This window comes from Aquarana catesbeiana, linkage group LG06 (genome assembly GCF_042186555.1).
Source record: "Aquarana catesbeiana isolate 2022-GZ linkage group LG06, ASM4218655v1, whole genome shotgun sequence".
Lineage (NCBI taxonomy): Eukaryota > Metazoa > Chordata > Amphibia > Anura > Ranidae > Aquarana > Aquarana catesbeiana.
Window position 1 is genome coordinate 74,112,315 of NC_133329.1, and position 144,179 is coordinate 74,256,493.

At 43.6% G+C, this 144,179-nt stretch overlaps 2 protein-coding genes across 3 annotated transcripts; one reads left to right on the top strand and one right to left on the bottom strand.

Annotated features, from left to right (window-relative positions):
- Positions 1–8,635: 8,635 nt before the first annotated feature.
- On the top strand, positions 8,636–55,707 carry LOC141148603 (uncharacterized). Of its 2 annotated transcripts, none has more exons than XM_073636202.1 (9): positions 8,636–8,867; positions 11,169–11,247; positions 24,696–24,906; positions 30,773–30,879; positions 33,464–33,680; positions 40,691–40,795; positions 43,825–43,891; positions 46,855–46,935; positions 51,072–55,707. In XM_073636202.1, the coding sequence occupies exons 3-9, from the start codon at positions 24,714–24,716 to the stop codon at positions 51,247–51,249; spliced, it is 948 nt and encodes a 315-aa protein (XP_073492303.1). In that variant the 5' UTR covers positions 8,636–8,867; positions 11,169–11,247; positions 24,696–24,713; the 3' UTR covers positions 51,250–55,707. The 2 variants fall into 2 exon arrangements, with proteins under 2 accessions (XP_073492303.1, XP_073492305.1); XM_073636204.1 differs by lacking the exon at positions 8,636–8,867 and adding an exon at positions 12,022–12,213 and having other exon boundaries at positions 11,176–11,247.
- A 3,934-nt stretch (positions 55,708–59,641) lies between these two features.
- LOC141148604 (uncharacterized) lies at positions 59,642–112,699 on the bottom strand. Its single transcript, XM_073636205.1, has 7 exons — positions 112,290–112,699; positions 96,114–96,237; positions 92,367–92,440; positions 72,031–72,378; positions 67,388–67,505; positions 65,278–65,351; positions 59,642–61,953 (listed from the first exon to the last, which is right to left on the bottom strand). The coding sequence occupies exons 1-7, from the start codon at positions 112,612–112,614 to the stop codon at positions 61,346–61,348; spliced, it is 1,671 nt and encodes a 556-aa protein (XP_073492306.1). The 5' UTR covers positions 112,615–112,699; the 3' UTR covers positions 59,642–61,345.
- Positions 112,700–144,179: the final 31,480 nt, after the last annotated feature.

Below are 144,179 nucleotides of genomic sequence, written 5' to 3' on the forward strand. Positions count from 1 at the left end.
GCCTGCCAGGTTGCGTGCTCGGATAAGGGTCTGGTATGGATTTTTGGGGGACCCCACGTCAGTTTTTTTTTTTATATTTTGTCCGGGGTTCCCCTTAATATCCACACCAGACCTGTAGGGCCTGGTATGGAATTTAGCAGGACCCCCACGTCATTTTTTTTTTTAATTTTGGTTCAGGGTTCCCCTGTGGGGAATTCCCATGCCGTTTTTATCAATGAACTTTTATGTCTATTGTCGGACCGGCAATGCAATAGACGCGAGTAGTTTTAAATGACTTTTTTTCCTTTGAAATGTCATTTTGTTGTCAGACTGTTCTAAACACAGGAAACATGCGCCCCTTTACAGGCATACTATAGACACCCCCCAGCTACGAAATTTAAAGGGATATTACACTTTTATTGTTTGACTTTAAGCATTATTAAAATCACTGCTCCTGAAAAAACGGCCGTTTTTAAAACTTTTTTTTGCATTGATCCATGTCCCCTGGGGCAGGACCCAGGTCCCCAAACACTTTTTATGACAATAACTTGCATATTAGCCTTTAAAATTAGCACTTTTGATTATTCATGTTCGTGTCCCATAGACTTTAACGGTGTTTGCGTGTTCGAACGAACTTTTTTCCTGTTCGCTTTTCCCCCCCACACATAGCATTTTGCTTTTTGGCCAAAAAGTTCAATTTTGGTCTCATCTGACCAGAGCTCCTTCTTCCACGTGTTTGCTGTGTCCCCCACATGGCTAACTGCAAATGGGACTTCTTATGGACTTCTTATGATCTTCTTTCTTCTTGCCACTCTTCCATAAAGGCCAGATATGTGGAGTGCACAACTAATAGTTGTCCTGTGGACAGATTCTCCCACCTGAGCTGTGGATCTCTGCAGTTCCTCCAGAGTTACCATGGGCCTCTTGGCTGCTTCTCTGATTAATGCTCTCCTTGCCCGGCCTGGGAGTTTAGGTGGATGGCTATGTCTTGGTAGGTTTGCAGTTGTGCCATACTCTTTCCATTTTCGGATGATGGATTGAACAGTGCTCTATGAGATGTTCAAAGCTTGGGATATTTTTTTATAACCTAACCCTTCCTTAAACTTCTCTACAGCTTTATCCCTGACCTGTCTGGTGTGTTCCTTGGCCTTCATGATGCTGTTTGTTCACTAAGGTTCTCCAACAAACCTCCTGTGGGCTTCACAGAACAGATGTATTTATACTGAGATTAAATTACACACAGGTGGAATATATTTACCAATTTGGTGACTTATGAAGGCAATTGGTTCCACTGGATTTTAGTTAGGGGTATCAGAGTAAAGGGGGCTGAATACAAATGCAAGCCACACTTTTCATATATTTATTTGTAAAAAAATGTTGAAAACCATTTATAATTTTCCTTCCACTTCACAATTATGTGCCACTTTGTGTTGGTCTATCACATAAAATCCCAATAATATACATTTACATTTTTGGTTGTAACGTGACAAAATGTGGAAAATTTCAAGAGCTATGAATACTTTTTCAAGGCACTATATGTGGTGCATACTAGCACATTATGGCCAAACGCTGCAGGGGGGGGCATTGTTTTCATCTTTTGGGTGGAGTTTTCAAACACTTTAGAGCTATATTCATCACTCCTATAAGATCTAAATTCTTTACAGACGGGAGATGACAGGTGCCTACAGGGAATGAAGAAAACTGAGTGATGCTCCTCCTTAGTGTTTACAAATCTAGATTAAACGTGCATAATTGTACTTGTGCCCTGAGAGTGTTTTAGTCTGATCCAGCAATTTACTATCAGATTTGGGAATGTTTGTATGTCTAACAGCCTTTCTCAACTTTTTTACCCCTGGGGAACATTTGAAACTGTCAGGTCTTGAGGAACCCCTGCTAAAAAAGGATTATATCTAGAGCTCATGCTATATTAGCGTGATCAGAAGAAAGTTTAACCACTTGCCGCTAAATCACATATATGAACAGGATTAGCTTTCAAGTAGTTATACCGGGATTAAAGTGGATGTAAACCCAATGTCATCCTTTCTAAACTACTGCCATAGGGGTTATCTATAAGGATATACACGCCTCCTGCATGTATCTTTACCTGTCAAATGTCTCCCCTCTGTCTCTTATTAGACACGAAAAACTGCATATTCTGTGGGTGGGTCTGTTGTCTGGAGCTCGGTGGGTGGAGTCGTGATGTCAGTAGACTTCCCGCCCCTCTACACTCCCCCTGTCAATATGCATTTTCTCTTGTGTATTTCTTACACTGAACTTCTGCTATGATCTCTAACATCCAGTGAAAAGACAGGAAAGTAACCACATGACTTCAGCATGCCAAATCATGCTGAGGTGTGGAACAGCCAAGTATTATATCAAAAAGAAAAAAAAAATACAAAATTTTGGGTTTACATCCACTTTAAGGCTACACCTGTATGCCATATCCTAGGTTGTTTTTTTTAAGCCAGCGTTGCTCTTTCATCTAAAAGCAATTCTAGCATGATAGAGAGAGGGGAGATCTGGGGTCTTATATAGACCCCAGATGTCTCTATAGAGAGGACCTGTCATGCTTTATTTCTATCACACGGAATGTTTACATTTCTTATGATAGAAATAAAAGTGATAAATAAATAAAGGGACAATGTAAAAAAAAAAACAATAAAATAAATAATAATAAAAAAGAATCTTTAAAGTGCCCTCGTCTACGAAGAGACAGTACATAAGTTGAGCACGCATATGTAAATGGTGTTCGCACCATACATGTGAGGTATCGCTGCGAACGTTTGAGCGAGAGCAATAATTCTAGCGCTAGAACTTCTCTGTAACTCTACACCAGTGTTTCTCAACTCCAGTCCTCAAGGCGCCCCAACAGGTCATGTTTTCAGGCTCTCCGTTATTTTACACAGGTGATTTGATCAGTTTCACTGCCTTAGTAATTACCACAGCCATTTCATCTGAGGGAAATCCTGAAAACATGACCTGTTGGGGCGCCTTGAGGACTGGAGTTTAGAAACACTGCTCTACACAGGTAACCTGCTAAAAAAATTAAGGCGTGACCTATGGATATTTTTAAGTATCGTAGTTTGCTGCCATTCCACGAGCGTGCGCCAATTTAAAGTGTGACATGTTAAGAATCTATTTACTCAGCGTAACATTTTTTACATGTTACAAAAAATGGTGTTTTCTGCATGCGGGTGCCAAAGAATACCAAATCCCATGGTCTTGCAGTACTGTGCAGTTTGGTGCAGTGCGCTTTGAAAAAGTAGTGCCTACACTACTTTTTCCACGCTCCAATGCATTTTGCAACAGACTGCAAGGAAACTGCACAGGAACGGGTACGTTCTGGTGTGACCCGGCCCTTACATAATTTTTTTACATAATACATTATTATGAATCTTACCTGCTGCACCAAGAACTAAGGATCCATAATTCTGAAGAAAAGGCTATGTAGGTTTTAAAACAAACCAGATACAAGTAAAACAAATCTTGCAAAGATAAACAAGCACAGCACAAGGTTTTAGGGCCAGTTCAAACCACAATTTCTGCGTTCCGGATACATTTCAACATGCATTCCGCTTCTCAAAATGGAACATTTGGGGGAAAGTACCGTACCTGCACATGCAGATAAACACTGTTTCAGAAGCCATTGCCATTTACCCAAGCACAGTTGTGTACAGAAATGTACCTGTATTGGTGACTGTACAGGGCACGTGTGGCTCCCTGGGAGGTCTGTGTGCATGAGGCCTTGTTATATAAATGGTTATGTTCCATAAAGACCTTGTATATACAGTATCTCACAAAAGTGAGTACACCCCTCACATTTCTGTAAATATTTTATTATATCTTTTCATGTGACAACACTAAAGGAATGACACTTTGTTACAATGTAATGTAGTGAGTGTACAGCTTGTTTAACAGTGTAAATTTGCTGTCCCCTCAAAATAACTCAACACATCCTCCCTCTTTGCTGTTTCTCTTACACTCTTCCTTCTCTTTCTCTTTTTCTTTCTTCTTATCTTTTCCTCTAGATATATTTCAACTCCCTTCTCAGACATGTGAAGATATGTGGTCAGGGCCTCTCAGGGTACTCCTCTGAGGCTCTTTCCACAGTCATTACTCTCCTTTGTAAGTAATTGTACTATAACTGCCTGTGCCATGTGCGTCAGCTGGGTGTTTATTCTCCCCTACACTTCCTTTACTTATGATGTAATGTTATCACCTGGTTAACATGTACGAAGACACTGGCTCATTGTTCTACATTGTCATTGTCTCTCATGCAATATTTGTTATTATCTAGCTACCTATAATAAATAAAAAAATATTGAACAAAAATAACTCAACACACAGCCATTAATGTCTAAACCACTCGCAACAAAAGTGAGTACACCCCTAAGTGAAAATGTCCAAATTGGGCCCAAAAAAGAATTGTTGCTCTACATAAAGATGGCCTAGGCTATAAGAAGATTGCCAAGACCCTGAAACTGAGCTGCAGCACGGTGGCCAAGACCATACAGCGGTTTAACAGGACAGGTTCCACTCAGAACAGGCCTCGCCATGGTCGACCAAAGAAGTTAAGTGCACGTGTTCAGTGTCATATCCAGATGTTGTCTTTGGGAAATAGACATATGAGTGCTGCCAGCATTGCTGCAGAGGTTGAAGGGATGGGGGGTCAGCCTGTCAGTGCTCAGACCATACGCCACACACTGCATCAAATTGGTCTGCATGGCTGTCGTCCCAGAAGGAAGCCTCTTCTAAAGATGTTGCACAAGAAAGCCTGCAAACAGTTTGCTGAAGACAAACAGACTAAGGACATGGATTACTGGCACCATGTCCTGTGGTCTAAAGAGACCAAGATAAACTTATTTGGTTTGGATGGTGTCAAGTGTGTGTGGCGGCAATCAGGTGAGGAGTACAAAGACCAGTGTGTCTTGCCTACAGTCAAGCATGGTGGTGGGAGTGTCATGGTCTGGGTCTGCATGAGTACTGCCGGAACTGGGGAGCTACAGTTCATTGAGGGAACCATGAATGCCAACATGTACTGTGACATACTGAAGCAGAGCATGATCCCCTCCCTTTGGATACTGGGCCGCAGGGCAGTATTCCAACATGATGACTACCCCAAACACACCTCCAAAACGACCACTGCCTTGCTAAAGAAGCTGAGGGTAAAGGTGATGGACTGGCCAAGCATGTCTTCAGACCTAAACCCTATTGAGCATATGTGGGGCATCCTCAAACGGAAGGTGGAGGAGCGCAAGGTCTCTAACATCCACCAGCTCCGTGATGTCGTCATGGAGGTGTGGAAGAGGACTCCAGTGGCAACCTGTGAAGCTCTGGTGAACTTCATGCCCAAGAGGGTTAAGGCAGTGCTGGAAAATAATGGTGGCCACACAAAAAATTTACACTTTGGGACCAATTTGGACATTTTCACTTAGGGGTGTACTCACTTTTGTAGCCAGCGGTTTAGACTTTAATGGCTGTGTGTTGAGTTATTTTGAGGGGACAGAAAATTTACACTGTTATACAAGCTGTACACTCACTACTTTACATTGTAGCAAAGTGTCATTTCTTCAGTGTTGTCACATGAAAAGATATAATAAAATATTTATAAAAATGTGAGGGGTGTACTCACTTTTGTGAGATACTGTATGGGCCCAGCTCAACTTTCATGCATAGGGTTTACAGCCACTTTAACCCCTTCATGTCCAGCCACAATATACAATATACTATGTGACCACTATGATTGGCTATCACAGTGGTCACATGATCAGGAGCCAGGCTTGGTCTTTGACAGCTTGGTTTCTGTGATGGGAGCATGCAGTGACTGCGCTCTCAGTTAAAACATATTTGCAGCGTGTGGGTGTTAGCGACTTCGCTGGTACATATATGAGTGACGTGGGCAGTAAGGTTAAAAAAAATGCTAGACGGCTACAAAGACTGCGTTTCTTTCTATAAAAAAAAAACAGCACATGGGATGTACAGTATAAAATACATCTGTTGTTGTGGTGCCCAAGAGCCGCAGTGGATTATTCCCCATAGAAATGCATGACCAAAAATCCTGTGAAACGCGTAACTGCCTGACTACTGTTTTCTTAATGCATGTGTATGAGCATATTTTTTCAAAACATTTGCGCTTTGATAAATACATGTGTAATACCTGGTGCACATGATGAGATTGTCCGTGTTTTTTTTTTTGCTTGCTAGTCTCATATCAAAAATGAAGAGTTTACTAAACTTACGGAAATTCTCGTATGACAGAATAAAAATTCGGAAGTGATGTCATGTGTTGTAGTGTATTTGTATTGCATCCTCTAATGACAACTGCACTGATTAAACAAAAATCATACGAAAAAATTTTTCGTGCATGTCCGATAGGATAATTTTGGATGAACTGTCATGATCGGCTCTGAAAAGCTCTGTACTAACGATCTGATTATCGTACGATCACTCCGAAAGCGGTATTTTTTATACGATTTTCTGATTGTGTGCACGGGGGGCTTTAAAGTGGTGTTCCACCCAAAATTGGCTCTTCTGCTTTAAGGCCTCCTAACCCCCTGACATGCCACATTTGGCAAGTCATTTTTTTTGTAGCTGCTGACTTTTAATAAACAGAAAAAAGAGCGGAACTCCGCTTTAAGTGTCTGTGCCGGAAGTTACAAATGCATGCCATTGTTCATAATGCATCCCTATGGGCAAAAATACGCTGCAGATTCCAGTGCCCCAACAACAGACCTATTTTAGACTATATGCCCATACCCTGTTCTTTACGGCCCTGTGCAAGAAGCATAATAGTGATAAGGACCCCCCCCCCGACAGGAAAATTTACCAAATTTACCTCATAAACATGAATGTTAATGGCTGACAGACTAATGTACTAAATTTACCTCATAAACATGGATATTAATGGTGGTAAGGAATCTCTGATAAAGACAAATGTACCTCAATAGCCTCATAACAATGAATATTAATGGTGGTAAGGGCTCTCTGACAAAAATATATACCCAATTTACCTCATAAATATGAATATTAAAGTGGGAGTAAACTCCCATGTATGAATTGTACCTATAGGTAAGCCTATAATAAGGCTTACCTATATGTACTGTAAATATCTCCTAAACCTACACCGTTTACGAGATATTTACTGTACATGCAGCCAGTGACGTCACTGGCACATGCACGCTGAAGAAAATGCCGTACCTTCAGAGTCCTGTGCCGTACACCGTGGCTCCCACGCACACGCGCAGGAGTGACGACCATCCCAGCTCCGACCACTCACACAGCCGGTGCCAGTGAACCCAGAAGGCTGACCGGGTGAAGATGGAAGCCCCTTCAGCGGTGACAGTGGGCCGCTGGAAGGCTTCATTTTCAGGTAAGCTCCATATAATGTGCTAGTATGTGATACATACTAGCACATTATGACATTGCCTTGCAGGTTTAAAAAAAAAAAAGAAAAAACACTCAGTGATTTAATACTGTTTTCATAATAGTAAGGACTCCCTAACAGGAAAATGTACCAAATTTACCTTATAAATATTAATATTAATGGCTAGTATACTAATTTATTAAATTTACCTCTCAAACATGAATGTTATTGGTGGTAAGGACTCTCTGACAGAAAAATGTACTAAATTTACCTCATAAATATTAATGGTGCTAAGGACTTTCTGACAGAAAAATATACCAAATTTACCTCAGAAATATAAATGGTGGTAAGGACTCTCTGACAGAAAAATGTGTCAAATTTACCTCATAAATATAAATGGTGGTAAGGACTCTCTGACAGAAAAATGTACTAAATTTACCTCATAGATATAAATGGCAAAAAGGACTCTCTGACAAAAAATATACCAAATTTAACTCAGAAATATAAATGGTGGTAAGGACTTTCTGACAGAAAAATGTGCCAAATTTACCTCATAAATATAAATGGTGGTAAGGACTCTATGACAGAAAAATGTACCAAATTGACCTCATAAATATGAATATTAATGGCTGATAGAATAATGTACTAAATCCACTTCATAAACATATTAATATTAATGGTGGTAAGGACTCCCTGATAAGATAAATGTACTCATACCGGGGAATATTAATGGCTGACAGACTAATGTACTCATAAACATGAATATATTAGCAGTAAGGACTCCCCAACAGGAAAATGTGATAAGTTTACCTCATAAATATAAATATAAATGGTGGTAAGGGCTCACTGACATAAAAATGTACCAAATTTACCTCATAGACATAAATATTAATGGCCGCGATAGACAAATGTACCTGATAAAGTTGAATGAAGAAATGTCCTGTGAGAGAGGAATCCCCTCAGATGAGTGCAGACTGTGATGGAGAACAGAGGCCAAAGCTGGGAAATCACATGATGTGTGATCATACAGGGGACAGTCAGTACTGGGTCACATAATGAATGATGGGAGATGATGGGACACCTCAGGTGACAGGAAAGTACCCGAGGATGTCACTGGAAATGCCCTCAGAGCTCTTAGTAATAAACAACACATGTATAATATGGGGCTCACACACGGGACACATACCTCCGAGGGGCGGGGACACCTCTGTCTGTAGGCGGGGACACCTCTGAGGGGCGGTGATGTGGAGCTCTGTGGCTGTCACCGCACAACTTGCCAATTCCTTCCTCACTTTCTCCTCCGCGGGGCTGGATGGGCGGGGCTACAGGCAGTGAGTGAGAGTCACATGACTAGCTTCTCCTCACACCTGCGGGTCAGCGGTGCGTAGCACACATAGATCACTCGCAGTGTCTATTGGTTAGGACTTGTCTCCAAGGTAGCAGAGCCCGCCTCCCAGACTTATCTCCACTGAGTGTCCCCGCCCTTCCCTTTTCTCATCCTGGACTGTCGTAGGAAGGTGGAGAGGTGAGAGTGGGCTTATAGGGGTGAGGAGGGGGCTGGGAAGAGAAGGGTCCTGATTACATACAGGTGGTATAGTGTGGGGGTCCTGGTTATATATAGGTGGGGGGGGGGGGGGGTACTGGTGTCCTGGTTATATAGAGGTGGTATAGTGTGGGGGTACTGGGGTCCTGGTTATATAGAGGTGGTATAGTGTGGGGGTACTGGGGTCCTGGTTATATAGAGGTGGTATAGTGTGGGGGTATTGGGGTCCTGGTTATATACAGGTGGTATAGTGTGGGGGGGTACTGGGGTCCTGGTTATATACAGGTGGTATAGTGGGGGGGGTATTGGGGTCCTGGTTATATACAGGTGGTATAGTGTGGGGGTATTGGGGTCCTGGTTATATATAGGTGGTATAGTGGGGGGGTCCTGGTTATATACAGGTGGTATAGTGTGGGGGTATTGGGGTCCTGGTTATATACAGGTGGTATAGTGTGGGGGTACTGGGGTCCTGTTATATAGAGGTGGTATAGTGTGGGGGTACTGGGGTCCTGGATATATACAGGTGGTATAGTGTGGGGGTACTGGGGTCCTGGTTATATAGAGGTGGTATAGTGTGGGGGTACTGGGGTCCTGGTTATATACAGGTGGTATAGTGTGGGGGTATTGGGGTCCTGGTTATATACAGGTGGTATAGTGTGGGGGGGTACTGGGGTCCTGGTTATATACAGGTGGTATAGTGGGGGGGTATTGGGGTCCTGGTTATATACAGGTGGTATAGTGTGGGGGTATTGGGGTCCTGGTTATATATAGGTGGTATAGTGGGGGGGTCCTGGTTATATACAGGTGGTATAGTGTGGGGGTACTGGGGTCCTGGTTATATACAGGTGGTATAGTGGGGGGTACTGGGGTCCTGGTTATATACAGGTGGTATAGTGGGGGGGGTACTGGGGTCCTGGTTATATACAGGTGGTATAGTGGGGGGGGTATTGGGGTCCTGGTTATATACAGGTGGTATAGTGTGGGGGTACTGGGGTCCTGGTTATATACAGGTGGTATAGTGTTGGGGTACTGGGGTCCTGGTTATATACAGGTGGTATAGTGGGGGGGTACTGGGGTCCTGGTTATATACAGGTGGTATAGTGGGGGGGTACTGGGGTCCTGGTTATATAGAGGTGGTATAGTGTGGGGGTACTGGGGTCCTGGTTATATACAGGTGGTATAGTGTTGGGGGTACTGGGGTCCTGGTTATATACAGGTGGTATAGTGGGGGGGGGGGGGTACTGGGGTCCTGGATATATAGAGGTGGTATAGTGTGGGGGTATTGGGGTCCTGGTTATATACAGGTGATATAGTGGGGGGTACTGGGGTCCTGGTTATATACAGGTGGTATAGTGTGGGGGTCCTGGTTATATAGAGGTGGTATAGTGTGGGGGTATTGGGGTCCTGGTTATATACAGGTGGTATAGTGTTGGGGTACTGGGGTCCTGGTTATATACAGGTGGTATAGTGGGGGGGGGGGGGTACTGGGGTCCTGGTTATATACAGGTGGTATAGTGGGGGGTACTGGGGTCCTGGTTATATAGAGGTGGTATAGTGTGGGGGTATTGGGGTCCTGGTTACATACAGGTGGTATAGTGTGGGGGTATTGGGGTCCTGGTTATATAGAGGTGGTATAGTGTGGGGGTATTGGGGTCCTGGTTATATAGAGGTGGTATAGTGTGGGGGTACTGGGATCCTGGTTATGTACAGGCGGTATAGTGGGGGGGTACTGGGGTCCTGGTTATATACAGGTGGTATAGTGGGGGGGTATTGGGGTCCTGGTTATATACAGGTGGTATAGTGTGGGGGTACTGGGATCCTGGTTATGTACAGGTGGTATAGTGTGGGGGTACTGGGGTCCTGGTTATATACAGGTGGTATAGTGTGGGGGTACTGGGGTCCTGGTTATATACAGGTGGTATAGTGGGGGGGGGGGTACTGGGGTCCTGGATATATAGAGGTGGTATAGTGTGGGGGTATTGGGGTCCTGATTATATACAGGTGGTATAGTGTTGGGGTACTGGGGTCCTGGTTATATACAGGTGGTATAGTGGGGGGGGGGTACTGGGGTCCTGGTTATATACAGGTGGTATAGTGGGGGGTACTGGGGTCCTGGTTATATACAGGTGGTATAGTGGGGGGGGTCCTGGTTATATATAGGTGGTATAGTGTGGGGGTACTGGGGTCCTGGTTATATACAGGTGGTATAGTGTAAAAGGACGTTTATCACCTTTCCATGGCACTGTGCCTTTAAATTGAACAGGAGTTTCCTCTGTGTTGTAGTGACTCACAAGGAAGTCCCTGTTATACACATTGCAGCAGACACTGGAGGCAGCCGGGTCCTCTCTGACACAGAACCCCTGTAAGTACTATTTATTTATTACTAAATCATTGTGTGTGTGTGTATTGATGTGTGTGTGTATTGATGTGTGTGTGTATTGATGTGTGTGTATTGATGTGTGTGTATTGATGTGTGTATTGATGTGTGTTTTCTCAGCAGACAGACAAGCTGTACTTATGTCCAACTAGCAGTCCCATTGACCAGATAGCAGCACGTAGCTTCTATGGGACTTAAAGTTCCAGCACTCCAAGTGTGCAAGTAGCAGCAAACAACCAGTATGGAACTACCAGTCCCAGCAGTCCCATAGGCTGGATAGCAGTATGCAGCCAATGTAGAACTACAAGTCCAAGTATGCAGAAAGTAACATGCAGTCCATATGGAACTACAAGTCCCAGCAGTTCTAAGCCACTTCTTTAAAACTCCTAGTCTCCTGCTAGTGAGCCCCTGTAACTATGGGTTACTCTGTGTCTGCTATTGTAGAAACATCTTGCTGGGTGTACTCTGTGAGCACAGGACTGTCACTGTTGTATTGTATTGGGAGTTCAGTAATCAGAGATCGGAGCCCCAGTTCACGGTGTGGAGGTGTCAGTCCCAGTACAGGATATGATGAGTCCTGTGTCCCCCCACATTCCCCTACACCCCCTATGTGTGCACAGGAACCCATTCATCAGCCATGCAGGTACACTGACTGGTTTACACCCTGACTAGATTTTTTTTTATAACATTTGTTATCTAGAGGCTGTTGATTTGGCTTTAACATATAATACAGATCTATGTCACATTGATCATTAACAGATTCCTGGAAATGAAAGTAATTCTCATGTGACAGAAATGAAAGTGAAAGCAGTTGATGTCAAAGGGGTGTGGATCTACATGTATCTCTTCACGCACACTTATTTGTTATTTAGTCATCAGAAACATTCCCTTCCTTAAAGAAATGAGTAACAGAAATTGGGTGATTTCTTCGAGTAGGGTCCAGCTCGACAGGTAAGGGAGGGGGCTATTTGTCTTCATGCCAAAGACCAGCTGGGGTTTAGTGATGGCAACAGCTAGGACACCCACAGTATGTGCCTTTTTGTAAGCTCTATTGTTAGGTACACTATATTACCAAAAGTATTAGGATGCCTGAAATTGTCCAAAATGTCTTGGTATGTTGACACCTTAATGCCGCGTACACACGGTCGGACTTTTCATCTACAAAAGTCCGACGGACTAAAGCCGGCTGACAATCCGATCGTGTGTGGGGTTCCCCGGACTTTCAGCGGACTTTTCCAGCTGCAAATCTGGCGGACTTTAGATTTGAAACATGCTTTGGTCCAGTGCACAAAGCAAGGTCCATAAAGACATGGATGAGCAAGTTTGGGTTGGAGGAACTCGACTGGCCTGCACAGAGTCCTGAGCTCAACCCGATAGAACACCTTTGAGATGAATTAGAGTGGAGACTGTGAGCCAGGCATTCTCATTCAACATCAGTGCCTGACCTCACAAATGCGCTTCTGGAAGAATGGTCAAACATTCCCATAGACACACTCCTAAACCTTGTGGACAGTCTTCCCAGAAGAGTTATAGATGTTTAAGCTGCAAAGGGTGGGCCAACTCAATATTGAACCCTACAGACTAAGACTGGGATGCCATTAAAGTTCATATGCGTGTAAAAACAGGCGTCCCAATACTTATGGTAATATAGTGTATTTCCGTAAAAGTCTGTTGGGTTTTAATTCATATGTTTCTTGGGGGTTTTTGTTTGTTTGTTTGTTTTCGATACAAAAAAAACATTTATTTATAGAGGTACACTGGATGTTTACAAATACACATTCAATGATTACAGAGATACATTTGTTGTCTAAATATAATTTTTTTACGAAGTAGAAAAGTATGTCAGTGGAGAAAAATGTTTTTCCGGCAGTACAATCTGCATTTTTTCTTGGAAGTACAGTTTCAGTCAAACCATTGTTTCCTTGTTTTGTACAGAGTGATGAAGGGTTAAGGAGGAAGTAAACCCCGATGGGTTTTACTTCCACTTTTGCTCCCCGCAAGGCCTGCAAATTAAAAACATAATGGGCTAGTATGCATCGCATACTAGCCCATTATATGACACTTACCTGCAAATGCAGCCTGCGCTGTCCCCTGAGCAGAGGCTGCCTACATCTTCGCCGCTCTTCCTTCCGGGGCCGCAGACTCCAGCTCTGTGACTGGCCGGAGTCACGTGACGTCACTCCCACGCATGTGTGCGGGAGCCGCCAGTCACGGTATACGCTGGGGGAAGAAACGGCACGGCGGTCCGTTTCTTCACAGCTCATGTGCCAAAGACGACAAAAACAGCGCACGTTTAGGAGATATTTCCACTACCTATAGGTAAGCTTTAGTTGCACGATTTCAAAGTCGGAATAATTGTGATCGGGAGCTTAAAGATAAATATAATAACTGCATTGTTAATGCAAGGGGGACAGAAATATCAGATTAAGGTGATTAAGTGTGTGTGTGGGGGGGGGGGGATTAGGAATTGGAATAAAGAGTGCATGAGCCCTAGGAGAAAAGAGAGTAGTCTCATGGATTTAGGGAGGACCAGTCTGATCATTTAGAAGTAGGACAAACTTGAAATATGTACTAAAGGCTGGGCATACTGGAGCCATGTTTCCTATATATTGGTCTGATGCTGCATCTGTCCCCCGGCGCCTCTACACTGAGAACCGAGCAATAGAACACCGCCGATTGCTCGGGTTTTCAGAGCTCCATGAGCAGAGAGCTGTAGACTGTCAGTAGGGCTGAAACAACTAATCGATTAATCGACAACCAATCGATTATGAAATTAATCGATTACTATTTTCAGAATCGATTAATCGACCAGTAACATAATGGGATTAAAAAAATAAAATGAGCCCTTTATAGTACAAAAAGAGCAAATAATCGCTACTGTAAATATTACTTTCACCGTTCTACAGTAAAAAAAATTAACCCCTTAAAGTAGCGATTATTTGCTTTTTTTGTACTATAAAGGGCTCATTTTAGTTTCTTTTAACCCCATTATGTTACTAAATGTCTTAGACCTGGTTCACATCTATGTGTTTTTTGGTGCTTTTTGCAGAAACGCACTACAGTTCATTTAACTTGGTTTCCTATGGGACACGTTCACATCTATGCTTTTTTCAGCCGCTGCGTATTTGGAAAGGGTCAAGGACTTTTTTTTTTTTAACGCAAAACAGTGCTTTTTAGGTTCAATATACTTCAATGGAGAAGCGGCAGAAAAGCATGTAATGCGTTTTTGCAGCAATTTGTATTTTTTAATCTGCCCAACAACAAATTGGCCAAAAAGCAGTATTTCTCTTCTAATAGTGTATACAGTATATCTCCTCTAATAGTATATATACAGTATATCTCCTCTAATATATACAGTATATCTCCTCTAATAGTATATACACAGTATATCACTTCTGTATGTTATTCTCAGAGTGGATTCAATATTTTGCTCCCTAACCATATAGTTGGTTGTTTATATTTACCACCGCATAGAGACATTTAAGAATAAATTGCCTTTTTTTTAAACTTTACATATTAACTAAATTATACACCACACTTTTTTTTTAAGGTTATTAACCGATTAATCGAAACAATAATCGGCCAACTAATCGATTATGAAAATAATCGTTAGTTGCAGCCCTAACTGTCGTCAGCAGCTCTCCGCTCTGCCTTCCGTCTTAAAGGCACAGTCTCATTGGAGCTCTGGGCTGTGGAGGGGGCGGGGAGAAGCCGACTCAAGCTCTCAGCGGCGCGCTGAGAGGCTGAGCCGGGTGTCGGTCCAGGCACTTGGCGGATCCTGACTTCCATTGTCGTGGTGATGCGGAGCGTGGACCGAGTTCTGTGACGTCAGCAGAGAGCAGACTTCAGACCGCTCTCTGCTAAAAACAGGTCACAGGAGTGCAAAACGAACTGCACTCCTGTGATCCATAGGAGAAGTACAGCCGATCAAGCTTTGGTTATACTTCTCATTTAACCACTTCCCACCCGGCCACTGAACATAAACGGCCGGGTGGGAGCTCTCTCCTTCTGACTCGACGTTCCCGAACGTCCTTCAGAAGGAGCGGGGGCGCGCAGCCGCGCGATCCCGATGCGTGCATGTCACCCGGACACGCCGCATCTCGGAGCAGCAGGAGGGCAATGTGATTTGCCCTCCTGATTCGCCTGATGGCTGTGTGTAATCACAGCCATCGTATAGTAAACCTGGGGGAGGGGTGGCATGTGACAGGAGATTGCGCCGCCATGTGCCCGCGCAGCGGCGCGATCCCCATCTGCCCCCAGAGACAGTGGAGCAGTACAACACAGGAGGGCCCTGTGATTGGCCCTCCTGATCACATGACGACTGTGTCCAATCACAGTCGTCATGTAATGTAAATAGAGAGCGTTGTAACTGCTCTCATCTCTTCCTCTCCTCACACAGAGCCTGTCAGTGAGGAGTGGAAGAGAGATCTGTGCTGCAGCCGGAAGATCAGTGAGTTTTATAGCTGTTTGTCTGCTGTTTACCCACTGATCACCCAGCTAGTGTCCCCAAAACACAGTGTCCCCAAAACAGTGAAAACACCTGTCAGTGAACATCTGCCTGTCAACAACTGGCACCTCTGTCCGCCAACAGCGGGCACATCTGTCCGCCAACAGCGGGCACATCAGCCCGTCATCATCAGGCACATCTGCCCTTCATCATCAGGCACATCTGCCCGCCAGTCATCAGGCACATCTGCCCGCCAGTCATCAGGCACATCTGCCCGCCAATCATCAGGCACATCTGCCCGACAGTCATCAGGCACATCTGCCCACCAGTCATCAGGCACATCTGCCCGCCAATCATCAGGCACATCTGCCCGCCAATCATCAGGCACATCTGCCGCCCGCCAACATCTGACACATCTGTCGCCCGCCAACATCTGACACATCTGCTGCCCGCCAACATCAGACACATCTGCCGCCCGCCAACATCAGACACATCTGCCGCCCGCCAACATCTGGCACATCTGCCGCCCGCCATCTGGCACATCTGCCGCCCGCCATCTGGCACATCTGCCGCTGGCCATCTGTCACATCTGCCATCCGCCATCTGCCCACGATCAGGCACATCAGCCCGTCAACAGCTGGCACATCAGCCCGTCAACAGCTGAGACATCAGACCGTCATCAGCTGACACATCAGCCCGTCATCAGCTGGCACATCAGCCCGTCAACAGCTGACACATCAGCCCGTCATCAGCTGGCACATCAGCCCGTCAACAGCTGACACATCAGCCCGTCAACAGCTGACACATCAGCCGCCCACCATCATCAGGCACATCTGCCTGCCATCATCAGGCACATTTGCCCGCCAATCATCAGGCACATCTGCCCGCCCATCATCAGGCATATCTGCCGCCCACCTTTAGGCATATCTGCTGCCCGCCATCAGGCACATCTGCCGCCCGCCATCAGGCACATCTGCGGCCATCAGGCACATTTGCCACCCGCAATCTGGCACATCTGCCACCCGCCATCTGCCCACGATCAGGCACATCTGCCTGCCAACATCAGGCACATCTGCCCGCCAACATCAGGCACATCTAGCCACCCACCATTTTACACAGCCGCCCACCATCTGGCACATCTGCCGCCCGCCATCTGACACATCTGCCGCCCGCCATCTGACACATCTGCCGCCCGCCATCTGACACATCTGCCGCCTGCCATCTGACACATCTGCCGCCCCCCATCTGGCACATCTGCCCGCCAACATGATGAAAAGATCTTACAGCGCAGAGGAGGCTCTCCAAATACTCCAGAGTATGTCGGACGAGAGTAGCGGGGAATTCTCTCCGTCAGACTCGGATAGCGACTATGAGCCAGTGGAAAGCAGTGGCTCCGAGATGGAAACAGAGGAGGATAGAATCCTAACAAGGAGAATCGGGAGAAATGAGCAGGAGGAGACATTCACCAGCAGCGCAGCACTCCAGAGCATCCACCAGCAGGCATCCACCAGCAGCGCAGCACTCCAGGATGATATGCAGGCATCCACCAGCAGCCCAGCACTCCAGGATGATATGCAGGCATCCACCAGTAGCGCAGCACTCCAGGGCATCCACCAGCAGGCATCCACCGGCAGCGCAGCACTCCGGGATAGGCAGGCATCCACCAGCAGTTCTGCGACCTTCCTAGAAGATAGGCCAGATGCTAGCAACGGATGCCATCAATGAGGCAGTGCCCATACTAGCCTCCCAGATGTTCTACTGTATCCAACATGGCTGCCCGATACATCAGTAGAACCTGTAATACCCCTTTTTACAGCCCAGCCAGGCCCTCAGATGCAGACAGAAAATTTAACCTCACTTTATTATTTTCATTTATTTTTTACCAATGATCTCCTAACCTACATTGTGGAGCAATGTAGTCTATACGCCAGCCAACATATAGCCAACAATCCAAGTTCCTCATATGCCCGTCCTTTTGTTTGGAAACCCCTCACCGTGGAAGAATTTAAAATTTTCCTTGGCCTAACCCTCAACCCTTTGGGGCTGACAAAAAAAAAATTAACTCCATTCCTACTGGTCTACCCAACCTATCCACCACATGCCGGTCTATTCGTCATTGATGCCCAGAACCCATTATGAGATGATCATGAGATTTTTACACTTCAATAACAATGCCCAATGCCTCCCTCGAAATTATCCCAGTTACGATAAATTATTCAAAATGCGGCCCCTAATTAATTTTTTTTTGCGCCAGCTTCAAGGAGATGTTTACCCCTGATAAAAATATATGTGTGGATGAATCCCTAGTACACTTCACCGGAAGACTCGGAATAAAACAATACCTCCCCAGTAAAAGAGCCAGACGTGGGGTAAAGTTTTATAAGGCGTGTGACAGGGCCACGGGTTACACATATGACTTTATAATTTATGAGGGAAAAGACAGACAGCTAAACCCCCCTGGATGCCCTACCTACATGGGAACAAGTGGCAAAATTGTCTGGCAGCTGATCCAACCATTACTTGGGAAAGGTTACCACCTATATGTAGACAATTTCTACACTAGTTTCCCACTTTTCCGCCATTTGTACCTAAAGAACACTGTGGCCTGTGGGACAGCACGGACCAACTGGAAAGGCTTCCCACAAAGATTGGTTGCCAAGAAATTGAAGCAGGGTGAAATGGCCAGTATGCAGACTGAAGAAGTACTAGCGGTGAAGTGGAGAGATAAAAAAAGAGATATCTACATCCTTTCAACAATACATAATGACACCTTGGTGGAACTTCAGAGAAGAGGAAGCCCCATACAGAAGCCAAAATGTGTGCATGAGTACAACCTATACATGGGGGGGTGGATATGAACGACCAGATGATGCAGCCCTACTTGGCCACCAGGAGATCACTATTTTGGTACAAGAAAGTCGCCATTTATTTGATGCAACTTGCCCTATTTAATTCATATATAATTTTTTCTAAGTGCACCCAAAGTTCCCTAACCTATTTAAAATTTCAAGAAGACGTTGTCACAGCCCTTCTCTATCCCCAAGGCCAAACCCCTCAACTAATTCGCTCCAATTCATTAGCCAGACTCCATGAAAGGCACTTTCCCGAAATCCTCTCTCTTACCCAAACAGGTCGCAAACCCCCAAAAAAATGTTGTGTGTGTGTGTGCAAGTGGAGGAATTCGCCGTGACACCCAATACTACTGTCCCCAATGTCCCTCCCAGCCAGGCCTCTGTATTGGAACGTGCTATCGGAGCTATCATACTTCACTACACTATTAGTACAGTGAAGATGATTTTTATCTGCCATTTCTGTGAATGACCCGGACTGTTAACGACTATGCTTTTTGCCTGCCTCCTGAACTGATCATATCCCCTGCCACTGTACAGCACAGGGGTCTCACATATGTGAGGGGCTCCAGAAAAGGTTTTCCGAGTGGAGAAAACATTTTTCTCCAGGTTTTTAGTTTTCTCGGATTAGGGTCTGGAGACTTAGAGGCTTCGTAGAGATTTGGGTGGGAAGAAGCCTCTACCCCTGTCCTCAGGTCTTACCTGACCAAGGCCCAGTGTACAAAGTGCTGCCTGCTGCCACCTGAACTGGTCATGCCTCTGCCTGCCACCTGAACTGGCCATGCCTTTGCCTGCCACATAACCTTGCCATGCCTTTGCCTGCCACATGACCTTGCCATGCCTTTGCCTTCCACCTGGACTGGCCATGCCTATGCCTGTTACCTGAACTGCCTGCTAAACCTTGGACTGTACTGAACCATGTTCATACTTTTCCATATCTGTCTGCTGCCTGGACAATTCCTGGACATTTCCTTTGGCTGTCTGGACAAATGCTTTGGCTGCTCTGGAACGGTATTCCTGCCTGCTAAAACCACAGGTGAGCTTTTTTTTTTTTTATCTTTTGCTCAGCAGAATGTATTTTGGGGTGTAATTCTTGGTGTGTACATGCTATGTGTTAGAAGCCTGGAGGAGCTACTTGCATGTTGGGCCTCTGTATGTGGCCAGGCTGTGGAAAAGTCTCACACATGGGGTATCGCCATACTCAGGACGAATAGCAGAATGTATTTTGGGGTGTCATTTTGGCTATGTACATGCTATGTGTTAGAAAGATCTTCTAAATTGACAACTTTGTGAGAAAAAAATAGGTTTTCATTTTCTTTCCACATTTTCCAGAACGCCTGATGGTGCTATATGGATGTTGGGCCTCTGTATGTGGCCAGGCTGTGGAAAAGTCTCACACATGGGGTATCGCCATACTCAGGACGAATAGCAGAATGTATTTTGGGGTGTAATTGCAATTATGCCTGCACCGTGTGTGAGAAATAACTTGTAAATATGACAATTTAGTGAAGAAAAAAAAAATCTATATTTCTTAATTTTCCAAAGCATTGTGGGGAAAAAATTTCAACTTCAAAAAATTCACTATGCCTCTTACTAAATACCTCAGACTGTCTTCTTTCCAAAAAGGGGTCATTTGGGGGGTTATTGTACTGTCCTGACATTTTAGGGCCTCAAGAAATGAGATCAGTGCATTAGGCCATCAGTGCATTAGGATTGATACATTTTCAATAATGCGTAGCATGGCTTGTAGACTCTATAACTTTCACACAAACTAATGATCATACAATTATCAGGATTTTTTTACCAAAGACATGTGGTAGAATACATTTTTGCCTAAATTTTCGACAAAATTTAATTTTTTTGGTTTCTTTTAAAAGAGAAAGAAGAAAATTTTGTTTTTTTTTTCAAAATATTCACTCTTTTTTCGCTTATATCACAAAGAATAAAAAATGAAGTGAATAAATACCACCAAAAGAAAGCTCTATTTGTGTGAACAAAATGATAAAAATGTCATTTGGGTACAGTGTAGCATGACTGAGTAATTGTCATTCAAAGTGAGAGAGAGCACTGAAAGCTGAAAATTGGTCTGGGAAGGAAGGGGGTGAAAGTGCCCAGTATTGAGGTGGTTAAGGATACCTTTTTTGTTGAACATTATCTTGGTCATACGGTCTCTAACTTCTTGGAAGGATACTGATAGCTTCTTCCAGGCCTTAGCGGTCGTCTGCTTAGCTGCTAAGAAAAGGTACATGGCCAGTTTCTGCTGGTGAGAGGATAGTCCTAGGTGAAGTAGAACCAATTTAGCACCTGTACGGACTATCAAATGGAAAAGGGTCCGAAGTAGCCCAAAGGTTCTAGACCAAAACGCCTGTGGTTTTGGACAAAACCATTATGTATGGAGAACATCACCCCGCTGTCCACAACCCCTAAAGCAGTGGTTCTCAACCTTATTAGTGCCGTGACCCCTTGATAAAATTTCCCAAGTTGTGGGGACCTCTAACAGTAAAATTATTTTCGTAGCGTGGATTGTCAGCACCCAAGGCAAGGCAAGTAATTTGCGCCCCTAACCCACAGACATTTAGCGCTCCCCGGGTCCCTTCCACTCCACATTTTAGGATGTACCACTCTTTCTCTTTGTTCTCCTTTCTTTCCCTTTTATCTCTCTCTATCCTAATTTCTTGTTTTTTTTTCCCCATCCCTCTCTCTTGCCGTCTTTCTTGTTCTTTCTATTATTCTTTCTCTCCCTTTTTCTTTGTTACTCTTCCTTCCATGTATTCTCTCTTTTTATTCCTTCTCTTACTCCTTGTTGGAAGGGGGGAGTGGGATGAGTGGCAGTGAGGGGTGGAATGAGTGGCAGTGCTGGTGGGAGTTCTAATCAGTTAACTTAGGTGCTCTTGATAAAGGCCATTTTCTACTCTAAGAACTGTAGTGGAGACTTTTAATGGCAACTATAATCACAGGTAGTGTTACTCACTGTGTGTCCGGCTCCGTGGTGTCCCGCAGCAGTGACACCTATGCCGAAATCAGGAGATAGGCTCTCCTCCAGCCCCTCTCACGTCACTTTCTTCCCCAGTCAGCTGACCTCTAGTCTCCACCCCCCCCAGCCATGCCGTGAACTGAATAGGCGGCTGTGAAGAGGCTGAATGGGTGGCCGCGGGCTCCAGAAACAGCCCCGGGGGGGCACAGGCTCCAGGCACAGCCCTGCTGGGCGGCTGTGAAAAGGCTGGGAGAGCTGCGTGGGCTTCAGGAACAGCCCAGGATTTGGTGATCCCTGGCAAATCGTCATTCGACCCCCGAAGGTTGAAAACCACTGCTCTAAAGCATCAATCATCGTAGGCAGGGTTTGCGTGAGCTATGAGTGCAGGAACCCAGCATTCCCTAAAGAGGACTTTGTAAGCATCTTCTAGGCTGGTTGTATTGAAGGAACATTTAGCTATTTATGACCAGGCCTTGCATTAATCCTCCAGGTCCAGGTACTAGTAAAATTTTTATGCCTTTAGTCTTTAGTCTCTTTAGTACATTATGAGTTTACAATTGGGATGTTAGCACTCAAGTGCTGAATTTTTCTAACTGCATTAAACAGTAGTAAACGCTGGTGGTAAAAAAAAAAAAAAAAAAGAAATTCCTGCAAGGCAATGTCATAATGTGCTAGTATATATCACATACTAGCACATTATGAGAAACTTACCTTAGAACAAAGCCCTCCAATGCTGCGATATCATCACTGAGACGGCTGACATCTTCCCCTGGTCTTCTTTTCCGGGTTTGCAGCCTCTGGCTACATGAGCGGAAGCCACCATTTCCGGCACAGGATCTGAAGGTCCAGCACTGTAAGCCGGGCCTTCAGAGAGCATGCACCCATGATGTCATTGGCTGCATGCACTAGGAATATTTCATAAACTGTGCAAGTTTAGGAGATGTTTACAGTACCTACAGGTAAGCCTTATTATAGGCTTACCTGTAGGTACAAGTGGTAGTACAGAGTTTACTACAACTTTAAATACTGTCCACTCTGATTTGTATTTATTGTTGTAAATCATAATGCGCTGTTATAATGAAACGTTTCATAAAGAACTGTTTGTATTACCTTAAAGTGAAACTTTAGTCAGAAAATTTGTATGAGTTCAGGCCCCTTTTGCAGGTATAGCTATGTAAAACATTAAAAATCCAGTAATATACTGTCTCATCCTGCTCTGTACATGCTCAGTTGCTCTCTATTTTTAGGCACTGTGTCGAGTTAGTAAAGGCCAATCTGCTGACAGCCCAAAGATTTACTGCTGCTCAGGGGCTCTGAGCTTCAGCAAAATGGCAACTTCCAGCAAGAAGAAACAGGAACAATGCCGGAGGCAATTTAGAGCATGCATTAACCACTTCAGCCCCAGAAGGTTTTAGCCCCTTCATGACCAGGCCATTTTTTGCAATACGGCACTGCGTTGCTTTAAACCGGAGGATACCTGTCTTTCATCGTTTTGCCGTAAGGCTTCACTGCTGGATTGCCTTAATCGCAATGGAGGCGGTATGCACCCGACAGCTGATGGAAACATCAGCTGCTGTGCCGACATCGCTGGACTCCAGGACAGGTAAGTGTCCAATTTTTAAAAGCCAGCAGCTGCAGTATGTGTAGCTGCTGGCTTTTAATTTTGGCAGCGGTGGGCGGACCTCTGCTTTAACTGACAATTGTGCTGTTGTGCGACACTGTGACCAAACATTTCTGTCCTTTTTTTCCCACAAATAGAGCTTTTTTTTTTGGTGTTTTTTTTTTTTTTTTGCGTTATCAACAAAAATAGACCTACAATTTTGAAAAAAAAAAAACTATATTTTTTACTTTCTGCTGTAAAACATATCCGATAAAATAATGTAAAAAATCAAAATTATTCATCCATTTAGGCCAATATGTATTCAGGTACATGTTTTTAATTTTAAAAAATCCTAATAAGCGTATACTGATTGGTTTGCACAAAAGTTATTGTGTCTGCCAACTTTGGGATATTTTTATGGCATTTTTTATTTTTACTAGTAATGGCGGCGATCAGCGATCTTTATCGGGACTGCGACATTGCGACGGACAAATCGGACTCTAATGCCGCGTACACACAAGCGGACTTTTCGACCGGACTGGTCCGACGGACCGAATCCGGCGGACAATCCGACCGTGTGTGGGCTCCATCGGACTTTTTTGGTCGAAAATCTGACGGACTTTAGATTTAGAACATGTTTCAAATCTTTCCTACTGACTCAAGTCCGGTCGAAAAGCCCGCTCGTCTGTATGCTAGTCTGACGGACTAAAACTCACGCTAGGGCAGCTATTGGCTACTGGCTATCAACTTCCTTATTTTAGTCCGGTCGTACGTCATCACCTACGAATCCGTCGGACTTTGGTGTGATCGTTTGTGGGCAAGTCCGTTCGTTTGAAAGTCCGTCGGAAGTCCGGCAAAAGTCTGTCGAAAGTGATACTTTTTAAAGACCAGTGACACCAATACAGTGATCAGTGTTATAAAAAAAGCACTCTCCTTGTACTAATGACACTGGCAGAGAAGGGGTTAACACCAGGGGCGATCAAAGGGTTAAGTGTGCTCCTATGGAGTGCTTTCTTACTGTGTGGGGGATGGTTTAACTGGAGGAAGAGAGAGAGATTTGTGTTCCTGATTAGCAGAAACACAAGATCTCTCTCTGACAAAACGGCGGTCTGCCTTGTTTACATAGGCAGAATGCAGTTCTGCCTCTCCTGCGAACGATTGGCGGGTCCCGGCGGCCGCGATGGACCCACTGATTGGTTTCCGCTGTGTCCAATGACAGTGGGAGTGGGTTTCCGGCGGCGCGCACGCCCGAGGCCCTGAAGAGGATACAACATACAGGTACATAGTTTCACGCAGCCAGGCCTCCCTGCCGCAGTAAATTTGCGGTGGGTGGTCCGGAAGCGGTTAATTTTGGTATTATAATTATTATTGTGGAATGTATGTTCCGTGCTAAAGAACATTATTTTTAACAAGTTGTTATGGGTAAAGTTCCACTTTAAACGATACCCTTTTTAACTTCCTTTATCCAGCCTGCTGTGGGAGAATGAAAGGGAAAAGGTGATTTACCGTAGGCAGCTTTCAGTTACAAGGCCCTAATGTTCATTATATGTTGCTGTTTTGCAGCTGCATTTGCTGGAAATCATGGAGCCCTTACTATTGAGCCCCGCGTGCAGGTGCTTCTACGAGGAGCTGGTCATCTTGTTCCATCATCACCAGTGTGAAGAATGTGAAGAGACAGCTAATGTAATACGGTACATCACTCTGCCTTTGTGCCGCAGTGTGCAGGCAATGTTGAGTCATATCAAGTATTGCAGAGCTGGGATGTCCTGCAAAAGTAAGAAAGCAGAAACTGCACTGACATATTAATGATAGTCATAGAGAACTAGATATATTACCGTGTGCTTGAACATATGATCCCTGCAATGTTTATGCAGTCTTGGCGGATAATAAACTGGAGACTGATCATAGATTCAGTGCCTTTAAAGAGTACAAGAGAGGTTTGTCACCAGTATTGCCTGTGGTCTCCCTGCAGCAGATCCCTCCACCATTACAGATTAACTATCCCTTTTTCTGCACTGTATCTCTTGTAAGGGGGAAGGCTCAACTGGTATATAATAATAATAACAATAAACGATGCATGTAGCAGGAGCAGTCCAAAAAAGTTTGTCCTGCACTTTTATTCAGCAAGGCAGCCAGCAAGAGTACATAGTATAAAACAAACAAAGCCCGAAGCCACTAACTAAACTCATGACAGTTCGTAAATAACAGGGTACCACCTAATGGGTTCCCTAAACAAAAAGAAAGCACTTGCACCTTTTCTGTCAGCAGTAAGCCTTTTCACCCAGCAGCAGGCTGTTAGAGCTTTGAGAACAAGAGGGAGAGCTCTGCACACCAGTCAGCCCACATTTATAGAGGTCTTTTGCACAGCTGAGACAACATGGATGTAGGAATGGAGACTTTTCCCAGCCTAAGTTCTGCAAAATCTTCTGACTCCAGGATCCAGAACAGCACTTACAGAGATTCTGAAAAAAACCAAAAAGCTTTGTTTTATCCATATGAGACACAAACCTTGGAGCACCTCACAATATGTAGTAGAGAGTCCTAGGTGACACATACAGTATACACCGTCTACAATCCTGCCAGGCAGTGCCTCACGCTCTACGTGGAGGCAGCTTTTTGGTACAAGGTACAAGGCTTAGTTTTCACATGTCTCGGCTGCCCCCTTTTCACTGGTAATCTGATGACCAATGAGCGTAATCATCAAGAAGCAGCAAGAAAGGTGAAGAAAGCACCTATCCACAAAATGAAAGTAGCAGGATGGTTCTTGCACTGCAGGTCCTCAGGTACAGCTTTGTCTCCAGTAACGAGCACAGTGAACAGCACAGTAATGACATCTCAAAATCTCACTCCAAATCAGGTGGGACTAGCGGTCCAACATGAAGATGATGGACACAACAAGGAAAAGATCTTTTTTTTTTTTTTCCGCTAAGACGTAATTGGGGAGATTTACTAAAACTGGTGTGCACAGCAGTGTTAATTTCGTTGACTAAAATATTTCTGTCGACTAAATTAGTACGATTTTAGTCGACTAAAACAATTGCGATGACTGAAATACGACTAAAACTAAAATGGCATTTTAGTCATAAGACTATTACTAAAACTGAATTGAAATTTGACGTCAAAATTAACACTGCACTACCAGATAAAAATATGTAGGGGGCATCTACTAAGCTGCTAAAAGGAAAAAAAAGGGCTTTTCTTTTTTTTTTTTTATTAATATTTAATGTTGGTAATATATTAAGGTATTATGTGCAATGGCATTACAGCCAATAATTTACAGTTTTGTCAAAAGCAATATATTTGTTTGTTTATAAAACGTGGTTTTATTTATAGTGCAATTATAAAGGTAGTGGTGCTTGATGTGCTTATACAGTTAATGAAATCAATAAATAAACCTAATATCCAAAAAATGTGAATACGTAGCCGCAGTAAAAATCATTGACATAATGCGCAAACATAAATTCCATAGGTGATAGATCCCAACACCAAACGAGTTGCTCCTATATATAGATAACTTCTAGTTCTTTTACCACAGGTGCTCAGGGGAAAGGTGGCAACTCACCAGAGGTGTTTGACCCCTTTTTTCAGGATGGTCAAAAAACGCATTTGGAAAGCCAGATTGGTTCCACTGCTGACACCACTCCACTCCAATGCTCCCTCAGGATAGAACTAGGATGTAAAAATGACAAGTCTCATTGGGGGTTTTTTACTAAAGGCAAATCCACTTTGCACTGCAAGTGCAAAGTGCACTTGAAATTGCACTGGAAGTGCAGTCGCTGTAGATCCAAGGAGGACATGCAAGGAAAATAAAAAACAGCATTTTAGCTTGCACATGATTGGATAATAAAATCAGCAGAGCTTCCCCTCATTTCAGATTCACCCCTCAGATTTACAGCGACTGCACTTCCAAGTGCACTTTCAGTGCAATTTCAAGTGCACTTTGCACTTGTAGTTTGCACTTGTAGTGCAAAGTGGATTTAACTTTCGTAAATAACCCCCATAGTTTAGTAACTTTATTGATTAGTATAAAAGCAATAGGTAAATATTGCACTCACATGTATATGTGCCTGTTTCCCGGCAACTAGGTGTATACAACATGTGCAGATATGGCTGCTTACTTCAGCTATAGCGTGCGGTGCAAGCCTCACTTTAGATAGTAAAGCCAGATGGGTATCTCGTAGTACCCGGAAGTGACGAATCCCCCGTACGTACGTTTCACCGTGCTTGGCGTCATCAGGAAGTGCTTCCCACTTCCTGATTCAATATTTACCTTACTTTTATACCAATCAATAAACTTACTACACTATGGGGTTGATTTACTAAAGGCAAATCCACTCTGCACTACAAGTGCACTGCAAATGCAATTGAAAGTGCACTTGGAAGTGCAGTCGCTGTAGATCGCCGTATATCTGAGGGGAAGCTCTGCTGATTTTATCATCCAATCATGTGCAAGCAAAAATGCTGTTTTTTATTTTCCTTGCATGTCCCCCTCGGATCTACAGCGACTGCACTTCCAAGTGCACTTGTAGTGCAAAGTGGATTTGCTTTTAGTAAATAAACCCCTATGAGACTTTTTACATGTCTCCCGTGGAGTCATTTTTACATCTTAGTTCTATCTATATGTTTTGGATATTAGGTTTATTTAATGATTTCATTATTTGTATGATCACATCAAGCTATAAATTAGGTGATCAATTCACTCTTAAAGGAGCAGCTACAGTAGAGGTCGACCGATATATCGGCCGATATTTGACGTTTTTTTCTTAATAGGCATCGGCCGATTGTGCTGATAAAAAAGGCCGATATAACTCAGCCCGACTTGCAAATGACTTCTGAAGTCAATACAAGTTGCCTGTATTCTTCTGTGAAGCACTTCTCTCCCCTCTCTGGGCAGCCTGCCAAATCTGATAAAAAGAACCTGAATTGATACAATGTTTACACTTCTGAATGAGCTGAACTCAGTGTGTAGAAGCTCTCAGTTTAACCATTTAAAGACTTAGGCCTCTTTCACACGGGGCAGATCAGTCATGATCCGCCCCGTGAACACACGCTGGCTCAGCGGGGATCGCTCCGCCGATCCCCGCTGAGCAGGAAGATGACAGGTGCATCGCTGCACGCTGTGCAGCGACGGACCTGTCAGAGCGCCGCTCTCCCCTATGGGGGGATCGGATGATGACGGTCCGTAGTGTCCGTCGTCATCCGATCCGATCCGAAAACGGAGGGAAAAGTAGGTTTTTCCTCCGTTACACTTTTCGGATCGGAGCGGGGTCGGATGTCAGCGGACATGTCACCGCTGACATCCGACGCTCCATAGGGATGACTGTATGTCCGTTTTTCATCCGAAAACGGATGGATGAAAAACGGACATACGGATCATCCGTGTGAAAGAGGCCTAAATCTTTTCTGACATTTGTTGCTTACAAGTAAAAATCCTGTATTTTCTGCTAGAAAATCACTTAGAACCCCAAACATTATATATTTTTTTTTTAGCAGAGACCCTAGGGAATAAAATAGCGGTTGTTGCAATATTTTATGTCACACGGTATTTGCGCAGCAGTCTTTCAAACTCAATTTAAAAAAAAAAAAATACACTAATAAATTTAAAAAAAAACTAAGCAGTAAAGTTAGCCCATTTTTTTTCATCCAAAAGTTTTGATTACCTGTTTTTGTGTATTTATTTTTAAGATATAGTTTTTTTTTTATATATTTTTTTTAATCTAAATTCTACATACAAGTGAATTGATTGGAGGTTTGTTTTGTTTAATAAATGTTTAAATGTAAAAAATTTTCTGTATCACTTTAGGTTGCTTTCACACTGCAGCGGGCATGCGTTGACGGTAAAACGCTGCTAGTTTTAGTGGCGCTTTACCGTCATTTTAGCGGCGCTATTCGGCTGCTAGCGGGGAGCTTATAACCCGGCTAGCAGCCGAGGAAGGGGTTAAAGGGGTTGTAAAGGTAAATTTTTTTTTCTTTAAAAATAACAAACATGTTATACTTACCTTCACTGTGCAGCTCGTTCTGCACAGAGTGGCCCCGAACCTGCTCTTCTGGGGTCCCTCGGCGGCTGTCTCAGCTCCTCCCCGCAATAACTAACCACCTTAATGTGAGCTCCCTCGCATGGTGGTTAGTTATTGCGGGCGCGCTCCCGTGATACAGCCGGCGGCTATAGCCGCTCGCTGTATCACTCTGCCCCGCCCCCGGCGCGCCGCGTCATTGGATGTGATTGACAGCAGCGCAAGCCAATGGCTGCGCTGCTTTCAATCCATCCACTATAGCCAATCAGCGACCAGGCTGATCGGCTGAATGGAGGTCGGGAACGAGCGGCCGAGTTTCGAGGTGTCAGGTAAGTAAAACGGGGGGGCTGGGGGCGGCGGTATTATCAAAAGTTTTTTCACCTTAATGCATAGAATGCATTAAGGTGAAAAAATGTATACCTTTACAACCCCTTTAAATGCGCCCCTGAAGCGCCGCTGCCGAAACGCTTTGCAGGCGCTTTGGCAGCGGTGCGCATTCATTTCAATGGGCAGGAGTGGTGGAGCAGTGGTATACACCGCTCCAAAGATGCTGCTTGCAGGACTTTTTTTTAACATCCTGCCAGCACATCGCCTCAGTGTGAAAGCACTCGGGCTTTCACACTGAGACTGCAGGGGAGCCGTCTTACAGGCACTCTACAGGCGCTATTTTTAGCCCAAAAGCGCCTGAAAAACGCCCCAGTGTGAAAGGGGTCTAACTGTTAAATTTTATGAGATGAAGGAAAAAAAAAAAAAAAAGAAAAAAAAAAAAATCGGCCTAATATATGGGCCCCAAAAAATCGGCATCACATATCGGCCATCGGCCACCGAGATTTCTAAATATCGGCATCGGCCAGAGAAAAACCCATATCGGTCGACCTCTAAGCTACAGCATCACTCACTATTTTATATAGGGTGCCAGTCTGTGGTAATTGACACATACATTGGTTTTATTTAAAAAGACGTTATATATCACAACGGCTAAATCTGTGTCTGTAGTCCATGTTCAAACCTTAATACCATAAATAATAATATCTTATTAGATTTTTACTCCAAGAGTATATAATGAATTTGGCAATTCTAAGGAAATGCTTAAATAATGCATTAAAATTTAACTAAACCCATTTGATTTTTAATCGATTAAAATGTACTGGGGATTTTTGTGGACTAAAACACGACTAAAGTTAAAACAATTCAGATGACTAAAATATGACTAAAACTAAAATGTCATTTTAGTCAAAAGACTATAACTAAAACTAATTCGAAATTTGATGTCAAAATTAGCACTGGTGCACAGAATCCAGTACATCTGTGCATAGTACCCAATCAGCTTCTAATTTCAGCTTGTTCAATTAAGCTTTGCAAAAAAAAAACTGGAACCTGATTGGTTACCATGCACAGCTGCTCCAGATTCTGTGGGCACCAGTTTTAGTAAATCTCCCCCCAATGTTTCTTTTTATAGAAAACCATCATTCACATATCAAGTGGTTGATTGCTGGAATATACACTCCATTGAAACAGCCATTATACTGAACAGACATTTGGATGTGTGTATGGTCATGATTATCATGAGTTCTTTATTGAAATATATATTTACTTGCTCGTTCTGTTTTATAATGTCATGATCAGTTGCCATCTGCCGTGATTCTCGAATAATCGTGTCACATGGAATATCCTGCAAGAAGAATTGCCTCGTGGCTCTCAGCCTTAGCCCCAGACGCGTGGAGTGGACTCAGGTAAGGAGGCTTTGTTCATGGATCAGTAACCCTCATTACAAAAAGTTACTTTGCATGAAATTTGTGGTGTATTTGCTTTGTTGTGTAGCTCGTTGCAAGGTGCAGTTAAGTGGATACCAATGAATAAGCTGTAACATAGATACTTTAAAATTATATACGAAGCGTTGTGGGGCGGGGGTAGATGTTATCATTTGGGGAGTCTTAAGAATGGAAGTCCAGGCTAAATCTATCTAATCTTAAACCTGCTCCCACCCCCCATGCTAAGTCCCATACTATTTAGCCTGGCTGTACAGTAATGATGTCTATACTTATCTATTCTCAGAGCGCTCCTGTCCAGTCACATGATCAGTGCCCACCGCCGGCTTCAGCGGAGAGGAGGGACGGCCGACAACAGATGCCCCATAGTAAGTATGGGGGACATCACCATCCAGACATTGCAGTCGTTGTTGGCGATCTCTCCTCTCCCCTGAAGCCGGCCGCTTGGGGGGGAGATCATGTGACCGGACCGGAGCGCTCTGAGAATAGGTAAGTATAGACATCTTTCCTTCCTCTACAGCAGTGGTCTCCAAACTGGCCCGTGGGCCAAATGTGGCCCTTTACTTGACTGTATGCAGCACTTGACCACCAAGCCGGAGATATTATCTACATTCACAGACACTAGACTAGGTGTATTGAATTAAATTTTACAGGGGTCTGATCAGCCAAATTTTCTGCCAGCAGAGGTCCGATCACCAACCACCACCTCACATCACAAATCGCCACACACACCATAGTGTGCTCTGCCCCCCTTCGCATCACCTGTTCCCACCCCCCTCCACAGAACCCCCCCCCACAGCACTGCTCCTTCACATCACCTGCCCCCCACAGCACTGCCCTTCTGCACATCATCTCCCCACATCACCAGCCCCCTTCACATTAATCCCTCACACACACAGCACTGCCCCCTCACATCACGAATCCCCCCACAGTAGTGAGATCTGCCCTCTTCACATGACCTGCATCCCCTTCACATCACCTTCCCCTCGTTACATCACCATTACAGCACAAATCCGCTGTCCCCCAGTAATATGCTCTGGCCTCTTCACTCCCCTACTGCACTGCCCCCTCTCAAATTACAACCCGCCTCTTCACAGGTCCCCACAACACTGTCTACCTTCACAATCCCCCACAGCACTACCCCCCCCCCCCCCTTTACACCCCCCCCCAAAAGTAGTGTACTTTGCCCTCTGGATATCCAGCCAGCCTTCCCCCTCCAGCACTGCCTCCTCTCACATCATGCCCCCTCCTGTAGTGTCATCTGCCCTTCACTCTCCTACCTTAGATCGAGCAGAGGTCGGGAGGCATGATGGTAATATCCCGGGAGGCACAGCTCTGCATTGGGGGCAGGTAATAAGCTGAGTGCTGGTATTAAGCAGACTTTGGGGGACACAGCTCTGCATTGGATGGGAACGAGAGCTGCCGGCTGCTATTCATATTAACCAGCAAGTGATTGGTGGCTTGGATGCAGGACAGTTCTAGCCACCAATCACTTGCATGTTTAATATGAGAAGCAGTCGGCAGCTCTCGTTCCCATCCAATGCAGAGCTGTGTCTCCCGAAGTCTGCTTAATACCAGCACTCAGCTTATGACAGCGGCCGAGGCTGGTCCAGGTGGGACAGTGGCTCGGTCCAGATCCTGACCGCGCTCTGCAATTTAGTGATGCCTGCACTAGACAGTATATCAGCCCTTTATTTAGAAAGTTTGGAGACCCCTGCTCTACAGGGTAGTTAGTATAGTAGTTAGAATGGGGGTGGGGGCAGGTTTAAGATTAGCCCTCTCTTCCACTTTAAAGTGGAGTTCCACCAAAAAAAAAAGGCATTACTGTGCATGAAATAATATAAAAAAACATTTGCACATTTTTTTTTTTACTCACCTCTTAATGCCTGTTGCTATGTGGTCCCTTGAAATCTTCCTCCTTCCTCACCGCGGCTCCTTACGTCACTTCCCTCGGCGCCTTCGCTCGCTACTGCTCCTGGGAGATATGTCATAATTTCCCAGGAGTCAGTGGGAAACGCCAAGGGCTTCGTTGCCATCACAACGGGACGGGCACTTCTGACGACGACACCCGTTGTGATGGCAACCTGATTAGTTGACGGTGTCCTGTCGAGAAATGCCCGCCCGGTACTATGCATGCGCAGCGATTGGGCAGTATGGAGCCGCCAAACATTGGATTCCACTGTTCGGCGGCTTCAGCAGCTCCATACTATGCAACACTGCGCATGCGCAGTACAGGGCGGGCATTATTTGACAGGGGGCATTTCTCGTCAGAATAACGAGAACAGGCACCGTATCCCTGAACAGGTTGCTTGTGGGCTTTACATGCCCACAAGCAAAATGAAAATGGCCAGAACACTGTTATCAAAGTTCCTTTTACAGATGAAACCGGACATCGGGGGACACATTTTAAAGAAACCGTGAGTGTTATAATGCCATTTGAAATGCTTGTGAAAGGTTTAAAAAAAAAATATTGATTGTATTTGGAACTCCTCTTTAAGTTTCCTATGATTTTCCTGTTTGACTCATACATATCCCTTGTTAATTCCAGGCACTGTTACAGAAGATTGGCAGGTGCTCCTCAAGCCCTGAAATTCATGGCTTGGAAGTGGGAAACACTCGGCAGTTCTTGTTTGTCTTGTTCCACACCTGGACATGTATGACATTCCACAATGAACCCAACAGCCTTTGTACTCTGCCTCAGTGCCACACCATGATGAAAATGCTGGGCCACTCACAGTCATGTACAGACCTCACAGGCTGCCTATGTAAGATATTACTTGTAGTTTTAGAACTTTAGGCAAAATCAAAAATAACATACAGTATATGCTTCAGTCTGTCGCTCCCAGTAAAGTGTTTCTAAAGATAAACTTTTTATTTAGTTGTGGATGAAGAAGGATTGAATACGTACTCCGGCCTTCCCTTCAGTCTTGCATGGTTGTACAGACCCCTCTCCTGGACTGAAATGGCTTACTCTGATTTCACTTCACACTGTGAGCTTCTCGCAATGTGCATCAGAAACTGCAGCAAGTCAGATAGAGCTCCGCCTCATTTCCTGGCTGGAGGATGTCCAGCAGCATCTTCCTCCCCAGCCTGACTGTCCCTGACTCTCCCCTTTTCATTCTTTGGATTTCAGTTCTTTCAGTCATGGAGACTCCATATCTCAGGTGTACATTACCTAGGGCAGTCTTCATGCAAATGCAGCCTAACGCCCACTTCTCCTAACTGGCATTACTCCTCCCAAGAACCATCCTACTGCTTTCATCAGGGCTGAGGGCTCTTGAGTGGAGTACATATGCCCGGTACACACGATAAGATCAACAGACGAATGACCATCCGTTTTTTTTTTTTTTTGCATGATAATCGCAGATGGAATCTGATGAGTTTACTAATGTCACGAAAATTCTCGTACGACAGATTAAAAATTTGGAAGTGTCATGTGTTGTAATGCATTTGTATTGCATTTTCGAACGACAGATGTACGGATTAAACGAAAATTGTGTAATCTGGCATCGTACGGAAAATTTTTTCGTTCATGTCCGATAGAATAATATCGGATGAACTGCCATGACCGGCTCTCGAAAGCTCCGTGCTAACGATCAGATTATCGTACGATCGATTCGAAAGAGGTATTTTTCGTACGATTTTCTGATCGTGTGTATGAAGCTTTAGGCAGAGTGCTGTGATGTTTACAAGAAGCTATGTACAGCACCCTTCTGACTCCTCCCACCGGCCATGATCTGCCTGCATTGCATGGAGGAGCACAGAGTCAAAGTGATAACATAACTGTGCCCAAAATAAGATGAGTAATGAAAGAAAAAGGTTTTATTTAAAATTTCAGTAGCATATTGATGATGGAGAAAAGGAGGAACCCGGGAAGGCAAAATATACCGTATATACTCCAGTATAAGCCGAGATTTTCAGCACATTTTTTTGTGCTGAAAGTGCCCCCCTCGGCTTATACTCAAGTCAAGCACTTTTCTGGTGCAAAGAATGACATTTTCCAAACCTACTATGGGGCCCCGTATCTCGGGGCCACTTGGTGCTAGGAACCCCAAATTTAGTGTGCATACCCAGTGGAACTAGTAGTACAAAGCTGGGGTTCCTAGCACCAAGAGGCACCGAGATATGGGGCCCCAAATTTGTTTCAGAAAATGTCATCCTCTGCTGCAGAAAAGTGCTTGACATTTTCCAAACTGAATTTGGGGCCCCATATCTCGGGGCCACTTGGTGCTAGGAACCCCAGCTTTGTGCTACTAGTTCCACTGGTTATGCACACCAAATTTGGGGTTCCTAGCACCAAGTGCCCCCGAGATACAGGGCCCCAAAGTCGGTCAACTGTGTCCATCTGCAGCAATGTCATTTCGGGACCCTTGGGGTCCAGGGACCCCAAATTTTGGCAGCAGCTAGGGGGCATCTAGGAACCCTTATCTACAGAGTTTGAAGTTCGGGGGACCTATGGCTGCAAATGGGCACAGTGAGGCATGCAAATGGGCATTGTTGACCCTCTTTTCCACTTACAGTAGCTGCGCATTTCTCACCCTAGGCTTATACTCGAGTCAATACGTTTTACCAGTTTTTTGTGGTAAAATTAGGTGCCTCGGCTTATATTCGGGTCGGCTTATACTCGAGTATATACGGTAAGCAGATTAAACTTCAGTTTTAACATAATGAAGGATATAATTATACCTAATAAAGCTTTTACATTGAGTAAGTTTAGCAATCTTTCAATAAGGCTGGATTCACATATGTTCGGGGCCTGTTTCTGTGCAGAGTCCAGTGTGGTTTCCATCCAGCGATTCAGGTGCAAATTTGACACCTAAATCACACCTGAACCAGATTGAAAAATACACCGGACCTTTTTTTAATTTGCACCGCACCGCAACCGGCCCTCATATATGTGTACCGGATTTATTGAAAGCCGGTCTGGTTCACATATTATGTGATCCAATGCGTTCAAAACACATCTGATTCGCATATATTTGAACCAAGCCTTAATGCAGAAATGGATTGCCTAAAAATATTTTTTTTGGCATCATAAAAGGAACGTACACTTTCATATATATATATGTATGTGTATATATATATATATATATATATATATATATATATATATATATATATATATATATATATATATAATCTCACAAAAGTGAGTACACCCCTCACATTTTTTTTTTATATCTTTTCATGTGACAACACTGAAGAAATTACACTTTTCTACAATGTAAAGTAGTGAGTGCACAGATTGTATAACAGTGTAAATTTGCTGTCCCCTCAAAATAATTAAAAAAACAGCCATTATATGACATCCTCAGCTTCCCCGTCTAGGGGGCACGCGCCTGCCGTGTCACTCGGGAGTCGATGCACGTGCCCGGCGGCCGCGATGTCCGCCGATCAACCGAGATTGCCTGTCACAGAGCAGGGACATGCGCAATTGTCATTCAAAATGTTACAGCGCTGGAAACTGAAAATTGACCTTGGCAGGAAGGGGGTAAAAAAAGCCCTGTATTGAAGTGGTTGAACCTCTTGGGCATGGAGTTCAGCAGAGCTTCACAGGTTGACAATGGAGACCTCTTCCACTCCTCCATGACGACATCACGGAGCTGGTGGATGTTAGAGACCTTGCGCTCCTCCACCTTCCATTTGAGGATACCCCACAGATGCTCAATAAGGGTTTAGGTCTGGATACATGCTTGGCCAGTCCATCACCTTTACCCTCAGCTTCTTTAGCAAGGCAGTGGTCGTCTTGGAGGTGTATACTGCATAAGCCATTTTGTGATTGAGTGTTAATAAAGCGGTTGTATACCCCGCTCTGTGATTTTCACCTACAGGTAAAAATAGGTAAAATGAATATCTCCTAAATGTTCACCTTTTAGGAGATATTCACCCAGCATGCAGCCGCTGACGTCAGCGGCGCATGCCCTCTGAAGGTCCGGCGTATTGTGACAGAACTTCAGAGCTTCTTGCCGGAACCGTAGGCTCCTGCATGCATGCGGGGAAGTGATGTCATCGCAGCTCTGCAGATGATGTCCCTGGAGACGAAACGCGTCGGGAAGGTCCCCACTGCTGCCTACTGATTTTATACAAAGCGCTTTTGTATCATATACCATGTGAGTGTTGTTTCATTTTAATACATTTTACTGTTTATTACGGAATCACACTATGTGGCCCCTTTTTGTTTTCTCCTCTACCATCCCTGCCCCTATGGATTTCTGAGAGACCATTCCTTGCCCTTATGGAATTTTGAAAGACCATTCAAGTGTGAGCGGGATATCTCCAACCCACAGAAACCAGTATTACCTCCATTTACCACATACAAGCCTGTTTGACACGCAGAGCGTATGCCCTGGCGTGTTCAAACGTTTTGGTAAGCCTCCCCTCTGTTTATGGTGGTGGTTTCATCACAGTCACATATATTTTCTCACGGATCTACACGTGCTCTGATTGGAACTGTTTGGTGTCATAACTCACGATTTCACCTTCACATATTTGGATCACGTTCAACTGCATTCTTGTGACTTTATTTGCAGCATTTGTATATGGACATTGTGTTCACTTTACTATAATGTCACTTTATTTGTGGCACTATTATTAATTATTTCATTGCAATTTATATATATGGATATCACTTTTATTTACTCACTGTGTTTGTGTACTATCAAGGTATAATCTTTTACTTTATTTTCTGTCAATTTTATTTTTACTTCAGGTTTTGCACTCATTCATATATAGCGCTACACTTTATTTATATGTTTTTTTGTTGCCATTTATTCAATTTGGTGTGTTAGCTGCTGAATTACTAGAGTAGCGCGGAATTACTTATTTTGTTATATGAATACATTTCAGAGACCCTATCACTAACCTAAAAAATTGCAGGTAAAAGCACATAAATGCTTGCTATCAGTGTTTATTTTCTCTTGGTAAAACATTTTAATGTACTTGCAATGTACCTCTGAACTTCTAAGAATGTTGACCACTCCAGGAAGAGCCATCATAGCCCTCTCCTTTTCTGGAAGTGTCTAGTTACTGTATGTGCTGGGCCAGCTCCTCCACCACTCACCTTTCTACCATCCCCGCAAGGCCCCTTTCACACATGCGGATCGTTCGTATCATACGTTCAGTTACCTTTTTTCAAAGAAAAAACAAATGAAGTTTACATCAGTTTCTCATCAGTTTTTTTACATCCACTACCAAAAACGCACCGCTTGTCCGTTTACATCCATTTTTTATTCATTCCGTTTTTTAAATGGAACAAAAAACAGATGCAGATGTATACGGATGAACTTCTGTTTATGTCCGCTTTTCCATAGAGATGCATTGATGTCTGTTTTTCATCTGTCAATGGCTGGATGAAAAATAGACAGTCTGCAAAAAATATGATAAATCCACATATAATCTCGTGGGAAGAATGCTGTTGAACTGAATGGCCTGCCGGCAGGGTCTCTTTAGATACAATATGTGCTGCATACCTTAACGAAAGTTATTCAGATGACAGCAAACAAGTAATAATAGGCAGCATGCATTATTTGCACATATAATAAATAAAATGTGTAAATCAAGCAAAATAAAGACGTAAACCAGTAGTCCGCATCCCTATGTGTAATCCGGAATAGTGATTAAATTCACTGATGTGTATCACTACTGAGTTTGAGACCTTAGAGGGATAGCGAGTTTGATTCCATGGAGAGGAGATTATAAATTGCATATTAACTTAGCTTTAAAGCCAAACTCCGTGCACGATTACCTTAAAGGATTTAGAGCAGTCAAACATCCCTGTTCGCCAGAAACCATTGCCATCATGCAGGCTTACTTCTGTATGTCCTGCAAATCAGTTAGTTTATATGTTGGGATTAGTAGAGCTCCCACTGTACTTCCTGGCTGCTCTGAATGTAAGCACTGCAGGTCTCATAGATCCCATCACTGTGGTCCTGTCTCCACCCCCTCTCCTCCTTACCATTCACAAGCACATGGCCTCGGGCTCCATTTTGTGAATGATAAGGAGGAGAGGGGGCAGAGACCAACCACAGTACTACAGTCTATGGGACCTGCAGCGCTAGCATCTTGAGTGGCCATGTCACATACTTGGTAGAGACCGAGTTGACGAAGAGACTTCCCTTACACCTCCTGCCCAGTACAACCTGCAGTTGAGGACATGGTGTAGCAAGGCGAGGAGTGGCACAGGTGCCCGCAGTTGGTTCAAACGCAGCAGAAGACAGTCAGGGAGCTGCTATGCTGCTGGAAATACTTGGACCGGGTCTAGGCAGGGAGCTGGCAAACAGGTTAGGCACAGGAGCTTGCAGATGCGAGGAGAAATGTCATAGCCAGGACAAGCAGGGTCAGCAACAGTCAGGCAGCAGCGGCACTAATTCAGAAATAGGAGCAGAACCAAAGTCTAGGCCAAGGTCAGTAACAGACGAGCAACAGTGGTACTAAGACAGCAGGTAGAAGGTGTAGCCAGGAAACAAGGTCAGCAACAGGGAATCTACATGCAGCAGTCAAAAAGGTAAGAAACACAAGGGTGGACAACTCCTCAGAAGCCCTCTTCCCCTGTGCTGTGCTTTAAATAGGCCAAAGCTAGTGCTCTACATGCATTCATGCTACATTCATTATTCATGCTAATGCACACACTTATGAGCACACACCTTAACGTGTTCACCAGCAGATGTACGCACAGCTTTGACTCTATGCAGTAGACCATGGGCAGTATAATGCATACATGCAGATCTCTGGGCACATGCGTACACCCAACCTTCCTGATAGGCCCTGCAGTAGATCAGGATTATTCTAATCTCTGCATGTAAACTAACTGATTTGCAGGGATACATGTATGCCTGTATGATGGCTATTGGTTTTTGAAGAGCAGGAATATTTGTCTGCTGTAAACCTGTTAAGGTAATTGCGCCCAGAGGAGGTCATTCTGATGCGGTGAACTGCAGTCAGGTAGGTACTAGGATTGCACTGGAAAATCTCAGATAAACTTCAACATGTTAAAGCGGAACTATGCTCATCTTGGCTCCAGCGGTGCAATGTACTGGAGCTCCCTGCCGGCAGCTGACATCTTCAGGCGGGCAGTTTCTGGGTTGATTTCATTGATCACTGGCTGCATGCGCGGGAGTGCAGTCAGCGTCGACATTGCTGTATTTTTATGGTGAGCTGCACGAGCGCAATTCACTGTAAAGGGAGCAGACAGGCAGATAAGTCATTTCTTTTTTTTTTTAAGTTTTTATTACCAGACAGGAAGGGATTACATACACAGGTGTGTAACTTTAATGCTTGTAAGCCCATTTTTATTTGTTACCATAACGTCCACCCCCATCAAATCATTCTCTGCAGCTATTACCTTTTGTACCACCACCCCCTCCCTTTAGAATGTAAGCTCTGCGAGCAGGGCCCTCCTGTACCTTTTGTAGTGAACTGTACTGTAATTGTGTTGTCCCCCCTATACATTGTAAAGCGCTGCGTAAACTGTTGGCGCTATATAAATTGCGTATAATAATAATAACATTCCACTTTAATTTGTTTTCATGCTGTTTTAAATCTGCAGCTTTCATTTTCAGTGTCACCATCATATTTATTAGTATGTTGAGAGCACAACATCACGAGGTTGATGTACTACAGGAGTCGAAAAAATACCCAATCGTGTGCAGATGAAATAAATAATAATTTTACATGATCTTTTTTTACATGATTGAAGTGAATCTTCACAAAGACAAATGTCTTTACTGTATTCTTTTAACCATTAGTAATGGGATAAAATGTTCTCTGTTTATTTTAGATGCCGGGTGTTCTACTTTGCGATTCCTCCTCCAGCACTGTCACAACTGTAAGGGGAAGACCTGTATGATCTGTCACCCCCTCCGGACATTGGTGAAACAGCTGTGTATGTACCTTTGTGTGCAAACTTAATACAAAAGGGATATACTCTGAGATTAGTGCTAAGCACTCCATCTCAACTAATCCATTTTACTCCATTTTTGTACTTGTGGTTAGTTGTACAGCAATCCTCGAGGATACTGGGAAACTCTGAACAAGGGGAATCCATAGCTCGTCAAAATTACAATCTGCTTTATTTGTGTGTCCCGGAAGCAGATGCCACCGGCCGCATCCTCACTGGGCTCACCCCCTCCTATCGTCTGTAAAAGTCGCCTGTAAAAATCACATCTACATAACAGAGAATTGCAGGCTGAACATTTTGATACCAGCATGGTATCAAAGCGGCAAGCGAAAATAGTTCATACACCCCCCACAGAGCTTACAAATCTTTTTACATTAAAATATTGCCACTATATACCTTTTTGGATGATCTGTATACCACGGTCAGTGATAAACCGCACAGTTTCTCCAGTGCTGAGAGTTCAGGTGGGAGGAGATTTCCACTACAGCCTGTATGTACGCCCACATGTGTGATGTCAATATCATGTGACCTGGCTATCTCTGAGAACAAGTTAATGTTCTCTCCAGCATAAGACACAACTGAGCATGTGCAGGTTGGCTACTGCCTGTGTGTTAGCTGGCTTTCCCAAGTTAAACAATGCAAGAAAGGAGGGGTCTGTGCATAGTTGCATACAGGATAAAACAGCCATTTTTACACAATGCAGAGGATTAACCCCTTAAGTTCCACAGTGAGTATAACAAGCATGCTTTACTGCATATACAGTTTAATTTTATTGTTGTGGGTTTAGTAACACTTTAAGTACTATGGACCCTCCTTCACATGGGTGATTACATGCATTCAACAAAACTCCAGTGTCAAAAAATCAGCAGATTCTTGCAGCTGGAAAGACTGGTGTTTGTTAACCGCTGTGTAATCGCCTGTGAGAAAGAAGCCTAACCTTTAATCATTTATACTGGAGACGTTTGCCCACAGTTCCCAAACTTTGTACTGTCCACCACAAGAGGGCAGCACAGTTCACATCCATCATGCTGACTTTCATAAAGGACCAATAAACCTAACGAGCTATGTATGTATTACCATAAGCTATGTATGTGAGTCATGCAGACATATTTCAGAATACTTTCACTTTCACCTTCTCACGATTAAAGTAGCGTTAAACCCTCAGCGTTTTTAGCTTAACACAGACACACATTTTTAGCTTGAGCACAATAAAATAAACATTCCTCAGTAAACTATTTGTTAAAATGTCTACCCCAGCACTCGCATTTTACAACTTACAGTGTTGCTGGCTCCTGTTCTCCCAGTGCTGTTTTCAGAATTGTATACACCAGTGGTCATCAACCCTGTCCTCAGGGCCCACTAACAGGCCAGGTTTTATGTATTACCTTGGGAGATGCAGACTAGAATACTGCAATCACTGAGCAGCAAATTATATCACCTGTGATGTATTTCAGTTATCTTGCAAACCGGGGTTTTTAGTGGGCTCTGAGGACAGGGTTGATAACCACTGGTATACACAATAAAATTGTGATCTGGTGTTTAGCGATGCCACACCCCCATCCCCTTGTATCACATACGCAAAGCAAAAACATTTTCCATGGGACTTTAAATAAGGCATAACATTTGAATTAAAAATACATTCATTGCACAATAGATCTTATACATAAATAATAGCATTAGTAAAAAAAGCTGATTCATTACCACTACCGTATATTGGCATACAATCTACATCAGAGATATGCAATTAGCGGACATCCAGCTGTTGCAAAACTACACGTCCCATCATGCCTCTGTCTCTGGGTGTCATGCTTGTGGCTGTCAGAGTCTTACTATGCCTCATGGGAGTTGTAGTTCTGCAACAGCTGGAGGTCCGCTAATTGCATATCCCTGATCTACATCATATTCATATAAAAATTCATGTTTATGTTTCATACTTCCAATTTTTTTAAAACATAATGCTTATAACCCGATGCGTTTCGTGAATATAGCTTCACTTCTTCAGGAGTAGATGCCCAATGTAAAATCTGTAAACCAAAAAACAATTTCACAAAGTATGTTCAAGCACTCCCTGAAAAAAAGGGTGGGGGGATGCAATATCTATGCATACTGATATCCTTAATAGAACAATACTTACAAATAAGCTTGATACTTAATGTAAGATAACCTCCAAATGGCAACCGCCGCAAAGTGTCGGGCCTGGGTGTTAAAACATGGTACCGGATGAGAAAGCTAAGGTGCAGTACTTACATAGATGGAATCAGAAGACCCATTTTCCACCAGAAACAAATAATTAGACCTATGTGAAAGCAGAATAGCCTGTGTGCACAAATCTACCGCAAAGTGGAAAACAGAAAAAAGCGAAAACCTCAATGTTATATTATTAGTGAGAATAATACCCCTGTACATAAATGAATGGACTATCCCCACTATATAAGTATTACACCCGCTAGAAACCAGAGAAACTAAGGGAGGAGGAATTAAAAGAAAGCATTTGATGTCTAGCACCAGTGAACTATAGATAGACCTTGGGGTTGATTTAGTAAAACTAGAGAGTGCAAAATCCGGGGCAGCTCTGCATGCTAACCAATCAGCTTCTATCTTCAGCTTGTTCAATTAAGCTTTGACAAAAAAAACTTGGAAGCTGATTTCTATGCAGGGCTGCACCAGATTTTGCACTCTCCAGTTTTACTAAATCAACCCCAGTGTGTGCAGTATGAAGATTACAACACCATTAGACACCAAAATGTACATCATGCTACCACACATAATTAAGTATGGATATCTAAAGTCAAAAAGTATCATCAAAATGCAATATTTACCAGGTGCTAATGTGTGTAGGTTGGGGATCTTTAACAACAAGAAGCTCGTAACCAAATAAAGAGGAACCTCCCTCCACCTGTCCCCTGAATTTATCCTAGAAAGAGGAACCAAGCCCTCCCAGCACCATGTGGACCCACAGATGTAAGGTCTGTTTCCAGAATTCCCTTGTCACACACGTGCTTCTCTTATTTCAGATTTACGGCATAACACAAATAACTCTGGTCTGCAGAACACCACAGTGATTGTCCGGATCCCTACCAGGTAAGATAAAAGGGTTACAAACCAGAAGGTGATTTCAGAACAGATTTTTGGCTTTTACCTAATCACTATTTATGAGAGCCTTTCTAAAAGTGGAATTTTACCCCAAACAACTGAATAAGAGTAATGTTTTTTTAGTAAGAAAGATACATTCCACACTAATAATTATGAGTGTGTGCTGTAAATTGCCTCCAGCATTGCAGGAGGCTGCCATTTTGCTGAAACCCAGAGCCCCTGAGCAACAGTAAATTATTAGGCTGTCAGCAGATCAGCCTCTACAAGTTCAGCACAGTGCCTAAAAATAGAGAGCATCTGAGCATGTGCAGAGCAGGGTGAGATTACTGGATTTTAAAAAGTATAGGCTTTAATTTAATTTTTTTTACATAGCTATACCTGCAAAAGGGGCCAGCCTGGAGTGATCTAGCAGGACTTCATTTTCTGACTGAAGTTCCAGTTTAATGATAATACAGATTGTGGCTTTATGTTTGGCAACTGCTGCAGTGTGCACAACATGCTGTACCTTACATACTCCTAACTATTGCGTTCTGCATAATACGTTGCATATTACATAATCTGGATGTCTTCACATTGTGCTGCATGTTACATAGCTGCAGAATGTACATTACTTTTGAATGTTACATACTGTAAACTTTTGTCATTGTACATAATGCCTGATGTCTAGACTGCTGTGTTCTGTACACTTTTCTGTATAATGCATACTGTGAACTACTATAATCTGTTTTCTGTACTATGCAATATACTGTATGCATCAAACTGCTGTACTGTGTACACTGGTTGTACATTACATTTCCCAGACCACAGAACTCCCCAGTATAGGTATGCTGTAATGTACATTCTTGTCTCTAGAAACTCATTTTAAAATGTGGCATGTTACATTCAAGGAATAGCACAATTTGCTAGTTAAAGTGGTTGCAAACCTCAGACATGAAATATAAACAAAACAGATCCCTCCATAGTGTGTACTTGTCTCAATTAAGAGTACTATGTGTCATTTCTGTCTCTTGCTTTATTCCTTTGCTATCATCATGAATCAGTTCTTACAAGTCTTCCCCACACCAAGAGCTGAAAAGATGACAGGGGAGGGACCTTCAGCTGATTGACAACCTCGGCTCTATTCCTGTGTGAAGGGGGGGTGTGTCTCCTCCCTCCAATCAACTCTCTGAGCTCCCCTCATTGAGCCATGCAGAGTGTAACTTCAGCTCTCCGCACCCTTTTTTCTGACATCTCAGATAAGCTTATAAATTGAGTAATTGAGCAGGTGTAGAGATAAGAGGATTTGTTTAATCTCTGTGTATCACCTGAGGCCAGTCACTTCACCGGGTATACTGTATGGAAGGATTTACAACCACTTTAAATAAACAAAAAAATCACAATCTTTAAAGTGGTTGTAAACCCTTTACATCCACTTTATACTACAGGCAAGCCTATAATAAGGCTTACCTGTAGCTACACTGGATATCTCCTAAACCTGCACGGTTTAGGAGATATCCCTGTATTTGCATGTGCCGACGTCATGGGCAAATGTACACTTAAGCAAACTGAAGCAACGGCACGTACGTGCCGTTGCTTCAGCTGTACTGTGCCGTTACTGGTGGCTCCCGCACGCATGCGCGGGAGTGACGTCATAGCGACTCCGGCAAATCACAGCGCCGGAGCCGCGATACCCTCAAGTAACCCCCCGGGGAGATGTCGGCCGCCGGAGTGGTGAACGAGGACCGCTGTGGAGGCTTCGATCTCAGGTAAGTAATTCATAATGAGCTAGTATGCTATGCATACTAGCTCATTATGCCTTTGTCTTGCAGATTTTTTTTTTCTTTTGGATTTGTTTAAATGGGTTTACAGTCACTTTAAACTGTTATCATTACTTGACAGGATTGCTAGCACTGTTTAGTTTACTTATTCCTATTCCTATTTACCTATTCCTTCATTTCATTGTATAGATCAGTGGTTGTCTACTCTTTTGATATTGAGAGTCTTGAATGTTGCCCCTAAAATCACAAAAGGGCCACACACAATATAAAGTGAACGTAATGGTACAGAAACTGCAGACAGTAGATGGTCAGAGACTATGGACCTGCTACAAGAGATGGTCAGAGGGTGCAGTCATGCTGCAGGACATGGTCACAGACTGTAGGATGCCATAGGAGCTGGTAAAGACAGAAGACGTACTCCAGAAGACAGTCGCAGACTGCATACACATTACACAAGGCTGTTAGAGATTACTGTAATAGGGAAACATGGACTACTGCCCGCAGGGGCCACGCAAAATACCAGAGTGTGGCAGGTTGGGCACCAAGGGTGTAGATGGTTTTCTGGAAATGCCAGACCAAAATATCCATAGCCACCATTGAGAAAGTGTACAATAACTTCATGTGGTTTCAACTCAGACACAGAGACCCCCAATCAACTTTGCTTACAATTTACCATTAAAAAAAAGAAGAATTTAGGTCATTTTTGATCTTTTCTATTGTTTAAAATGTAAGCATATTGACCTGATAACCCCTACTTTTCTGCCCAGTACCCTGTAAATTGTTAAAATGTATGTCAGGGCAAAATTAAAAAAAAGCATCTCTGTTATACATGCCTATGTTCCTATATTTTATCCCTTTAAAAAATAATGCAAGTATAGAAATATATTGTCAATCTGCCAGAACTTAAGTGAGCTACTGACTTCCTGTAGTGAACTGACAACTCTGCCTGTGCAATCCCAAGCAGTGTTGTCAGCCATGTCTCTCCCCTGCTGAACTACAGAAAAACCTTCCTCTTGCAGTGAGGAGGGTGACAAAGAGATAAAAATTAAATGGCAGAATAGATGTCTACAGACAGCTCAGAAACTAGTGAAAAAGTACAGCAATAGGCTTTGGTGTATTTCAGCAAGGCACAAGATCTATCTTGATGATGTGATACCGAAAATGCTGACAAAATCTGCTTTGTTTTCATTCCAGTTTGTTACCCAATAGTCCAGGAGTACCTAACACCCCAAACCTCAGCGCTATTGCCTTACAACTCTCTGCTGCCAGAACAAGGTAATATAGCAACACAGCATAATTCTTGATTGAGAATGTATCTTTTCTGTATAAACACAACTTAGCTGTTTCTTTTCAAGGACAACTTCACGTTTAGGGCTGAAATACACCTTTGCGGTGCATTGTGGTAAGGCCCACGTTACCATATTGCAAATCATTGCATGTTACATGCATTTGGCGCATTGTGGCGCCATTCATTATTAATGATACCTCAGCGCACCGAGGCGATGCAGCTCCGACCTACTGCGTGCTGTTGCATACCAGGGTTGATTTACTAAAGCTGGAGAGTGCAAAATCTAGTGCAGCTCTGCATAGGAACCAATCAGCTTCCATTTTTTTTTTTTTTTTGCCAAAGCGTAATTGAACAAGCTGAAGTTAGAAGCTGATTGGCTAATATACACAGCTGCACCAGATTTTGCACTCTCCAGTTTTAGTAAATCAACCCCATAGTGTCAGAAAAAATGCTGCATGGTTTTTGGGCCGTTCTTTTGTATGTATTAGCAGACTGCACACAATCAGACAGGTATGAATGGGTCCTCAGTGAAGTTGTCCTTTTAACATACACCCTACTCCCCTCAGTGTAGCCCACATATCATAATAGATAAGTAAGATGAGAACAAAAACGGCGCTGCCCTCTATATTATTATTAAGTAACGGGTAAAAATGTCACAAAATCCACACTGAATCCAGATGACTCCGATGCATAAAAGCTCCACCAATATCAAAACATAATACGGTCTAAACCAGAATGGACCATATATTTGGAGATAACCAAAATTTCAAAAACACCAGTACTTTAGAAACTGCTGAATAAAATGTGTCCCCCCAGCGGGATAAAAGTGTCATCCAGAGTGGAATATATAATAACTGAGTGAAAGAATATATAATACCTGAGTGAAAAAAATTAAGGTGGACAGTGCGAAAACAGGACAGTGTAAAAAAGGAAACAAATTAAGAATTTTAACCCCAAAGTTCAAAAGTATTGGGACAAAATGGCGCCAAAGAAAAACTATTAGATATTGAAAGAATATGTGTGCTTATTATTATCAATGTGATGTCTGTGTTGCCCCTTCCATATTTATATGCAAAAAATTGAGTAGGGTTGTGTTTGACCCCAATGTTCAAAAATATTGGGACAATATGGCGCTTGTGAAACGTAAGGGGTGAGATGTCCTTCTGTGTGGAACGTGAGATGTCCTTCTGGGTGATAAACTAAATAATAATTCAATTAAACCACTCCCTATGCTTAAATTACAGTGAATAAAAGAATATATACAATTGATTCCAATTTCTTTTGTTTGAAACAAGTAATATAGTTAATTTCTAAAAAGTTTATATATATAATCCATGCAGAAAAGAGTGTTGTTAACCAGGTGGGGAGAACAGAGTTCAACTGAAAATGCTGTTTATTTCACCCAAGAGGGTACACCGCAGTGACTTCTGTGCGATTTTTCATAAGGTGACTTGAAGTGCTCGCCCCCCAGTGCTGCCCCACTCACCAGAGATAATCACCCCTGCAGGGGTACCAAGCGACAAAGTGGGTGCCTCAGGACGGATGATGTTCACTTCAAAAATACTTCCATTCCTCTGCTCTGTGCGATCCTTACGGCTGTTCCAGGTTGAATCAATGGTTCAATGGTTGAATCTGCAGTGAGATCACCCTGTTCCTAGATGTGCGGTCTAGGTGTGCAAGGGTGATCAGGGTGATCTCACTGCAGATTCAACCATTGAAGTTTAACAGATTAAGGTGGTACATTGCTGGAGTAGCATGGTCATGTCAGAGCACACATTTTACCTGGAACAGCCGTAAGGATCGCACAGAGCAGAGGAATGGAAGTATTTTTGAAGTGAACATCATCCGTCCTGAGGCACCCACTTTGTCGCTTGGTACCCCTGCAGGGGTGATTATCTCTGGTGAGTGGGGCAGCACTGGGGGGCGAGCACTTCAAGTCACCTTATGAAAAATCGCACAGAAGTCACTGCGGTGTACCCTCTTGGGTGAAATAAACAGCATTTTCAGTTGAACTCTGTTCTCCCCACCTGGTTAACAACACTCTTTTCTGCATGGATTATATATATAAACTTTTTAGAAATTAACTATATTACTTGTTTCAAACAAAAGAAATTGGAATCAATTGTATATATTCTTTTATTCACTGTAATTTAAGCATAGGGAGTGGTTTAATTGAATTATTATTTAGTTTATCACCCAGAAGGACATCTCACCCCTTACGTTTCACAAGCGCCATATTGTCCCAATATTTTTGAACATTGGGGTCAAACACAACCCTACTCAATTTTTTGCATATAAATATGGAAGGGGCAACACAGACATCACATTGATAATAATAAGCACACATATTCTTTCAATATCTAATAGTTTTTCTTTGGCGCCATTTTGTCCCAATACTTTTGAACTTTGGGGTTAAAATTCTTAATTTGTTTCCTTTTTTACACTGTCCTGTTTTCGCACTGTCCACCTTAATTTTTTCACTCAGGTATTATATATTCTTTCACTCAGTTATTATATATTCCACTCTGAATGACACTTTTATCCCGCTGGGGGGACACATTTTATTCAGCAGTTTCTAAAGTACTGGTGTTTTTGAAATTTTGGTTATCTCCAAATATATGGTCCATTCTGGTTTAGACCGTATTATGTTTTGATATTGGTGGAGCTTTTATGCATCGGAGTCATCTGGATTCAGTGTGGATTTTGTGACATTTTTACCCGTTACTTAATAATAATATAGAGGGCAGCGCCGTTTTTGTTCTCATCTTACTTATCTACTATGCAATTAGACCCTTAGGGTTACTAATTAGAGATAGGCAGCAGCTCTTATACTGTCCTAAGCGCGGATTTATTCTTTTATATCCCCACATATCATAATGCCTACCTTCATCCCCACCCAGAGTTCTTCATTGTTCAGACCTGCACAATCTTTGCTAGAAAATCATCCCGTCCAGGTCCTTTGCTTAGTGTGTATACTCATATTGGTGCCGCCATGAATATGGCTATCCACAGGACTTTGCACTAGGCAGAGGACCCGGCCTGAAAGTTCTTCTAGCATAAGCTGTGCAGCACTGGTCAGGGCCACATAGTGAGTGGGGATGAAGGTAAGTGATTTAGTGAAGCAGCTACACTAATGCCCTGTACACACGATCGGACATTCCGACAACAAAATCCATGAATTTTTTCCGACAGATGTTGGCTCAAACTTGTCTTGCATAGACACGGTCGCACAAAGTTGTCGGAAAATCCGATCGTTTTGAACGCGGTGACGTAAAGCACGTACGTCGGGACTATAAACGGGGCAGTAGCCAATAGCTTTTGTCTCTTAATTAATTTTGAATATGCGTGGCACTTTGTGCGTATGATTTGTGTACACACGATCGGAATTTAACCGATCAGATTTTGTTGTCGGAAAATTTTATAGCCTGCTCTCAAACTTTGTGTGTCGGAAATTCCGACGGAAAAAGTCTGATGGAGCCCACACACGATCGGAATTTCCGACAACATGGAAAATCTGACCGTGTGTACAGGGCATAAGTCCTATACTAATAACCTGTAGGAGCATTGGGTACTTGAGCCCCACCTACTCACTGCCCTACTTCAGACAGAACCGCTCCTGCATCTTTACTAGCCCAACCCTGCTGGAAGCATGCTATAGCCCAAGTGTGCATAACAATATCACATAAAAGAGCATAAAGGACCTCCAGGGGTTGACATCTAACATAGCCAAAAGAAGATGTAGGCCAATCAGTACTGAAAGTACTTTGGAACTAGGGTTTCATATTGGCAAAACAGATGTATGTTGCCTTTTTCTGGAAATCCTATGTAACCCTTACCCATATGAGTCCAAAGGTTCCAGTATCCCCAACCAGCATAAAAATGCGGGATTTAGAAAGGTGAAGGGTTGAATATTTGCAAGCAAATGACCATATAATTCATAATGTTTTCTATTCTTTAGAAATTAAAACTGTTGCGAATGCAAATTTAGATCTTAAGATAAAGGAAGAAAGGGTTTTATAGTTACAGATAGCAGTAGTGAATGCTGAGGAAGTTCTACTGTCTTATGTGAAGCAATTTTGCTTGCAGTCTGCAGTTCACCATTGACTCCTCTACATTCATGCAGGAGTTCCCAAACAAGTAATTGGAAGAAAAAGGCAAGGAAAAGTTGGAGAAGTTGGAAAAGATGTGAGGGTCTCTGGATAAGAAGACATCCCTATAGAAACCTTGAGTCCAGATCCCGACCAGCACAGCAGCAGCACCGACCCAAAGGAGGCACCTTGCAAGTCCCCTCTTCTCTGTAACTGATTAGAAGCTTGAAGTGACCCATGCCAGTCCTCTTGCTGTTGCATCTTATGGTGCATGTGCATAGAGGCTGGTGAAGCCTCCTTATTGCTCTCTTTAATGTTACAGATTTCTAGCTTTCCCTATACAGCATCTGTAAAAACTCTGTGTAAAAATAGACTTTAAATCCTTTCCCTTGACCTTCCTGTATTCTTCCTTTCCTCATTGGCTGTTATTAATGTTTTTTAGTATTTGGTTGACATCAGCCAATAGCAAAAAAATAATTCCAGGCAATTGTGAAATGAGGGATAATGATATTCTGTCCAGGCAAACTGAACACAGAGGGGTTGGTTTACTAAAACTGGAGAGTGCAAAATCTGGTGCAGCTGTGCATGGTAGCCAATCAGCTTCTAACTTCAGTTTGCTCAATTAAGCTTTGACCAAAAAAAAAATGCTGGAAGCTGATTGGTTGCTATTCAGAGCTGCACCAGATTTCGCACTTTCCAGTTTTAGTAAATCAATCCCAGAAATTGCTAATCCCAATTGTAAAGGTATAATTGAATTTTGCAAAGATTTTTACAGCTACCAAAAAGAGATGTGTAGAGAGCTGTGTCATGACAGAGGACAAGTGCTTACAGCGGACTTTATGTATAGGGGCTGTTAGATGTAATAGCAAGAGAAACTGTGTGATGTTAAGGGGAGATTATAAAAGTTCTGTTCAGTTAAGATTTAACATTTGTTTATCAGAAAAAGTCATTTTAAAAATCCTCATTGCACTCCTTCCAGGTTCAAAACAACATACTCTAACAAATTCTTTATTAGGACAGTTTGTAAAAGTGTCCAAATGCAGAGCTGTCTTTCTGGACAATGAGAATGAAAGCAAAAACCTGACTGGTTATTAGTAATGTACTTCAGTCATTTCATAAATAAGACTAATGCCACGTACACACGGTCGGACTTTTCGTCTACAAAAGTCCGACGGACTAAAGCTGGCTGACAATCCGATCGTGTGTGGGCTTCCCCGGACTTTCAGCGGACTTTTCCAGCCTCAAATCTGACGGGCTTTAGATTTGAAACATGCTTCAAATCTTTACGCCGGACCCAGAAATCCGCTCGTCTGTGTGCTAGTCCAACGGACAAAAACCCACGCTAGGGCACCTATTGGCTACTGGCTATCAACTTCCTTATTTTAGTCCGGTGTATGTCATCACATACGAATCCATCGGACTTTTGTGTGATCGTGTGTAGGCAAGTTCGTTCATTAGAAAGTCTGCCCCAAGTCCGCCAAAAGTCCGCCGAAAGTCTGTCGGACAGGCTGTCGGACTTTTGTAGACGAAAAGTCTGACCGTGTGTACAGTAAACTGACAGCGGGAAATAAAATGCAACCACTCTAAATACCATAAGGGACTCAGGAGCCCTGAAACACATTGATACATATATCAAGTTCTGCTCTAAAAGTTGATGTATGGCCCACCTTTAGTGTCCATCAACATACTCATCATATTTCTAGACCAATAGAAAGCTAGGTACAAGCTCAGCTTTGGGAGCTAAAGTCAGGATTTGCATATCTAACAAGCTTCATTGCAAGCGGCGCAAACTCACAAAGCCAGACTGAGGCCCATCTCATCGCCATGACCTTGATGACTAAGCCCCATTTGGAGAGAAACATGTTGAAGGAGTAGGAGAGGGCCTGGTGGTGCGTGATGTGCCAAAGTTTGGTTTTGTGAGTTTGCAACAAAGCTTGCTGGATATCAAAGGATAAAAACAGTGGAAGTGTAGCTTGTTTTTGTCTGGATACTGCAGGGAGAAACGGATACCTGTAAGTGTGCCCCCCATAGCTGGCGAATGATCTGTATGACGGCCTAGAGTGGTAACATATGTATGTGTACTCGGGATTTTTATAGCTCAGTGCTGCATTCAAGTTTGTTCTTTTATTTGCTGTAACTTTACTACAGATACAATTTCTGTAAACATCTTTGTTTTGGAATGGTGCCAATTTGAATTGTTTGAATAATTATTTGAATTATTTAGCTTAATTTATGCCTTTGATGCAAATGACAAAAGCTCTTTGAGAGTTCTTTATTTTATCCCTGTTGCACTATTTCATTTTCTTTCCCCATGATAGAGCAATGCAGTGAGAGAGTAGGAAGCCCACATAATGGTTATGTCAGGTCGATGAAGTTGGAAGCTCACTGCTTAAAGCTGAGTTCCACCCAAAAATGGAACTTCCGCTGTCCAGATTTCTCCCCCCCCCTCTGGTGTCACATTTGGCACCTTTCAGGGGGGAGCAGATACCTGTCTAATACAGGTATTTGCTCCCATTTGCGGCGAAAGATCGCCACAGTACCCGCTGTCACAGGTCCCAGAAGACAGCAGGGACCACTCGGAACGCGCAGCGCTACTCTCGCATGAGCAATAGGGAACCAGGTTGTGTAGCCGCAAGGTTTCACTTCCTGATTCCCTTACTTAAAGTGGGAGTCCGGCGAAAATTTTCTTTTTTTAGATGTCAGCAGCTCCAAATACTGCAGCTGCTGACTTTTAAAATAAGGTCACTCACCTGTCCCGGAGTCCAGCGATGTTGGCACCCGAGACCGAACCGTCCCTTGGTCCTCGGATGCTGCCGCCGCCATTCTCAGTGAGGGAATCAGGAAGTGAAGCGTTGCGGCTTCACTTCCCGGTTCCCTACTGCGCATGCGCGAGTTGCGCTGCGCATTCTCAATGGTCCCCGCTATCTCCTGGGACCTGTGTCTTTCCCAGGAGACAGCAGGGGAGTGCAGGAGGGGGCGTGACTCCTGCAGGAGTCTATTCCCAGGAGTGGGTGCAGATACCTGTATTATACGGGTATCTGTACCCCCTCCCCCCTGAAAGGTGCCAATTGTGACACCGAAGGGGGGGAGGAATCTGATGAGTGGAAGTTCCACTTTTGGGTGGAACTCCGCTTTAAGATGTCGGTGCCTCCACCTGGAGCCGAGGGACGGGTCGGCATCGGGTGAGGACATCGCGGGCGCCCTGGACAGGTAAGTGTTTATTTTAAAAGTCAGCAGCTGCAGTATTTGTAGCTGCTGACTTTACAATTTGTTTTTTAGGCTGAAATCCACCTTAAGTACCTAGGGTTCCCTTCACACTATGCTATTCTGTTATAGTGCATTACTGCATCCACAATATCATGCTACGTTTCACTTGTTAACCTGAGTTGCATGAAGGCAACCCTTTACCACAATGCGTGGTATGTGTTTATGGTGCATTGCATTGCTAGAACGTCCCTATAACATCCACAGGGATTTGGAAAGATGTGTACTTTACAGCAAATCATAGATGAGAAACCAGCCTTAAAAAGATAAAAAAACACTAGTGATGCAAACCTCTCATGGCCACTCAAAGATGACATCATTTAAGGCTAGGTTCACACCTTTGTGTGTGGCTGCATCTGTTCCCGCACCGGCAACCACCCGCAGCTAAATTGCACTGCTCGTAGGAGATACGCATTCATTCTGAATGACCCCCCCACGCATCTCAGTACGCAGCTCCTTTGCAGGTGCAGGAATAGCAAGAAAATCACATGGTCAAAAAGACCATGCGATTTCCCTGCGGCCATGTATTTGAAAAGGTGCATGCATCATTTTTTTGTGGAAACACAGGCACAGCAGCCCGTTCATTTGAATAGGCTGCCATGCCCGTGCAAACACGGAAGTGTGAACTTAGGATTAGGGTGAAACTCCCTCTTTAAAAAAATCTTCGTGTGCAACTACACAATGACACATATATGTAGCATTCTGAAATAATGATTTATATGTTGCATATGGAACAAATGTGATTTCAGTAGATGTGTTAAAGTAAGGCTTATATATATGCCAATAAGTTGTCTGGTAATTATAAAAAAAAAAAGTATTTCTTTTCTAAACTGAGTTATGTTTAGGGAATCTGTTACTTTTTTCCATATGGTATGAACAGCTTATCCCTTGGTCCTCATTCACTTGGGGCATATTAACGCGTACTACCCTGGAGGGCCATATTTTTCTGCACAGAGATGCACAGGGGTCCTGCGCATCCCGTGCAGGCAGTCCCATTGGTGTTAATTGATTTTCAGCAGCTGCATGGACACAGACACTGCTTTTAATCTGACATTTGTGCGAGTGAACGGCCCCAGGTGCAGTGTATGTTCTGGGCCGTGCACCCACATAGATGTCATATTGGGAGCAGCGTCTCTATCCATGCAGCCGCTGCTTCCCAGTTGACATGAGTGGGACTGCCTACCAGGAGATGCATTGAACACCTGTGCATCCCCATGCGGGTAAACACATCCCTCCAGGAGCGTACGCTTTAGTACACCCCATGTGACTGAGGCCCTGGTAATACTTTGTAGTTTCTGGATGGTCTCAGGCTTGTGTTTGTTGTTTCTTTTTACATTATTGTTACTGTTGTTAATTTGTTATTCTTGTTGATTCATAACAAATAAATGTGTGTTTCATGAATATAAATATGACTCTTATTTAACCTTCCTAGCAGTATTCCCGAGTGTGGCTCGGGGTGAATTTTCATTACCAAAAGCGGTAACCCCGAGCCACACTTGGGATTGCATCGCAGTATCCTGGTAAAGTTACTTACCTTGTCCCCAGGATCCTGCGATGTCCTCCCGCTGTGTCCGCGGGCTGTGTCCTCCGCCTGATTTATCACTGTTCTGGGCTTCCTTCCCTGCGAGTGTCGCAACGCACGGGGGCGGAGCCCGGCGACAAATTAAAAAAAGTGAAAAATATATAACACATTGTAATCTGTAGATTACATAATCATTTCACCTCCCTTTTGTCCCTAATGCTTTGTCCAGTGCACTGCATGCACTTTTATATTATAGATACCGTTCATTCTGCCTGGAAACTTGAGATTGTCCATGGTAACCAAAAAGTGTCCCTTTACGTCAAAAGCGTTTTTAGACCCGCTAGAAAACAGCGATAGTATTTCGTGGAGAAATTCGTCATCAGACACTGAAAGTGACGACAGTGACAATTCTGCGACTGAGCAAATTTCAGTTTTTTTGATTTGCTTACATTATTGAATACATTTTATTATTCTTATACTATTATTTGTTATAATTATTTATAGTTATTTATTATATTATAATTTATGATTTTGTGTTTCAAACTTTGTCATACCCGGGATGTCTACTAGACTCTTGTTTGGACAGATTTAAGTGAGTTATTACTAAGAATTCAAGGTCTACAATATAAAATGCCAAATTTCCATGCAAAACAATGTACCGCTTTGAGCTTCAAAAATCTGACATATTCATACCACCAGGGAGGTTAACAGCAATAAAAAAAAATAAGTATTTTTTTTTCGGTTTTAGTTTTGGATAGAGTGAGAATGGTCAAAACACTTGTAGGTTTCTTTTTTAATAACTTTGGGGTCATTCACCAAGAGTTAAATAACGGCAAATAAAATGCGGTAAAATAATGCATGTGGTAAATCAGTTGTGAAAGTTCAATCCACTAAGAATTTTGCGTTAAATAACAAATGCGGTATTTTTTTCAATTGTTCGGTAACTACAGCATTTTCTCATGGGGTAATTTATTGTGCACTTTCGGTGGTTAAGGGTGTCTACAAGCCCGCTCCATGTCATTACGTCTTCTGAATTTTCATCACGTTTTTGGAGATATCTCATTGAAGCTCATTTGCTCAACATTGTTGTAAGTTTTCAACTTTTAAATAAATTCTTTATCAAGACGACAGCCAGCATACAATTAATAGTTGCAGCTTTTTGAGCCCTTTTAAGTAAACCTGTCACCTGTCAAACCTCATCCTTCCTGCAGACTGAAAGTACTGACTTAGCACAGGGTGTGCCAGACAGACCTCTGCAGGGAGACCACAGCTTTCACATATATGTTTGGTATTTTTCTTTTGCAAAAACTATTTTTTAATCTAACATTTTTTACAGTAATCTGTATTTGGAGGCATTGACATTTGAACTACCTTCTCAAATGTATGTCTCCTGATGCTTGGTAATCCAAGCTGTGTCTTTTTCATGTGGATCTGTTGCCTGAAAATAGCTATTAAGCTGTGTTGCGCTCCTTTACTAAATCCACCATGCCATATATTCATAAAAATGTGTTTTTTTTGTAATTGTGTGGCCTACTAGAGCTTTTGAAAGCGCCCTTTACTAGATTGTTCTATGTTTTTGGCCCAATTCTGTGCTGCTGCCTATATTTATATTGTGGAAACAAACAAAAAACTTGACTATATTTTTTTAATGATTTTTTAAACATTTTTATTTATTTATTTTTCATGTTCCTATCCAAGTTTAACTTGTTGTAATGGTATACAACCCAAAGTTTTATACTTTTGGTTATATTATAGTGGCCACTTCAAGGTCACTTCTAGCTGGAGAAATTGTCATGGTTGACATATACACCATTGCTGCACTTTTGTAAACAACGTTTATTTAAGGCTCGGTTCACACGGGGGCGACTTGTCAGGCGACCTAGCCGCCTGACAAGTCGCCTCCCGTTCTGTGCTATGGAACCATTCTAATCGGAGCGACGCAAGTCGCTCCGACTTAGAAGAAAGGTTCCTGCACTACTTTGGGGGCGACTTGCATAGACTTCTATACAGAAGTCGTCCTGCAAGTCGCCCCGGCAGTCGTGTGCAGGTCGCCTCGGTGAGGCGACCTGCAAGTCATGCCGCCTCTGGTGTGAACCAAGGCTAAATATATATATGTATATATATATTTTTTTTTTTTTTAAGTTCTTGATGTTAAATTTCACCTGATGTTTGCATTTAAGTTGCACTGCACGTCATGCCTTTTTGATTTATTGAAGAAAGAAAATATTTGTGTACTTGGGATGTATAATGCCACATTTTTGTGTGACCGCTGGTGGAATAGTGTCAACTTTCTGTGGGTCCTCTGTGAGTGGAATTAGGCTCTTGGTGGGTGGATTTCCCCTTTCTGAGGGTTTGAATAGGCCCCTCTTTCTGGTACAGAAATGGTTACAGCCACCAAAAGGGTGGTGTTAAATATCGCACCTTTTTTTAGTTCCTGCTTCGTTTGTGAATTGGACTTAAAGTGGATGTAAACCCGAATTTTTTTTTTTTTGATATCATACTGTAGAGTATAAGATTTCCTATCATTTGAGCCCAGTCTTGCCACACAGAGTTAATCCATCTCTGAGCAATCCTCTTTTATTGTTCAGTGAGAAAAATCTTGACAAACTGAGAAAAACTTTGTCAAATACTCCCCCTTGCTGTGAGTGACAGCTTAAGACACAGGCATGATTTTTTAATTCCCTCCCACACTCCTTTATTCAGCAGCTCTGCAAGGATTGGCTGTTCCACACCTCAGCATGATTGGTCATGCTGAAGTCATGTGGTTACTTTCCTGTCTTTTCACTGGATGTTAGAGATCATAGCAGAAGTTCAGCAGAAGTTCAGTGTTAGAAATAAACAGGAGAAAATGCATATTGACAAGGAGTGTAGAGGTGGGCGGGGAGTCTACTGACATCACGACTCCACCCACCGAGCTCCAGACAACAGACCCACCCACAGAATCTGCAGTTTTTCGGGTCTAATAACAGACAGAGGGGAGACATTTGACAGGTAAAGATACATGCAGGAGGCATGTATATCCTTATATATAACCCCTATGGCGGTAGTTTAGAAAGGATGACATTGGGTTTACATCCACTTTAACAGATTACCGCACGATTTTTTGCAATATTTACACACAATTATTTTTTTTTCGTTGTTTACCGCAAAATCGTTATTTTTAAAAAAAATGTTTTAATGAATTGGACTTCACTTACCACATGCAATAATGTATGCAAATTAGTAACATACTACCCTTACCGCATGCCGTAAAGCTTAGTGAATTGACCCCTTTGTCCTGTTGGGAACATTTCCCTTCACTTCCTGTCTCATGACTTCTCTTCCTGTCCCATGCTGAGAGTGAGAGCGATAACACCAAATTTAACACACCTGCTCCTCATTCACACCTGAAACCTTGTAACACTAACGAGTCACATGACATCGGTGAGGGAAAATGGCTAATTGGGCCCAATTTAGACATTTTCACTTAGAGGTGTACTCACTTTTGTTGCCAGCAGTTTAGACATTAATGGCTGTGTGTTGAGTTATTTTGAGGGGACAGCAAATTTACACTGTTATACAAGCTGTTCACTCAATATTTTACATTGTAGCAAAGCGTCATTTCTTCAGTGTTGTCACATAAAAAGATATAATAAAATATTTACAAAAATGTGTGATTTTCAGAAAAAAAAATTTACTTTTTGGAAAAAAAAAAAAAAAGTATGGAGAAGCTTCACAAATTGAAAGTATTTTTTTTTAAACTGGGAAGGTGAAATGCAGCATTTATAAAAGTATTATGCTTGAAAATAGGGTACAGCTTTTTCAGTAAATAAACTAAACTTACTTTTTAAAATTTTATTTTTTATTACAAATGGAATAACAAGGACTCTATATAAGAACATTTCAACTATACATGAGAACAGGTAACCACCCCCTTTCCCTCCATAATAATTTTAAAGCTTCCTGCCAATATGCATTTCAAGTTATTGACCACGCTGATCCAGAAACATATATTGCTCTATGAAGAGCTAGACCAATGCTCTCCTGATGTAATTTCCTCTCTAAATGAAGGTATTGTGTATTTTTGGAAGGCTGTGGTTTGCAACACTTCCTAACTTGAAGATGCTGCTGGTGAAGAAACACTTTGGGGGTTATTTATGAAAGGCAAATCCACTCTGCACTGCAAGTGCACTTGGAAGTGCAGTCACTGTAAAGCTAAGGGGTAGATCTGAAATGAGGGGAAGCTCTGCTGATTTTATCATCCAATCATGTGCAAGCTAAAATGCTGTTTTTTATTTTCCTTGCTTGTCCCCCTCGGATCTACAGCGGCTTTACTTCCAAGTGCACTTACAGTGCAAAGTGGATTTTCCTTTAGTAAATAACTCCCTTTGTGATGATCCAGAAGCCTTCAAAAAGAGCATTTCTGGAATTAGAACACACAATTTCATTCTGGTCCTCATTTTATTCCATAAAGTATTTTTTTATTTTGTTAGGGCATTTTTGGCATGCAAGGATGTGTTTTGTCATCCTTGTAGCATTTGGAAAATACTATTTCTTCTCACAATTTATGCAAATTGCAGCAGACATTGAACTGTGGAATGTTCCCAAACTCTAAATGTTGGTCTCACTATTTTACTGAGAGGAGGTAAAGCAAACACAATTTACTGACCAGACTATAGGGAAACATTATGCTGTGATGATGGAGAACATTAATATTATTATTATTATACAGGATTTATATAGCGCCAACAGTTTGCGCAGCGCTTTACAACATGAGGGCAGACAGTACACCTACAATACAAATCAATACAGGAGGGATCAGAGGGCCCTGCTCGTTAGAGCTTACAATCTAGAAGGGAGGGTCAAGTGGAAACAAAAGGTAATAACTGTGGGGGGTGAGCTGATGGAGAAAATTAAAATACAGTTGTTAGGTGTGGGTAGGCTTTTAGGCTTCTCTGAAGAGAATGGTTTTCAGGGATCGTCTAAAAGCTAATAAAGTAATTAATAGGAATCATTTAAAGGTTATAAAGATAAATTAATTTGCCAGAGAAATGTATCCTTTTAACTGTCAATTAAAGCCTGAGAGGATAGTCTTAGGACTGCAAAATGAATAATCTTTACATTATGGAGATGACAGAGTGGGTGGGCATGAGTAGTTTAGCAAAAGGAAATTGGATAGGGCTGACACGCCTCGGGCCCACAAAAACTCTGTGTCAAATCAACGGGTACTTACTGTACTTGCAGGGTCTTTAAATAGATGGAATACAGGAAACTGTGCATATGTAGATTTGCTCCATATATTTTTTGTGCCCTGACATACACTTTAACTACTGGCTGCCAGAGACAGTCCCTAGCAGAGATTCACAACTACCCTTTTTCAAAATATGTTGTTGCTGGTCATGCTATTACATATAGATTTCTATGTCATGATGAAGGGTGGTGCAGTCTAGCCCCCAAAACATGCTGGCTTACCGATCCTTGGATTAAAATGATGTGCCCCTTTCATGCACTCCCTGATTCCTAGATAGCGAGCTCGGAACTGGCTTACATCAAGCTGCAGCATAAGCATTTTCTTGGCTCTTTCAGTTTTATTTCACTCCCTTTGGCCTGAATCTGTTTCCTCAGTTCTTCATTCTCTCTAATTTTCTGGTCAAGTTCCTCTTGCATTCTTTGATACGAAGCCTCATGTTGTACCTCCACATTCACAACCTGTGTAACTTTCATCATTTCCCTCTCTCTGGCCTGATTCTGTTCCCTCAGTTCTTCAATCTCTCTAATCTTCTGGTCAAGTTCCTCTTGCATTCTTTGATATGCAGCCTCAAGTTGTACCCCAACTCTCTCAATCTGTGTAACTTTGTTTTCAAGTTCTACCATCATTTTGCTCTCAATAACATACATTGCATTCTTTAGATACTCTTGCTGAAGATCCTTCATCCGATTTTCTGATATCTGTCTATCTGCCTCTTGCAGGCACGTGTCCAGGAGCATCAGAATTCTGCTCTTTGTCTCCGGGTTCCTCTCACAGGTTTCCATTGTGTAATTCTCTATCAGAAAGATGTGTTTTGCTCCAAGTTCTTTAAATTTTCTGTGAAGGATTGCTAATTCTGTACCGTCATTTTGAACCTTGGTCAGAACAATAATTGGATAGATGCCTAGAAGATAAAACGATAAGCAACAGTTAATGACCTCTATAGGCCTAAAAGTACAGAAGTTAAATTAAAGAGAAACCTGTCACAATCTTAAAAAACTCAGCGTAAAAGCACAGAAAAATCAGGTATTTTAAGTTCTTACTTGCAGTTTTTTTTCCTTTCCATAAACTATGTTTTATTTCTTGCAAATCTGCCTTTGAGCTTGCTTGAAAATATGACCATTCAAGAGAGAGTCATTTTCCTGACACAGCCCCTCTTTCCTTGCACATTATAGCCCTGATCCATTTTGGGAGAGTATAATTATTCTCTGTGATGGCCCAGCTACTCCATCCCCCTACATACTCTTGAAAGTAGCAGCTGGAGGAGTAGAATACTATATAGTGTCATTTGAGTTGGCTGGGGCTGCTGACATTACATCCAAGCAGGGGCGGATCCAGGGGGGGCAACGGGGCAATTGCCCCCTCCGAGAATGTGGGTGAGTGAGTGGGTGGGCAGGCGTCGCTGCGGGTAAGAGCCGGCGGGCGGCTCTGCGGCTGAGAGCATGGGCGGCTCTGGTGGGGAGAGACAGCGGGCGGCACTGTTGGTGAGCAGCTGTGCGGCTCGATGACAATGTCAGAGCGGCTGCTGGCCAATCAGGGAGCCGGCGGGCAGAGGAGCAGAGACAACATCTCTCATCGCCCAGCGCCCACCCTGCATCCTTGCAGTTCCGCCCTCACTGTGCAGTGCGCAGGCAGCCGCGGCAGCAGAGAGATTACATCATCTCTCTGCTGCTTGACTAGTAATGTGCTGCCTGACTCTGGGACACAGCAAGAGACAATTATAGCAGGCAAGGAACAATCCGCAACGTGTGGCATGGGACGTGGTAAGTGACAATCTGCAACGTGTGGCATCGAACATGACAAGTGACAATCTACAATGTGTGGCATCGGACGTGGCAAGTGACAATCTACAACATGTGGCATCGGACGTGGCAAGTGACAATCTGCAAAGTGTGGCATGGGAGGTGGCAATCTGCAACGTGTGGCATGGGAGGTGGCAAGTGACAATCTACAACGTGTGGCATGGGAGGTGGCAAGTGACAATCTGCAACGTGTGGCATGGGAGGTGGCAAGTGACAATCTGCAACGTGTGGCATGGGAGGTGGCAAGTGACAATCTGCAAAGTGTGGCATGGGAGGTGGCAAGTGGCAATCTGCAACGTGTGGCATGGGAGGTGGCAAGTGACAATCTGCAACGTGTGGCATGGGACGTGGCAAGTGACAATCTGCATCTGGTGACAGGCGACATGGCAAGTGACAATCTGCAACGTCTGGCATGGGATGTGGCAAGTGACAATCTGCATCTAGTGACAGGCGACGTGGCAAGTGACAATCCGCAACGTGTGGCAGGTGGCAAGTGACACACTCAGGGCTCCCACTGTTTGTGCATTATGGTGAGTTGAACTATTTCATTTTTTATAACAATGTAATAATAGTAATAATGCGCTTCAATCATCCTGACACCATAACAACCATGGTGCCGTGATGATTGAAGCGCTAACACTAGCCATTTCTCCGTTAAATTTACCCAAAAAAAAAAACGTATTTTCTGGCAGTGCCCCTCCCGAGACTAGGCACTGGATCCGTCCCTGTATCCAAGATGACGATGCCCAGCAGTAGTCTGGGGATTTTTGGATGTATACACAGATTTTTAACAGTAGATAACACACCTAAAATTTTGTTAAATGTAAATACAATCTACTGCAAGATGTTATTTGAGCAACAAATAATGATATATTTGGGAGAAATGCAAATACTGAACATTACATTGATATATCTTGCATGGAATTGTCTTTTGTGTGAGCTTTAGGAGCAATAAACCAAATGGTAGTTTTGTCCCATTGGGCTGAACTAACTGTACTTCCTATCCTGTAGACACAACAGTAAATAAGAGTAATGCCCCATGCAAAATTGAGCTCCTAAACGCCTGTTTTAGAGACATTTTACTTTTTATTTCTGCCTCTAAACGCTCCTCTGTGTTACCCTATTTGTCAATGCACACATAGGCGTTTAGAGGAGTTGAGAGGCAGGAGCATTTAAAGGTATAGAAAAAAAGACATCACTATGTTCTGGGCGCGTCAAGCGTGTGAGCGTTTTATAATATCAATGAACAGAGTAAAAAAAATATTCTGGCCAATGAAATGAATAAATGTCCAAACGCTTGATGCACCTAAACACGTTTGTAAAAACGTGGCTTGGGTGAATTTTTGAAGCTGCCAGGTGAAAAGCATTTAGAAGAGCCTAAGTGTGCATGGGGCCTTAAAGCAGAACTTCATTCTTTAAGTCAACATTGATTATTTTTAATCTTTATGCTGCTAGCATTAGTAAATAGATGGGAAAATATATCAAATTTACTTGTTTTAAACTTTTTTTTTTACATTTCTTCAGTTACTTCTTGTTTTCCAGGCCTAGGAAAATTATGTCATACATCCCAGGAGTCTTCAGGAGGGGGGCGAGGGGCTATCCCAGCTAAACCTACCCTCCTGCCTGCATGCATGAGCTAAGGGCAGATGGACTTCACTAAGTAAATGCTACATAAATCATCTGCTCTTATTCAAAATGTCCACTGCTGGAAATGCTAGAGGGGTGTTTTTCAAAGTAATTTCTCAGCAAAATAAAGCATGGAGACATGGATGGATGGGTGAATTTGCTTTAAATATAAAAAATTAACTAAATAGCATATTTGGTTTGTGGTGCTCGGATGCTGTGTAGTTCCACTTTAACCTCTCCAAAATAAGGTTAAACCCTTCTTAGACAATTGTCACCAAAACAAGTGCCCCCTTCTTCCTGTTCCAGTGATAACTCAAAATTGTATATCTTTGTAAGTTTTGGAGATATTTGTCACCAGGACACACACAGAGAGTGAATCTTCCCACTGGGGACACAGCCAGCAATTAAAAACATGACCGAGGTTCTAACTCTTCCACATTCTATCCAAAAGCTGAAAAAAAATGTTTTGGATACATTTTAAGGAGTGTCTGGAGGTTACCCTCTGAAGGATTGTTATGTTTACAATTGTGGACTGTTGCTTTCTGTCAAGGTTCTAGAATATGCCACTTCTGAGTTCTAGTGTCTGCTAAGACTACCTTTAAAATCTTTGTATGCCTTCTATGATATATTTTACCAGAGAAAAAGAGACTGAGGCCTGCAGTAATGTTGTCAGCAGCCATTACTACCATCAGCATCCTTCTGCAATTCTTCACCTCCTAACCAGGGCCTCTGTCCTGACCCCAAGTCCTCCTGGCAACTAGAAAACGGGATGGTTTCTTGCTAATAGCTTAACACTTTACCCGTGATTCTGTGGGCGTCTCTGATGAATGGTTCCAACTCTGTGTATCGTTCTGGTGTAACCAAATTCTCAGCACTGGGGCAATCAGAAGAGAGGAAGAAGTTAGAAAGACTTCCCAACATTGCAGTAATGCTCATCTGACACATGTAAAAACTGTGGCAAAAAATAAATTATCAAGTTTGTTTTCCTAGCCTGGATTACAGAATTTAAGCGTGTTTGGCTGTTGTGATCAGCAGTTAAATAATCCTTCTTTTTCAGTTTTCACATCTCAGTTGTGTCATGTCCAAACGTTCCCTAGTGTGGCCCACAGATAGTAGAGCGAATTAGCTAAACTAAGAATTGTAACTCATGTGGATTGATTTGTTGTCCCCTATAGACATACCCCTCTTGGCCAACAAACCTGACAATTCCAGGTTGTTGGCATGTGAGTAAATGTTGAATCAGTTATAGAACATTTTCTGTGTAGGTATCTTGGCATCTGATGCCTGAGTGATCATTTTTCTCCGGGACCCCCTATCATAATTCCTGGTTCCCCCTAACATCCATCTTTATAAGACTTAGCAATTGTGTTTGTGGTGGGGATGATGTAAAACAACCTAGATCAGGGGTGCCCAACCTGTTGAAGAGCCAGGGCAAATGTAGCAATTTGGTAACTGTTCGCGGACCACAATGAGCAGAGCGGGCAAATGACAGGTCCGTGTCTGCTCTGCATATGCAGAGCGGACACTAAGACAGCCCGCTCTACTCTATGGGCCCTCCTATACTATCCACACAGATGGAAGGGGACGGATCCCCTTCTGCTAATTTTAGCAGATCAGATTAGAGGTAGGCGGGTATAGAAGGACACAAGCCTGTTTACATCTGCAGCTCCATTGAGGTGAATAGAGGGTCCGTTTGTGTCCATCTGAAAAACGGACAGGTGGACCCAATCGGACCTATCACGTGAAAGGGGCCTAAGGCTGCTTTCAAACTGATGTGATGCAGTTTACCCGCACTGTTGGCTTTCCTGCAGGTTTAGCTGCACTTTGCCATAGACTTCTATTATATCCTGCAGGTTTGGTGCACTTTCTGAAAGCACACCAAACCCGAAGATAATAACAGAAGTCTATGGCTTGGTGTAGGTAAACCCGTAGGTACACTACGGTGCACCTGTGGATTGGCTTGAAAGCAGCCTGGTAACCACTGCAGAATAGATATGCCCATATATACAATGTGATTTTAGAATATAAACTGACCTTTAATAATAATCTTCCATTTAGGAATCCTTCCTGCTACAGGTATTGCCGGCTGTTGCTGTCCCAGGCGGAGTGCAATTATATTTACTCCGCCTGTGACAGGAGGCGGCGCTATAAGAGAAGCATCAGCTCCCTCCACAGCCGTGCTTCTTCTAGCGCTGGCTCCATTCGGAACACTGATGCTCTGGGATGGCGGTCGGGGGCCCACAGTCTGGGCTTGTCGACCCACCATCCCAGAGCAGGTGGTCGCAGGCCACATCAGAGGGCTGTGTGGGCCACATGTGACTCATGAGCCAGCGGTTGGGCACCCCTGACCTAGATAGTACACACAAATTCCGGTGTTGAGATTGAGATGGGCTACTGCAGCAAGGAACAGACATTTCTCCAATAGAGATCCTGGCAAACAGAAGTTTAATCCATTGGCATCCATCGAAACGAAAAAAAAAAAAAAATCAGATATGGATGCAGACAGGGGAGGACGGGTATTAAGAGAGGAATTTGCCTCTTGGACCAGTACTGATAACGATATGTTGGGCTGCTCACCCTAAATGGAGATACCTTACTATACTCTGGTTAAATATTAATTAAAATTAGATCTGCAATCACTCGACACATGCCGGCCAAATTCTGGGAAGCTGATTCAGAAAGCTGTGAAAAGGCCTGTCACAAAAAAAAAACAACCTGCATTTCACCATGTCCACCAATCAGTTAAGTAACAAGGCATTCTTTGCATGTACACACTCAGAAATCTGTTGCTACCATCAAAAGGCTAATTGGTTGTATTTGTTCCCTCAGGCCAAAGGTTGCCAGTCCTCCCCTGAATGTAATACAGTCTTTAGATGTGAGTCCTTTGCATACCGTGGAAGATGCATTTACCTGTAAACAAAAATTGGAACAATCACTTCCTTTTTCTGATACATGAAAGCGAGAACAGCATTTAAATTTTCTCTAAAGCTTTGATTCCATTCCACCCTATCCCGGCCTCGAAGATGACCTATAAAAGAAATAGAAATATCTGTCAAACTTGCTTAACTAAAATTCCAAATTCTGCTGGAGAGCTTTGGGGTATTCTTCTTTGCTCAACATTTAAGAGAGAGTCAAGGTAATTGAACTGATTTTAAGAGGACCCCCTCCGCTGACCCCCCTCATTTTTATTTTTTTTATGACCCTGCTTACCTGAAGGTGGCATCTGCACATTTCAGATACTCACCCATCCAGAGGATCCAGCGTTGTCCCGCCAAGATCCTCTCACGCCTGGCCACAGCTCCGTCCCATGCTACCATGTTCTCTCTGACGTCATCAAGAGGCTCGTCGATTCCTCCGGGCATTGACACGCTGATAGGCCCGCCCCCTCCTCCTTTCCTTGAATAAAAGGCTAAGAGGGTTATTTACGGAAGGCAAATCCACTTTGCACTACAAGTGCAAACTACAAGTGCACTTGAAAGTGCAAAGAGGGGAAGCTTCGCTGATTTTATTATCCAATCATGTGCAAGCTAAAATGCTGTTTTTTTTTTCCTTGCATGTCCCCCTCGATAAAAGATGTATCATTTTTTATAATGTGGTTAATACGTAGCTAAAACCAAATTGTGCAGATTTAAGTAAAGTCAGATAACAAAAAAAATCTCTAGCGCCCACTCCTACTTTCTAAATGGCTGTGACTCTTCAGCAAATGCAGCTAACAACAACCAGTGGAGTCTGGTATAATTAAAATGAACATTAAAAAAGAAGGCTCAAAATAACCAGTGTCACATGATAAATCAGGAATCAGTAACTGAAACAAGTAATGAGCAAAAATGTCCACATGTGTAGCAGTGGTCAAAGCTGTTAATGCCAGATGAATGCCAGCAGTATTGACAAGAAAAAGTCTTGGTGAGCCTCGAAGCGCATCACCATGAAGACGGCCTGATGCTTTGTGGTACCCAAAAGCCGTGAGGTTTATGCTCTGCAGTTTGGTCGGCATGTAATGGCTTCTTTCCAATGTGCTGCAGTATGGAGTATGCAGCGAGTGTTCTTCTGGCTGTGTACCCTGGGGCTATTTATCTCTCTCCACTCCCCCCCCCGGATTGGCCACGAGTGGGACAGTGTTGGATATCCCATACCACTGGCTACAGAATGTCTTAGGCGACTTACATATCTCCTGAAACCAGGCCAAAAAACTTCCAGAGATGACATTGTCCTGTCCTGCCTTGTTGCTAGGACATTGCTAAAATACTCCCATCTGTTAGGTCCCTTTCACACGAGCGGATCAATCGGGTCTGCCTGTCAGTTTTCCAGGCGGACGTGATCGGACCCTCCATTGTCCTTTATGGAGCAATGGTTGTAAACAGGCATGTGTCCGTTTGCACCCACCAACATCTAATCTGCTAAAAACAGATGAATTGGATGGCAGTCGGGTGTAAATGGACAGGCAGTCCGTTTACATCTGACCGTGTCTGTATAAGCAGAGCGGACACGGACCAGCTATCCACCTGCTGAGCGGGGATCAGCAGACAGATTCCCCGGTAAGCAGGCAGACTCCTAGCGGATTCCCCCCTGTATGAAAGGGGCCTAACTGGTCACATACCCCATCACAGGAGCGAGCTATCAACCCCCCACCCATGCTCAGTTCATTATCACCTACATCGAAGCATCACTGAGCTATGAGCTACTGTGACATGAGAGAGAAAGTGCATGTGAGTCGGTTTGATTCAGAGAAAGAGGGGTGAGCAGTAACAGCTAGGTGTGTCTTAGCAAGTGCACGCCTGCCTCTCGGTACCCCCTTGCCATCTGGGGTCCCCTTCGGTTTTTGCCTTCAATAGGTGGGAAGACGGCTCTGGCCCCCCTGGTTGTTTTTACTGGCGATTCGCTCGTCCGTGTAAGTAGGATCCACTTTTACTGATATAACAGCATTTAACGTGTCTAGAAATGTATTTTTGTTTGGATAAAACCTTCTTGTCTAATTAATATTGACAAACTTCTATACGAAGTTATTACTTTACTAACGTATTACTATATCTATATTTTAGAATACTCTTGACTCCCAAAAGAATGACATAAAGCCTCTGAAGAAGAACTACAAGGTCCGAAACATGTTAGGCGTCATTTGCAAAATATTAGGTAGGATCATAAAAAAAAAATTCTTGCTAATCAAAATGTGTAAGCAAGCAGCCAGCAAAGTTCGTTGATATCAAACAGAGGCGCCTCTGAAGACATCCGTTAGGAAGAAACATGTCAGGCAGGTTGACACCAGCACGCTGAACGCTGCAGCCGATTGTCCTTTTTCTGATGCATGCAAATTTGAACTTCTAACTGTAAGTTACTATAATAAAGTTTTATTATTATTAAGCGCTTCACTATGGGTCCTTCATTTCTCTTCCTGGGTATTTGATGACCACCTTTGATGCGATTACTGGGAGTTGTAGATCTGTGAAGGAATTTACACGGAGGTTGCTGTCTGTGATGACGAGGGGTTCCAGGGAGCTGGACTTGCTGGACGTTACTGAGGAATATCCATATATGCTTAATTTATACAGCCTTCTGGTAAGCAGACTACATTATCACGAGGTGATGAGTGCCCTTTCACACCTGCACTATATCTGGTGATTGGACTTCTCCCATTCTTCAGACCTTTCTGGACTGTTTTTAGCGCCGCAATATATTTTTTATGATATTTTTTATTTGCAAAATATGTTCTTGTTAGCCCAATATTGTGTACAGGGCAGCTGAGCTTCATACTAATGTCAAGCTGAGTATATTTGCTTATTGCTATATACATTTTATCATGTAAAGCCTATTTTGCTTTGCCTTTGCAATTTTACTGTATGTTCATAATAAAATACATTTTTCTACTATATTACCTGGTCTGTCTATAAAATCCAGAAGTGTATTACCGTGCCTTGAGCACCAGGTTCTTTCCTTTTCTTTTGGTGTGTCTTAGCAATGCCATCTCTGTGGAATTTTTCAGACAGGCTTCAGGAGGAGGTACATAAATGGAGTACACCTATATCAAGGCCATTACTCAACTTTGACCAAAGCTGCACAGTTTGATTTTATCTGCAGGCACCCTTTACCTGCATAGGCAGTGTTTTTGTGAAGGTGAATTAACCCTTTAAAGCTGTTGTAAACCGCTGAAGAATAAAATGAAAAAAACCTATAAGGCAACGGCATAATGTGCTAGTATGCATCTCATACTAGCACTTTATGAAATACTTACCTTAGAGCAAAGCCCTTACAGCGGCACCTGCTCACCGCTAAGACCGCTGATATCTTCCCCTGGTGTTTCTTCCAGGCTCCAGGACTGTGACTGGCTGGAGCCACGATGACGTCACTCCCGCTCAGGCGCAGGAGCCGCTGTTTCTGGCACAGGCTCTGAAGAACCGGCACTGTAAACCAGATCTTTAGAGCACATGTGCTTATGATGTCATCTGCTGCATCTGATACACAATATCTCCTAAATTTTACAAGTTTAGGAGATATTCACTGTGCCTACAGGTAAGCCTTATTGTAGGCTTACCTGTAGGTACAAGTGGCGTAACAGTTTACTACCACTTTAAAAGCATGGGATTTGGCTTGTCGAGCATTTTGGAGCTTCAAACTACAGAATGCTCAGGTGTGAATGGGGTCGCTATTAGTCCTATGGAATTCCTTGTATGTTCATTCTGTGTAAACACCAGCAATGTTATTAGGTTATTTTCTCTCTAGGTTGGATGTTCTTCATTTACAGTGGAACCTCGGATTACGAGCATAATCCGTTCCAGGAGAATGCTCGTAATCCAAAGTACTCGCATATCAAAGCGAGTTTCCCCATTGAAGTCAATGGAAACGAAAATAATTTGTTCCGCATTGACTTCAATGGCATGCAATACCGCATGCAGCCAGAGGTGGGGGGGGCGCCGGAGAGCCTCGGAAACGGCCGGAAAGGCCCCGAGGACACCTCAGCTGACCTCGGCAAACCTCGGAAAGACTCCCGAGGTTTGCCAAGGTCAGCTGAGCTGTCATCTGGCCTTTCCTTGCATTTCCAGATGGCGCCGATCGGCAAACCGAGTTAAGATTTTTAAAAATACAGTGCTCGTATTGCGAAACACGCCGAAAGGCAAACCAAGTTACCATTTTTAAAAATACAGTGCTCGTATTGCGAAATGCTCGTTAACTGCGTTACTCGCAATCTGAGGTTCCACTGTATAAGAACAGGGTGGACCATGAAAATACCGCATTATGGCCACTATATGGAGCTGATCATCTCAGGAAATAAGTACTTATTTACTTGTTTCCTAATCTCCATCTAGTGGCCATAATGCATTTTGTTTCTGATTCACTCAATTCTTATGAATGAAGAACATCTGACCTGAAAAGAAAATAGCCTAGTAGCATTGCATTTTTTGGGGAATTAGCAGAATACACAGTATGTACTAGCAGTTTCACAGGACAAATAACTCTGAGAAATTTGTATAAATACACCCCTAAGAGTCTCCTTTTGCAGACTGTTTTTTCCTTTTTGTTTTTTTTTCATCAAGCCATAGTCACCCTTCAGAGTCACTTACAGAACTGAGCTGTGATCTCCACCAACTCTTCCTTGCTCATTTTGTTCACTCCTCGGTTATCAGTGATTACAATTTTATCTGCCAGATGAAAATCTTTTCTCTCCATTGTGATAGGTTGATTGGATTTCCCAGCTCCGGCCACATTCTTCAGATCTCCGTCTTGGACCACGCACACACATGTGTTAATAAGGGAGGACTTGCCATGTCCCGGCATCCCACACAGCTGCAGGCACACCCGCTCACAACTGTCACCCGGAATATAGGTGCGGAGCTTCTCCAGGATGTCACGGTCAGTGGTAGGGTCCTGCATGGTTCCTGGACCCACACAGACAGAGGAGATCCAGAAATCTGAGTGTGACAAGAAATATCAAACAGTAAAAACAAAACTTCTATGAAGAATCTAAAAGACCTTTGTGGAAACTGTGTGGAAACCTTAGACTGAATCCAGGGTAGTCATGTAAGTGAAGCCACCACTTTACTGTCCAGGACATGGATGATGCTAAAAGTATGGCACTTCTGTTACAGGGTTCTTACATAGTAATTAACTCCAGCAAAAACAAACAATTTCATTTTGAATAAGGAAGGTTTTTATTGTTACCATTGTCCCTATTGGGGAATGTCAGTAGAGGAAGTGATCAAAAATCTCTCGAAAGATGTCATGGACAAAAAAAAAGGCATGGTAGAGAGAGGAAAGAAGTGGATTTTTTGCAGTTCCCAGTATTGCAGCAATTCCTATGAGATTAGTTAGAGCTCCCTATTTTTTTCTTTTTATTGAGAGTTCAGCACTAACAGACACATAATAACGTGCCCTTGAATTAGTATGAGACTTACCAGTAGATCCAGTGATTTAGTGTTCAGACATTTCCAAAACCAAAGTAACACTGACAACTGCAGCAAAGGAAGCCAAGGAAAATCACAAACATAATTCCTGAAAGGAATTTGTATGAGAGAGGATGAAGTGCCAAAGTCCTTAAGAATTACCTTGTAATGATATGGCACTGTATATTTCTTCCTGCTAATTACAGTCTGTAGCTATAAAATGACAGGTCACATATCACACCCTTCTGTCTGCATCCATGAGCCAAGGGCAGATAGATTCCAATGCTCCATGCATCATCTGCCCTTACTGAAGATGGCCATGGCCAGAAATGCTAGGGGGTGTTTTTCAAAGTAATTTGTCAGCAAGATAAAGCATGTGTACAAAGATGGAAGAGTATGGTCTGAATATTAAAGATGAAATATATAGCATTTTGGTTTTTGGTGCTCAGATGCAGTGTAGTTCCTTTTTAAGGGAACAGAGAATCCATGGAATTCATGATAACATGGACCTGAATCTTAAAGGTTTGCTTGTGGAATTTGAAATCCATACCACAGAGAATCCATGAAGCCCATGTCAACGTGGACCTGAATCTCAAAGGAATGTGAAATCCACACCATGGAAAATCTATGGAACCCAGTTCAACATGGACCTGAATCTCAAAAGACTCATAGAAAAGGTGAAAAGGGGAGGGTACTACTAGGGTAACCAAAAGTTGGACTTTGGAGGCAGGGAAACAATGGAGAGATGACCAAAACTATTATTCATCAAATTTATTGAAAAAAGTACAAAAAATAGGCATAATGTGCAAAAAAGATAAAAAATATAATATATGCCTATGATACAGTTTATACAGTGAGCCCTTGTGTGTCTACGCGTTTCACCGTTAGGCTTCTTCAGGACACGACCAAGGTTCAAAGACGTAACAAATAAGAGACAAGAGAACGAATGTCACTATCTTGGATTGAAATACGTCTTATGTACACAGCCCAAATAGGTGGAAAGTTTTCAAAAATATGAATGGTAAACAGATTTCAGATAAATGAACAGGGGCAGATGTGTACCTTCACTTCAAGCATGCAAGGAAAAAAATAGAGCAATAGTATTATTATTACACGGTCCAACATTCACAGAGGGAACAAATCCTTAATGGGGTTAAGCAATGCTAGCGGCAAACATAGAGCCTGGACTAGAATGCTGTGCATGGAGGATCAGGTGTGTAAACATGCCCCTGGGAGACAGCTGGGTGCTGCACCCGGCTGTGTCCCAGGGGCATGTTTACACACCTGATCCTGCTGTGCACATAAGGCGTATTTCAATCCAAGATAGTGAGATTCGTTCTCTTGTCTCTTATTTGTTACATCTTTTAACCTTGGTCGTGTCCTGAAGAAGCCTAACGGCGAAACGCGTAGACGCACAAGGGCTCACTGTACAAACTGTATCATATGCATGTATTTCGTGCTTTTTATCTTTTTTGAACATTATGCCTATTTTTTGTACTTTTTTCAATAAATTTGATGAATAATAGTTTTGGTCATCTCTCCATTGTTTCCTTGCCTCCAAAGTCCGACTTTTGGTTATCCTAGTAGTACCCTCCCCTTTTCTCCCTCAATCTATGGATGTGGCAACTTAAGTGCTTCCCTTTTTTTATTTCATAGAAAAGGTATCTCCCACGGGACTTTGTTGCAGCAACAGAAATCACACAAATTGAAAAAGTATTTTTATAAAAGTAAAAAATGTTTATTGTACAATGGGTTAAAATTGCTAGTCTATACAATCCATATCCTACTTGGTTATAATCATCTCCTGCTGACCTTGCAGGGGGCAGGGATAATCAAACATCCCATATTAAAAAATCTCCCTTACTGGAGGAGGATCATTTGAGTGATATCAGCTGGGGGCAATCGTGGCAAGTTTCCCACCCCTTCCATACAGTTATATATAGAGTGCCATTATCCTTCACAAATCAACTGCTAGGGTCCCAGGCAGACTGTCTGTGCCACATGTAAGTAAGAGGGAATCGCTTGTCTTTTTTCAACTCTTTAATATAGTAATCCTATGACGTGGATACATAGTGGTTCTTTGTCTGATTGTAGGGCTTACAAAGGGTCCTTCCCCATGTCTTCTTTTGGATCGTCTAGTCTATTTCTATATGGTCATCTATTTTGAACCAGGTATGCTCTGAAATACCCACCATTATTCTTGGTGACTTTAACATTCCTGTCAATGTTAACAGCCCAACTACAGCACATACTTCCACTCACTCCAATGGTAATACCCTTGACCTTGTATTCTCCCATCTCTGCAACCCTGGCAACCTCACCAACACCCCCTTTCCTCTATCTGATCACAACCTCATTACTTTCACTGAATCCTTGCCTCCAACCACCCATCCCTCCAAGCAGCAAACAATTACTTGTAGAAACCTTCGCCACTTTAACCCTTCTCTTCTCTATTCTGCTACTGACCACCTATATGACATAATCTCTCCCCTGTCCTGTCCTGACCTGGCCACCTCTGTCTACAACAGTTCACTCTCATCATCACTAGATGCACTTGCTCCTCTAACCACACGCAGAATCAGGCCCAGACCGTTACCACCCTGGCAAACTGACAACACTAGAAATCTCAAGAGACATTGCCGTGCTCTTGAACGACTGTGGCGTAAAACCAAATGCCTGCAAGACTTCGCCCTATATAAATCTGCCCTTCTAAAATACAATTCATGCCTCCATGCTGCCAAACAAGCATACTTTGTCTCTCTTATTAATTCCTTGTCATCCAGTCCCCGTCGGCTCTTCTCAACCTTTAACTCTCTGCTTCGTCCACCACCCCCTCTACCCACTAACTCACTCACTGCCCAAGAGATTGCCAATCACTTCAAAGACAAGATCGATGCAATTCGTGAGGACATCTCCACTGTGCGTACGTCTTCCCCACCCAACATACCTTGCCTAGCAGCACATTCAACACACAACACCATATAGGATAAAATATATATACATTTATACACAATTCTTCCTAAGTGCAAATGTGCATATAGATATTATTCCAACGCACAATCATACATTACTGTGCACATAAATATATATATTAATTAGTGTGACAATTAATACAAACGTGCAATAACTCACATAAAGTGCAACATGCAAATATTCTATTGAAAAAAGTTGATTTACATAAAGTGCTCAGTGATCCTTAAATCAATTAATGCAATTTCTCTCGGTGAAATATCACCCAAAAAATTCCTATAATAGTGTCCACAATATTCAAAAAAACATTTTTTTTCTGTGTATATCCGTGTCCAAAAGAGATATTAAATATTCAATTATCCAGCGTGTTGAATTCGAACCATGCCGTGATGTGCCTCGGTGACCCCCCAAAGTGATTGCGCTCACCTCAGAGCGTGTGACACAGTGATTAGCTGTGTCAAATCACGCTGTGTAGCCACCCCCTGGGCTCTGTATAGCAAGCTAGATGCGATCTCCAATCTGGGTTAATCTGGCTCCATAGACATCATACCATAAAGTAAAGAGAGACTATATAGCGTAATACTGTTAAACAATTTTTATTTAGTAAAAAGCCACTTCCCACAAAGGGGTACTCACATTTTCCTGGTGCTGCTGTGCACCAAACAATAAAAGTTCTTTTAAAAAACGCAGATCGGCATGCTGCGGGGTATATGCTTCTCCTAGCTCAGCTCTATGCTGCTCACTCCGTCCTGGCCCCTCCCCTACGCGTCTTCGACACAGGGAGTCACGTGTCTTCATCAGGGGGATCTGTGTCTCCCTGTGTTGAAGACGCGTAGGGGAGGGGCCAGGACGGAGTGAGCAGCATAGAGCTGAGCTAGGAGAAGCATATACCCTGCAGCACCCGATCGGCGTTTTTTAAAAGAACTTTTATTGTTTGGTGCACAGCAGCACCAGGAAAATGTGAGTACCCCTTTGTGGGAAGTGGCTTTTTACTAAATAAAAATCGTTTAACAGTATTACGCTATATAGTCTCTCTTTACTTTATGGTATGATGTCTATGGAGCCAGATTAACCCAGATTGGAGATCGCATCTAGCTTGCTATACAGAGCCCAGGGGGTAGCTACACAACGTGATTTGACACAGCTAATCACTGTGTCACACGCTCTGAGGTGAGCGCAATCACTTTGGGGGGTCACCGAGGCACATCATGGCATGGTTTGAATTCAACACGCTAGATAATTGAATATTTAATATCTCTTTTGGACACGGATATACACAGAAAAAAAATGTTTTTTTGTAATATTGTGGACACTGTTATAAGAATTTTTTGGGTGACATTTCACCAAGAGAGATTGCATTAATTGATTTAAGGATCACTGAGCACTTTATGTAAATCAACTTTTTTCAATAAAATATTTGCATGTTGCACCCTATGTGAGTTATTGCACGTTTGTATTAATTGTCACACTAATTAATATATTATTATACAGTAATGTATGATTGTGCGTTGGAATAATATCTATATGCACATTTGCACTTAGGAAGAATTGTGTATAAATTTATATATATTTTATCCTATATGGTGTTGTGCACATTGCACTCAGGAAGAATTGTGTGTAAACACATATATTGTTTTGTTTTTTATTTTATATATATATATTTTTTTATGTGAATTTTGGTATTTTTACTTTTGATGTTATACACTTAAGCGCAGCACAATTTTTTATGTATATTTATCTGCACGGTTATGAATACGTGAACTGCATTTGCTGCTAGATATCTATATTTATATGTGGTATTTCACTGGGCATTGGATTATTGTGGCTCGCAAGACGTTTTTGCTTTTGTAGCACATTCAACACTCTCCTCTTTTGAATTGGCTACTACGGAAGAGGTTACAAAAATTTTCTCAGATGCCCTCCTAACCAATTGTCCCTTGGATCCTGTTCCCTCACAACTACTACGGTCACCCTCTTCTTCTATCCTATGCTCCCTCACCCACATCTTCAATCTCTCCCTCTCTAGTGGCATCTTCCCCTCCCCTCTATAACATGCGCAGATCACTCCCATTCTTAAAAAGCCCTCACTGGACCCTACCGACCTGAACAACTTAAGACCCATCTCATTGCTCCCATTCACCTCTAAACTTCAAGAAAGCATAGTCTACAACCGTCTTAGCTCCTACCTCAATGAAAATAACCTTCTTGAACCCTTACAGTCTGGCTTTCGCTCGCAGCACTCCACGGAAACTGCCTTACTAAAACTCACTAACGATTTACTAACTGCTAAAACCAACAGCCAGTATTCCATACTCCTACTACTTGACCTCTCTGCGGCCTTTGATACTGTTGACCACCCGCTCCTTCTCAATAAGCTACATTCCCTTGGCCTCCGAGATTCTGCTCTATCCTGGTTCTCTGCCTATTTATCACAGCGCTTCTTCAGTGTCACCTACAACTCTGTCTCCTCCTCTCCATTCCCCCTTTCTGTGGGGGTCCCCCAAGGCTCAGTTCTTGGACCCCTTCTCTTCTCTATCTACACCTCCTCCCTCGGTCACTTAATAACTGCCCACGGCTTCCAATACCACTTATACGCCAATGACACCCAAATCTATCTGTCTACTCCTCACCTCACTCCTTCAGTCTCCTCTCGCATTACTAACTTACTTACTGACATATCAGCATGGATGTCGCATAACTTCCTTAAACTAAATCTCTCTAAAACTGAGCTATTAATATTCCCCCCGCCCGTGCACCCCTCTATGACTTTTCCATCAAAATCAACAATGCATCCATCAGTCCCTCCCCTCACGCCAGGGTACTAGGTGTAATCCTAGACTCTGACTTGTCATTTCAGCCTCAAATCCAATCGCTGTCAAAAGTTTGTAGAATTCACCTCCGTAACATCTCTAAAATTCGCCCCTTTTTAACAAATGAAACCACCAAGCTCCTCATTCACTCCCTTGTTATCTCTCGCCTTGACTATTGCAACTCCCTTCTCATTGGCTTACCTCTCCATAGGCTATCCCCTCTTCAGTCTATCATGAATGCTGCTGCCAGACTTATCCACCTTACCAACCGCTCAGTGTCTGCCAACCCTCTACTCCAATCCCTGCACTGGCTCCCAATCTCCCAGCGAATTAAATTCAAAATACTAACCACAACATACAAAGCCATTCACAACTCTGCCCCGAGCTACATCACTAATCTTGTCTCCAAATATCACCCAAATCGACCTCTCCGCTCCTCTCAAGACCTCCTGCTTTCAAGCTCTCTCATCTCCTCCTCCCATGCTCATCTCCAGGATTTCTCCAGAGCCTCTCCCATCCTCTGGAACTCGCTACCTCCATCTATCCGGCTATCCCCTACTCTTGCTACCTTCAGGTGATCCCTGAAAACTCATCTCTTCAGGAAAACCTATTACGTCTCCAACTAATCTCCTACCACTTCCACCAGCTCATTCCCCACAGTTACAACCTTTTGTACCACCTGCCCCACCCTATTAGATTGTAAGCTCTTCTGAGCAGGGCCCTCTTAATCCTCTTGTATTTTATTGTATTATAACTGTATTGTCTCCCTTTTATATTGTAAAGCGCTGCGTAAACTGTTGGCGCCATATAAATCCTGAATAATAATAATATATATTAAATTTTTTGCTGTTATATCCAAACATATCTGTCTAATATATTTGGTCATGGCTATATTCTAATTTGGTCTACACTGGTTCATTTGTTTTTCAATTAAAGCAACATGTGATAAACTAGTGACATAGCGCCGTTGCCCTTAAATATAGCCCCTATGGTGGAACTTTCCCTAGCACCCCCCCCGATGATCATTGATCCCCTGTGGGTTTGGGAGCCCATCTCAGGCTGGGACCCCAACGGGATGTGCTGTTAGCTGATTCTGCTGGTCCGGACACTTGGTATAAAATATACACAATTTTTTTTGAACATTTAAACACTTTTGATACATACAATTAAAAATAATTCTGGTCTAATAGGTTGAAATATTGTAATTGTATAGACATTGTTGTTATTTGCAATTCAGTAAAGTCAACATCATTTCTGCTGTGTGATCTTTTTCTTTACATATGTAGGACTGCTTCCACCCCCATTATACCCTGAGGAAGACTACGCAAAGTTTAAAGGGAGATTTTGGTGGATATGCAATTTTTTTTAATTGAGATGTTTGATTATCCCTGTCCCCTCTGAGGTCGGCAGATGATTATAACCAATTAGGACATGGGTTGTATAGAACGGAAAATCCATGGAACCCATAGCTTCCAACCGTCCCTGATTTTGAGGAACTGCCCCTGATTTGGAACAATGTCCCTCTGTTCCTCTTTCCTCCTCATTTGTTCCTCATTTTGGTCTGATCTATGAAGTTGTATATAAAATGCACTACTTATCTTTCAAAAAGTATTCCTTATCCCCAGTGCTAAACCTTTCATCCAATGTCTAAATTGCTGCAATTCCAAAAGCCAATATAAAGGAATAGAAGTGGTAAAAAAAAAGCAATTGTTGATTTAACCAAATTTTTTTTGTCCAGTTCTCCTACATATATTCTTTGATTACTCTAAGTCAAACTAATTGTTGGTGTCTTTTTTGTGTCCGTTTCCCCATTTGGACCTCTGTGGGGTCATCCCTTGTTTCGGTGGGGTGACCATCTTTGCGCCTTGTCTGTCCAGTTTACCTGCATTATGGGACCTCTCTAGGTCCTTTTACCCATGTATGAAATCATAAGATACCATTGGTATGTGATTTTCACTGTTATTGAATGTATTTTGGTCTTCAGTTATGATTCATTTTGGTGTTTTTATAACACTCTGGGGGTTATTTACTAAAGGCAAATCCACTTTACACTACAAGTGCAAACTACAAGTGCAAAGTGCACTTGAAATTGCACTGAAAGTGCACTTGGAAGTACAGTCGCTGTAGATCCGAGGGGGACATGCAAGGAAAATAAAAAACAGCATTTTAGCTTGCACATTGATTGGATAATCAAATCAGCAGAGCTTCCCCTCATTTCAGATCTACCCCTCAGATTTACGGTGACTGCACTTCCAAGTGCACTTTCAGTGCAATTTCCAGTGCACTTTGCACTTGTAGTGCAAAGTGGATTTGCCTTTCGTAAATAACCCCCTATATGTTTCTTTAATAGACATACTATACGACTACTGCTCTATTTGTATAAACCCCTGAAGAAAGGCGTCAAGCCAGAAACATTGGGTACACCAGTAATGTCCTAAGTATCTGTATATGTATCATTACTACTTGTGATCAATTCATTTCTGTCTTTGCAGAGACATTTTTTTATGCAATGTATTGTAAATAATTTATTGTAATACAATATTTTTGTACATATTGGTGTTCTTGTCACCTCCAAAGTTCCGTCTCCTGAAGGGGGTATCCTTTGTACAGTTCTCCTACGGGGGCGTGGTAGGGGGTGTGTCCTATACCTATATACTTTTACTAAGAAGTGTCCCTCATTCCCATCTCAGAAAGTTGGGAGGTATGCATGTGAACATGGACCTGAATCTCAAAGGAATGCTTGTGGAATGTGAAATCCATACCTCAGAGAATCCATGGAACCCATGTCAACGTGGACCTAAATCTCAAAAGAATGCTTGTGGAATGTGAAATTCATACCACAAAGAACCCATGAAACCCATGCCAAAATGGACCAGAATCTCAAAGGAATGTTTGTGAAATGTGAAATTCATACCACAGAGAATCCATGGAACCCATGTCAACATGGACCTGAATCTCAAAGAAAATGTTTGTGGAGTTTAGAATTTAAAGAGAAGAGAGGCCCAAACCAATATTGGTACTGGTTTAAGATTAGTTCCTAATAAATTGCCCAGTGTTCGAAAATCTGAGATATTCCACAGTGAAGCTTAGTGAAATGTTCCCACTGGTCTCTGTCCTAGAGGAGCTTTCACTCTTCTATCCCCGTTTCATGCATACGGACATTTATAGTTACAAACAATTTTTAGTACTAAATGTTTTGTCAATAACAATTGTAATAATCTAAACAGTAAAAACAATTATGTATATGAAAGAAATGGTAAAAAAGTATCCCCTTTTTTCGCCCGGAAAGTCCATGTAAAGCTGATCACCAGCTTTACCCTTCTCTGTCAGAAAAAGGAAAAGAACTTCTAATTTCAGGTTGGCAGTTCCCAGTATTGCAGCGATTCTTGCGAGATTAGTTAGAGCTCCCTCTTTTCTTCTTTTTATTGAAAGTTCAGCCAAACTGTGCACTAACAGACAGATAATAACATGCCCTCGTATAGTATATTTCTTACCAGTAGATCCAGTGATTTTGTGTGGAGAAATTTCCAAGACTGAAGCAACACTGACAACTGCAGTAAAGGAAGCCAAGGAAAATCACAAATATATTTCCTGAAAGGAATTTGTATGAGAGAGGATGAAGTGCCAAAGTCCTTAAGAATTACCTTGTAATGATATGGCACTGAATATTTTTTATTGCTATGCACAGCCTGTAGCTATAAAATTACAGGTCACATATCACAAATCCCTTAGATAAAATCCAATGGCATTCTCACAGTGTAGTGCTAGGTTCTACATATTCATTAGAGATAAGTGTAGTTACAGTGCCTTGAAAAAGTATTCATACCCCTTGAAATTTTCCACATTTTCTCATGTTACAACCAAAAACAATTGTATTTTATTGAGATTTTATGTGATAGACCAACACAAAGTGGCACATAATTGTGAAGTGGAAGGAAAATGATAAATGTTTTTCAAATTTTTTTTTACAAATCAATCTGTGAAAAGTGTGGCGTGCATTTGTTTTCACTCCCCTTAACTCTGATACCCCTAACTAAAATCTAGTGGAATCAATTGCCTTCAGAACTCACCTAATTAGTAAATAGAGTCCACCTGTGTGTAGCTTAATCTCAGTATAAATACAGCGGTTCTGTGAAGTCCTCACAGGTTTGTTAGAGAACCTTAGAGAACAAACAGCATCAAGAAGGCCAAGGAACACACCAGACAGGTCAGGGATAAAGTTGTGGAGAAGTTTAAACACTTGCTTCCCGCCCATAGTCAAATGACGTCTGCAGGAGGGATCTCCCATCCTGGGCGGGCATCATATGATGTCTTCGGCTTCCGGCCGTCTAGGGGGCACGCGCCGCGTCACTCCGGAGTGGATGCACGTGCCCAGCGGCCACGATGTCCGCCGGCCACCCGCGATTACCTGTAACAGAGCAGGGACATGGATCTGTGTGTGTAAACACACAGATCCACGTCCTGTCAGGGGAAAGGAGACCGATCGTGTGTTCCCAGTACAGAGGAACACCAATCGTTCTCCTCCCCTTGTGAGTCCCCTCCCCCTACAGTTAGAATCACTGCCTAGGTAACACATTTAACCCCTTGATCACGCCCTAGTGTTAACTTCTTCCCTGCCAGTGACATTTATACAGTAATCAGTGCATTTTTATAGCACTGATCGCTGTATAAATGTGAATGGTCCCAAAATAGTGGCAAAAGTGTCCGATATGTCCGCCGCAATGTCACAGTCATGAAAAAATTGCGGATCTCCGCCATTACTTGTAAAAAAATAAAAAATAAATAAAAATGCCATAAATCTATCCCCTATTTTGTAGATGCTATAACTTTTGCGCAAACCAATCAATATACACTTATTGCGATTTTTTTTTTTTTTTTACCAAAAATATGTAGAAGAATACATATTGGCCTAAACTGAGAAAGAAATTGTTTTTTTTTTATATATTTTTTGGGGGTATTTATTATAGCAAAAAGTAAAAAATATTGCTTTTTTTTCAAAATTGTCGCTCTTTTTTTGTTTATAGCGTAAAAAATAGAAACCTCAGAGGTGATAAAATACCACCAAAAGAAAGCTCTATTTGTGGGAAAAAAAGGACGTCAATTTTGATTGGGAGCAACGTCGCCCCGACCGCGCAATTGTCAGTTAAATCGACGCAGTGCCGAATTGCAAAAAATGGCCCGGTCATTGGGCAGCCAAATCCTCTGGGGCTGAAGTGGTTAATATGACATTTTTGTGAAAAAAATAAATATTTAACTTTATTTTTACCAAAGAATTGTGGGAAAAAAAATACAACTTCAAAAAAACTCGCAATGCCTCTTACTAAATACACTGGATGGTCTAATTTCCAAAAAGGGGTAATTTGGGGGATATTTGTACTGTCCTGGCATGTTAGGGCCTCAAGAAATGAGATAGGCCGTATATCAGATGTGATCAGGCGTGATCAATTTTCAATGATTGGCACCATAGCTTTCACACAGACCAAATAATATACTCTGATTTGGGTTATTTTTACCAAAGAAATGTAGCAGTATAAATTTTGGTCAAATTAAAATTACCTATTTGCAAAATTTTATAATAGAAACTAAGAAAAATTCATTTTTTTCCAAATGGTATTTTATTTGTAGCGAAAAAAAAACAAAAAAAACCAGTGGTCATTAAATAGCACCAAAAGAAAGCTCTATTTGTGTAAAAACAATGATTAAAATTTTATATGGGTACAGTGTTGCATGATTAAGTAATTACCATTCAAAGTGCGACAGCACTGAATGCCTGGGCAGGAAGGGGGTGAAAGTGCCCGGTATTAAGGTGGTTAACTAGCGCTGTAAGCAAGCTTTTTTTTACAATGTTATGAGCAACAGCATAAAATGATATAATATATTAGGTGGGGAAAGATCACCATGATACAATCTGAGCATAAAATAATACAGAATGTATCTTCTTAATGATTAATACTAATTTATTACATATACATTACAATATTGCCAAAACTATGTGAGCTTGTTGGATATCCCATTCTCAACCCACGGGCAATAATATGGAGTTGCCCCCTCTTTGCGACTTTAATATTTGTACATTAAATCTTTCTGTTCCCAATACTTTCTTAATTTTAGACTCGGTGATGTTATAATTGGTTTTCTGTGCTTCTCTATGCAATGCAGGCAGATCATGGTTGGTGGGAGGGGCTGGCAGGGTTCTTTAAACTTTAAATAGCTTCCTGAAAGCATCCCTGCACCCTGCCTCATTACTCCTCTCAAAAGAACTCAGCTCTGTTGCAAGAAGTGGGCTGGCTCTTGAGAATAGTTATGTTTTTTTTTGCAGAATCATACTTGCCTAGGTGAATGCAGCATGGCTCTAACACTGAGAACCGAGCTATCACATACTGTGGATTACTCAGTCCTCAGAGTTCCCTGAGTAGAGAGCTGGTGACTGTCAGTCACTGGCTCTCTGCTCTGCCCCCCCCCCCCCAGCTGGGCTGTGGAGGGGCGGCAACAGCCAGCTCGGGCTCTCAGTGGCTTGCTAAGAGGCTGAGTTGGGTGCCGGTGTTCCATCAGATAAGGCGACCCATCAGAATTGGTAAAAGGAAGTGACGTTCCTTCGCTGCCATCTTGCTACACCCTGCACTCCTCCACAGTAATGATACAGTGAGAAGGCATAGCTCCCAACTGTCCCTGATTTTGAGGGGCTGTCCCTGATTTGGAGCAATGTCCCTCTGTCCCTCGTTCCTCCTCATTTGTCCCTCGTTTTGGTCTGATCTATATAGATGTATATAAAATGCACTTTTTATCTATTAACCACTACACATCCGCGCTATGGCATGACGCCCACAGCGCGGACCTGAATTCCCGGGAGGCTGTCATATGACGGCCTCCCCTGTGCACGCTCCCTGCGCGAGCCCTGCGCTGTGATCACTGAGTCACTGAGACTCGGCTGATCACCGATCCGAGTAAGAGGCCGGTCCCGGCCCCTTGCCATGTGATCAGCTGTCAGCCAATGACAGCTGATCACATGATGTAAACAAAAGATCGGTAAATGTTTTTTTTTTCTACTCACGCTGACAGCGTGAGTAGAAAAAAAGCCGATCACCGGCTCGGATGTGGGGGACATCGGTCCCCAAGTGGAAGAGGCACATCTGCCTCATCAGTGCCATATAACAGTGCCCACAGTGCTACCTAACAGTGCCCACAGTGCCACCTAACAGTGCCCACAGTGCCACCTATCAATACCAACAAGTGCCACCTATCAATGCCCACAAGTGCCACCTATCAATGCCCACCTGTAGTGCCAATCAGTGCCACCTGGCAGTGCTGCCCATCACTGCCACCCATCAGTGCCCATCACTGCCACCCATCAGTGCCCATCACTGCCGCCTATCAGTGCCCATCACTGCCGCCTCATCAGCGTACATCAATGAAGGAGAAAAATTAACCGTTTTAAATTTTTTATAACAAAATATAAAAAAATAAAAATTTTTTTTTTTTAAAATTCAGTTTTTTACATTTTTTTAACAAAAACTAAAAACTGCAGAGGTGATCAAATACCACCAAAAGAAAGCTCTATTTGTGTTGAAAAAGTGATAAAAATTTCATTTGGGTACAGTGTTGTATGACCGCGCAGTTGTCATTCAAAGTGCGTCAGCGCTGAAAGCTGAAAATTGGTCTGGATAGGAGGGGGGTTTAAGTGCCCTGTAAGCAAGTGGTTAAAAAGTGTTTTCCAGCGCTAAACCTTTCATCTGATTTCTACATTGCTGCATTTGTAAATTCCAAAAGGCAATATAAAGAAATGGTAGTGGTAAAAAAGCACTTGTGGGTTTAACCAGTCTTGTTTTTTTGTACAATTCTCCTATAAGAGGGTGTGGCAAGGGGTGTGTCCTATGCCTGCATACTTTTGCTGATATGTGTCCCTCCTTCCCATCTCAAAAAGTTGGGAGGTATGGAGAAGGGGGCAAGTGGACATCTTGTTACACCCACTGGAATTTTGCATTATACAGTTATTTTTAACAGAAAACTGAGCTTATAAGGTGAAATACAGTATTTTGAAATCCGATGGACTGTTTAGATGTTAAATTTTTAAAGCAGCGGCAAACCTGCTGATCTCCCAGGTTTGTTATGTGACAGAGCGCTGATTTTAAAATTCAACACAGTCCGTCGGATTTCCAAATACTGTATTTCACTATATATGTTCCGTTTCCTGTTAAAAATAACTGTAAAATGCAAAACTCCGGTGGGTATAATAAGATGTCAACTTGCCGCCTCTCGTGTATCATTACTGTGGAGCAGTGCGGGGTGCAGCAAGATGGCGGCAACAGAACGTCACTTCCGTTAACAATTCTGACGAGTCGCCATATCTGATGGAACACCGGTCCAGGCATCTGGGTGGATCCTGACTATATGATCGTGATCTTTCCTGAGTCCGGACCAGCTTTGTGACATCAGCCAACAGCAGGCTTCAGCTGAAAATGTTCACAGGAGTGCAAAAGGAACTGCACTCTTGTGATCCACAGGAGAATCACAGCCAAATGAGCTTTGGCTGTATTTCTCCTTTAACTTAATCATTTGGAGGGGTGTCCACATTTTTGGCCATAGAATGCATCATGGGATCTGCAAGCGGTGCATTCTTTTAGGATGGACTGCACCGGCTTCTGTTGGGAGCTGGAGGGGGAGGGGGAGGGGGCTCCAGGTCTTTCCTCATCAGGTCAGTCTCAAGCTGAATCTGTTGGACAGCCTGTTTGACAAATATGGTCTGGTTGTCCTGGTTCTCCCTCATCCTGATTGCCCGCTGAGCTTCCTGAATACAAACATGGAGGAACTCCAGTATCTTCCGGTCTTTTTCCTCTGTACGAGTGTAATCATTCTCAGTGTAATTCTCCACCCAGAGACGCTTTGTGGCTCCAAGTCTTCCAAATTTCTGTTTAACGGCATCGAAGTTCTGAGCAGCACATTGGGTGATGACAACAACTGGGTGAATTCCTGCTCAATTAAAAAGAGTGGATGGTTAAGAACCGGAGATAGTGACCGTGTATACTTTGAAAATGCCGTATTCTGCAGTAGACATGGGCAGCGAAGGTGGGCAATGTACTTATTATTATTATTAAAGGTTGGAGAGCATTCTGGGGGGGATGTTGTATAAGTGAACCAAAACTTTGATCTAAAGTAGTGTCCTCACTGTAGATTCACTGTACTTATATATCACCATACTATCTTTCCCAAAGCCCTGATGAAGGGGGCGCTGTATGGCAACGAAAATGTGTTGGCTTTTGCACTCGATATATAGTGGGGACGGAAAGTATTCAGACCCCCTTAAAATTTTCACTCTTTGTTATATTGCAGCCATTTGCTAAAATCATTTAAGTTAATTTTTTCCTCATTAATGTACACACAGCACCCCATATTGACAGAAAAAAACACAGAATTGTTGACATTTTTGCAAATTTATTAAAAAAGAAAAACTGAAATATCACATGGTCCTAAGTATTCAGACCCTTTGCTCAGTATTTAGAAGAAGCCCCCTTTTGATCCAATACAGCCATGAGTCTTTTTGGGAAAGATGCAACAAGTTTTTCACACCTGGATTTGGGGATCCTCTGCCATTCCTCCTTGCAGATCCTCTCCAGTTCTGTTAGGTTGGATGGTAAACGTTGGTGGACATCCATTTTTAGGTCTCTCCAGAGATGCTCAATTGGATTTAAGTCAGGGCTCTGGCTGGGCCATTCAAGAACAGTCACGGAGTTGTTGTGAAGCCACTCCTTCGTTATTTTAGCTGTGTACTTAGGGTCATTGTCTTGTTGGAAGGTAAACCTTTGGCCCAGTCTGAGGTCCTGAGCACTCTGGAGAAGGTTTTCGTCCAGGATATCCCTGTACTTGGCCGCATTCATCTTTCCCTCGATTTCAACCAGTCGTCCTGTCCCTGCAGCTGAAAAACACTCACACAGCATGATGCTGCCACCACCATGCTTCACTGTTGGGACTGTATTGGACAGGTGATGAGCAGTGCCTGGTTTTCTCCACACATACCGCTTAGAATTAAGGCCAAAAAGTTCTATCTTGGTCTCATCAGACCAGAGAATCTTATTTCTCACCATCTTGGAGTCCTTCAGGTGTTTTTTTTGCAAACTCCATGCAGGCTTTCATGTGTCTTGCACTGAGGAGAGGCTTCTGTCGGGCCACTCTGCCATAAAGCCCCGACTGGTGGAGGGCTGCAGTGATGGTTGGCTTTCTACAACTTTCTCCCATCTCCCGACTGCATCTCTGGAGCTCAGCCACAGTGATCTTTGGGTTCTTCTTTACCTTCTTCTTTACCTCTCTCACCAAGGCTCTTCTCCCCCAATAACTCAGTTTGGCCGGATGTCCAACTCTAGGAAGGGTTCTGGTCATCCCAAACGTCTTCCATTTAAGGATTATGGAGGTCACTGTGCTCTTAGGAACCTTAAGTGCAGCAGAAATTTTTTTGTAACCTTGGCCAGATCTGTGCCTTGCCACAATTCTGTCTCTGAGCTCTTCAGACAGTTCCTTTGACCTCATGAATCTTATTTGCTCTAACATGCACTGTGAGCTGTAAGGTCTTATATAGACAGGTGTGTGGCTTTCCTAATCAAGTCCAAACAGTATAATCAAACACAGCTGGGCTCAAATGAAGGTGTAGAACCATCTCAAGGATGATCAGAAGAAATGGACAGCACCTGAGTTAAATATATGAGTGTCACAGCAATGGGTCTGAATACTTAGGGCCATGTGATATTTCAGTTTTTCTTTTTTAGTAATTCTGCAAAAATGTCAACAATTCAGTGTTTTTCTGTCAATATGGGCTGCTGTGTGTACATTAATGAGGAAAAAATGAACTTAAATGATTTTAGCAAATGGCTGCATTATAACAAAGAGTGAAAAATTTAAGGGGGTCTGAATACTTTCTGTCCCCACTATATAATGTATAATGAGAATATATATATAATGAGAATGAATAATATATATATATAATGAGAATGAACAAGGTGGATGGAAGAATCCCCCCTGCTGGGACATTGTTTTCTTATAGGGGGACTCTCCGCTGTCAGAATACAATGATCAGCAGCAGCAGTCTGCTGATCAACAAATATTTTCCAACATTCTCACATATGGGACTGCCACACATAATCCCTTCTGAACCAGTCAAATTTCGATCCATCTATGGCCAGTGTTTTTAAGGTAATGAACACTTTAATGATAAAAGGTGGAGCTTTTTATGAAAATGTATTCTGTTGCTGTATATTCAACTTATGTAAAGTTACATAAAGGTCCATTTCAAGTTCCTAGCAGAACTTTGGGTACCAATATACAGTCTCCATATACAGTCTCTATATACAGCTCCACTTCTTCCTCCAGCACACACTTGCTTGCAGAACCCAGCTGGATCACTGTGTGAAGATCTGACGGTCACTCAGTCAGATTTAAGGCCCATTACAGGCAGGAACCCGCCCCCTGCCAACCCTTTACTGGGGATTGGCTGAGGCCCTCATAAATATTTCAAACAGCTCCTCCTAACCTTCACCCACTATGTCTAGAACATTCTCCAATGTCCCAGAAAACATAGGGAGGCACCTGACTCACTGAACCCTTACCCAGATTCACAACCCAGGCTTAGCCCTGAGCTAAAGAAATGTACCTGCACTAATACCTAGCACACACTAGAGCATGCTACAGTTAAAAATGACCAATTCAGTAATGCATCCCTTATGCAGCATATTACAGTATACAGTGCCTTGCAAAAGTATTCACCCCTTGGCATTTTTCGTGTTTTGTTGCCTCACAACCTGGAATTAACATGGATTGTTTGAGGATTTGCATAATTTAATTTACAGAACATGCCCACAACTTTAAATATGTTTTTTTTTTATTGTGAAGCAAACAACAAATAGGACAAAATAACAGAAAAAGTCAAAGTGCATAACTATTCACCCCCTAAAGTCAATACTTTGTAGAGCCACCTTTTGCGGCTATCACAGCTCCAAGTCGCTTTGGATGAGTCTCTTTGAGCTTGCCACATCTTACCACTGGGATTTTTGCTCATTCCTCCTTGCAAAACTGCTCCGGCTCCTTCAAGTTGGATGGTTTGCGCTTGTGAACAGCAATCTTTAAGTCTGACTACAGATTTTCTATTGGATTCAGGTCTGGGCTTTGACTAGGCCATTCCAACACATTTTTAGATGTTTTCCCTAAAACCACTCAAGTGTTGCTTTAGCAGTGTGTTTGGGGTCATTGTCCTGCTGGAAGGTGAACCTCCATCCTAGCCTCAAATCACACACAGAGTGGTACAGGTTTTGCTCAAGAATATCCCTGTATTTATCACCATCCATCTTTCCCTCAACTCTGACCAGTTTCCCAGTCCCTACTGCTGAAAAACATCCCCACAGCATGATGCTGTCACCACCATGTTTCACTGTGGGGATGGTGTTCTTTGGGTGATGTGATGTGTTGGGTTTGCACCAGACATAGCGTTTTCTTTGATGGCAAAAACGTTCAATTTTAGTCTTATCAGACCAGAGTACCTTCTTTCATACATTTTGGGAGTCTCCCACATGCCTTTTCGCAAACTCAAAACGTGCCATTTTGTTTTTTGCTGAAAGTAATGGCTTTCTTCTGTCCACTCTGCCATAAAGCCCAACTCTATGGAGCGTACGGCTTATTGTTGTCCTATGTACAGATACTCCAGTCTCTTCTGTGGAACTCTGCAGCTCCTCCAGGGGTACCTTAGGTCTCTGTGCTGCCTCTATGATCAGGGCCGGTGCTACCACTAGGCAAACTAGGCAACCGCCTAGGGCGCACTGCTGCCTAGGGGCGCCCAGCCACTGGTTTCCCCCCCGCGTCTGCATGCTCCGCAGGCTGCAGAATGTAACTATCTCAGTCTCAGGCAGCTGCTCTGTCCAACCGGTAGTGTAATGAGAGGCACAGTGCTAGAGGAAGCAGAGCTGATGCTTCCTGTATAGCGCCACCTCCTGTCACATGGGCAGGGCAAATGCGGTGGAGTCAGGGGTGGAGCCAATGGGGACAGCAAAATGAGGTTTCGCCTAGGGTGTCAAAAATCCTTGCACCAGCCCTGTCTATGATTAATGCCCTCCTTGCCCGGTCCATGAGTTTTGGTGTGCGGCCGTCTCTTGGCAGGTTTGCTGTTGTGCCATGTTCTTTCCATTTGGTTATGATAGATTTGATGGTGCTTCTAGGGATCATCAAAGATTTGGATATTTTTTTATAACCTAACCCTGACTTGTACTTCTCAACAACATTGTCCCTTACTTGTTTGGAGAGTTCCTTGGTCTTCATGGCAGTGTTTGGTTAGTGGTGCCTCTTGCCTAGGTGTTGCAGCCTCTGGGGCGTTACAAAAAGGTGTGTATATGTAATGACAGATCATGTGAAACTTAGATTGCACACAGGTGGACATTTCATTTCACTAATTATGTGACTTCTGAAGGTAATTGGTTACACCGGAGCTTTTTATGGGCTTCATAACAAAGGGGGTGAATACATACGCACATGCCAATTGTCAGTTTTTTATTTCTGAAAAATAGTTTTTTATACATATATTGTTCTAATTTTACTTCACCAACTTAGGCTATTGTGTTCTGATCCATCACATATAATTCAGATTCAAAAAAACATTGAACTAAAGGCTGTAATGTAACAAAATAGTTAAAAAGCCAAGGGGGGTGAATACTTTTGCAAGGCACTGTAAACAATGATGATAAAAGGGTAGAAATTAAAAGTACAAACCTGTGATTCTGAAGGCATGCGTAATGAATTCCTGTATATCTTTACCCTCGCTGGAACTCCAGTCCCGATTGGCACTAAAACATACATAAAAAAACATATATATAATTAAAACAATCAAAATCTGGGATTGCTCCACTCAAAAATGGGTTGAAATTTAATATCACCATGAGTGATAGGGAGGTCTCATTCCCAGATAAATGAGAATTAGACAGGCCATACATTATACAATTTTCCTGAGGGTTGAATGAAAGAAAATTGTTTGAATACCTCCTGCAGCAATATTGTGTTCTGGCAGCAGGGAACCTTCCCCAATGGCAGAATACAATGATCACTGCTGGCAGCTATAGGTGAAAAAAACACGACAGGCTGGTTGTACGGAATTGGATTAATAGATCCAGCCTGCCCATAGATGGATCAAAATTCGGCCGGTTCTTGCTCTACTTCTATTCTCTTCTTATATACTATGTGTTACATAGGATTATTAAAAACATTGATTTATTCACAGGAACACTTATCCAACTATTACAGAATGTTATACTCCATTTTCATCTTTCCAAAAAGGCAGAACCATATAAAATCGATTAGTGAGATCAGATCAATATCGTCCACCATTATCAGGGCTTACTTTCCTTGGAGCGCAGAACACCAGCTCCTATTCTTGTTTAAATTGTATTCAATGTGGTTGTATCATTAAAGGTAAAAGTTTTTCTCACCCACGTTGAGGTATTACCATTATCATCAAAGCTTATAATATCTGTCAATCATCTTATATTGTATTGTATATTTTAATTTGGGAGCTCATGGCTCTTGCTGCTGCCTCTTTGTCCTGTGGAGAGAGAGAGAGCGGAGAGAGAAGCTGCTCCTGGGCACAGTGCTGGATCGAGATCAGGCTTAGGTAAGCATTTTTTTTTTCGAAAACATTTTATTAATTTTTTCAGAATATTTTCTTTACAAAAACAAACAAATAAATTACACGTTAAAAAAGAAAAAGAAGTCCAATATGTAATAATAGCAATTATCCCAGTCTTTTCCTAATTCCTTCTCTCTATTACCCATCACCAAACCAACTCTGACCACTAAGTTCCTTTATGCTTCATTCATTGTTAATTTCTTGCTTCCACCACACTCTCTTAGAATATAAGCTTTTTTTCTCCAATAGATCGAAATTTGGAGTCTTATGCCGCATACACACGAGCGGACTTTACGGCAGACTTTGCCCGGCGGACGGGATTTCGTCGGACAATTCGATGTGTGTGGGCTCCAGCGGACTTTGTTTTCTCAAAAGTTGGACGGACTTAGATTTGAAACATGTTTCAAATCTATCTGATGGACTCGAGTCCGGTCGAAAAGTCCGCTCGTCTGTATGCTAGTTCGATGGACAAAAAGCCACGCTAGGGCAGCTATTGGCTACTGGCTATGAACTTCCTTGTTTTAGTCCGGTCGTATGTCATCACGTACGAATTCGTCAGACTTTGGTTGATTGTGTGTAGGCAAGTCCGTTCATTCAGAAAGTCCGTTAAAAAGTCCGCCAGGCAAAGTCTGCCGTAAAGTCCGCTCGTGTGTACGCGGCATTAGATGTGAAATATAGAATGTCAGCTAATTATTTAGGGGGGCTGGTATGGAGCTGAACACAGAAGATTTTTTTTATCTTAACGCAGAGAATGCATTAAAGCGGTTGTAAACCGTAGCACCCCCCCCCCCCCCCGCTTACCTGCAAGGCAAAGGCACTTACCTTAGAAATACTTACCTTAGAACAAAGCTGTTCCAGCGGTGCCTGCACACGCTGACACAGCTGACATTTTCCCCCGTGTTTCTTCTGGATTCGGGGGCTCCAGCACTGTATTTGGCCTGAGTTACGATGATGTCACTCTCGCACATGCGTGCGGGAGGCGGCCAGTCACGGCACAGGCCCTAAAGAAACGGCACGTTCCTTCAGAGCGCATGCGCCGACTACATAATTGGCACAGTATACAGTAAATATCCCCTAAATGGTGCAAGTTTAGGAGATATTTACAGTACCTATAGGTAAGCCTTATTATAGGTACAAACACACCAGAGGAGTTTACTTCCTCTTTAAGGTTAAAAACCTGTAGCCTTTAGTACCAATTTAAGGCTCATGACAAATTTTCCTGCCCTAGTCAATTATTGTTATTGTGATATTTTGGGGAATCTTATTTACCAGGCTGTCTGTGTCCCCAAAGGTTACCCCCCGGGTGACTTTATGACTGTACTCTGAGACAGGAAGTAAAGGTAAGTGTCCCTATTCTTTACCAAAAACTAGAAGTTGGGCATTAAATAAAATAATAAAAAAAAAATAATGGCTGCGCTGCTATCAATCTATCCAATGAAGAGCCTGCGTGGAGAGAGCCACGCAGGATTGCGCCCATGGAAATTCGGGGCTCAGGTAAGTAAAACGGAGGGGGCTGGGGGGCCGGACACTGCAAGGTGTTTTTTCACCTTAATGCATAGGATGCATTTGAAAAAACACAACGGTTTACAACCCCTTTAAATATAGATAATACATTTATAATCAGACACAAAGCTTATATAAACTAGTAGACCTCAAAACCAAGACAATTATTGGCATTGCCTTCACAATTGATCATTAGATTGAGATGAAACTACACGCGTGTCATGAGTCACTGGTTGGAAACCACACATTCACACATAAGCACACATGTTGAATTTTGGGTGTATATACCCCTTCATGGTGGAAAAATGGTGATATGTGCTCCATGATTAACCACTTTCTGACCGCCGCACGACGATATACGGCACGGGCAGGCAAATGGGCGTACCTGTACGCCCCTTTAAATTTGCCACCCAGCGCACGCACGCCGCCGCGTGCCTCATGAGCGCACCCGCGGGTCCCGGGAACTCAGTGTTCCCGGGTGGCCCGCGATTGCGGTCGGCAAAGGCAGAACAGGGGGATGCCTTTGTAAACAAGGCATTCCCCTGTTCTGCCTAGTGACATGTCAGAGATCTACTGTTCCCTGTGATCGGGAATAGTGATTGCTGACATGTCACTGGTAGCTCCTCAACCTAATAGTTAGAATCACTCCCTAGGACACACTTTTAACTGCCAGTGTCAATTTTACAGTAATCAGTGCATTTTTATAGCACTGATCGCTGTAAAAATGACAATGGTCCCAAAAATGTGTCACAAGTGTCCGATGTGTCCGCCATAAAGTCGCGGTCACAATAAATATCGCAGATTGCCACCATTACTAGTAAAAAAAAAAAATGAATAATAAAAATGCCATAAAACTATCCCCTATTTTGCAGACGCTATAACTTTTGTGCAAACCAATCAATATATGCTTATTGAGATTTTTTTTTTACCAAAAATATGTAGAAGAATATGTATTGGCCTAAACTGAGAAAAAAAATGCTTTTTTAAAAAAAAGTGGGGATATTTATTATAGCAAAAAGTACAAAATATTGCTTTTTTTTCAAAATTATTGCTCTATTTTTGTTTATAGCGCAAAAAATAAAAACCGCAGAGGTGATCAAATACCACCAAAAGAAAGCTCTATTTGTGGGAAAAAAAGGACGTCAATTTTGTTTGGGAGCCACGTCGCACGATCGTGCAATTGTCAGTTAAAGCGACGCAGTGCTGAATCGCAAAAAGTGGCCCAGTCATTTGGCAGCCAAATGGTCCGGAGCTGAAGTGGTTAAGCTTGTGGCTGTCTCTTTAAGGGGGCTTCTGGCACTGAAGTGGCAAGCATTGAAACATAAATCTGGTACCTGTAAACCAGAACAGGCAGGATGAAGTCAGCAGGACGATTTTGATACTTAAGAGGAAACTGTTTCAAGGTCTCCTTCAGATTATCCTTGTCCCATGACACCTCTCCGATGTCCCTCAGGGACCCTGTAAGTCCAACAAAGAGATAAGTTATTTTCAGCAAATAAATACTTAGCCATAGCAAGAACTAAAGCTTGCCATACACAGCGAAAATTTCATCCTGTTATTGATGAAATCCTTCTTGGGTGGCCCTGTCTGCGCTCTTTGGCTCAAAGTCCTTTGAGAAACCGAAGGAGCGGAGTGGAAAAATATTGGCTGAACAACACCTGCAATCAATCAGATTCAGGCACTATTCAGGTATTATTATGACAGGCGGCAGGGCTGAAGGTGAAAATACATTTAGGCCTCTTTCACACGGACTGTCCATTCAGGTCCGCCTGTCAGTTTTTTAGGCGGACCTGAACGGACACTCCATGGAGGTCTATGGAGCCTCGGATGTCAGCGGTGACATGTCCGCTGACATCCGACCCGCTCCGATCCGAAAAAGTGTAACGGAGGAAAAACCTACTTTTCCATCCGTTTTCGGATTGGATCGGGTGATGACGGACTCTACGGTCCGTCATCACCCGATCCCCCATAGGGGAGAGCAGCGCTCTGACAGGTCCGTCCCTGCACATCTTCCTGCTCAGTGGGGATCGGTGGAGCGATCCCCGCTGAGCAAGCGGATGTTCACGGGGCAGATCATCACATGTGAAAGAGCCCTAACTGTATAAAAATAGATAAATATAGTATCATTGGCAATATCCAGCATGGATTTATGAAAGTTCATTCTTGCCAGACCAACCTGTTAACATTCTCTGAGGATGTAAGCTGTAATCTGCATAGAGGCAGGCCTGTGGATGTGATGTATCTGGATATGACAAAAGCATTTGATACAGTACCCCATAATTAATAACAGAAAAAAACTTTGCGCCAAAGGAATAAATGATAATAATAACAACAATTGTCAGCAGCTATGTAAATGTGAGCTGACTAGCGTCACAACAAAGTGAAAATGATTAAACAAACACTGCGCTTGGCTAGTGCAAAATTAATAACTCATATCAGAAATAAATCTTATCAAATGTTCAATCCTTATAAAGTTCCACAATTGTGAAAACAGGTGCTGGTACTTCAATATAAAATGGGTGCTCCACTGTTCAGTGTTCAGACAACGTGCCCCACATGGATGTGCACTCACCCTGGATGTTGACCACCTATCGCTAGAGTGGTCATTTGCGCTTTGTGGGGAAAAACCCCTAGATGGTATCTTTCAAAGTCAGCTGCACTGTGAGTAATCCTATAGTTCTACTTTGAAATCCTCTAGGAGGCTGGATGTGTTTTTCTGCTCTGCCATTTCCAAGACTTTATTTTCTTGAGGATTTTCTCCTTCAATCAACAGTTTCTTCCAGAGACATCAATATTATATGAGGTCTATATGTGCCTGATGTATACTGGCTCCTCGCCTCTCCAGAGATCCCCCACCATAGACAACCAGAGTTACAGGATATTTTCCCTCTTGAGTTATTAACCACTTCAATACCAGGCACTTTTGCCCAGGACAATTTTGAGCTTTCAGTGCTGTCGCATTTTGAATGACAATTGCGCGGTCATACAGCACGGTACCCAAACTAAATGTATCATTTTCTTATTACAAATAGAGCTTTCTTTTGGTGGTATTTGATCACCTCTGCGGTTTTTATTTTTTGCTAAACAAGCTAAAAAAGACCGACATTTTTGAAAAAAAAAAAAGTTTTTCTTTGTTTCTGTTAAAAAAATAAAATTTTGTTTTCTCCTTCACTGACGGGCACTGATGAGTCAGCACTGATGGGCACTGATGAGGCGGCACCGATGGGCACTGATGAGTTGGCACTGATAAGGTGGCACTGATATATAGAATTGATGGGCACTGATAGGCGGCACTGATATGCAGCACTAATGGGCACCGATAGGTGGCACTGATATGCAGCACTGATGGGCACTGACAGGCAGCACTGATGGACACTGACAGGCAACACTGATGGGCACTGACAGGCGGCACTGATGGGCACTGACTGGTGGCACTGATGGGCACTGACTGGCACTGATAGGCACTTACAGGCGGCACTGATTGGCACTGACAGGTGGCATTGATGGACACTAAAAGATGGCACTAATGGGCAGCAGACACGTCGCACTCGCGATCACCGCGCTGCGCGCGCCCGCGGGCGGGCGTCAGCATGTTATCCTGCTGGACGTCATATGACGCCTAGTCAGGATAACAAAACCACTTCCCGGCCATCATTCTGTTATAGGCCGGGCGGGAAGTGGTTAAAAAAGTCCCCCATAATTGCTTCATTTACTAAATGAGGTCTGTTGACATTGATGATAATGTATGCACCTGGATAGAGAATTGGTTACAGAAGTGTGTCCAGAGGGTGGTGATAAAAAACATATTGTCCTAATCAAGGGTGTCAAACTCAATTTCATTGTGGGCTGCATTAGCAGTATGGTTGCCCTTAAAGGGCCATTAGTATCTGTATGGCTGTATAAATCTAGTCAGTGCTTTTTTTCTCAGAATAGGTAAAGGAACTCAACCACGTGGCCCCAGCCCCTTCTGAACTGCATCAAATGTTGGGTGTGGCCAAATTGCAACAATGGGAGGATATTAAAGAGGCAATAAATACCAGTAGTCCGTTATGTGCAGAGAGCAGAGTTCAGGGGTGTGCTATGTATAGGGTGCAGAGTTTAGGAGTGCGTTACATACACAGAATGTAGGGTTCAAGAGTGCACTGAGTAAAGAATGCAGAGTAGGGGAATATACTACATACAGAGTCCAGGGTTTAGGGGATACAGGGTTTAGGTATTCCTGCGCTATCGTAAATAGGGGGAAGGGGAATAGGAAAGACGAATAATAACGAAGTATCTAAAATAAGGAAAAGCAGCCTACACCGGGTAGGGTACAGCCTGCCCTTAGCTAAAGTTGAATAGGTAAGAATGTGGTGCTGCGCTAATCCTTTCAATATATGTGAAAAAATTGAATAACTCTGTATGTGATAACACAGTAATGGTGGGTGTCTCTAGAATGCAGGTGTATTTAAATAAAACATAGCGTGAATAACTATATGTGGCTCTGAAATACAAATAACGTGATAATCCGACCTCTATCAGAGAGTAACTATAAATGTATATAGATAATGAATAATAATTGGCTAAAGGTGATAGCCAGACATATACTAAACAAGTATATATAAAAAGTAACTAGTGCTCATAAACAAATAAAAGTGATGATCACACCCTTATGCACAAACATATGGTAATATCAGCCAACTCTAAGAGCCCTTGCAAACTGGGGCGGGGGGCGGCGTCGGCGGTAAAACGCCGCTATTATTAGCGGCGTTTTACCGTCGGTATGCGGCCGCTAGCGGGGCGGTTTTACCCCCCGCTAGCGGCCGAGAAAGGGTTAAATACCACCGCAAAGCGCCTCTGCAGAGGCGCTTTGCCGGCGGTATAGCCGCGCCGTCCCATTGATTTCAATGGGCAGGAGCGGTAAAGGAGCGGTATACACACCGCTCCTTCACCGCTCCGAAGATGCTGCTAGCAGGACTTTTTTTACCATCCTGCCAGCGCATCGCTCCAGTGTGAAACCCCTCGGGGCTTTCACACTGGAATGAAAGTAGCGGCACTTTCGGGGCGGTTTGCAGGCGCTATTATTAGCGCAATAGCGCCTGCAAACCGCCCCAGTGTGCAAGGGCTCTAAAGGTAATATATAGTATACCAGTCTCTGACTGGACTTATATGCACCTGATATAACTCAGCACACAAACAGGTGTATATAAAAATAAAAAAATAATAGTCAATTCAAAGTCCAAAAAATTATATATGCAAGTGATCCACATTTTTTGGACTTTGAATGGACTATTATTTTCAAGTGGAGCACTGTTTTTTGCATGTTCATTAGTGGACCTCATATCACTCGGTTCTATTGAGACCGTCACTTTTTGTTATGTATTATGAGCACTATTCACGTTGCATATATACACCTGTTTGTGTGCTGAGTTATATCAGGTGCACATAAGTCCAGTCAGAGACTGGTATTCTATATATTACCTTTAGAGTTGACTGATATTACCATATGTTTGTGCATAAGGGTGTGATCATCACTTTTATTTGTTTATGAGCACTAGTTACTTTTTATATATACTTGTTTAGTATATGTCTGGCTATCACCTTTAGCCAATTATTATTCGTTATCTATATACATTTAGGCCCCTTTCACACTGGGGCGGTTTGCAGGCGTTATTGCGCTAAAAATAGCGCCTGCAAACCGCCCCTAAACAGCCTCCGCTGTTTGTTCAGTGTGAAAGCCCGAGGGCTTTCACACTGAAGCGGTGCGCTGGCAGGAGAAGAAAAAATCTCCTGCAAGCTGCATCTTTGGAGCGGTGAAGGAGCGGTGTATTCACCGCTCCTAAACTGCTCCTTCCCATTGAAATCAATGGGACAGCGCGGCTATACTGCGGTAATACCGCGGCTATAGCCGCGTTATACGAGGGGTTTTAACCCTTTTTCAGCCGCCAGCGGGGGGTCAAAACCGCACCGCTAGCGGCCGAATACCGTGGTAAAACAGCGCTAAAAATAGCGCTGTTTTACCGCCGAAGCCCCCTACCGCCCCAGTGTGAAAGGGGCCTTATAGTTACTCTCTGATAGAGGTCGGATTATCACGTTATTTGTATTTCAGAGCCACATATAGTTATTCACGCTATGTTTTATTTAAATACACCTGCATTCTAGATACAGGGTTTAGCTCTCTTTCACAAGCTGTCAACATCTTGCTTCCATCTCTTCTCATCTCTGACCTCTGCACTACTGTCCTTCATCTCCCATCTACCAGGCATGGCTCTAGCACTAGCCAGAAGTTTAGGCGGCTCCGCCTCTCTCTCTCTCTCACTTGCAATGGAGCTCATTGGTTGGCATCTATGCACCCAGGCACAGATGGAGATTACAGTGCAGTTTACCACATAATGCCCCATTCCACACTGCACCTGCATCTCCCTTGTCCCCACCCTTAGTGCAAGGTAGGCAGGATTCTGTAAGAGTTTTTTTTTTCTTTTTTTTATCAATTATGTTTATTAAGGTTTTCAAAGACAAGAAGAGAAAACAATTAACATTGCAAGGTGGTGAAGAGAGAGAAGAGAGAAACTATGGGATAAGGTAACTTCCAAATTGCAAATTAGATATTTAGTACAGTACAACTCTGATCGTTATCTAATTTTGGAATTCTAAAAATCTTGTGAAAAAGGGGGGAACTGTGCCAGAAAATAAATATGAGCCAAGTACCTTGGCTCACCTAGCATGCTCTTCAACATACATAACCTAACTGAGGGAGAATGATCATGCTTTCCAAATAGAAGAATTGGACGTCCCCCTAGAACAAATAGGGGCGTTCTGCAATATAGAGAATAGATAGAAAGAACTAAAGTAAAGAAAGAAAAAATAAGTAAGACGGATTACTTGCGTGACCGCACCCCACTTCGGAGAATAGCCTAAGCCGAACCAACCAGTTCAGGGATCACCTGTAAGATAATTGATCCAGAGGCTCCAGACTTTCTCAAACAGTTAACCATATCATTCAAGATGGCCGAAAGGCATTCATTTATCATAATCCAAGAGAGTTTCACCTCAAGTAAGTCAAAGGGTATGATAGCTACCTGAAGCAGATGAAGCAGAGGAAATGGTGAGAATATCTCTACCTGCTTCACTACACAGTATTGATTGATCAGCTGTGGACAGGATAGTTCCGGCTTTTCTCATTGTGTGCTATTTTTACCTCCCCATCCTTGACTAAATGGACGTAAAGTCCTTTTCTGGTACAATCCCCTGAACCAAGTGACCCCCTGCAGTTTACTCCTGGACATTTTAACATATGCAAGCCCACCATTTATACCTCAATTAAGTGAAAGTGAACCAAACCCCTGAATATAAGGACTCTTAATCATTCCTTTTGGACTGAAACAAATGTCTAGTACAGGATTATAGGGCGGCCCTGAATAACCTATCTTCTCAGCACCATCAACACCCAAACCAGCCACCTGATAAATTCTCTGAATAAGCAACTGGAACTATATTGGGAATTCAAAAGAGCTATTTGAAAACATTAGGAACTTGATTTATATTAATCCCCAATACCTGGATCTGTTCGAGTGTCAGTGTGATTGTATGACTGGGTGTGTGATGCATGCGCAGCTACAATCCCTCTTTTAATGACAACGTTGTCTTTTTTAAATATTCTGAAAGGTATATACTTAGTTTGTTTCTTGTGCCTAAATATCATGGTGTGTTTTTTCTACAAATAAATTTATTAAAATTAACCGTAGTGTCCTGTAGTAGTGACCTTCTTGGAGGGTCTTTCCCTTCCTTTCTTGATAAATTATAGCTGCCTGACCTCCATGATCTGGATAATGTAATCCTCGCTGCCATATTATATAAATAGAATCAGGTGCACTACCTGTGTCAAACACACTAATAAGAAAGTCAACATGTAAATAAAATGGATATTCAAACGTAACTATACACTAAAAGTGAATGAGAATAAAGAAAAAAATTAATTGTGTGCAAAGTCCATCAAGAGGCTAGTTAGCATCCTTAATAAGTGATCCCCAGCAGCGTGCACTTTCACTGAAACAAAATCCTTCCTTCAAATACGGAATATGGTCTTCATTACATGTTTTCACAAGCCAAGTAATGGTAGAAAAAGCTGCTTACCAGATATGTAGGACCCCTATTACAGAGATCTTAAGGGCTCAAATAGGTCAGATCTTACAGGCAGGAACAGCTGATTTAAACTTCAAGCAAAAAATTCCATCCTCCTCAGACCATTCAGAGCGCTGTAATGCCGGTGCAGCAAACTGCAGTGTTTTCCTTGCAATCTTTGTTTCAACTGGATCACTCGTGGTATATGATGAAAAATTAAACAGAGTAAAAAAGGTGCTCCATAGTGTAGTAAGTTAGTAAATTTCCTTTATTGTAAACGATGGATAGCTGACATTATATAGCAGAGCAAAAAATTCAAACGAACAGCACAGCCGCGGTAGTGATCCCATTGAAACCAGGGGCGGATCCAGGGGGGGGGGGGAACCGGGCAATTGCCACCCCCGAGAAATCTGTTGCAGGCCGGGCGGGTGAGCTCCGTGGGCGGCTCCGAGAGCGGGCGGTATGGTATTGGGTCTGTCACAGCCAGACTGAGGGAATACTTGGATAAATTCCTCCAGTCGAGCGTAAAGGCCACAAAGGCATATTTAAAAGATACGGGGGACCTGCTGACATCGCTCAAAAATGTAAGGTTGGAGGCCACATCTTCAGTATACTTGGTAACGGCTGATGTGGCCTCCCTGTATACTATTATACAACATGAAGACGCATCCCTGGCCCTAAATTGGGCATTAAGTAAAAGGGATGACATCCCAGGTATACAAAAGCGTTTTCTGGGGCATGTATTAGATTTTTGCATGTCCCATAATTATTTTTGGTGCAATGGTGATTTCTATTCTCAACAGGTTGGCGTGGCAATGGGAGCCAAATTTGCTCCCAGCCTTGCCCACCTGTTTATGGCAGAGTGGGAAGACAGGAAAGTATTTAGTGTGAGAAGGCCCCAACTTCTATTTTACCGAAGATTTATTGATGACCTCCTATTTATCTGGGAAGGTACGGAGGATTCGGCAGTTGAGTTCTTACAGGAACTCAACAATAATACCAATAACATTAGATTGGAATACCAGATCAGCAGTGATACGGTGAACTTCCTAGATGTGACAATTGAAAGATATATGGACACATTAAGAACAAAAGTGTTTTTTAAACCGACTGATCGTAACAGCTATCTGTCCATAAGAAGCGGCCACCACCCCGCGTGGATAAAAAATATTCCAAAGGGACAGATTTTACGAGTTCGGCGTAACTGTACGCAGTTGGAGGATTTTTATGAACAGGCAGGAATCCTAAAAAAGAAGTTCACACAAAAAGGTTATGATACCAATGTATTAAATAAGGTCATTCAGGAAGTGGCACAAACTCCGAGGGAGAAATGTTTTGAAAAAAAGAATGTCCCCCAAATGGCTGAGGGCCAACATCAGATTGGGTTCGTATCAGGATATCATTGCCAATATAAAGATATAGAGGGGATATTCAGAAAGCATTGGCATATTTTATGCAAGGATAGACACTTAGGGCAAATCTTACCGAATCAACCGAGATTCATTTACAGAAGAGCTCCAAGCTTTGGGGATCATGTAGTAAGAAAAATTCTTGATCCACCTGGACACAATGATTTGAAACTAGACCTGAAAGGCTTTTTCAGTTGCAGAAGGTGTATATGCTGCAGGACTGTAAAAGTGAATCACAGGGGGGTTACAAGTGTAATGAATAGAGAAGGGGAATCCTTCGAGATTAAGGAGTTCAGCACTTGTAACTCTACTCATGTTGTATACTTGATGTGGTGCCCTTGTGGCCTACTTTATGTAGGCAGAACAAAAAGAAAGCTAAGGGTCAGAATTTCGGAACACCTAACCAACATTAAGAATGGTTATAAGTACCATAGTGTCTCCCTGCACTTCAAAGAAAAGCACCAAAAGGACCCATCACTCTTACAGTTTTGTGGGATTGATGTGGTCCATTCATCTTGGAGAGGTTCCAACCGGGTTAGAGATCTATCGCAGAGGGAAACTCGCTGGATCTTTTTAATGAAAAGTTTAACTCCTAGGGGGTTAAACATTGAGTTGGACCTAAATTGCTTTATAAATAACTTTTAATTTTTTGCACATAAGGGGGTTTAATGGGATTTACCATTTTTCAGCTGGTTTCCACATTTTATTAGGAGGTTCAAAGATATGTTAGTGCATTGCGATTATTTGATAGATATTTTAGGGAACCCAGAGTATATGAGACAATATATTTGTTACACTTTTTCTATATACTTTAGGAATTTGTAGCCTTCGGGATTTAGCTTTGATTTTTGGTGATTACAGACTGGTAACTAGTCCCAAATAGTGGGGGGAGAGAGATGGCTTAGTTTTGATTAATTTCAGTAAACAGCATCTGTAATGAAGGAATGACATTCATATTATTCCTATCTACTGTCGCTCCCCCTGGGTAAATATGATAAGAATATCTATATTGTTATTTGTTTTTTCATACATGCTCAGATGCAGAGATGACATGGTCTTGCAACCAGTGCATGAAGAGGCATGGATTTTTAGTGGGGTGTTATTTAATGAAACAGATTCTCACCATGCTGTCAAGTCCTAGGTAAACTGGGAATGAGAGGACATGCCATGGATTTTTATATTTTTATATTGATGTTTTTATTTTTATATTGATGTTTTTATATTCATTTTTTAGTATTACAGTACATTCACAGTGTATTCAACATAAATCTTATTCAACATGTGATTTAGGACGGATATATATTCTTTTGGTACATAATCTCATTAGTTATAATAAATATTCAGGAATTTGCTATTCCAGCAATGGGAATGCAAACTTTAAGCTTAGGGAATTTCAAGCCGGTATGTCTGGTATGAGGCATCGACTTGAAATAAGGATACACTGTTGATGTGATCGCAGCCGCTAGGTTGTGGTCACTTGTATTATTAGGGAGAATGTATTTGAGTTGAACGATCCGTATGATTTTTATGTTGTAATTAGTCCTTAACCTCCCTGGCGGTATGATTATTTCAGATTTTAGGTGCTGAAAGCGGTACCATTATTTTGCACAGAAATTTGGCGTTTTATATTGTAGGCCTGTAATTCTTAGGAATAGTTCACTTAAATCTGTCCAAACAAGAGTCTAGTAGACATCCCGGGTATGATAAAGTTTGAAAAACGAAATAAAAAATTATAATATAATAAATAACTATAAATAATTAAAACACATAATAATATAATAATAATAACAATTATTTAATAATGTAATCAAATCAAAAACACTGAAATTTGCTCAGTTCCAGAATTTTAGCTTTTATTACTTTTAGTGTTTGATGACTGATCTCCTCACAAATCACTATCGCTCAATTCTGCAAGTGATTATAATTTATTATCGCTTTTTTCTAGCTGGTCTAAAACCACTTTTGATGTAAAGAGACAGTTTTGGTTGCTATGGACAATCTTCAGTTTCCTGGCAGAAAGAACAGTTTTATATATATAAAACTGCATGCAGGACACTGGACAGACCACTAGGGACAAAGGGGATGTGTAGTTATTTGATACAGTACTGTAATCTGTAAGATTACAGTATGCTGTATCTATACTGTGTGATTTACTTTTGAATTTACCGCCGAACTCCGTCCCCGTGCGTCGCAACGCTCGCAGGGAACGGAGCTCGGCACTGTGAATCGAGCGAGACACGGCGGCTCGCCGATCACAGCGGGGAGACATCGCAGGAACCAGGGGACAAGGTAAGTAATCTCTTCCTGGATCCTGCGATGCAAGCCCGAGTCTGGCTCGGGGATACCGCTTTTGGTATGTAAAATCCACCCCGAGCCAGACTCGGGAATACCGCCAAGGGGGTTAACTAAGTAGAGGCAAGCTGCATCCCTATACAGCGGCGCGCCGTGGTCTCTGTTCTATTATTGGATCGGGGACACGAGTTGTGCGCATGCGGACTCACTGGCCTATAGGAAGCTAGCGAGGAGGAGATTTAAGGGATGATGGGCAGCCTATTCAGCCAATCCCATGAATAAGTCTAATCTATGACGAAACATGTCGGGGGCGTGGCTGTAAGGTGTGACGAGCAACGCTGAGAGCCGCACTTGAGGAAAGAGAGATCTGGGTGTACGGCGCACCACGAAGGGGGGTGAAAAAAGTCCGTGAGTCCTGATATTAGCACACCTCGGGTCCGCCGTGACCATTTGTTGTTTTGATTGCATCCACTGGATTTGAAGCTGCTGTGAACTTCACTGGTTTTTACTGCTGTTATATATCTTTTAAAATGTGAGTGCTTTTACGGAAGATTGTAGTGGTTTTAAAATAAACTTGCCGTGCTGATTTACGCTATGTGAGTTCTTCATATTCCTTTACATGTGGATGAATCTTAAACACTGTGGAATAACTACATATTCGATCACTCTGGAGTGTGATTCATAAGCGTTTTTTGCCGTGCATGAAAGTGCTGGCAAAAATATTTGGTGAGTGAGATTCTATTGGGGGTGGATTCACGTTTTCACGCTGGTGAGGTGAAAGACGTTTGGAGTTCAACACTAACAAGATCACTGCACTATAGAAGATCTACGTGGATTTTTTTGTCACAGATTAAATCACGCATTTTTTGTCACAAAAGATTTAAGGACTGATGTTTCATATTTATTTATATTGCACTTTTATTTTCTTATTTGGTATTTCACATTAATTGGTGATTTTTTCACTTGATTTGCATATTAATTATTCGGTTGGCACAATTTAATTCACTGTCACTTAGGATTAATTTGTGTATTGATTTATTACGCTATTCAGCTTATTTAGGTATTTATGCACTTATATTTAGTTATTATTTGGTGGTATGTTAACACATATACAGTTATTTCACCATTGAGCATATGAGCGCCTCTTGTTTGCTCTTATGTATCTAGGAGAAGGTTTCTGGGGGTGTTTGATACATGAGATCAGATAATATTTTAATCTTTGTTTCAACTGGATCACTCGTGGTATATGACGAGAAATTAAACAGTAAAAAAGGTGCTCCATAGTGTAGTAAGTTAGTAAATTTCCTTTATTGTAAACGATGGATAGCTGACATTATATAGCAGAGCAAAAAATTCAAACGAACAGCACAGCCACGGTAGTGATCCCATTGAAACCAGGGGCAGATCCAGGGGGGGGGGGGCAACGGGGCAATTGCCACCCCCGAGAAATCTGTTGCAGGCCGGGCGGGTGAGCTCCATGGGCAGCTCCGAGAGCGGGCGGCTCCACCGCGGGAGGATGAGAGAGCGGGCGGCTCCGCGGGAGTGCCGGGCAGCTCCGTTTGAGGGCGGCCAGGCAGGCGGGAAAGAGAGTGGATTGGCCGGGCTGCCGGGTGGCTCAGTGTGTGGATGGGCGGGTGAGACTGAGGCAGGCTAGGTGTGTGTGTGGGGGTGGCTGGCCAATCAGCGAGCCGACGGGCAGGGGAGCAGAGAGATGACATCATCTCTCGCCGCCCCCACATCTCTGCATTAACTTCCGCCCTCACTGTGCAGGTAGTGTGGGCAGCAGGGAGATTACATTATCTCTCTGCTGCCTGTCTCTGGGACAAGGAACAAGAGATAAGCAAAACACCACCTTACCTGGCACGTGACAATCCACATCTGGTGGCAAGTGACAATCCGCATCTAGTGGCAGATGATGTGACAAGTGACAATCTGCATCTAGTGGCATATGACGTGGCAAGTGACAATCCGCATCTAGTGGCAGATAACGTGGCAAGTGACAATCCACATCTAGTGGCAGATGACGTGGCAAGTGACAATTCGCAATGTGTGGCATATGACGTGGCAAGTGACAATCCGCATCTAGTGGCAGATGACGTGGCAAGTGAGAATGCGCATCTAGTGGCAGATGACGTGGCAAGTGACAATCCGCAATGTGTGGCATATGACATGGCAAGTGACAATCCGCATCTAGTGGCAGATGACGTGGCAAGTGACAATCCGCAATGTGTGGCATATGACGTGGCAAGTGACAATCCGCATCTAGTGGCAATTGATGTGACAAGTGACAATCCGCAATGTGTGGCATATGACGTGGCAAGTGACAATCTGCATCCAGTGGCAGGTGACGTGGCAAGTTACAATCCACAAGGTGTAGCAAGTGACAATCCGCATCTAGTGGCAGCTGACGTAGCAAGTGACAATCCGCAACAGGTGGCAGGTGTCAATCTGCATCTGGTGGCAGGCAAGTGACAATCCACAAAATGTGGCAGGCGACGGTGGCAAGTGACACGCTCGGGGTTCCCACTGATTCTGCATTATGGTGAGTTGAATGATTTCATTTTATATTACAATGTATTAATAGAAATAATGCGCTTCAATCATCCTGACACCATAACAACCATGGTGCCAGGATGATTAAAGCACCAACAACAGCCATTTCCCCGATAAATTGTCCACAAAAAAAACGTATTTTCTGGCAGTGCCCCTCCCGAGACTAGGCTCTGGATCCTCCCCTGATTGAAACAAAGGTTGCAAGGAGAACACTGCAGTTTGCTGCACCGGCATTACAGCTCTGAATGGTCTGAGGAGGATGGAATTTTTTGCTTGAAGTTTAAATCAGCTGTTCCTGCCTGTAAGATCTGACATATTTGAGCCCTTAAGATCAGAGGTGGCTCTAGGCTTTGTGAGGCCTTAGGCAAAACTTACACATGAGGCCCCACGGACTGGGATGCTCCGTGATGAGGCCGCTATTCCTCAGGCAGTATCTGATTTGTCCGTCAGCTCCTAAGCCACAGAGTCCCAGTGGGGGTAGGCGGAGCCGCCGGCGTCAACTTCAGTGATTGAGAACAGGCAAATTAGGTGGCCGCGAGGCCCCTGTGAGTGCGAGGCCTTAGGCGACTGCCTAATTTGCCTAATTAGAGAGCCGCCTCTGCTTAAGATCTCTGTAATAGGGGTCCTACATATCTGGTAAGCAGCTTTTTCTACCATTACTTGGCTTGTGAAAACATGTAATGAAGACCATATTCCCTATTTGAAGGAAGGATTTTGTTTCAGTGAAAGTGCACACTGCTGGGGATCACTTATTAAGGACGCTAACTAGCCTCTTGATGGACTTTGCACACGATTAATTTTTTTCTTTATTCACATTCACTTTTAGTGTATAGTTACATTTGTATGTCCATTTTATTTATATTTTGACTTTCTTATTAGTGTGTTTGACACAGGTAGTGCACCTGATTCTATTTATATAATTTGTTAAAACCAGATATTCACGTTTTTTTTAGGTTGCAGCACTTTTAAGTTATCACCACTTCAGATTTGTTCACATTTTTTTGACATCACATTTTTTTGAGATCATAGTTGGTTGGGGGTAGCGCAGATTGTTCTTGTTACGCCAAATCCTCGCTGCCACAAATATGAAAGTAATTAATCTTTTGGAATGTCTTGGGGCATTCTCCACCAGGCTACCCAATAATGCTTGTTTAAGTCTAGGCTTTTTATAAAAGAGGATTGGCAATAAACCGGGAACTGTCCTAAACAGCAAGTGAACTACAGTATGTACAGTCTTTTAATTTAGTCTTCTGCCAGCTATGTTGGGGCCCATGAAGATGGTGCACTTGGTAGTGTTGGCTATTCTTGGACTTAGTGAGATAGTCTTAAGAAGCAATTGGCTCCTTAGGACACTAAAGTAGGAGGGGCCAGGTAAAAGGTTAAATGTTCTGACTCTGGCCAAAACAAGACTAGCAGTGCTCAATAGTGGGTAAGTGCAAAGTAATAGTGAAAGGCAAAGGGTGATGGATCTCCACAGAGAATATGCACAGAGTCAGATAACAAGACAATAATGGGGCAATGATCCACTCACCACCTTCCCCTGATCGGTTGCAGCAGGCATTGCCTTTGGAAGCCCCCCCCTTTAGAGTGGTGTTGACTCCAGGCAGCTGTCTTTGATGATCTCATGAATGGTGAACCCAGTGCCACAGCTGCGGTCTGTTAGCATCTCTGGAGCGTTCCTGAGCAGCAGCGGTATCAGGCTACTACTCGGGGCTGTATACTTTGGCTCCCCAACAGCAAGATGATAGGCCTTGATGTGAGACCTGGCGACTGCAGGTAGGTGCTGGTACGCTCGGTCCAGCGACTAAAGTGAGCAGCTCCCCAATTCTGCAGGCCTGTCATCAGCTCAACATAGAGTCTCTAACCAGCCTGCTACATTCTCCCTGTCTTAGCAGCAGCTCCTTCCTCTCTGCCCTGGCTGATGGTGATCTTCCCAAAACTACCCACTCTTTCCCTGGCTTTTCTATTTATATGTCCTTCGCTGGGCTCCTCTGGCCTTCAGGCAAATTGGGTATTATAGTTTCTTTATCAACAACTGCAATGGCACTGATCATGGCTCAGACTATATCTCCTAGCATTCAGAGTTCTATGTTTTGAGAATCAGGAGCTCAAGGTCTATATTAGCCCCATTTTGTGACGGAAAAAGGGAACCACATTTAGGAAAATTCACAAGAATACATTTCAAAGGAGCGTTCTGCCGGATAAGGGGGGAAGCAGAGTGACAGAGAGATGAGCTCATCAGTCCGTTCTTTTCACAAGCTGGGTGAGGGATAAGACCTGTAAGTGTTACCTACGTAACTGCAGCAGAGAAAAAATCAGCAGGGCTATGCTGTGTGGAAGAGCTGTGTTAATGTCAGGACTGGATGGACAGAAATACAAATAGCTTGGCAGGTAAAACTGCCCCCTTTCATGTAACATATACATACTGTATACTGTACACTTCATATGTGTATTTAGCTGTTTATTGAGTTCTGGGAGTTCAAATACAAATTACGAATTACAAATACATATAATTTTGTTTTTTCATTAAGGCCTCATGTACACTGCAGCTGGTAAATAGAGAGAGAGAGAGAGAGAGAGAGAGAGAGAGAGAGAGAGAGGTCAAAAAATGCTTCTAAAACGATGGTTACTACCTATCAAGTTCCAGCGTTCAGAAGAGGTTTTAAAATGTCCTGTGTACATGAGGCCTAATGCCACGTACACACGACCGGTTTTGCCGTCGGAATAAACTCCGAAGGTTTCTCCGACGGAACTCCGACGGAATTCCGCTTAAGCGGTCTTGCATACACACGGTCACACCAAAGTCCGACCATCCAGAATGAGGTGACATACAATACCTACGACGGGACTAGAAAAAGGAAGTTCAATAGCCAGTAGCCAATAGCTTACGTCTCGTACTTGCTTTGGAGCATGCGCGTTTTGGTCCGTCGGAACAGCATACAGACGAGCGGTTTTCCCGATAGGAATTGGTTCCATCGGAAATATTTAGAACATGTTCCATTTCTAGGTCCGTCAGAATCTTCGAAAAAAAAAGTCTGATGAGGCCTATACACGATCGGAATAGACGATGAAAAGCTTCCGTTGCACTTTTTCTGTTGGACATTCCGCTCGTGTGTACGCGGCATAAAAGTTAAATCTTAAAAGTGACATACTTACTGATCTGGGCACAAGCCTCTATGATCTCTTGTGGCTTCATCTTTGAAAATCCTCGATTGTCAATCATGACCAGAGTGTTGGTCAGCTTATATTCCCATCTAGTTTTTGTCAGGCCACCCTCAGTCATTCCGGCCCCCGCCACATTCTGGTACTCCTCGTCCTTTGTCACACAGACACATGAGTTGACAAGCGAAGACTTTCCATGCCCCAGAAAGCCAAAGAGCTGAATGGCCAGTCTCTGGAATCCATGTGTGGTCAAGTCAAGAGTATTCCCGAGAGTGCAACGAGTAATTCGCTCTCCTATGTTTTCAGGTTCCTCGGACATTGTGGCTAAAGAAAGTGCACTAATAAAAATAACACTGGGTGGGATAACGATACTTTCACTTTCACTTAGGAAGAATTATCGTGTAGTTTAGCCTAAACAAACAGTTCAGAATGAGGAAGAAAATAGTACATGAATATTTATACCTGTACTAACAATGGTGTGACTAGGGAAGGACAGCAGAGAAGACAGCTCAATCCAAAGCCAAAACAATTGTTTTGACTGGAGTTGGGATTTAGGAAACCTGAAGAGTGTAACAAATCACTACTGTATGTACAATAGCAAGGTCCAGCTACATGTATCAATGAGAATGCAATGTGAACCTAACATTAGATACATTATATTGTTTCATATTCGGTGCATGCATACTAAGTAATGTGCCAGTGTAACAGTTTAAGGTATTTATTTCCTTTCACAGAGATCACTGTACTCCCCCTTTTCTCTCCAGAAGGACAGAGGCATCTTTGTTCAGGTATCATTCAGAGTCCACATCTACTGTATATGAGGTGACACAATCATATAAACTCTGAGGTGTGTGCAATGATATGAAAGGAATACCCTGGATTAATGCACTGCAAGTTCCACCTTTATTACTTCTTGTGAAAAAAGTAAGCAGAAACAGAGAAAGAAGGCATGAACAAGTTGATGCGTTTCACTTTCTCCCCAGTGCTTAAAAGAAGTTTGAGATTTAAAAAAAAAATAAACTTACATACTCACCTAGGTGGATACAGCATCAGTCCGATGCTGCTTCTGTTTCCCACTGCCTCTAATACTGAGAACCGAGCGATCAAAGACCACTGATCGTTTGGTTCTTGGTCATCAGTAAGCAGAGAGCGGTAAATTTCAGTCATCAGTCTCTGCTCTACCCCTCTGGCGCTCACTGGAGTGCCAGGCAGATGAGGGGGTGGAAGCAGTTGGTTCAGGCTCTCAGCGGTGCAGTGAGAGCCTAAGCCAGCTGCCGTTCAGACATCTGGGTGGAACCTGACATTAAAATTGTGATCCATCCAGAGTCTGGACCGGTGTTCTATCGAATACTGCCTCCCGTCGGATAATGCCTCCGACGAGCTCTGCATGTGCAGTACGCAACGTCACTCCAGCTGATATGTTGATCGGCTGGTGTGATGTCAACACTGCGCATGCGTCAGAGGCATTATCCAATGAACTGCAAAGCGCCAAAGGTGAATCTAATTGCCAGATTTTGCCTCTCTGTTGCACAGCGGGTTCAGTGTGTTTAAGGGTGGGTCTTGGTGTGTTGATGGGTGGGTTTTACCCACCCTTCAACACAGCCAAAGCCCGCCCTGCAAAACAGCAAAACCCGCACTTCAACACACTGAACCAGCCCTGCAACACACCTAAGACCTGCCCTGCAACAGCAACCCTGAATGTGACAATTATGTTCTCCCTCAGTGCTTTGCAGATCGTCGGATAATGCCTCAGAGGATCTGCGCATGGGCAGTGTTGACATCAGGCAAGCTGGTCAACATATCATAGTGCACGTGCGCACGTCATTGGAGGCATTATCTGACGGGATGCACTTTTCGATAGAACACTGGCTCAGTGACGTCACCCAACAGTGGACTTTAGCCTGCTGTCGAATGAAAATGTGCCACAGAAGTGCAGAACTAAGTGCAGTCCTGTGACCCACACTTTGGCCCTACTTCTCCTTTATTCATAACCCACTGGTCATTCTCTGCAGCCCCTCTGATATAACGTCCCTAATTCACATACACATCTCTCATCAATAGACTGGTAAATGAGAATCCCCTCTCTATAGCAAAACATAACTACATAATATCAACATGTAGACAAATAAAGAAACACAAAGGAAAACAGGAATAAAAAAACTAATCAAAACATCATTAACCACTTCCCATCCAGCCTATAGTCAAATGATGGCTGGGCGGGACATTTGTTTATCCAGGTGAATGTCATACGACGGCCTCCCGGATCGTACCTCGCTGTGGCACAATCTGTCACGACTGTGTCCATCAGACACAGCCGATGAATGATCAGTGTACCGGCCCGCATGTGACCGCTGTAAACAATCACAGCAGGTCACATTACAGTTGTAAACAATGGACGGCTGTGTACAATTGTGTACAATTGTGTTGCTAGCTGTGACTGGTCACACTGATCACATGGTACAGACAGGGCCACGCACAGACCATCTGTACCATGTGATTAGCTATGACAAATCGCAGCTAATCACAACAAAAAAGGATACATGAAACCGTTTCATTCAGTAAAAATGGTTGCTTATACCAGTGAAATGCAAAAGTTTAAAATAGAAATGAAATGCAAAACCTTTTTGTATAGATATCAAAAAACATAAATACCTTTTTTCCCTTTGTTATATGTGATCACATTCCCTCTGTTCCCAGCATAGCTAGAGAACTGACCATAGTGTTCTGCTCTCCTGCTTAGTGTGGTCAGTTTTCACCAGGAAAGCAAGGGGACTAGCATGAACACCAGGGATTTCACATAAAGGAAGCGATACAAAGAGAACAGGATACTTTTTCATACAGGTACGTGGTGCAGCAGCCACATATCAGTAATATGAAGTGTTGGGGCGACAAATGCTTTAACTTGCAGGGGGATGGTTTGTTTTTTACACTTTATTACCACTTTAACATTTTAAAGTTGGGTGACTGCTTTATATGCTCTTACTGTATGTCCAGCGTGCTGTGTACTGCAGACTTCATACACCACTAGTGCCACCTAGATGAACAACCTCTGATCACACACTACTATATCATTCACTGCTCATCCATAGAATACCTAGGGTTGCCATCTTGTCTAGGATTCACCCGCACAGTGCAGGTTTTGAATCATGTGTCTGGGTTTTAGTGCGCCTGAAACCCAGACACATTATTCAGACAGGGCATTGGCTTCCCAAGTAACCAAGAAAGTCACACAAAACTCTGTTGCTGTCCGGGACTTGTGGGCGGCTGTCTGGGTGCAGGTTCAGCATCACTGGGGGGCAGGGTGATGAAGTCAGCAAGAGCAATTTGGTCAAACACACTGTTTGCATACCACATTACTACTATCCTCGGGCCATCCAAAGGTGTCCAAGGTCTTTTATAATACTATAGTTTATACTACGAGAAAAAAAAAACTGCACCGCTAAAGTGTTTGGGTTTGGGTTGCAGAAAAGGTGGCAACCCTATATGCAACACCTTTATGTATTGAAAGGTTTCAATCATGTCCCCCCTTTTCCTTCTTTCCTCAAGACTGTACAAATTAAGGCACTGAAGTCACTCCTGATAAGGGGAGGCAAATGCTCACTAGGGACCCAAACTCTTTAGGCCCAGATAGGAAATTTTTAACTGAAAGGACAGTGCAGTCGAAATCCTGTAGCACTTTTTATGAATGTACTATTGGTTGTAATTTAATGTATTAATAATGTCCACATAAAATTTGGTTACAGTATTTGAGTGTTTGTCTAATAAAGTTATTTTCTTGAGACTGAGAGAGGTTTGACAATTGGAGGAAAACATGATAACTGATTCAGGATATACAGTACGTAAGCACAGTCGGTCCTTCTATTGTATTAGAGGTCACATTCAGGGCTGGACTGGGACAAAAATTTGGCCCTGCACTTCATCCAGACTGGCCCACTTTGACAGGTCTCTCCCATGCCGGCTGGACAAACCCGCCTCCCCCGGCCTGCCAAACAAGCCCCCCCCCCCCCAGCCATTAGCCGTTCTACATTATTTCTCTTATAGGCAGTACCAGTGGGGAAGCTAGACATTATTTCACCTGGGGCAAAGAATCAGTTTGGCGCCCCCCCCCCCCCCCCCCACTAGCCATTAGCCGTTCTACATTATTTCTCTTATAGGCAGTACCAGTGGGGAAGCTAGACATTATTTCACCTGGGGCAAAGAATCAGTTTGGCGCCCCCCCCCCCCCAATGGGACAAGATTAGGCAGGAAAGTGAGGCCACCCTCCTTCCGGATCGTATGATGAGCTTCTCAGTGTTGACTCCTGAGCATCATGTCTGTATTCAGGCGCGCTGCATAACTAGCCAGGGAGAGGAGGTGAGCACTGCGGGGGGACAGAGGACCGGAGGGAGGCGGCGGTCCACTGTCACTGAAATCGGCCCACTGAGCCATCGGCCCACCGGGAAACTCCCTGTAGTCCCAATGGCCAGTACATGCCTGGTCACATTGCATCTGGTGGGTGTGTTTGCTTGTTCTCAGTGTGGTGAAAGGGGAAAATGTGTGAATCATGGAGAAGCTTTTAAGCATACTATTTTGTGTAAATACACAGTAAAAGAAATTATACTGGGGGGGCGTGACCGGAAGCCGACCTAGATGGACGCCTGAGCCGTCTGCTCCTCCTAAGCCCGCAGCTAAAAACCTTTTTGGGGACGTTTCGCTACAAACACATGGGCAGATCTAAAGCCCCCCGAACCGCTAAAGCGAGGGGGTCATCACAGCCACCACCCGGCTCATCAACGGACCTCCGGTCCTTCTTTCCGCAGAACGACGGTCCGTCTGGCAGCACAACTAATATGGCGCCGGAGGCCGCGGCGGCTCGCTCCAGGCTCTACACGCAGCTCTCCCAGCCGGACCCGAACCCGCACCGAGACTCGGTCAGCTCACCGCCAGCCTTACAACACCATACAGGCACCTCCTCTCCACAGGGAACGGTGAGCATGATCAGCCCGGATTGTCCCGGGACCTCGCCACGTGATCCTCCAGCCGCCATGTCTGACCCCCCTCCTTCTCTATACACTCAGTGTTCAGAGGCCTTCCCGCGCCTGCTGCGAACAACCTCAGACCCCTGCTTGACAGGGGATATCCCGGAATCCCCATCATCCTCTGAGATGTCAGCGGACTTTCCGGCTCTGCCAGGCCCAAAACCCCCGGCGTCCAACACCTCATCAAGGCCGGACGATTCCGCGGCGGCCTTCAGAACCCACACGCCTGGCTCACCCCCACCTAAAACGCAGAGACTTTCGTTCTCTCAAGCACTGAGCACAACCAAAGAGCAAGCCACACGCTCTACCCACACAGACCGAGGGGAACCAGTTCCTGTCCCCCACTGTCATGCCCTGGAAGAGATTGAAACCCCCATACATATCCGGGACCAACCCTGGGGAAACAGATGGATTGCATCCCCACAAACCATACCTATCATGAGAGATGATGCTGCATCCCAAGTGCAATACCAACACACAAACAAGCGAATGCCACAACAACTCTCACTACCAACCACCCATCATCCATTCCCCAGTGAATGGTACACCTATCTACAGGCGATGCCCACCAAAGATGACTTCAAACAGTTGATTGCAGATGTAAAATCCACTTGTCGTTCAGAAATACAGATAATACAAACAGGCCTCAAACACCTAGCAGACAGGGTGGAGATGGCCGAAGAAGAAATTCAAGAAACTAAACTAGCAGTCCATAGGACCCAACTTCAAGGAGCAGACCACCGTATCCAACTAAGAGAAATGCAGCGCCACCTCGAGGACTTGGATAATAGAGGGCGCAGAAACAATATTCGAGTACGGGGTGTGCCGGAAACAGATGGCCCGGAAGACATCCATAACAAACTGCAACACATATTCAACAACCTACTTGGAGAACCCTTAACCAACCGTATCGACATGGACAGGGCCCACAGAGCCCTCCGCCCCAAGAATCTTACTTCCAAACCGAGGGATATTATTTGCAGAATAAGTTCATACCCCTTAAAAGAGGACATTATGCGTCAATCCCGCCTGACACGTAAAATAACCTTCCAAGATGCACACCTACAACTGTTCCCAGATCTCTCCTGGATAACCCTACAGAAGCGCAGACTTCTGCAACCTCTTCTACGCATCCTCCAGGAAGAAAATATCCCCTATCGTTGGGGATTTCCCTTCACCCTTACAGCCAAGAACCAAGGCAGATCTGCCGTTTTACGGTATCCAGAGGATCTAACCAACTTCTGTGACGCTCTGGGGATCAACCCTCCTCAACTACCGGACTGGGACTTAGTAACCACTCCACCACCGCCGCCTACAACATGGCAGAAGGTTCCCCCCTCTAACCGCAACCGGAGAGAAAACACCCCTCATAAGAGTCCCAAATCCAGAAACGGCTGACTCTAACACTTTTTTTTCCCTTTTATCTTTTACTGGGTCCTTCAATTTATAAATACTCAGCCACTGTATTAGGCTGATGGATCTGTCCTGGACATTTTATTCACGTAGTCCCCAATCTTTTTGCTCCAGTTTTTTTTCATTTTTTCATCTTGAAGTTTGATCTTGCTTCATTATATGGGCATGTCTCTGTTGAGGCTTGGGAGTGAAGATGTTTTCTCCCCTTAGGTCACCAACCCCTCCCCTTTACTTAAGTGATGATTGTCACAATTGCTTTGGTAATATTTTGTTGTATGATCAACCCAGGGCTCCCTTGCACCCGTCGGGCCGGCTTTGTTAGAGCACGGCTGGGCGGATCCTTGGGAAACCGTACTGACCTAGGTCCACTGACCTCTCAAGGTCAGCTGACAACACGTCTTAGGTTTTACCTTGTTTTGTTTAATACTAACCCCTGTCTCTTTTTCCTAGCCTTACTCCCTCTTACTCTATACCGCTTGTCCCTGAGTGACTCTCCACATGGACCGCAAGCTAGGTCCGGACCCCTCGCCGGAGGTGACCCGCTTCCAATTCCAAGATCCATGGCCGTCGTCTTCAATCCAGGTAACATAAACACCACCCTTTTCCCAACTAAAGACTATGGCTAGGATACTTTCATTAAACGTCCATGGACTAAACTCCAATAAAAAGAGGCATCTGGCGCTGAGGGAATTTAAACAATCTGGCGCTGATATTATTTTTGTCCAAGAGACACACTTTGACAGGGGGGGCACCTTTGCTTTCGCATCCAGACACTTCCCAAACAGCTACCTTTCCTCAGGAACACATAAACGGGCGGGAGTGGCCATACTCATTAAACAAGGTTCCCCATTTGTATATGAGAGTCACTATGGAGACCCACATGGTCACTATATTATAGTTAGAGGTAGGTGGCGGTCACGGGAGATCACCTTGTGCGCTCTGTACACACCCAATGCCAGGCAGCTTGGATTTCTAGCTAAAATGTTTGCCCGTCTTTGCCGCTCAGAACATGAGATCCTGGTGGTGGGGGGTGACTTTAATCTAACACACTCCACAAGTGCTGACCGCCTTGTGGTCGACCCCCGAGCATCATCAGCTCGAGCCCTTAGGGACTCGAAGCTTTTTCGCCAACTAACTAGAAAACATGCTCTATTTGATGCCTGGAGGGCCCTCCACCCGGGGGATCGACAGTACACCTTTTACTCAGCCCCCCATAAAACCCACACCAGGATTGACTACTTTTTTGTTAACAACTCTACCCTTAGAATAGTTCGAGAAGCCAAGGTGCTCCCAATCTCCTGGTCCGACCACGCCCCGATCACTCTTACACTAGATGTGGAGTCCCCCAACCCTAGGCCCTGTAACTGGAGACTAAACACTTTTCTCCTCCAACACCCTCAATCAGCCACGGAAATAACCTCTTCCCTGAAATTGTACTTCAAAGAAAACAATACCCCTGACATCTCCCCAGCTACACTATGGGAGGCCCATAAGGCGGTCATCAGGGGTAGATGCATAGCCTTATCATCGGCTATGAAAAAAGATACATTAGCCACAAAACTCCGAACTGAGAGGGAACTACGGGTTCTGGAGACGCAGCTTCAAACATCCCCTACCATACCCCTTCTCAGGAAGGTTATCAAACTTAGGACGATACTAAAGGACTTTGCATTGGGCCGAGTAGAAAAAGCCTTGCTTCGATTAAGGCAGGTGTATTATGATAGGGGAAACAAGGCACACTCATTACTGGCAAAAAAACTACAGGAGAACACCCTTAATGCAACGCCACACCAAATTAAAAATAAAAAGGGTTCCCTGTTGTCCCATCCTAAAGATATTGCACACGCCTTTGCAGACTTTTACACTGACCTCTACAACAACCCAGACATCCCAAAAACTCCTCTCGCCCCAGAGCTCTCACTTAGACTACAACACTATCTAGAACAAAGTGGTGTCCCCCACCTACAACCCGCAGACCTGGAAGCACTAAACGCACCCATTACAGAAGAGGAAATAGAACTTACAATCAAATCACTACCATCCCGTAAATCGCCAGGCCCCGACGGTCTACCATATGAATACTATAAAACTTTTCTCCCGCTCCTACTACCTCATATGAGTAGACTGTTTAACACCTTTCTTCGGGATACCCCGATCCCAGCTGACATGCAAAGATCATTTATCACCCTAATCCCCAAACCAGATAAAGACCCCATATTATGTGCCAACTACCGACCCATTGCCCTTTTAAATTCCGACTTAAAAATCTTCACGAAAATACTCTCAATCCGCCTAAATGTAATTCTCCCCTCCCTCATACACAAAGACCAGGTAGGATTCGTGCCACTTAGACAGGCGGGAGATAACACGAGGAAAGTAATTGATCTGGTGGATGTGGCGAACAGGGAGGATTCGGCGTCTCTGCTTCTAAGCTTAGACGCCGAAAAAGCATTCGACCGTTTAGGTTGGCCCTTCCTGTTCGCAACCCTACAGCACATAGGAATGAAAGGTCCCTTCCTACGAGCGGTGCAACACCTATACTCCAACCCCACTGCACAGGTCAGAACTCCCTTTGCCGTATCGGCCCCGCTCTTAATACACAACGGTACAAGACAGGGGTGCCCCCTTTCTCCCCTACTGTTTGCATTATGCGTAGAACCTCTAGCGGCCCATATCCGGGGGAATCCAGATATTCACGGAATATCAGTCCGTGGTAGGGAGTTTAAAATCTCATTGTTTGCTGATGATATCATTATGACCCTGACACAACCTAGAATATCTCTCCCGAACCTCCACGCCGAGCTTGATAAATATGGGGCACTATCGGGCTATAAAATTAACATGTCCAAATCAGAAGCCCTCCCAATAAACATCCCAGAACAGGAGGTCACACATCTACAGACCAACTTCCCATATAACTGGAAAACCACATCTTTAAAATATCTGGGAATCCACATTACCCCAACATTCACAAAACTCTACCAGGAAAACCTCCCCCCCATGTTTCATTCCATTAGATCCATGCTCCTCAGATGGAAAAAACATCACCTCTCCCTACTGGGACGAATAACATCCATCAAAATGACAATCCTCCCAAAATTACTATATCTATTTCAAACACTGCCCATCCCAGTCCCATCTAAACATCTCAGAAAACTTCAAACAGACCTACTTAAATTTGTCTGGAATTATAAAAGGCACAGAATCCCCCAATCAGTCCTTATGGCAGCCCGGTCTGACGGTGGCCTTGCCCTACCAAATCTGATTAAATACTATCAAGCAACTCAACTTAGAGCTATAGTCTCGTGATCCACCCAATGGTCCTATAATAAATGGACAGAAATCGAAAAAAATCTGGCTAGCCCCGACCCACCCAAACAGTTTGCTCTGGTGTGCGGATGCGGAGGTGCCCCCTGAACGCCTACTAGGAACTATGTCCCAACTCCGTAAAACGTGGAAAGCATTGCGCTCCCCACATGGCCTTTCATCTGAAAAATCACTGTTAACCTCCTTTATATTCAATCCCAAAGTGCCAGATAGCCTCACGCATCAGATGTCCTACCCATGGTCCTCCCGAAACTTGTTCCACTTCGGCAACATAGTAGATCCTAGAACACGTAGATTACTAACCTTCTCTGAACTTCAAAACAAGCACGATATACCACGCCAAGCCTTTTATAGCTATTTACAGATCCGCCACTATGCCCTGACCATAGCACCTGACCTGCGTTTTTCCTCCTTAACCCCCTTTGAAACCCTGGTTATGGCAGGTTTGACACAGAGGGGACTGATCTCTGATATCTACAAAATTTTAAACTCCTACTCAACAGAGACACAAGGCAAACACCTCTATATGGTTAAATGGGAGAAAGCCCTGAAGGAGGAACTCTCCATAGAACAATGGCAGGTGATATGGTCCCAGGCAACGAAAAGCTCAATTTGTACCCTATACAAGGAAAACGCTTACAAAATAATCTTCTTTTGGTACATGACCCCCGACATACTTCATGCCATTTACCCCACTAGCACAGATCGATGCTGGAGGTGCTTGGGGGCCAGGGGTACCCTCCTCCATATCTACTGGGAATGCCCCCAAATTGCCACCTACTGGGGAAAAGTCCAACAGTTACTGACCAATCTCCTGGGAAAAACACTCCCTATGACCCCTAAATTCTTCCTGTTGGGCCTGGCCCCACTAAAGCTTTCCAAAACCAAAAAAAAATTAATACACCACATTCTAACGGCAGCACGATGCCTCATAGCACTGAATTGGAAAAAGAAATCCCCCCCTACCTCTGAAGCACTTTATGCTAGGATTAAAGATATAGAGCTGATGGAGAAGATGACGGCCAGGATGCAAGACAGACTGGAAGCGCATGATAAAGTTTGGGAGCTGTGGCGCCTCCGGGAGGACTCCTTATAAACGAATCATTGACTCACTCAGGTGACTTTAACCCTTTCTTCTTCTCTGTTCTTCTCCTTCTCCCTTTTCCTTCTCTTCCTTTTCTTCAGTTTTTATTACAAATGTTGTCTCTGTTACTGAATACCAGAGGATTGCTCCGGGCGTGTGGTGTTGGGGGGATGTGGTGACCGGGCTGACCTGGGGGCCATAGTCCTCCCCCGACGCGCTGGGGAGAACACTGCACGTACTTGTACTTGTTTGTTTATTATTATGCATCGTGTTTCTCTAACACCTCAATCGTTGTATTCTATGCAATGTAAATTATGGTAACAGAATAAAATAAAAATGTTATTGGAAAGAAATTATACTTCTGTTTTTCAGACTTTTGGATCATTTTATTTATTTACTTACTTTAAGATATTATGATCTATAACCAGAGCATAGTGTGCCGCCATCCTCACAACACTTCTCTCCACACTACCGAAAGGAATGCAGAGGAGGCAACCATATCCTTAACCCTACCCTCACCAGCTCAATAGCCTATACCGCCACTTGTGTGATAGAAACACCTTCATACTGTAAATCCAAGGCATCACCTACAAAACTGGGCAAATAGAGGACAGTGAGCTATCACTTATAAACTTGGGCAAGCTAAAGGGCAGAGAGGGAAATACCACAGAGATCATTCCAAAAAAAATCAGCAACTACTAGGGAAATGTACATATGATCTCATTGAATCTCTACATCTAATAAAACAACTGTATAAGAAAATATGTGTATACATATACTGTAACTGCTTGTTAAAAGTATTTATACATCTCCAGTTACGACTTGAGCAGGCCTGTACTCATTCTATGACATCTAGTAAATCCACAATAATCTCGCTGTTGTCTAACAGTGATTCTAAGAAAGGACTCATATCCCAACCCCAATAATCTCGCTGCTGTCTAATGCCGTGTACATACAATCGGGAAATTCGGCCAGCAAAAGACCGATGAGAGCTTTTGGTCGGAAAATGCGACCGTGTGTATGCTCCATCGGACTTTTGCTGGCCGAATTCCAGCCAGCAAAAGATTAAGTGCAGGTTCTCAATTTTTCGGTCGGAAAAAGTTACGATCGGAAATTCCGATCGTCTGTACACATTCCGACGCGCAAAATTCCTACGCATTCTCAGAAACAATTCGACGCATGCTCGGAAGCATTGAACTCATTTTCTCGGCTCGTCGTAGTGTTGTATGTCACCGCATTCTTGATGGTCGTAAGCTCAGCAAACTTTTGTGTGACCGTCTGTATGCAAGACAAGCTTGAGTGGAATTCCGTAGGAAAAACCATTCAAGATTTTTCCAACGGAAAACCCGCTCGTGTGTACGCGTCATAACAGTGATTCTAAGAAAGGACTCATATCCCAATCCCTGACCCCTGACCCTCTGTCTGGACAGTGCTGATTGGCCCTGTGCTGATCACATGCACCCTCCCAAAAAAAAAAAAACCTCTCTTGAAATACACACCAAACTGAGCATGTGCAGAGTGACTCCAAAGAGTGACTGTATATGCTTTACTGCATATACAGGCTGATTTTACTATTGCGGGTTTAGTAACACTTTAAGTTCTAATTTAATTAGTTTGTTCATTTTGATATCTTTAACCACTTCCATACCGGGCATTTTCACCCCCTTCCTGCCCAAGCCAATTTTCAGCTTTCAGCGCTGTCACACTTTAAATAACAATTGCGCGGTCATACTACACTGTACCCAAATGACATTTTTATCATTTTTTCCCCACTAATAGAGCTTTCTTTTGGTGGTATTTGATCACCTCTGCGGTTTTTATTTCTTGTGCTATAAACAAAACAAGAGTGACAAGTTTGAAAAAAAACACAATATTTTTTACTTTTTGCTATAATAAATATCGAAAAAAAAAATTTTTTTAAACAAATTTTTTCCTCAGTTTAGGCCAATACTTATTCTTCTACATATTTTTGGAAAAAAATATCGCAATAAGCATATATTTATTGGTTTGCGCAAACGTTATAACATCTACAAAAAAAGGGGATAGATTTATAGCATTTTTATTATTTTTTTTTTTTTTACTAGTAATGGCGGCGATCTGCATTTTTTATCATGACTGCGATATTGCGGCGGACACATCGGACAATTTTGACACATTTTTGGGACCATTCACATTTATACAGCGATCCCTGCTATAAAAATGCATTGATTACTGTATAAATGTGACTGGCAATGAAGAGGTTAACCAGGAGGGGGCGCTATAGGGTTAATCGTGTTGCTAGGGAGTGATTCTAACTGTGGGGGGAGGGGACTCACACGGGGAGGAGACCGATCGGTGTTTCTATGTACAAGGAACACACCATCCGTCTCCTCCCATCTGACAGGACGTAGATCTGTGTGTTTACACACACAGACCCACGGTCCTGCTCAGTTACCGGCAATCGCGGGTGCCCGGCAGACATCGCAGCGCACCGGGACTGGAGTGATGCGGTGGGCGCGCGCCCCCTGGGCTGCCTGGAAGGCTGTGCCGTCATATGACGGTGGCCCAGAACAACAGCTGCACCGTCCCGCCGTCATATGACGGCGGGCGGGCAGCAAGTGCTTAAAGAACACTTCAATGAGAACAACACAAAGGCGGTCTCCTTTTCAAGATGGTGGCTTTCTGGTTAGCTCCGCCCTAAACTGTTTTGGAGTCACTGACCCGGTACAAACATGCAGATTAGAAAATTCTGAAAGAGAAATTTCCTTTTAAAGGGTATCTAAACCTTAGAACAATATTTTATTGCAGCTTACCAGTCCTTAGATGTGGTGGCTGCATTAGATTTCTTTTTTCAGTACAGAAAAATACCTGTTGATCCTACTAGAATTTTATTTTCCTTGTAACTTTCCGCACACTGAATTGATATTCGAAAAAAACAGCAATCTTCTTCTTTGTGATTTGGACTACAAGACACTTCCCCATGTAATTGAGATAAAGAGAGGGGATGTTTTTGTAGTCCAAATCAGGAGACCAGTCAAGGGTGGCAATGCTGCTCCTCCATAGATAGAGCACAGTGAGTGATCATTGTCACCTTAGGATAGAAATTGTGTTATTGGCCGAATCACAGGGTGAAAATAAAGCAACTAAAAAAAAAAAAAAAAAGAGAGACCTAACTCAGTCACCCCATTTAAGGTAAGCTGCGATATTTAACATTTTTGTTATCGGGTTTAGGTACACTTTATGTTTCTCCCATATTGATACTTACCATGTAAATTAAGTTAAAAGTATCAAAATTTCACAAGGACAATAAGTTGCAGGATTAGTACAGCCCTGTCAGATCAAGTTTTTCATGTTAGTTTTAGCTCGCCAGTGTTTGGCTTTTCTAAAAACAGGATATGGTTTTTCAAAAGCCACCTTCAATATTCTTAGTTTCATTGTCCTTTAAATCGACTGACAGAGCTGCTTCAGTGAAGCCAAAAATTGTGAAGTTTAACCCTTTTTCTACCGGAGAAATCTTTCATTCATTTATTTTGTATTACTGTAGCAAGAAAGTGTTTTCCAATAAAAAACAAGTCCAGTTTATTCTTTGTTTCCAGGGCAATTGTTTTACATTTTTTACACACATGTTAAAACCAGAATTGTTGCTAGAAATTACTTTAAACCCCCAAAACAATCTTATTATTTCTAATAATTGTATTATTTTTTTAAAGGCAGAGACCCTAAAAAATAAAATGGGAGCAGTGCAATGTTTTTGCTTCACAATATTTGTGCAACTGTTTATCAAACACATCCTTTCAGAAAAAATACACTACAATGATTTTAACGCATTTAATGCACGTGTTTACATTCTCACATTTCACAATTTCACATTTTTTTCAAACTCTTGACATTTTTCCAAAGCTTGCACTTCCTCTGAGGTCACTTCTATCTTCTTCTTTGGGCTTTTATGTGCACTTCACCGTGTTACAGTGCATTTTCGTGTATTTACAGACATTTGCATGCCTTTCTTTGCATTTGCAGTGCAAAAAAATTTACTTTTTTTTTTACTGCACTGCACTGCACTGTAATAGTGTGAACTATGCCCATAGGATAACTTGGATCTATGCAGTTGGACTGCAGTCAAAAATGCATTCCACTCCATCTGGGCCCTTACAGGTCATCAGTTTAACGTTAATTTATCAGTATATGATGTATTTAGCAGACTTTTAAGGTACCCAAAGCAACACATCCATAACACATGACTTTATCAATAACACAATAAAATATATTTTTAAAAGTTCCCATAGTGTACATCAGTCACATCCTTGATATAATCCCGGACTTGTTTAGAACCTCCATCCACTAGTACCTTTTACCTCTCGTAATATTTTTAAATACACTTATATGATTCTACCAGGGTAAGGGAATGAAGGGCGCTCTGGATGACAGAACTGGCCAGAGATAATGTTTGCAATGTAGGTGGACACAGTTATCGGCATGAAGAAGGAGCCAATTAACGCTCCAAACTGCGTCCTACCCCTTTGACGTCACTTCCGGGCACCTGCATTCCACGCTGGCCCTGGGTGCCTTCCGCTGACATCACATCTGGGTCCTGCGTTCCATGCTGGTCCTGGCAGCACGGTAATCCTTCCTGGTCCTTTCTCCTGCGGTCCCCCTCCTGTTGCTGGACTCACTGTCACATCTATATGATGAGCCTTGCTTTATTTTAATGCCATTAAGTGCATTTTTATCCATTGGCAATTAAAGTGGTTGTAAACTAGGGATGAGCCGAACACCCTCCTGTTCGGTTCGCACCAGAACTTGCGAACAGGCAAAAAATTTGTTCGAACACGCGAACACCATTAAAATCTATGGGACATGAACATGAATAATCAAAAGTGCTAACTTTAAAGGCTTATATGCAAGTTATTGTCATAAAAAGTGTTTGGGGACCTGGGTCCTGCCCCAGGGGACATGTATCAATGCAAAAAAAAGTTTTAAAAATGGACGTTTTTTCAAGAGCAGTGATTTTAATAATGCCTAAAGTCAAACAATAAAAGTGTAATATCCCTTAAATTTCGTACCTGGGGGGTGTCTATAGTATCCCTGTAAAGGGGCGCATGTTTCCCGTGTTTAGAACAGTCTGACAGCAAAATGACATTTCAAAGGAAAAAAAGTCATTTAAAACTACTCGCGGCTATTAATGACTTGCCGGTCCGACAATACACATAAAAGTTAATTGATAAAAACGGCATGGGAATTCCCCACAGGGGAATCCCGAACCAAAATTTAAAAAAAAATGACATGGGGGGGTCCCCCTAAATTCCATACCAGGCCCTTCAGGTCTGGTGTGGATATTAAGGGGAACCCTGGCCAAAATTTTAAAAAAATGGTGTGGGGTCCCCCTAAAAATCCATACCAGACCCTTATCCGAGCACGCAACCTGGCAGGCCGCAGGCAAAGAGGGGGGGACGAGAGAGCTCCCCCCCTCCTGAACCGTACCAGGCCACATGCCCTCAACATTGGGAGGGTGCTTTGGGGTAGCCCCCCAAAACACCTTGTCCCCATGTTGATGAGGACAAGGGCCTCATCCCCACAACCCTGGCCGGTGGTTGTGGGGGTCTGCGGGTGGGGGGCTTATCGGAATCTGGAAGCCCCCTTTGACAAGGGGACCCCCGATCCTGGCCCTCCCCCCTGTGTGAAATGGTAAGGGGGTATAAAAGTACCCCTACCATTTCACTAAAAAAGTGTCAAAAATGTTAAAAATGACAAGAGACAGTTTTTGACAATTCCTTTATTTAAATGCTTTTTCTTTCTTCTATCTTCTTCCTTCTATCTTCCTTAGGTGTCTTCCTCCATCTTCTTCTTCTTCTGGTTCTTCTGGTTCTTCTGGTTCTTCCTCCGGAGTTCTCGTCCGGCATCTTCCTCCGCGGCGTCGGCGTCTTCTTCCTTTCTTCTCCGGGCCGCTCTGCATCCATGATGGCATAGAGGGAGGCTCCCGCTGTGTGACACTTCTCTCTTCATCTTCTTCTCTTCATCTTCTTCTCTTCATCTTCTTGTCTTCATCTTCTTTTCGGGCCGCTCCGCATCCATAATGGCATGGAGGGAGGCTCCCGCTGTGTGACGCTTCTCCTCTTCTGACGGTTCTTAAATAACGGGGGGCAGGGCCACCCGGTGACCCCGCCCCCCCTGACGCACGGTGACTTGACGGGACTTCCCTGTGACATCATGGGGAAAGCCACAGGGAAGTCCCGTCAAGTACCCGTGCGTCAGAGGGGGCGGGGTCAATGGGTGGCCCCGCCCCCGTTATTTAAGAACCGTCAGAAGAGGAGAAGCGTCACACAGCGGGAGCTTCCCTCCATGCCATCATGGATGCGGAGTGGCCCGAAAAGAAGATGAAGACAAGAAGATGAAGAGAAGAAGATGAAGAGAAGAAGATGAAGAGAGAAGCGTCACACAGCGGGAGCCTCCCTCCATGCCATCATGGATGCGGAGCGGCCCGAGGAGAAGAAGGGAAGAAGACGTCAACGCCGCGGAGGAAGATGCCGGACGAGAACACCGGAGGAAGAACCAGAAGAACCAGAAGAAGAAGATGGAGGAAGAAACCGAAGGAAGATAGAAGAAAGAAGAAGCATTTAAATAAAGAAATTGTCAAAAACTGTCTCTTGTCATTTTTAATATTTTTGAGTTTTTTTGTGAAATGGTAGGCGTACTTTTGTACCCCCTTACCATTTCACACAGGGGGGAGGGCCGGGATCTGGGGGTCCCCTTGTTAAAGGGGGCTTCCAAATTCCGATATGCCCCTCGCCCGCAGACCCCCACAACCACCGGCCAGGATTGTGGGGATGAGGCCCTTGTCCCCATCAACATGGGGACAAGGTGTTTTGGGGGGCTACCCCAAAGCACCCTCCCAATGTTGAGGGCATGTGGCCTGGTACGGTTCAGGAGGGGGGGGCGCTCTCTCATCCCCTCCTCTTTTCCTGCAGCCTGCCAGGTTGCGTGCTCGGATAAGGGTCTGGTATGGATTCATGGGGGACCCCACACCGTTTTTTTTTTTAATTTTGGCCGGGGTTCCCCTTAATATCCATACCAGACCTGAAGGGCCTGGTATGGAATTTAGGGGTCCCCCACGTCATTTTTTTTTTAAATTTTGGTTTGGGGTTCCCCTGCGAGGAATTCCCATGCCGTTTTTATCAATGAACTTTTATGTGTATTGTCGGACCGGCAATTCATTAATAGCCGCGAGTAGTTTGAATGACTTTTTTTCCTTTGAAATGTCATTTTGCTGTCAGACTGTTCTAAACACGGGAAACATGCGCCCCTTTACAGGCATACTATAGACACCCCCCAGGTACGAATTTTAAAGGGATATTACACTTTTATTGTTTGACTTTAAGCATTATTAAAATCACTTCTCCCGAAAAAACGGCCGTTTTTAAAACTTTTTTTTGCATTGATCCATGTCCCCTGGGGCAGGACCCAGGTCCCCAAACACTTTTTATGACAATACCATGAATATTAGCCTTTAAAATTAGCACTTTTGATTTCTCCCATAGACTTTTAAAGGGTGTTCCGTGGCATTCGAATTTGCTGCGAACACCCCAAATTGTTCAGCGAACTTGCGAACAGCCGATGTTCGAGTCGAACATTCGAACATAAGTTCGACTCGAACTCGAAGCTCATCCCTATTGTAAACCCACAAAAAAAAAAACCTGCAAGACAAAGGCATAATGAGCTAGTATGCATGCTATGCATAGCATACTAGCTCATTATGAAATACTTAGATCAAAGTCCTGGCACACTGCTCTGCCCAGCGACATGTCTCCCGGAGTTATTTCCGGGTATCGCAGGCTCCAGCGCTGTGATTATCCGGAGCTTCGATGATGTCCCCCTGCGAATGCGCCCAAGAGCTACCGTTAACGGCACATCAGCTGAAGCAATGGCACAAGCGAGCCGTTGCTTCAGTACGCATGTGCCGATGATGTCTGATACAGTGGATATCCACGGTAGCTACAGGTAAGCCTTATTATATTACAGAGTGGCCCGATCCTCCTCTTCTGGGGTACCCCGGCGGCGCTCCTGGCTCCTCCTCTTCATTGAGTGCCCCCACAGAGAACCGCTTTGCCAGGGGGGCACTCGTGCGGGCACGTTCCCTGTTGCTGCGTCTATTGAAACAGACAGCAGGACTCGGCCCCGCCCCCCTGTCGCATGTCACTGGATTTGATTGACAGCAGCGGGAGCCATCCAATGAGAACCCGAGACAGTGGCTGGATCTGCTGAGCTCGTACTAGACGCTGGAACGATTGGGTTCAGGTAAGAAGAAGGGGGCACAGCAGGTTTTTCACCTTAAAGCGGACTTCCGCCTGGGGAAAAAAAAATCAAAAGTCAGCAGCTACAAATACAGTAGCTGCTGACTTTTAATATAAGGACACTTACCTGTCCAGGGAGCCCACAATGTCGGCACCCAAAGCCGACGTGTCCCTCGGCTTTGGGCGCAAGCGCCGGCATCCTTACTAAGGGAAACAGGAAGTGAAGTTTCCTACTGCGCATGCGCGAGTCGCACTGCATGTTCTGAATGGTCGATGCTGTGTTCTGGGACCTGTGTGTCTCCCAGAAGGCAGCGGGGGGAGAAGGAGGGGCCGGACATTGCGTAGTTCGGTTGCGACAGTCTTTCCCCAGAAGTGGGAGCAATTACCTGGATTTGACAGGTATCCACTCCCCCCTCTCCTCTGAAAGGTGCCAAATGTGGCACCGGAGGGGGGGAGGAATCCGATCCGCAGAAGTTCCATTTCTGGGTGGAACTCCTCTTTAATGCATAGAATGCATTAAGGTGAAAAACCTTGAGACTTTACAACACCTTTAAGACTCCTTTAAGACTTGGAGATGGAACATCTTTCTGCTGCTAAACACTGTCCCTAGCAGACGTGTAACCTGTCCCTACACGAGCCACTTGCATAAAGCACTCCAAGCCCGGGAGTCGGAGTCTAAAATAGACTCTGCCTAACCCAAGATGGTCGTCAAAGTCACATGGGACACCAGCATAGCTCCCAACTGTCCCTGATTTCGAGGGACTGTTCCTGATTTGGCACAAAGTCCCTCTGTCCCTTTTTCCTCCTCATTTGTCCCTCATTTTGGTCTGACCTATATAATTGTATATAAAATGCACTATTTATCTTTCAAAAAGTGTGTCTCAGTGCTAAACCTTTCATCCAATTTCTCAATTTCTGTATTTGTAAATTTCAAAAGCCAGTAAAAAGGAATGTGGTGTAAAAAAAAAAACACTTGTGGGTATAATAATCATTTTTTTTGTACAGTATATTACAAAAGTGAGTACACCCCTCACAATTTTGTAAATATTTTATTATATCTTTTCATGTGACAACACTGAAGAAATTACAATTTGGGAAGGCATGGTTCAGATGGGTGGACTCTGAGAACACACTGGAAGAGGAGGGGACATAGACCATTAGATAGTCAAGACCGTTTTTGTCACCTTATGGAAGGAAAAGGGAAGATAGCGGGCATACTCCTCTCACTGTAAACAGGCTCGGTTTCTCATGTATTATTAAGCACAATACTGAATGCTGACATCCCCGGGGATGGGGGGGTTCTTTTTCTTGGTTGATTTGTACAGAAGAGGGCATCTCCCCCTTGGAGAGACAGTCTTTTTCTCCCCCGGAGGGAGCAACTGGTTGGGGGGTGGGAGAAGGGGTGCGTTATCTCTTTGTTATGAGATATGTATTTTTTACTACTTGGCTGTTTAATAAAAGAAAAGCACATATACTGCAATATAGGGTAGAGTTGAAGACCCAAATTAATCATTTAGGATAGATGGATATCTGTACTGATGTTGAAATGGATGTCTGATTTATGCTCTAAAAAACAAAGATGTAACCCCTATCTGATGTAATGTATGATTTTTTTTTGTGCACAATAAAAATTTTCTTCAAAAAAAAAAAGATGATGCACAAGAAAGCCTGCAAACAATTAGCTGAAGAAAAGCAGACTAGGGACATGGATTACTAGAACCTTGTCCTGTGGTCTGATGAGACCAAGATAAACTTATTTGGTTCAGATGGTGTCAAGCGTGTGTGGCGGCAACCAGGTGAGCAGTACAAAGACAAGTGTGTCTTGCCTACAATCAAGCATGGTGGTGAGTGTCATGGTCTGGGGCTGCATGACTGCTGCCGGCACTGGGGACTACAGTTCATTGAGAGAACCATAAATGCCAACATGTACTGTGACATACTGAAGCAGAGCATGGTCCCCTCCCTTCGGAGACTGGGCCGCAGGGCAGTATTGCAACATAACGACCCCAAAAACACCTCCAAGATGACCACTGCCTTGCTAAAGAAGCTGAGGATAAAGCTGATGGACTGGTCAAGCATGTCTCTAGAACTAAACCCTATTGAGCATCTGTTTGGCATCCTCAAACAGAAGGTGGAGGAATGCAAGGTCTCTAACATCCACCATCCATGATGTCGTCATGGAGGAGTGGAAGAGGACCCCAGTGGCAACCTGTGAAGCTCTGGTGAACTCCATGCCCAAGAGGGTTAAGGCAGTGCTGGAAAATAATGGTGGCCATACAAAATATTGACACTTTGGGCCCAATTTGGACATTTTCACTTAGGGGTGTACCAGGGACATGCAGTCAGGGGAGGCAGGTGAAGCAGGGCCTAACCTACCATTAACATTAAAAAAAACCCCCAAAAAAACAAGGGTCGTAGCTCAGCGACCTGGGGTCACAGAGACCCCAAATTTGGGGGGGGGGGTGATTTAACCGAAGTCCTCCCTCTGCCACTGGTAAAAATTTGGCTTCTATGACCTATGTTTCCAGAGATATGGGGCTCCTTGCACAGCCTGTTAGAAGCTAACTCTCTTAACTAGAAGGAAAAAATGTGTTTATGTGTAAAAGATTTACCCACAAGCCCATGTTTTTCTTACACAGTTAAAGGGTTTGTAAACCCTTGTTTTTTTGTTTTTTTTTTTCTACATAACAAACATATCATACTTACCTCCACTGTGCAGTTCGTTTTGCACAGAGCGGCCCCGATCACTGTCTTCTGGGGTCCCTCGGTGGCTATCACGGCTCCTCCCCGCATCGGTAAATCCCCTGGGAGAAGCGCTCTCCTTTGGGGTTACCTTGCAGGCGCCCGAGTCGAGCATTTGCGTCTATAGACACAGGATACTGGACTCGGCCCCGCCCCCGCCCCCGCATCATTGGATTTGATTGACAACAGTGGGAGCCAATGGCTGCGCTGCTACCATTCTATCCAATCAAGAGCCAAGAACCCCGGGCAGAGAGAAAGAGCGCGTCTTCGCCAAGGGAACGAAGGGCTCGGGTGAGTAAAATGGGGGGGGGGGGGGGGCCAATCAGTGCCAGAAGTTTTTTAACCTTAATACATAGGATGCATTAAGGTGAAAAAACACAAGGGTTTACAACCTCTTTAAGAGGGACTGATTCTGTTTAAAAGGTACTGTTATATTCAAGCTAAATCATATTTTTATTTACTATGTGTTATAACTTAATAATTTATTATTTATCTATTTACTGTGAAATTACTGGTTGGTCAGTACTTTGTCCATTAAGCCACCTGCTTGAGTACAGATTTGAAAATATAATAAATTGCCTTAAAAACAATATATAATAATTATTTGTATATTACTTACTTATGGTAATTAACCCCTTGCCACCCAGGCCAATTCTGACACTTCTCTCCTACATGTAAAAATCATAATTTTTTGCTAGCAAATTACTCAGAACCCCCAAACATTATATATATTGTTTTAACAGACACCCTAGGGAATAAAATGGTGATCGTTGCAACTTTTTATGTCACACGGTATTTGTGCAGCAATTTTTTTAAACGCTTTTTTGGGGGGGAAAAAACTGTTTCATAAATAAAATAAAAAAACACTAAAGCTAGCGTGAATTTTTTTTTATAATATGAAAGATGATGTTAGGCCGAGTAAATAGATACCTAACATGACACACTTTAAAATTGCGCACACTTGTAAAATGGCACCAAACTTCAGTACTTATAAATCTCCATAGGTGATGCTTTAACCCTTTCATGACTAATGCCCCGTACATACGGTCGGACTTTGTTCGGACATTCCGACAACAAAATCCTAGGATTTTTTCCGACGGATGTTGGCTCAAACTTGTTTTGCGTACACACGGTCGCACAAAGTTGTCGGAATTTCCAATCGCCAACCACGCGGTCATGTACACCACGTACGACGAGACTAGAAAAGGCCGGTTCAGAACCAAGTGCGGCACCCTTTGGGCTCCTTTTGCTAATCTCGTGTTAGTAAAAGTTTGGTGAGAGACGATTCGCGCTTTTTCAGACTCGTGGCTTTCAGATCGTTTTCTGCCGTTCAGTTTGTGCTTGTGGGTTTGTATCTGCTCTTTAGTGCATGCAGCAAGTTCCGCGTGACTTTAATTAGTCATTGTATTCTTGTTCGTTCGTTACTGTTTTTCAGGTCACTCTTCACAGGCCTTGCTGTTCTTCAGTGCGTTCTGTTACTTCGTTCTGAGCAGCCGACCGTTTTCTAGCCATGTTGCGTATGCGTACTCCTCGTAGAGTTCGTGCTGTGCGGGGGCTTGGTGTTGGGGTCCTGACCTTGACACAAGTCCAGTCCATGAACAGGGTGGGGAGGAGTTCATGGACCAAGAATTGGTTGCTTCAGCGTGACCAGTTCTCTCATATGCCTTTGCTCCGTGAGATCCGTGAGAATAATCCTGATGATTTCAGGAACTTTCTCAGGATGACGGACCCCGTATTTCACCGTCTGTTGGCTTCGCTGACCCCTTATATTAGCAGGCAGGATACCTGCATGAGGCAAGCCATCACTCCGGAGCAGAGGATGGTCGCTACCCTGCGGTACTTGGCGACGGGGAGAAGTCTGCAGGACTTGAAGTTCTCGACAGGCATCTCCCCCCAGGCTCTGGGGATCATTATCCCAGAGACCTGTTCTGCCATCATCCAGGTCCTACAGAAGGAGTATATGAAGGTAAGATTTATCCTTTAATATCACATTTTATTGTATTGAATGTTTGCTAATATATTGTATTTCTTTCCTCATTCCCTAATTACCATGATTGTAATATGCTGTGAATGTCCCCTTTCTCCTCATGCATGCTGGATTTTTATGTAATTATTATTTTAGGTCCTTCATACATATTTGCCCTTCAATAACCTCCCCAGCATGGTGTCTCCTGGCCCTATATTCACCTCATGTAGTCACTTAACAATGTATTTTATCAGCTCCATAGTAGTGCTTTACCCCAAACACCCCCTAAAATGTTTTGAAATGTTATTTTTTCTTTAAATTCAGGCAGAGTGCCAGAGGTTTTTTTTTTGTGGTGTCCCCAAATAATTTTTAGTAACCCTCCCTCCCCCAACTGCTAACTCAGCTGATCCCAATTCTCTATCTATCCTCAATCCTCTATCTGCTGACTTTGCAAAACCCATACACACTATACCCATCTCTTTTGTGGTCAGATTTATGGATGAATTCCCCAAAGCATGTAGTGCAAGGGCCTGCCTGTATACTTTCAAATGGTACTGTTTAAAGTTTTTGGATCCTATTATTATCTTGATAGGTAATAGCAGAATGCCGAAATGTCCTCAAATGTGTACAGTGTGTATTTCTATCTTTGTATTATGACACTTCTTACCTGTCCAGTGGGCTGCCAATAGTGTAACTAAGGAGGGGCTGTTCCAAGTAATACCCATTATTTAGGCATTCATCTCTCAATGAAGTGAAGAGGGTTACCTGTCCAAGATTTCCACACACCCCATAATGTTAGAAATGGCCCATGAGAGGGGGGGGGGATATGATAGGTGTACCTTATACTTTGGCGTTGTTAAATTCCCCTTAATAAATGCTATCTGGAGGTTGACCCATAATGTTTGTGTCTAATCTGCTTGCCATGTTTCTGATCAAAAATAGTAATGTTTATTGTTTTTTCCTCAACAGTTTCCTTCCATGCCACAGGAATGGCAGACTGTGGCCTCCCACTTTGCCCAGCGGTGGGACTTTCCTAACTGCGGAGGGGCAATTGATGGGAAACACGTCCACATCGTCCCACCACCCAACTCGGGGTCATACTATTTCCACTATAAGGGGTTCAATAGTATAGTGATGTTGGCGGTGGTGTCGGCTAATTACGACTTCCTGTATGTGGACGTGGGGAAGAATGGCCGGATGTCCGATGGTGGAGTCATCGCCCAGACGGAGTTTTACAGGCGTCTCCAGAATGGCAGCTTGGACTTGCCAGCTCCAGAGGACAATGTGGAAGGACTCCCATTCGTGTTCGTTGCTGATGAAGCGTTTGAGCTGGGGGACCACCTGATGCGGCCATTCCCGATGAGGACCCTCACCCCGGAACAGAGGGTTTTTAATTACCGGCTGGCCAGAGCCCGAAGAGTGGTGGAGAACACATTTGGAATCCTGGCCAGCCGGTTCTGCCTATTTATGACACCCATCCATATGGCGGAGTATAAACTGAACCATATTATACTGGCGTGCTGTATTCTCCATAACTTTTTAAGGAAACATTCGGCCAACTATGCTGGCTCAGCTGGGCCTGAGGCCGGAATGATACATGAAACAACACTGACGGCGCTTGAAAGCGGCCGTCCTGGCTTGCCCTCTGTAAGGTACCTGGTAGTTGAGCCTGACTGGTGGAAGGAGACCTCTCTTAAGCGCTGGTTCAGGAGCCACTGAAGTGGGAACAGTGGTCTCTTGAGCACAGTGGGTAGGAGGGCCTGATGCAGGTCCAGCAGAAGCAGATGATGATCTGGAAGGATGCCCCTCAGGGATGGCTGAGCTGCGGATGCGGGTAGGCAGATGTAGGCCGGTAGGCAGGCAGGTAGCTGAGAAGGCAGCAGCAGGATGCTTGATAAGCAGGCTGGAAGCAGCGTCACAGGACACAGGCAAAAGCAAAGTCAGACAGTCCGTTCAGCAGGAGATCAGGTAGATGTGAACAAAGGGGTGATCCAGGAATGGTCAGGCAGGCAGGAGTTCGGCAACAGGTAATCAGATAAGCAGGGTCAGACAAGCTGGGTCGGATTGGAGACTGGAGAATAGTCAGACGTAGCCGGGTCACTAGCAAATACAAATCAAGCGGAGAACAGGAACTCAGGTACAGAGCTGCAGACAAACAGCACCTGACAGAAGCACCTGTCATCCTTTTAAAGGGCCCTTGGCGCCAAACAGCGCTAGCGCGAACGGGCGCGAACGCGCGTACGGGCACACGCGGGAGCGCTCTGGCGCCCCCTGGTGGGAAATGAAGCAGAATTGTCCTGGAAGAGCTTCTTGTGCACCTGCGTGCACGCATATTTGCCCGACGGCCACTGATATGCCCCTGACATTGCCCCCTCCCAACGGGCAGCCTCCGGATGCCCAGAATACCCTTCTTTTCAGGATGAGCAGAGAAGTAAGCATGGATTAAACGTCTGGCATGAATATTACAGTCAGGTTCCCACTAATTATTTTCAGGACCATACCCCTTCCATTTAATCAAAAACTGTACTTGCCCAGATCTCTTTCTGCAATCAAGGATGGCCTCCACTTCATATTCTTCGTTGCCGTCCACCAGAACCGGTTCAGGGACCCTGGTGCCCCTGTCAGGAAAAGGATCATCTACAGCAGGTTTCAAGAGTGACACGTGAAACACAGGGTGGATCTTGAGTGAATCAGGTAAACACAATTCATAAGACACCTCATTAATCTTCCTTTTCACAGGGAAAGGCCCAATGAACTTAGGAGCAAGCTTCTTAGTAGGACAGGTTAATCTAATATTATCAGTAGACAGCCATACCTTGTCACCAAGCTGAAGGTTTAGATCTCCTCTTCTTTTCTGATCAAAGAACCTTTTGTTGTCCGCTTGTGCCTTGGATATCGCTTCCCGTAAGATTTGGTTATTACGACTAAGGAACTGCACTGTGTCCTGGACCGCTGGAACTGGGGATTCTGAAAGAAAATCTGGTAAAAAAGATGCATGAAAACCATAGTTGGAAAAGAAAGGGGATTGACTGGCAGCAGAGTGGCTGGCATTGTTATAAGTGAATTCCGCTAGGGGCAACAGAGATACCCAATCATCCTGCACAAAAGATGTAAAACACCTTATGTACTGCTCCAGTGTCTGATTTGTCCTTTCAGTTTGCCCATTTGTTTGGGGATGGTATGCTGAGGACAGGGCTAGTTCAATCTTCAGGATCTCACAAAGCGCTTTCCAAAAACGTGATGTAAACTGTACCCCCCTATCGGACACTATATTTGCAGGGATTCCATGTAGCCTGACAATCTCCTTAATGAACACACGGGCCGTCTCCACAGCAGAGGGTGTTCCTTTTAGGGGCACAAAGTGGGCCATTTTGGACAGCCGGTCGACAACCACAAGGATCGCCGAACATCCTTCGGAGCAAGGCAGTTCTACTATAAAGTCCATTGCTATCATTTTCCAGGGCCTATCTGGTATAGGCAACGGTCTCAGTAATCCCCAAGCTCTGTTCCTGGGAGTCTTATTCTGGATGCAGACAGAACATGAGTTGACATATTTCTTGCAGAATTCCTTTAGATTAGGCCACCAAAAGGTGCGCTGCACCAGCTCAAGGGTCTCACGTACCCCAAAATGTCCTGCAAGTGGGTGGTCATGCAGAAGTGTCAGCACCTTGACTCGGGCGCTCTCCGGTACGAAAATTTGACTTCCTCTCCACAAAAGTCCATCACGAGGTGTTAAAGAGGATCCCTGAAGGCTTGAAGGTTCTGGAGATGCTTCTCTGATCATGGACAGAAGATCTGTTTGGAGAAGAAGGAAGCTATTTGCCGGCAAAATAGTGTCAGGTACAGAAAAGTCTTTAGGGTTATCAAACATGCGCGACAGCGCGTCTGGTTTTACGTTCTTGGATCCGGGCCGGTATGTAATGTGGAAACAGAACCGTGTGAAAAATAGAGCCCAACGGGCCTGTCTGGGTTTTAACCTCTTGGCAGATCTTAAATACTCAAGATTCTTGTGGTCTGTATAAATCAGTACTGGATGAACTGCGCCTTCTAGCAAGTACCTCCATTCCTCCAAAGCTGTCTTGATAGCGAGTAGCTCTCGATCTCCCACATCATAGTTCCGCTCAGCCGGTGAAAGTTTCCTAGAAAAGAAACCTACGGGGTGCATCAGGTCCTTGTTGCCTTGTCGCTGGGAAATAACAGCACCCACGGCTACTTCGGACGCATCAACCTCCAGGATAAAAGGTAAGGATTGATCCGGATGGCTAAGGATCGGAGCTGATGTAAAACGTTTCTTTAATTCTTCAAAGGCCCTCTGGGCTTCTGGGTTCCAATGGAAGCGAGAGTTCTGCTTGGTTAGCTGCGTGATGGGGGAGATGATAGCAGAAAACCCCCTAATGAACTTCCTATAAAAGTTTGCGAACCCAATGAAGCGTTGTACGCCCTTTTTGTACATGGGAGCTGGCCACTCTAACACAGCAGATACCTTCTGAGGATCCATTTTGATGCCGGTTGGGGAGATGACTAACCCCAGGAACTGAATCTCCTTCTGTTCGAATTCGCACTTCTCTGCCTTAGCATACAGTCTGTGCAAACGGAGTCGGGTCAAGACTTTACGGACATGTTCCCTATGTTGCTCAAGTGAACTGGAGAAGATTAGAATGTCATCCAGATAGACAATTAAAAAGATGTCCAGGAAATCTCTAAACACATCGTTGACCAGATGCTGGAACGTGGCGGGAGCATTGCATAGACCAAAGGGCATGACGAGATATTCATAGTGTCCGAAACGGGTCCTGAAAGCCGTTTTCCACTCGTCCCCTGCCCGAATGCGGACCAGATTGTAGGCCCCCCTCAGATCCAGCTTGGTAAAGATAGTAGCAGACCTCAGCTTCTGGAACAGTTCAGGTATCAGTGGCAGCGGGTAACGGTTTTTTACTGTAATGTTGTTTAGTTCCCGGTAGTCCACACAGGGGCGAAGAGACTGATCCTTCTTGGAAACAAAAAATATTCCGGCACCAGCTGGTGAAGTGGAAGGTCGGATGAAGCCTTTTTCAAGGTTTTCATTTATGTAAACCTTAAGTGCCTCTTGCTCTTTTTCGGACAGCGGAAAAATGCGCCCAAAAGGAATCTCGGCCCCAGGAAGCAGCTCAATTGGGCAATCATAGGGACGATGGGGAGGCAAGGTGTCTGCCCCCTTCTTGCTGAACACATCCGCAAACTCCCGATAGATCTCTGGTACATCTTGGAGCAGGTCTGGGTCAATGTCCATACAAAGTAAGGTAGCAGCAGGTTTAGAGGATTCTGGTAGACAATGTCTTTGGCAATAGGGTGACTGGAACTTGATCCCACCCGTGACCCAGTTAACAAGAGGATTGTGGGCCTGGAGCCAGGGCATGCCCAAAATGATTGGAAATAGTGGAGATGAAATAACATCCAGGGTTAGGATCTCTTGATGCTGGGATGAGCAGGTGGCAGACAGAGGAAGGGTTTCTTGAGAGACCTGTCCAGATCTTATGTGGGACCCATCGGCCAAGAAAACTGAGAGTCTGTGAGTTTTGTTTTTTAAAGGCAGATTCTGTTGGGTAGCAAAAGCGGAGTCCACAAAGCAGCTACATGCCCCAGAATCAACAATGGCGTTGACCTGGATTGTTCTTCCCTGGAGCTGTAATGAAAGAGGGAGGACAAGTTGAGTTGTATTAGCGGTTAAAGCGGATAAACTGGTCGGAGTAGAAGAAGAGCACTTACGAGTCTTTACTGGACAGTTGTTCACATAGTGGCCCGTCCCACCACAGTAGAGACAGAGGTTTAACTGGCATCTGCGCGCCCGTTCCTCTGGGGTCAGGGAAGCTCGCATAAGTCCCAGTTGCATAGGTTCGGGAGCCTCGGTTGTTTGGGTGACTGGACTCGGGTAAGCAGAAGGTAGGTATTGGGAGGCAGGAACCGGAGCTCTTGCAGTCATCCACATAGGGCGTGTTTGTTGGGAAGCGCGTTCAGACCGGCGCTCACGAAGGCGTCGGTCAATCTGGATTGTAATGGTGATGAGTTCCTCAAGGGTTTCAGGCATCCCTACCCGAGCAAGCTCATCCTTCAGACCTTCAGATAGCCCCATGCGGAACTGGTGACGTAAGGCTGCATTGTTCCATTGAGTGTCCACGCTCCAGCGTCGAAAGTCTGTTACATAGTCCTCGGCCGGCCTACGTCCTTGCTGGAGCGCGAACAAAGCTGCCTCAGCGGTAGCAGTCCGTTGAGGGTCCTCATAAAGCTGGGCCATGGCTTCAAAGAAGGCGGGCAAGGACTGGACCTGTGTAGCGTTGGTTTCAAGCAGGCGGTGGGCCCAGGTCTGGGGTTCCCCCTGAAGAAGGGATATAACAAATCCCACCTTGGTAGCCTCCAAGGAAAAAGTCCGTGGCTGTAGAGCAAAATAGAGTTGGCAAGCGCTGCGGAAGGCCAAAAATTTTGTTCGATCACCAGAAAACTTTTCGGGGGTAGGCACTCTTGGCTCAGGTGGGAGCATAACCACAGAGGGCAGTGCAGCAGCCTGTACTGGAGCAGCTGCAGAAGTAGGGGCCACACCACTGGATCCACTGAGGTTCAATACTTGACCCTCCAGTCTGTTGTAACTGTCTTGTAAGGTCTGCACTGCCTGGGTAAGTGCTGCTAGGTGCGTACAGATCTCCTTGATGGGAGAGGTCTCTCCTGCAGGCTCAATCATGGCTGTTTGTACTGTAAGGTACCTGGTAGTTGAGCCTGACTGGTGGAAGGAGACCTCTCTTAAGCGCTGGTTCAGGAGCCACTGAAGTGGGAACAGTGGTCTCTTGAGCACAGTGGGTAGGAGGGCCTGATGCGGTTCCAGCAGAAGCGGATGATGATCTGGAAGGATGCCCCTCAGGGATGGCTGAGCTGCGGATGCGGGTAGGCAGATGTAGGCCGGTAGGCAGGCAGGTAGCTGAGAAGGCAGCAGCAGGATGCTTGATAAGCAGGCTGGAAGCAGCGTCACAGGACACAGGCAAAAGCAAAGTCAGACAGTCCGTTCAGCAGGAGATCAGGCAGATGTGAACAAAGGGGTGATCCAGGAATGGTCAGGCAGGCAGGAGTTCGGCAACAGGTAATCAGATAAGCAGGGTCAGACAAGCCGGGTCGGATTGGAGACTGGAGAATAGTCAGACGTAGCCGGGTCACTAGCAAATACAAATCAAGCGGAGAACAGGAACTCAGGTACAGAGCTGCAGACAAACAGCACCTGACAGAAGCACCTGTCATCCTTTTAAAGGGCCCTTGGCGCCAAACAGCGCTAGCGCGAACGGGCGCGCGCGAACGCGCGTACGGGCACACGCGGGAGCGCTCTGGCGCCCCCTGGTGGGGAATGAAGCAGAATTGTCCTGGAAGAGCTTCTTGTGCACCTGCGTGCACGCATATTTGCCCGACGGCCACTGATATGCCCCTGACACCCTCCCTGAGTGCCCGTGATGTCCGGTTACGCTACATGGAGTTCTTTGCGGGTAGGGGGGCTATCAATATGCCAGCAAATCTGTGAAGCCTTTTGATAATAAAAAAAAAAGAAATTCTTTGTGGACATTTACTGCTTGTGTTTGTTTTAGCTGACCCTGACAGAAATGTGTTGAGTCCAGAAAATGTCGTGATTGTGTAACCTTATTATACAAAGCACTGTTGGCTGTTATTTACTAAATGCAAAAACACATTTCACTACAAGTGCAGTTGCAACTGCACTGAAACTGCACTTGTAGTGCCAAGAGGATTTGCCCTTAGTAAATAACCCCCATTTTCTCTGAAAACACCAATGACATCACCCCAAAACTGTTGTAGCGTTGAGACAATAATCCACACATTCTTGCTTAACAAATTTTTTTATACCTGCACAATCACATGTGCATTTACCAAAGGTTTTTCAAACAAACCAACATGTTTGTTGTATAACAATTTTTGGGGTAGCATTATCAAAAATAGAAATGTCCATTTTAGATAAAACAGGCATGTGTAAAACCAACAAGAAAGACACAAATCTTGAACTTACAAACGTCACATTTTGTAGAACTTGAAGGCAATATC

Coding starts and splice junctions, on each gene's coding strand:
- LOC141148603 (XM_073636202.1), top strand. CDS start 24,714: ATGGAGCCCTTACTATTGAGCCCCGCGTGCAGGTGCTTCTACGAGGAG. Junction 43,892..46,854: donor ATTGTCCGGATCCCTACCAG/GTAAGATAAAAG, acceptor TTTTCATTCCAG/TTTGTTACCCAATAGTCCAG. Junction 46,936..51,071: donor CTCTCTGCTGCCAGAACAAG/GTAATATAGCAA, acceptor ACATTCATGCAG/GAGTTCCCAAACAAGTAATT.
- LOC141148604 (XM_073636205.1), bottom strand. CDS start 112,614: ATGTCCGAGGAACCTGAAAACATAGGAGAGCGAATTACTCGTTGCACT. Junction 72,379..92,366: donor GCATGCCTTCAGAATCACAG/GTTTGTACTTTT, acceptor TGTCACACTCAG/ATTTCTGGATCTCCTCTGTC. Junction 65,352..67,387: donor GTTCCAATTTTTGTTTACAG/GTAAATGCATCT, acceptor TGATTGCCCCAG/TGCTGAGAATTTGGTTACAC.